We start from the raw sequence: 111,348 nt of genomic DNA on the forward strand, positions 1-111,348 counted from the left end.
CGGCCATCGCTGCCCTCCCTGGGGCAGAGGGGCAACTCCAAACCCCGCTGCCTGCCGCCGCCAAAAGTCGGTGGGAATGCCCGGCGAGGCGACCTCAAGGCTCCGAAACAACAGCTTCTCCCAGGCTCCAGCACCCTTCCTTATCTCTCACTGGCCACTTTGCAGGAGTATTAGGAAAAAAAAAAAAAAAAATGCAAAGTGGGGAATAAAAAGAATGACCTACTTTGCAACTAGGGAAAAAAAAAAAAAGCGCTCTCTGTCAAGGTTTTGCTCTAATTGCCGGTGCGGCGTTGCATAACCAAACCGGGAGCTCCTGTCCGTGCCCGGGGAGGCCGGGAACCTGCCCCGGGGCAGCGCGGTACCGTGCCCCGCTCCGGCTCAGCTCCCGCGGCCCCCCCCCCCCGCCACCGCCGCCGGCGAGCCGGGGCACGGGCAGGGGGCAGGGTCCCCCCGGGCCGGGGGCCGAGCGGAGCCGGGGCGCCCCGGGAGCCGGCGGCCGGTGTCCCGGGGGCAGCCCTGCCCGGCGGGGGCGCCGGGGTCAGGCTGACGGGGCGGCCGCCGGTGCAGCGCGGGGATGTCGCTGCAGACATATGTAAAGACGGGCACGCTGGGGTTTGCTCGAGGCGTCGTGAAACCATCCTTGATGCGGGGCTGGCTTTTTGGTTGAGGGTTTTATTTTTTTTTTTCCCTGCTTCCCCTTTCGTTCTCTTTCCAGCTTCTCCTTTTCTTGGATCCTCGCCTGTCTCCTCCCACAGAACGAGAGAGAGAGAGAGAGAGAGAAAAAAAAAGGTCACGTATGTTTGGAAAAATATGTAGGTCAGTGGAACATTCCCTGCACTTGTGCACAGGGAGCCGGGGCGGGAGAGCTCCTCCGCAGCCCTCTCGCTACCCACCGGCCCAGCCCGGCCCTCCCGGAGCCCACCGCGGGGAGGGGGGAGGCGAGCGCCGGGTTCCCTTTCCCCCTCCCTGACCCATTTTGCGCACCGGCCTCGGGTTTGGGCTCCCCCTCCTTCCCCCCCCCCCCCCCCCCCCCCCGCCTCCGGCCCCCCCCTCCCCGCTCCCTGCCGGGGAAGGCGAGCGAGCGGCGGAGGAAGCCGGAGCGGGAGATCCGCCAGCAGCCGCCGGGGCCGCGGCTGCCCACGGGCGCGGGGCGTGGGGCGCGCCCCCCTCCCAGCGCCGGCGGCTGAGGGCGCGGGGCGGCGGCCCGGCGGAGGGGGCAGGCGAGGGGCGGCGGGCGATGAAGGGCCGGCGGAGAGGAGGATGCCCCCGCCTCGCCCGCCGGGCTCCAACTTCGCGGAGAACTCTCGGCCCCGCAGCCCCCGCGCCCGCCCTGCCCCTCCTGGCCGCGCGTCCAACTTAATGCCCCAGCGGGAGCCCCAGCCAGCAGCCCCCCCGGCCCCCGGCCTCCTCCCCCCCCCCCCCCCCGCAGCAGCCCGGGCTCCCGGCGGCCTCCCGCTGCCGGCGGAGCCCCTGGCCCCGGCGCGCCTGGGTCCCGCGGCGCCCGGGGCGGCGGCAGCGCGGCATGCGGCGGCCCCGCGCACCATGAGACACGGCACCGGCACCGGCACCGGCACCGGCGGCAGGCAGGAGGCGGGCAGCGTCCCCGGCTCCTCGTCGGCGAGGAAGAGTTTGCCGGCTCCCGAGGCCGGCCTCCTGCGCGGCTGGAGCAGCGGCGGCCGCTGCCGCAGCGGCACCGGCAGGCACCGGAAAAGCGGCGGCATCCAGCCCGGCGGCACAGGCACCGGCGGCACAGGCACCGGCACCGGCGGCACAGGCACCGGCGGCGGCGGCGGCTCCCGCGCCCAGGTGGCCACCGCGGACAGCAGCAGCGGCGGCGGCTGGGGCTTCCCCGCCGCGCTCCCGCAGCACCGGCACCCCAGGTAACGCGCGGCCCTGCGGCCCCGGCCCTCCCTCCTGCCCGCGGGGCGCCCACCCGTGACACCCGAGCGGGGGGGGGGGGGCAGACACGCGGGATGCCCGCCCACGCGTGACACACACACACACACACACACACGCACGCACACCCCCCCGCGGCGGCGGTCGGGGTCGCTCCCCTCCGTCCCGCACACCGCGGGGCGGCGGACGTGCCCGGCGGTGCAGGGCGGCATCGCCTCTGCCGCGGGAAAGTTTCCGTGGGGAGCGGCGTGTCTGTCCCGGCCGGGCTGGCATCTCTCTTCGGAAAAATAAGTTGCCCCCCAACCTTGTCCCCCTCCCCATCTCATTTTGCCGTGGTTGGCAGTTCCCTGGCCTTGGGGGCTCATTTAGGCTGGGCTGGACCAGGGTCTGCGACGTGACCGGGCAGCGTTTGGTCAAGGAAAACTTCCCGTGAGCCCAGTGGGATTTCTGCATGGGGCGAGGGCTCCTGGTGGGAGCAGAGGTTGCATCGTGTGCTGGGAGAGCCCCGCTGCTGCTGCAGCCCTGCGCCGGGCTCCCGCCTCTTTCCCTTTGGAAAGATGTTTCGCACGACGAGGGAAACATTAAATCCAGGGCTGAGCGGCAGCACAGGACTTCATTCACGAGGAGTTGTGCAGTGGTGTTTTCCTCTATGGTCACTAGCCTGATTTGTCAATTAACAAGCACGCTCATCCAGAAACTTTCCTCCCTACTCCTTAACTATCTGCAGGATGGCAGTTTACTTTCACTCAGGTGACTCAGAAATAATTAGCGGTTATAAGCATTACAGCCAGCAGAGGAACTTGAATCTTTTCACAGTGCGAAATCTCCAGAAGGGTCGGGTTCCCTCGGACGGGCACAACTAACCTGAGCATTCAGCTCAACAAGTGGCCGCCTCTTGAAGTGGAAAATTATCTCTCCTTACCCTGGTGTGAAATGTTAATTTGTGTCCCACCGTGGGTTTAGTTTGTTTGGCGATACTAAGTAATTAGTGTTCGCAGTTTCTAGTCCTAGCCAGCTCATCTGCTGATCTGTGTCTGATTCCGAGAGCCGTCTGTTGGTGGAGGGCCCGATCCTGCATACATTTCTGTAGATAAATATGGACACGGAGCTGCTCTGCAGGGACGGCCTGGAAACAGGAGTATTTGGAGAATGTAACTGCCAAGCTGTGCACTGTCTCACTGAACGTGTGAAAACGAAGGCTGTCCAGAACCAGGTATTCCACACCAGGTATCCAGAACCGGGTATCCGACACCCCAGGCTAGCAGCACTTCTGTGCCCTGCTCCCAAGGCTGGAGACAGTAGGCTTGCCTAAAAGTGCTTTCGCTCCCAAATAAAAGTGCTGCCCTGCATGTGCGCAGAATTAAACCCACAGACTATGCTTTGCAGAGTTATGATTATTGCCCCATTTTCTAGCATAGAGCATGCGAGAGCAATTGAAGGAGTTGTTATTTTATCATAGGCAGCAATGTTGTCTGCAGTTAAAATTATCTAGTGTTTTCCAGTACAATGCTCTGCTTTCAGGTGCTTATGTATTTGCTAAGCTTAAACCTAGGCTGACATTTTCCAGGTTGAGTGTTTACTGAAGACAGACTCTCTTTGGGAAATTTCAGATGAAATGGTTCAGCTATTTCTGCGAACATGGTTAGAGGGAAATGTATTCGTTGGCCCCGAATCTGATGAAGATGGTTTAGGTATACATCATCCTGCATTAGGAGACCTTCATCTTTCTTTTTCTGTGAATCTGCATTCTTTGGCTATGGTGAGAAACACTTTCATTCAGACTGTTGAATTCTTGTGGCTTTGTGTTTTGGAGCAGGAAAAAGATACTTGGCTTGGGATCAGACTTTTGATGGGGGTGTGCCTTATGTTAAGCCTATGAAAAGCTTCCAGAATTTGTCTCAGTTATCATTTTGTCACAACGCTCAGGTTGCGCGCTCTTGCTGGAGGGATGTTGAGGGCTTGACCGTTGCACTCACTCACTGAAGATGCCCTCAGCGTGGAGCACGCTGAACACCCCAGTGTTGTTAGGAGCTGAGCAACTGCTCATCTTCCTGGGAAGAATGAGAGCACTCCAGTTGGTGGCTCAAGGGCTAAGTGGACTTCCCTCACAGTTATTCTTCCCAGATGTTACTGCTACAGTGAGCACCATAAGGAGGGAACATTGAAGACTGTGTCTTCAGTGACAGGGTGTGCCTGCTCATGCGGAGGCAGGGTGGAGGAGGAGGAACCTGCTTAATTCACAGGCACAGTGACAAGAAATGGTGGGACTAGAATGGAGGAGAAGTATTGGTGACGGAGGCGTGGGGAAAGTGAAGAGCAAGAACCTCAAATTAAGTCAAAGGACTTAATGGGGTCATAGTTGACAAAGATTGGGAACAAGGTACAGGGAAATGTAGATAGAGGTGGAAAACCCAAGAGAAGGAATGGTGGGCAGAAAAAGGTGATGAGAGGCTTGTGGTGGACAGGGACAGGAGACCTGAGCCTGCAAAAGCAGTGATTTCCAGTCTTTCAGTGATTGGGTCATGGTACTATTGCTTTTTCATCCTTCTCATCTTTCTCCTCACACTGCCTAGTGTGTTCTTCAGACCCTGCCTCCACTTTATCCCTCCTCTGGTCCCATCACAGAAATTGTTGCTATCTTCTTGCCATGAGGAGCAACTGTTTTTGCTGAACTCATGGACCTTGGACCTGGAGAGGAGCTATCTCCATTGTGGAGCCCAGGCTCTGGAATTGCGCTGAGCCCATGGTTTGTTCTCCTCCTTATCTTGTACCCTACCATCAGGCAGCACCCCAAGGAGCAGGACATGGCACCAGGACCAGTCTCGGGCCTCCACTGCAGTGTCTGCCCACCTTCTTCTAGCACTAGGTTTGCCATGGACAGGATAGTAACTTTGTATGCCCCGGTTAAGTCTCACACCAGATTTTTAAGCTGTGGACCTAAAAGACTCAACCCAGTCGGTGACTGCTGCGGAAGGCTAGGGTGGGTTTTCCACTTTTTAAACTGAAGGAACAATTTTTAGCTCAGTATATTAACAATACATCAAAATAGTGAAGTCCCATGGAAAAAAATAGTATGTAATCATGTAACTGATGTTGTATAGTAATACATTTGTTTAAGGTAAGAATATTAAGATCTGGCATACTTTAAGGATAGGATGTTTTGCACAGCAAACATAATGGTTTAAATAATCATTGCCTGTGTTCAAATGTAAGTTTTGAGCAATCACATTACTTGCATCACTATACAACTGATGATTGGCAAATATACCATTGAATATGACAGTCAAATATGTATTTATTTAGTTGCTTTTCTTTCTTTCTAAGCTGAATTGAGTAACTCCCATTTGTGTTTATAGTTCTGCTTTCAGGCTCTTCGGGCAGATGCACTTGAGTTGCAGATTTTGTAGAGGGTTCATTATCTGTATAAAAAAAGTCATTTTCCTAGATTTGACTTAGATTTCTGTTGATCCTTGATCTTATTAAAACTTGTTCTTGAAAAACTAGGCTGAGGCCATGCAAATATTTGTATTTTAGCTAATTTAATTCAGTCAGAAATCAGCATCAGCTGATAGACTGACTTTTTCTTTATGAGACTGATTACTGAACTTGAAAAGGAAACACCATGTAATAGTATTTAAGCAGAATGCATAGGTGGTGGTGGATTTGTTTATGTAGTGGTGCTTTTGGTATTTCAGTTTTTGGGAGAGACTAAAGCCATTACTCTTTGTTGTGACCTGCTACAGGCTCCACAGGATATATATACCAGTATATCGCCAGCTGAATTCAAAGATACAGGAGTTGCAGAGCAGGAGAGGCAGGGGGATGAGAAGGGATGTGGTTGTGTAGTTCATGCTCTGAGTAAGCAGCTGAGAAACTGCAGATGTGGTTCACTCTCTGCTCCTTGCATTTATCTGGCAGTGGCTCAGGAATGTCAACAGATTAGACTGAGGGATTTGGGGGCACAGCTTTCTTGGCCTCGTACTCATAAATTAGATGTACATTTTGGGGATAGAGGGGTAAGTACTGGTTTTGATGCATCTCTTCCTGTGTCTCTTCCCCTTGAAGGCAAACCATGAAGCACAACTCAATCCAGCCAGAACGTTGTATTTAATTACACTTTGGTAAACACATCTCTGTTCCTTTATCCAAGGACCATGGCAGAGATCAGTGTTTCTTGCATGCTACCTGCCACGTTTGAGAGGAATAGTCTTATGCACCACCAACACTAGTTTTAATCCTGCTTCAATCTGCAGATTCACCTGTGGCTTCAGAAAAATAAAACTCTCACAAAAGTTAGGTCACTGGTGAGCTTGGACCTTTGTCACTAGGAAATAGTATTGCCACACACTTTGCCTGGTACTTTGTCAGTACCTGCCTGCTGTTCCTTGTCCTCTCCTTTGTCTGCAAACTCTCTGAGGCAACACCATCTCTTTGTCCTGTGCCTGTGCAGCGGGTAGCATCCCCAGAGCTCCAAGATACTCCAGAAATGACCATGTAAATGGTGGGAACAGGGAGGTTATGATCTTACCTTTTCCTGCTTGGGCGCAAGTCTGTGTAAAAGCTGGTCTTTGCTGGCCTGATGATGACAGAAGGTGTTTTCAGCTGTTTTACCACAGTTTTTAGGGATCTGTGCATAAAGTAGAAGATTTCTAGCCAAGTGAAATGATGCTATGGGAAAAAAATCTAAAGGATGTGTATGTGTGTTTGAAATCAGAATGGAAGTTTGGAAGTTCAGCTATGAAACCCCTTCATCATCTCAAAACATACAAGAAGTGCTAGCATGACAGAGCATCATCTACTGGGACATTTCAGTCACCCTTTCGCTTTGCATATTTTCATGTCAGATGAATGTAATGTGCATGTCAGGTTGAAACTTAATAGAAGAAAGTGTATGTATAATCAGAGAAATTCATTGCTACAGGTCACTGAAGATGCAGAAGCCTAGATAAAATCTTCCATGGATAACTCAGAAAAAAAATAAATTCAATGCTCAGATGTGAGGTGTTTTTTTTTTAAAAAAAAGCAAATAGAACATTAGGGATCATTTTAAAAAGGGTGGAAAATAACAAAAAAGAATCCTGTTATTTCACTGTATAAGCTATGGTTTGCCCACATCTTCAGTATCGTGTGTTGTTGATCCCCCCACCTCAAAGGTGTGTAATGTGAGGGAGGAGATTCAGAGGGAGTCAGCAAAAGTGATCAGAGGAAGAGAGCGGCTCCTGCCTGAGGAGTGACAATGCCGATAAAGCGACGCAACAGAAATCTGTAAAATTAAGCAAAGCATGGAGAAGGCATACTGGGAATGACTGTTCACAGCAACAGCAGCGGAGGGCATCAGGTGAAGCAGGCAGTTGTGGGGATGGAAACAAAAGGAGGTGGCTCTTCACGTGGTGTGGTCAGGCTGCCGAGCTCTTCACCACAGGATGTGGATGCTGAGAGGTTACATCAGCTAATGAGGTGACTGGATGAGTTCATGGAAGAGAAATCCATCAAGGGCTATTAAATACAAAACCACTGCCTCTGGCTTAGGAAGTTTTGAGCTGCAAATTCTTGGAAGCTTGGTGAGTATCCTGAGGAAATATCACTGTTGGTTTGCCTTGTTCTTGAACTCGCCCCTCAGCACCCATGTCTGGCCACAGCTGGGAGGGAGTACCGAGCCAGGTGGTCCCCCAGTGTCTGCTCTGCAAAATGAAGTGGACCGGTGTCTGGCCCCCCTAGGCTCCCAAGGTCAAGGGGCTCCTGGTGGCTTGCACCTTCACTGCTTAGGGCTGGCCCTGTTATAACACATCTGCCATGGAAAGAGCTGGTTGGAAGAAGCTAGTTGAAGTGGTCCAAAGCAGAGCCAGGACGTGAGCTAGAACTTCAGCAGTGCTGCGGAAGGCAAGGTACAGCACTCAAGCTTGCTCCCTGGTGTCCTATTATTGAGCTGTGCAGACATGGCAAGGATAGACAGCCTTATCTTCTTGGGTTCAAGTAGGTTCACAAAGCAATTATATTCATGGAAGAAATCCCACCAAGAGACATTGAATACCCAGATACAATGCCTGGCTGAAGAAGCCTCCGCTGGGAGACTGTAATATTGCTACATGCATGCCCCGCTCACGCAGGCTTCCCAAGCCTTTGCTGCTGCCCGGTGTCAGGGAGAAGATTTGGGGCAAGGTGGTCATCTTCCCTGACCTGCTGTTGCTGTAGTTACAGTTTTATCTGACTATATGAGACCAGGCTTTCAAATTCTGAACTGGGAATGTGAGGTTGTGTTGGAAATCAATTTTCTTCAGCTCTCCACTGCACTTAAGCACTGGTTAAAACAATAATGTTGTGTTGACTGCTGTTTACTAAACCAGACAATTTGCTTAATCATCTGAAAGGCAGATTTTAAAGCTCTGGATTGCACTTACTGCAGCTGTGCTAAACCAAAGACTGTGTATTGCTGTTCACTTAAGCAACGGTCAAAGCACAATGCATTCAAGTGCAGCTCATGCTGATGGTATTTGCTAGCTTTTAGATGAGATCTATTGCTATTAAAACAACAGCAACAATCCCAAACTCAGCAACATCTAAGTCCTTCCGATCGTTTCTTAAAATTTCTAGATGCTAACTGATACAGAAACTCCAATGCAGCACTTAATGGAGCTCACAACTGCCTAGCTGTATATTTTCGGGCTACCTTATGTAATAAAATGGCAGGCCCTTAACACTGCCTGCGCAAGAGAGGTTGCATAAGCAGCCTGGGGAAACAACCAGAGCTCTAAGAGCCTTCCTGAATCCTGCACATCTTGTTTGATCTCATTTAACATTATTTAATAAGTGTTATTACCCGCCTCCCCCCCCCCCCCCCCCGAGTTATCTCGGAGCAGTGATACTGATTTAATTTCATGCACAGACCTCACTTTTTAGAGACGTCATCAAACTTTTCAGTCAATTGAGCAGTCTGATGTCAGGGTAGCCTTGAATTTTCTGTAACCAGGACTCAATTGAGTTAAAAATAAAAACACATTAAAACCAAAACCTTGAACAGGAAAATACTTGTTTTTCATTCTTGGTTCTAATTTGGTAACCATTCTAAAAGTTCATCGCTATGGTTTGTTCTATCTTGGGATAAACAATTTATTATTCAAGCAGATTTATTCTTTTTTCCCTGTAAAAATAGACAATACTGTTCAATCATTGGGAAGAAAACCATCATGAGAAAATCATAATCAACTTTAACAGGCTTACAGATGGCAATGATTTTTTTTAAGCATAATTTTATCCCTGCAAACAATAATAATTGAGTTTGAATCTTTATTACCATTTTGTCATTGATGAGTAGATCAGATTCTTTTTCTCTCAATTCTCTCGGTTAGGTGTGTCAAATTTTTAAACTGGAGAGCAATTTTAATAAGGCAGCTCCCACCTGTAATCTCTAAATCAACAAGTGGATGTAACTGCAAAACCTGAGAGTTACTGGTTATCTGATTGAGTCAGTGACTGAATGAATCCAACTTTGAGCATGTCCTAGGCTTATTGGTTTGGGTAGGACACCTCTCATTAATAGATCATAGAGAATTGAAATTATATTTCCCATACTATGGACAAGAATGTATGCTTGCAAAATCTTGTCATTAATAAATATTATCACTGCATGCAACATGATCAGCTGGAGATGCGATATTTTTCTGCTATTCCTAGTTCTCATATGAAATATCTGCCTTGGTGTTTTTGTTGGTAATTTGACGGATTTTTCTGGGTTTGACATCTAAAACAGTAAAAGGTTTTAAATTGGAGGCTTTGCATTAGACATACCCGCATTCCAGTTACACTTTCAATGAGAGTTCCTTTAATTTATGATTTATAAAGGGGAAAACAGCTATATGAGTTCTGCATGGACCATTAAGGCCACTACTTAGGCAGAATCTTCATCCTGTTCATCAGATGAGCACTGCGTTTTTTTAATTTGCTTTATTTTTAGTTACCAAGCTGAGAAGAATATTTTATTCTCCAATCTACTTGTCTTATGCTTCCTTTTCAATGTATTAATAAGTATTTGGAAAAGATACTTTCACACAAACAGCCTAATCAAACAATAGTTTTGTGAATCAGATGGGTGCATTTCCAACAATTTCAGCAAAAGCAATACTGATAAAAAATAAATAGGTCACTTATAATCACTCTTGTATTTATATTTTTTTTATAAGAAGGACTGAAGAATCTTGCTTGTTTTCTGGGCTGTCATTGAAGTCAATGAAAACTTTGCTGGAATAATTCTGGACCTTTAATTTGATTGTTTGCAAGGTGGCACGTGTCAGTTTTTTCATCTTTTTTTCTTTCTTTCCAGCACAAAGACCTTATTGTCAGCTGATGCACACTGATATAACTCAGCTGGTTGTAGCAATTAAATTTATACTGCCTGGCCCCTAATATCCATATTTCTTCAAAATTGCCTCGTCTTTTTCAACAACAGAATATCTTGCTATATCTTGCTGTTAGTCAAGTATAAGAAATAAAGCTGCATTTGGTGCCTACCCTGCTGTCCTCATTAAGGCAAAACTCCCACTGAAATCAAGGAGAGTTTGGCTGACAAAGAATTACTGACTTGAGCTTCTGAAAGGGCTAAACTTTCTCTATCACTTTTTGGTTTTGAGGGTTTTTGTTGTTTTTTTTTTTTAATTTTATTTTATTTTTTTATCTCACCATCTATTTTAACTGTTCCCTCTCCTTCTTTTATATTTGTATTTTTGAATCTTTAGCTTCCTTCACTAGGAACTTTTTTATTTTTACTTCAGTCAGGCCTTAGGACCTTCTACTTCCCACCTTGTCCTCTCCTCCTTTCTTCTCTCCTCTTACTGTCTTGCTCTCTCTTTCAGTTATCCTTCTGTTATCCTCACCTTTACTGACTACAGCACTGTCAAAAGTTGATATACATCATGCATGTTTCCAGGAATTTCATTTAGCTTGTTTAGACCCCTTCTATGTACAGGTGCCTATATTCAGGTACTTGCCTTAGGGCAAAGCAGCAGTTTGTAAGATTGGTGATATAGACAGAGATTTATTTGCACAATATTCATCTCTGTAATCTTTCCTCCTCTGCTGGATAGGATCTTAGAAGTTCCTCTGAAGTATTCATGAAGGGTTTCAGCAGTAAATTGTGTTTTGGACTGATAAAATAAATATTTGGCATAGTATTGCTGTCAGAAAAAAAATACTTAAGGCTTTTGAAGTCTGTGTAAAAGGGGTTTTGTTGAGGGTGACAAAACTGGAAATCTCCAAAGAAACAGGTTTTATTCATAATTCTTCTACTGTGCAATGTTACGAGCTTAGACCACATATATAATGCTTTTTGTGCATTGCTTCTCTTATCCATAAACTAGGGCAGCTTTACAGAGCCTTGTAGGCTATGATCAATTCTGGGTGCCATTCATAGCCAGGTATCTGAGGGGTGCACGAAGCAGGGGGTTCTGGGGTGCTAAATAAACCATTGACAGACAGAGGAGCCACAGGGAAGTCTTTTTTGGGCGTTGATCCATCTCGGTGGTTAGGAGACATTAGACAGTACCTTGTCACCACAGGCACTTTGCTTCCAGCTGTGCAACACCTGATGGCGTTGGAGTGTTCCCTGGGTGTCCTGGCTCCGTTGGTGATCTGCACAATGCCTGGGTTCCCCCCTGCTACCTCTTAATTATTTGCAGTTTGCAGATGGAAAGCATTTTGAAAGTGCCAAGTATGGTTATTTTCTTGCAAGTTTGACTGAAATTTGAGTTCTTTTCCAGAAGACCTAATTCGTGCTTGTGAAATAAATAGTAGGTGTATGGCTTCTTAATGTATAGCATAGCATTTCAAACTAATGTCATCAGCTTACTGTTTCTTAGCATCTGGATCCCTGCAGACATACTTTTCTTAAAGTAAAAGGCATAACGCTAAACTTGCTTATTCTCCCTTAAATAATCAAACACATTTTCTCTTACTGTAATTGTTACAAATACTTTCTCATGGTGTCCAATTGCCTGTTATATTGGCAAACCTAAAATATATAAAAAACTACAGGCTATCTATAGAGAGCAATTCCAGATAAAAAGGCATTTCTTCTTCTTTAATGCAATTTGTATTTGATTTTCTCAAAACCCTCATCTCCCAAAGAACAATTTAAACCACATATGAACAATAGTTTTATTGTTGATTGAATGAGAAATTTGATAAAGGTAGCTTTTCTATTTCCATTAAAAATAGATTATTTTTCAGAGGACTGAAGGATATAAGTTCAATTTTTAACTTTGAATTTCACATTTCATTTGCCCAGTCTACAATAGATATATTTTCAAGATCCTAATTGGCATTAGACTTGGCATATTTCTCTGCATATTTTTTCTCAGCGTGAAACTATTAGAGGGTCATTGCGCTGGTTAATGAAAGAGGGCTGACATTCTTTGTAAATCGTGAGTATTTAAATATTCTTCTATGCAAATTTTGCCTTTTCATGAAAAAAAAGTTTAACGAGACATCTTAAAAAAAATTCCTTAGAAGTGTTGAAAAATGCAGGTTACATTCATTCAAAATCTAGATATCCAGTGGTGGGAGGTGATGACACATTTCAAATTTGCTACTGTATAATTAAAAGGGGATTCCATGTAGGAGATGTAAGCATAAAAATTGGGTATGGCTTTTCACAATGCTGCTAGTTTTGCAGCTGAACTCCTCAGTACTTTTCTTAGAGTGTATAATCAGTTACGCTTGTGCTGATTTAATCAATTATTCTTGTGCACAAACAAACAAACACAAACAAAAACCGGCTAATTTCAGACTGTCTTTGAAACATCAGAACTAGAGACTTCACTTACAATGAAAGAAATATTATTTTCAAGCCTCTAGAATGATTTTAAAAATGGCAAAGTTATATTTGGGAACTATCATACTTTTGGGTACCGGCAGCTGTGTATCCTTATGCAAAAGTGGATTTGGCTGAAAGACCAATTCATAAATATTGTATCTGAAGATTGCAGCAAGCTTTCGTATTTGCAAGAGATAATGTAAAATGTGCAACATTTTTTTCATCACTCTAAGAAGTTTCAGCTTAAACAACTCGATCTCTCAAATCTAATGAATAATGGCCAACGAACAAAAGTATCCATGGCTTCTTGAATTGTGGGGGCTGGAGACCATTCTGCCTGTGGAGGAGGAAAGGTCAGCCTGCTGTGGTCAGTCTGAAAACCCTCCTGCGCACTGCCAAACTGTGAAGCAGCTCGGAGGCGGGAGATGTCAATAAATAACTTGACTCCTGCACTCCGTGACTTCCCATCTTGCGGTCTAGGAGCTTCCAAGCAAGCAACAGACTGCTCCTAGCTGCGTTGCTTGGAGAAACCAAGTGGGAGATGGGGGAACCTCTCATTTCTCTGTTAGAAAAAGATGCCTTTTTTTTTTTCCTTTTTTCTAGACCTCCTCCGCCTTGATCTGCTGTTTGGGGAAGTGAGGGGTGTAGTGGGGGAGGTAAGACTTATCTTTGATCTGATGGCTCCTTTCGTTCTGGGCTGCTCTCCAGGAAAAACTTTTCCCCCTTGGGGACGCAGCATTTTTCATGGCAGAGGCTCTGAGAGCAAGAGTGCTGTGGAAGATCCTGAGCTTGCCTGACATGCGCTTGACATTTTAGCACAGATTCAGCAAAGCAGCTTTATTCAGGTAAACACTTTGGCACATGCTTTTCGTTACACATTTGCTCAGAATTTCATCTGAGTTTGTTTCCTGAATATGGAAAGACTTAAGCACATATTTAAGGGCTGAGTAGGTCCCCGGTCTGACTCACATATAGCGCAGTGAGGATGGGTTGGATGGAAAGGGAGCAGTCATCACAGTAGCGCGGCAGCTGAGAAGTGGGACGTACCGTCTGAAAATCAGCGCGCTACAAAGGGACCTTGTTCTTCTGGGAGGCAGCTTCTTATCTGTATATGGCCCCAAGAAGAGGAGTGGGCCTAGACTTTTTACTTTCATCTGCTCATTCGTTCTCCTGTTTCTCTTAATTTTGAATTACTCTGCGTAGGTCTTGGATGATCTGAAGTAGGTTTATAATTAAAATTAATTTCGTTGTTCTGCAACCTCATGTTTGGCAGTTTTAAGATTTACCCATCTGGCACCCCAAAAAGAAGATGGCGTTCTTTTGCAGAATACTTTGAGTGATCTGTATGTAATGGTGGTGCTGTATGTGAAGTCTTCTGAGGATTACTGAGACAGCATCAGCCATGGAAGGTTTCTGAAAATTATTAAGTATTTGTCAGCAGTGAACACATACCCAAACCTTTTGGCTCTTCCTAGCTACTTTATTCATGAAAAATGTTGGTTCACAGTTTTGCCTGCAAAATTTAAATTGATTCAGGCACTGATGTAACCTTTTTTGCTTCTTTTGAGGATCTGAATTATGAATCTAAATTAATGTTTTGCAATACAGAAGAGGAAAGAGAAAGGCACTGCAGAGCGAGCTCAGAAATGCTTCTGCAGGAAGGTCATTTTGGCAAGCCAGGTCTTGTCTGCTGTTAAAGGTCTTTGCTGACAATGACACATGTAAGGGCACAGTGGTAACTTTCTCTAGCAGATACCTATTGTATGCAGTTACTTTACTGGCAAAAGTAAACTGTTTCCTTGAACAGAATGAGCTATCCCTGCAGAAGTGGGGTAGTACAGAAGAGTCGTCACAAACATGTTTCCAACATAGGGTTCATTGAAAGTTTTTCCACATTCGTCACTGACAATGCCACCCAAAATTTGAAATACAGACCTCATGTAAATAGAATATGGGTAATGGGTTCCAAAATCGCGTCTGATTAATAGCCTTAATTGTTGCATTTCTTCTTGCACTTTAACCAGGAGCGTGGCTATGGTGGAGGTCACATGTTTTTCAGGGATTATAAGGTAGGAAGTGGCTCAGTTCAGGCCAGCTTTTTTTTGTGCATTTTAATCTGGAGTTAATAACGTTTTGCATGTTTCTCCCTAGTCTTGTTTCCTACCTAGTCTACAGGTTTCTTTTGGAGAAGTTTGTTTGAGGTGAAACTCTTCTCACTGTGCTAGAGTGACACCTCTCACAAAACAATTGTCTTAAAGAACAAGTCAATAACTGGGGATTAGTGAGACATTTCTGGCATGAACTCAGGCAGCACTGCCTCCATAGCCTATTCTTCCATTTAAGACTGATTTTCCATTGCTCTATCACATCTTACCCATTTTTGCTAAAGCCGTAGTTGCAAGACTGCTTTAATCCATATAAGTCTTTGCTGCTACTGCAAACAATGAACCTGCCTTACTCCCAATTCTGGGCACTCATTGTCCTGGACCAGTGGGCCAGAGCAGGAAGCTGATCTTGCTGAAATTTAACCTTTTCTCTGTGTGGATGGGTTAATTTTCAGCTGTTGTGTTTTCCTAAAGTAGTTCCCTGTGCAGCCACACAAATGGTGCTGGGGAGGCTCAAAGGAGGAAAGCAGGATTTCCTTTGGAGCCAGTGTGGGTTTAAGCCACTTTGCAGTGTCTGCTGAACATTTTCCAGGACATGTGAGTGTCCTGGAGGAGAAAAGAAGTGGGGCTGAGATTTGTCCTGAGCGGACCTGGCAAATGAAGAAATGGAGGCAAGGCTGAGACTGACTGCAGGAAGTTATACCAGTCGGGCAAGGAGATAGTGAGCTGGGGAGAAAAATGGACCAGCAGGAGAGGGAACATGGAGAGTGGATGGAGTAGAAAATGATGACCAGCAAGAGAAGGAACATGGACAGTGGATGAGGGGCAAGGGAGACAAGGAAATTTGAGCTGCAGTCCATGGCAGCGGAGAGAAAGAAGAGAGAAGGGATGGAGAAAGAGCCACTAGTACAAGCTTGGGTAAGGAGGGGGTGCTGTAGACAACGGGAAAAAGAGAGTGTCAGGAAGGGAATGAGCATGGAGCTGAGCCTGGAAGTGGGAGATCAGGGTCGCAACATGGGTGCAGTGCAGTAGGGAGAAAGAGGTTGAAGGAGAAGTCAAGGAGGTCTTTGGGCTGAGCAAAGTCTAAAAGTGGGGTTGGAAAGCAAGGGGTGATGGTCAGAGTTGCTTGGGAAGTACCTGGGACTTGAAAAGCCAGAAATAAAGGTGTGTGGGGCTGGAGGAGTCTGAGGTACGGAAGGATCCTTCAGGCTGGAGGTTGGGAGGACAGGCAGGGACTGCTTGCTCATGTGGGCACCTGAGAGGGGTGCTGGCAAACTCAGTGCTCCTCTGCTGCCTCAAAGCTCAGGGGGAGAGCATCTCATCTCTGCCTCTCACTGCTCCCCCTTGTCCCTACCTACAGAGGGACCCTATGACCACTCCAGCTGCCACAGCTTGTTAACTGAAGTGACTGGAAGGCTGCTCATATTTTGGAAATGCCACAACAATGCCAAGTAATGAGATTTTCCACTTACCAAAGTCACACACTCACAGAAACTGCATTAAGTGCTAACCGCTATGGATGCAAAGTCGAGCACTCAAAAATTAGGAAGTAGTGTAATTAAGTCTGCCTGTGTAATTTTAATTTATTCACTTCCTGCATATTCATTATGATTCAGTACTTAATGATTTAATGATCACACTATGATCAAATAATATTTTTGTTTTGTTGTTGCCGGCCATTTTAAGTCAGGTTAATTCACTGGCAGTTCCCAGTCAGTTCACTGAGTCACTGCAGAAGTACTAGCCTGAGCTGGGGGGGCAGGGGAAGGATGTGACTGCTTTTGTGGCAGCAATGCTATCTTAGCCTGGCCCAAAACAATTCTGAAATTGCAACATTAATCTCCATGTAGTATGATAATGACTTCAGTTTTATTAAATGTTGGCAAACCCAGGCAGATTTTTAAATGGAGGTACCCTTGTTGTGAAGAGCCCACACACCTGAAAAGCAAGGATTAACTTTTCTCAAGAACATATCACCTCTACTTAACTCTTTTGGCTGAAATCAGGAATAATTATAATTCCAAGGCAGACACCAGACTGCAAACGTCCAGCCCAAGTGGTCTGATGATGGAAATGATCTGTGTAACCAGGAAAGGTTCTTACAGCTGGAAGAACCAGGCAAGACTTCCTGGCAGGTGCTGTCCCTGGACCGCTCCCTAGAAAAGGCAAGAACTGAGGGACGTCCAGTGAGGCCCTGAATAAAATTGATATTTTCTGTAGCCAAATACATGAGTCTTAATAAAACCCTGAAGACTTCAGACTTTCTCCTTGATCATTCTGCAAAGCTGTAGGTGCATTTACTGAGCAAAGCTTTTCGTAGAGGAGCTCCTCCATTTTCTCTTAAAATTATTGTTTCTTTAACTTTGGGTCAGAGGAAAAATAGAAAAATGAAGCTCATTTGTAGGTCTACTGGCTGCAAGTGGTCATGTACAGAAACAGAGCTAAGAAGTGGCATTTTATGCACAACACACCTGAATTGTGAAGGACAGTGCCAGAGTACCTACTGCAGGTAGGGAGTGGGCATGATCAATAGCTGCCACTGCTAACGGCACTGCCTAGTTCAATTATTTTAGCTGTTAACAGTCCCCAAAGATAATTTGGAAGAACAGGATGAGCATAACACAAAGATGCAAATGCACATAGCCTGGGGAATAAACAAGAGGAGTTAGAGATGTGTGCACACCTGCAGGGCTACCATCTTACTGGCGTCACAGAGATGTGGTGGGATGGGTCCTGTGACTGGAGTGTTGGCATGGAAGGATACAGGGTCTTTAGGAAGGACAGGCAGGGGAGATGAGGAGGGGGTGTCACCATCTATGTCAGTGACCAGCTGGAGTGCCTGGAGCTCTGCCTGGGAATGGATGAGGAGCCAGCTGTGAGCTTATGGGTCGGGATTAAAGGGAGGGCAGCAACAGGTGACATTATAGTGGGAATCTGCTACAGGCCACCCGACCAGGAAGACCAAGTGGATGAGGCCCTCTATAGACAGATAGGAGCAGCCTCACGTTCACAAGCCCTGGTCCTCATGGGGGACTTCAGCCACCCCAATATCTGCTGAAGGGACAACACAGCATGGCATAAGCAATCCAGGAGGTTCCTGGAACACGTTGATGGTAACTTCCTTCTTCAAGTGATAGAGGAGCCAACAAGGAGAGGTGCTATGCTGGACCCTGTTCTCACCAACAAGGAGGGGCTGGTGGGGAGTGTGAAGCTCAAGGGCAGCCTTGGCTGCAGTGACCATGAAATGGTGGAGTTCAAGATCCTTAGGGCAGCGAGGAGGGCACACAGCAAGCTCATGACCCTGCACTTCAGGAGAGCAGACTTTGGCCTCTTCAGGGATCTGCTTGGCAGAGTAGCATGGGATAAATCCCTGGAGGGAAGAGGGGCCCAGGAAAGTTGGTTACTATTCAAGGATCACCTCCTCCAGGCTCACGAGTGATGCATCCCAACAAAGAGGAAGTCAAGTAAGAACACTAGGAGACCTGTATGGATGAACAAGGAGCTCCTGGACAAGCTCAAACATGAAAAGGAAGCCTCCAGAGGGTGGAAGCAAGGACTGGTAGCCTGGGAGGAATACAGAGAAACTATCTGAGCAGTCATGGATCAGGTTAGAAAAGTCAAAGCCCTGATAGAATTAAATCTGGCCAGGGATGTCAAAGGCAACAAGAAAAGCTTCTATAGGTATGTCGGTGTTAAAAGGAAGACTAGGGAAAATGTGGGCCCTCTTCATAAGGAAACAGGAGACCTGGTTACCCAGGATATGGAGAAGGCTGAGGTACTCAACAATTTTTTTGCCTCAGTCTTCACCGACAAGTGCTCCAGCCACACCACCCAAGATGCAGAAAGCAAAGGCAGGGACTGGGAGAAGGAAGAACTGCCTGCTGTAGAAGATCAGGTTCGAGACCATCTAAGGAATCTGAAGGTGCATAATTCCATAGAATCTGATGAGATGCATCTGCAGGTCCTGAGGGAACTGGTGGATGAAGTGTCTAAGTCATCCATCCTATTTGAGAAGTTGTGGCAGTCTGGTGAAGTTCCCACTGACTGGAAAAAACCCATTTTTAAAAGTGGAAAAAAGAAAGACCAAGGGAACTACAGGCTGGTCTGTCTCACCTCTGTGCCTGGCAAGGTCGTGGAGTGGATCCTACTGGAAACTATGCTAGGGCACATGGAAAATAAGGAGGTGATTGGTGACAGCCAACATGGCTTCACTAAGGGCAAATCGTGCCTGACAAATTTGGTGGCCTTCTACGATGGGGTTACAGCATTGGCGAATAAGGGTAGAGCAACTGACATCATCTACCTGGACTTGTGCAAAGCATTTGACACTGTCCTGCACGGTATCCTTGTCTTTAAATTGAAGAGACATGGATTTGATGGATGGACCACTGGGTGCATAAGGGAGTTGCTGGATGGTCGTACTCAGAGAGTTACAGTCAACGGCTCGATGTGCAAGTGGAAAGCAGTGACGAGTGACATTCCTCAGGGGTCAGTATCGGGACCGGTGCTATTTGACATCTTTGTTGGCGACCTGGACAGTGGGATTGAGTGCACCCGCAGCAAGTTCAGCAACGACATCAAGCTGTGTGGTGCAGTCGACACATTGGAGAGAAGCGGTGCCATCCAGAGGGACCTTGACAGGCTTGAGAGATGAGCCTGTGCAAACCTCATGAATTTCAACAAGGCCAAGTGCAAGATCCTGCACACAGGTCAAGGCAATCCCATGCACAAATACAGACTGGGCAATAAGTGGATTGAGAGCAGCCCTGCAGAGAAGGACTTGGGAGTAGTAATGGATGGAAAACTGACTACGAGCTAGCAATGTACACTCCCAGCCCAGGAAGCCAACTGTATCCAGGGCTACATCAAAAGAAGCATGACCAGCAGGTCAAGGGAGGTGATTCTCCCCCTCTACTCTGCTCTTGTGAGACCCCATCTGGAAAACTGCGTCCAGCTCTTGGGACCCCAATATAGACCTGCTCAAGTGGGTCCAGAGGACGCCATGAAGATGATCAGAAGGCTGGAACACCTCCCCTATGAGGACAGGCTGAGAGAGTTGGTGTTGTTCAGCCTGGAGAAGAGAAAGCTCTGGGGAGACCTTATAGCAGCCTTCCAGTACTTAAAGGGAGCCTACAGGAAACATGGGGAGGGACTCATCAGGAAGCATAGGGATAGGAAAGGGGTAATGGTTTTAAACTGAAAGAGGTTAGATTTAGATTAGATATTAGGAAGGAATTCTTTGTTGTGAGGGTGGCGAGACACTGGAAGAGGTTGCCCAGAGAAGCTGTGGCTGCCCCCTCCCTGGAAGTGTTCAAGGCCAGGTTGGACGGGGCTTTGAGCAACCTGGTCTAGTGGAAGGTGTCCCTGCCCATGGCAGGGGGGTTGGAACTAGATGATCTTTAAGGTCCCTTCCAACCCAAACTGTTCTATGATTCTGTGATACGATTCTGTGATATTGCTGAGTCATGGACAGTTCCCTTGTATCCCCTGTGCCTCAGCAGGCAGGAGAGACGGCGCATGATGGCTGGCTGAGCTTTCCCAGCCAGGGCATTTCCAATGACTAGCTAGGGTTCACATCTACTTTGCACCCAGCAAGCAGTGACAGGCACATTTAGGATGAGATTCTGACTCCTTTGAACTTCAGTGTGACCAAAGTTTTGCCTTTGTGACACAGAGGTTTGGGGCTGCGCTGAGGCCATTAGATGCTGTTTCCTGATGCGCCCTGTTCTGTTCACCACTTTCTACTACTTTGACTCAACATGCATTATTTTTTGGTCCCCTTCATCCGTTTTAAAACAGGGGGCTTTGTGGTTCAGTAAGCTTGAGGTAGGTCAAAGGGGGGAAAAAGCACTTTTTGTTTAATTGCAAAGTATTTCCCTGGAAACTTTGTTTCTACTAAGTTATACAGCTAAAAAGCTAGTTTAAAGGATTAAATTTAACACAGAATTGGTAATTGTATTTTGAAATGTACATAATTGAGAAATAATAAATATTGAGCCCGCAATGCTATTTTCTTGTTTGTTTTCAGGTGTTTCTGCTGCTATGATATCTGTTTTGGTATGGTTAAATTAGCCTTTCGAGTTTTTAAATTAAAAATTCTAACTGGTTTAAGTAGACTAATAAAGATATTTTCTTACTAATAGCTAAAGTAATTTTTATGACTACCTTAGTGATATAATTTTCACTCATTTTAAAGAACTATGCACTATTTTTATATCTTAGAAAATATCGGTTGTTCGTGTTCAGAACTATATAAAGCTTCAACAGTTCTTCTTTTTGATATGAATTATTTCAAGATTGTCAGTATGTAACCAAACTCTTGAGATCAAACAGACTTTCTAATTAGTTTTCTGATCTTCTAATTACATCTTTTAGAAGCAGATTGACAGGCACTAATGAAACTTTTTATGTATATTTATAATTTACTCTCTACAAAACCTTGTACAAAAGGAATTTTATTGTCTATTCATATCCTTCTTAAGCTAAGGAAATACAGACTTTAAGAATCCTGCTATATCGACATTGCTTCTTGCTTGCTGAGCTGGAGTTGAATGTGCTGCTTTGTATTATATCTGTAATGCAACAAGGTATTAAAACTTGTGCTTAAGTTTGAAGTTACTTTTTTGTTGAAGTGACTTGATTACTCTCATGCATCAATGTCTTCAGGAGAGTAATAGGTCTTGTTTCTATCATATATTTTTACACTCCAAGCCTATATATATGCAAAATATCATCCTTTAGTTGTGAGCCGTTTAAGAGCAAAGCTTTACACATTTCTCTTCTGCTGTGCAAGGCTGGAAAGATCTGAAAAGTATAATAATGTAAACAGTAAGAATAAAAACCTTAGTGGTATCCATACGTCACATCCTGTCAGATTGATGCATTAACTTGCTGGATTATGGGCTTCAGTCAGCAAAAATCAAAGCAAGCTGTAAATAAAAGTTTGACCTGGTTTTCCATATAATTAAAATAGTCAGTAGATTTAAAACTGATAGAAGGCAGTGGACTCTGCTAAAAGACCAGGCAGAAATTGAAAGCAAATATAAGTTGCCTGTTAGATAGCTCTTCAGGAGAGACAGTCATTCTTTCATTTATCCTGGTATATGGAGACCAAAAGCTCCCCCATGGACTTTCAAGGGATACAGTTAACATCTGAAGTCCATCTATTATAGCTACAGTAAATATGTTGTTGTCATGGTAATGCAGTGATCAAAGTCTGAGGGAAAAACTCCGGCATTTCTATGGTTCATAGTGTGAGATGAAAGGAAGGCTTGACAAGAAATAAAATAGAATTGATAAGCATTTAGTTTAACCTTCCAGAAAGATGTTATGAATTTTAATTGAAAATGAAACTATTTCAATTTAATTATGTGATTTTGTATAGTTATTTTGATATTGTTAGTAGTCAGAATAATGCTGTCATTGTTGCCTTGGAAAGGTGGTTTTCTTCCCCAGATCAATTTCTAATTTTTTGGGGAAAGATTGACCCAAATTGACCCCATTCGGCCCCTTGTAAGGCTGTTCAGGAAGGTCGCTGTGAGCAACTGGGAGGATTCACAAGCAGATCTACTGAGGGATTAAAGGTGAGGTTTCACAACAGACTACAGCTTATTGAAGTCCACTCTACCACCACGTGCATTTAAATGGTAGAGGGCCCGTCCCATTGGCACCCCTAGTCTGGCAAACGCCAGCTTGCCAGCCCCTGTCCCCACTCCCAGCTCTGCACTTCTGCCAGTTGCTTTCTGCTATGCAACCCTAGGGAGGCTTCTGCAGAAGTCACTTCAGCTCTCTACATCAGAAAATAAAAGAAAAAAAAGCAAATATGGCTATTTTTTTGTCAAATTACAGAATTTAACCAGCTCACAGAAGGAGCAGGGACCAGCAGTAAGGATGAGCAGGATGGGAAAAGCAGGAGGGGAGAAAGACCTCCTCTGGTGGCTGTGAACCATTTGGCTGGCCCACGGTTTGTGGCCTTGAGCATTCAAGATGCAGAGCCTGAACTGTTTGCTCACCAAGCAGGTGAAATGCATGTCCCCAAGGAACAGTGTGGAAGGGTGGCTTGAGACCCTACCTTCCTCTGCTACTTCAGAGCCTTACTAAGGGCTGTGCTTAGGGCCATCTGTAAGATAGGAATACAGAGCCCCAGTCCCTTCTGCATTTAGACAACAAATCTTTCCCTCTGGGTTATGAACCCTACCCAAGGTGGCCAGCTTCCTCCCTTATATTGCATGGGATACCTGGTTCAGGCTTCTGATTTCCACTCCAGTAAAAGTTGCTTGAACATTAGGCCTGGCTGCACAGAATATTACCCAGCTCAGATCCCTTTCCAGAGGAATCTTCTTCTTTGCCAGCATGCTCACAATGTGTTTCTAGCCCCAGTCTAATATTATGTGCTCATAGTGAATATCTCATTATTCCAAAGCTGTGTCCTTCACTTCAGTGGTGTAGCTTAATCGGGTATATGCATGCATGCCCATAAATCTTGATGGATCAAACTGTGCAAGCTTTAGTCCCAGTGAAAGGGGATGACTCACCTGATGAAGTGCTCACTAGTCAAAGCAAAAGCTGCACAAAGGAAATCTTAAGTGCTAAAATAATCTTTTGTCAACAGGGACAGATTCTGACCTCCTTAATCACAGTGACTGCATCTTACAAGTGGTCCCAATGAATGAACTGAAACTACTTGCAGAGTAATAAAGTAGCTCTTGTGGGAGAAAGGGTACTGAATTCCAGCTATAGGTCATCAACCTTGTGTTAAAGTCTCAATCCATTTAGTTGATGTCTCATGGTTAATGTTCCATGACAGCCCTTTAATTTACAAGAAAACAGCTTAATCTGAGAGAGCTCTCCTGGCATGTTATAAATTTCATCAGTATTGGCAGGACCATTGAAATTACAATTAAAGAAAAGATGTGAAATGTCACATGACATGGTGATGATCAAATGCTGAACACTCTCCTAACTTATTTCCTGGACACTGGAGTAGGCCCATAGCCCATTGCCCAACAGCCTGAGATAAAGGTATAAATATGGAGGAAAAGGCAAACACAAGAGAAAATTGAAAGGGAAAAATGCACAACCAAAAAGTAAAGTAATAAAGGAGAATTTCACTTCCAAAGTGCTTGATTGTCTGAACAGAATTCATGAGAGTGTGGAAACCACAAGGGTGGTCTCCAGGCAGGATTAAGACTGCTTTCACTGTATTTTTTAAACGTAAGCAGTACAAAAATTGAGTGCATGTGAGCCATCATGCATAAGACTTGTATAAACACCGTCACTGCTAATCTGGAGCCCTCCCTGGATCTTTAAGAAAATCCTTGCCAGAAAAGGACTGGTGACCTTAATATTATTTTATTCAATAGTTACTCTGTCAAAAAACAATTTAGCTTTGCAGACCTAAATGATGAGAAAGTACTTGTTTTGAGGATATTACTGCCTCATGCAGTTTTCAACCTAAAGAAAGTAAATAGAAAAGTAGTTTTGTCTGAGTAAGGACTTTATGATATGCCCCAGAGGAATCAAAACTCCAAGAAAGGAAATGGAAACATCTAGAAAATGAAGAAAAACAATGACTACAATTTAATAGCATGTTTAAAGCATATACTTATTTTAGCACATGTGCTCAGCACAGGTTTTTAGGATGTACAAGTAAGTACCAGATGATATATATTACTAAATCACGATGCAAAGGTCGATAAATGTATCCGCAAAACTTGCATTTTTCCTGGACTGCAGCCTGGATTTGCAAAAAAAATAATTAAAACAGAACAAGGAAATGAAAGTATTAAATGCACTTTTTTACCTCCGAATAGACTGTAAATCAAACATACATAAGTTTTCATCAGTCTTAAGGCAGCACTTAGCTGTATAGAATATCAAACATCCAAAGGAAAGACCATCACTTCTGAGATGCACTCACTGTTCTCATTTGTAATTTATCCTGTAAAAATAAGCAGCAGAATGTTAATGATCTTTGGTTAGATTTTTAAAACTTGAGAAATACTGAAGTCAAAGGGGCATGCTCAGTCTGACAGTCTGATAATTTTTTAAGAATGAACTTGAAATGGTTTTAGAGGCTCCTCTTACTCCTCAATCCCCATCTTGTGCTTTTGCAATTCTGCTCCTGAGCATTTAATACATTATTTCTCCCTCTCTATCTGACAGGGCCATCCAAGCAGAGGGCAAGCTAAATGCCAGTCTACATGTCTGAAGGAATAATAAAATAAAGGGTCATCATATAAACAAAGTTTTTTTAAAAATACACGTATTTCTTTCTTTTCCTTCAGATGATTGTCCTTGTACATTTTTGGAGGGGAAGAGAAGACTTGCTAGCCTAGGTGAAGAGACTGAGGCCTGAAAGAGGGAAGAAAAAGAGTTTGGTTTGTTTAGAAAGGTGTGGAAGGGTGCATGTGAAAAGGCAGTAATGGATCTTCCTGAAATCCTGGGGAACTAGAGAGAGGGAGAAGGGGGTTAGCATGAGCCTGCTCCTTTACTATCAGCTGGCGTGTCTCAAGCAAGAAGTATTTGACTAGCTTTGATAACTTTCTTAAAACTGGGTTACTTGTGACCTAAGACTTCCTGTTTCTCTCCATTGACTACAAAGGCAGTTTTGCCAGTTACCACTGCTGCCAGCATCTGTACTGTAAAGACCTGAAATTAGGTGAGATGAATCACAGACCAGATGTTTAAAAGTTAGACTTTGTTACCTCTAACTTACTGGTGTGTTAATCCTTATGGGATCCAGTCCTTGCAACCTGCCTGGTTTGGGTATTGAGTTAACAATTGTTTTCTTGGGGAAATAAGAATCATTTGGTCATGTTGTGTGTGTGTGGTTGTGTGCGTACCTATCTGTCTATCTTTTGAACCTGCTGGCCAATTTTTTAAGTTTGAGAGAAAGGTAAACATCTCAAAACTACCGAATTTCTTCAACTTTTGTGACAATAGATACCTGTCCTTGCAGACACTAGAGAACCTACACAACAGCTTTCTGACAGAAACCAGTAGGACATCAGCTGGTATTAGTTTCACTGCTCACAAAACTTCATTTATTATCTGCAGATGCTTCTTTTTGGATCTGGATTCGGTGGAGGATTAAGCAGCTCACATCTGCAGTGAGTTGTTCCACACCTGTAGTATTGCTCTTAGCGCAAGATTTAGGAGTAAGATGACGTGAAGCTGATTGCTGCTAGTGCTTGCTTACAGCCAGCCACTGCCTATAGACATCCTTGACCTGGGTCCTCTCATGCCTAGGAACACCATGGTTTTGTGCATTTGGTTTTAAAAGATAAACATTTTAAAAAGAAAAAGTCAGCAACCAGGAAAGAAAAGAAGTAAGAACCATTCGGAAATTAGGAAAGGCTTAGGGCCAGGTTCTTGAATTCATGGTGGTAGCAGTTTTGGCAGATGAAGTATTATAGTAAAGGTTGCTCTGGAGAGGTTTTTGTGCAGTGACAGCACACTTTGTCTCCTCTGGCCACAAAAAAGGAATCACAAGTGGAAGGGATTACTAATGGGAAATGCTGTATTATTTTCATAGGCCTAATAGACGATGTGAAAAAATGAATACTCAGGGAAAGCCAAAATCGCTCTGAACACTGCAGCATTTAGACCTGCTCTTGGCTAATTGCTGTTCTAGAGACGTAAAAAAAAAAAAAAAAAAAAAGCTAGAAACGTGGTGCTGTTGATTACATCAGTAGGATCCACTGATGTGGGGACTCACACACAGCCAGCTGGCTTCTCTTTGAACATTCTGAGGCCAGTCTTGTCAGTGGCACGTGAGCTGGGTGGAACAGGAGAGAAAGGTAATCACTGTGGAAAGTGAGGAGATAAAGAAACTGCCCGCTGAGCGCCTAGCTTGCTGCTCACAGAGCTGCCAGTAAATATCATGGGTTTTATCTGGAAGGTCCGAGGTCTTCTCCGTCACAGATTTGTAATTTTTCTCCTCCTCCCCTGCTTAACATTTCAGTTCCCCTCAGAGCAAGCGGGAGCTGGCTACTCCGCTTGGCCTAGATGAGTCACTCCTCCAGATAAGCCTGACTGACTTCAAAACTCAAGTTACTCCGCATCGAGTGTAAAACGTTGAGACAGAAAAAAGCAGACTGCAAATGAGGAAACGCTTCTGCCAAATTCCAGTCCCCATCACATAAAGCCATGCTATTTCATGTGTGAGGTGACGTGCTGTTTTGAACTGACTTCAGCTGATCGTAAAACAAAAATGATGTTGTAATTGCCACATAAAGGCTCCTGACATAGCAGGGGAGAAGACTTCAATCTGTCGCAACCTGTTCTCTTTGAGGAAGAAAAGGTGACTGAGAAAGTGTTATTTGGCACAGAACAGCGAATCAGAAGCAGAAATACAGTCCTCTTTCATTTTTTGGAAGCATTTACACTTGCTAATATGCCACTCAGTGCTTTTAAAAACTCAACTCTTCGTTCCTACCTGGCAGCAAACTGAGAATCTACTTTCCTAGTAACGTGCCAGTAAAATACAGCTTCTTCAGAACCAAAAGTTTCAGTCAAATGTGCAACAGAGCAGTTAAAACAGCCAGTGTTTCACTGACCCACACGCAGGCTGCTCTCTGTGTGGGACGTCCTGGCTGGGGAATTCCTGCACAGCCCAGAAGCAGAAAGATTGCTTTTGTGTTTTCCCATCTCTACACTTTTAAAAGTACCCAGCCCACTGCCAGGGAGGTAGTTAATGTGGCAGACAGGGCTCAAGCAAGATACAAATGTGGCTATTCAGGCCCCCGGACTTTGGTTATAACACCTACTTTATCTTTAGGGAGGCTGGGGAGGAGCAGGGAATGTCAGTGTAGGACTGACAGTGAACCTCCATTGGAGCCTTCTGAAGCAGAGCAGTACTGCTTTATAGCACCAGGCAGCCACCTCGCCATGAAGGGTATGAACTGGGGCTTTTTCAAAGGAATTCTCCAATGAGTCAAAGACTGAGTGACTTTTGTTTGATATTTTTGTAGAGAAGGAACAGAAAGGGGCTGTATAAAAAAGTTGAAAATCTCTTCTATATTCTAAGCATAGCCATAACCAGGCAACAGTATATCATCCTGGATGAGAATAGCTCGCAGGACTTTAGCTCTTCAGTCTCTGCTCTTCCTAATCCTGACCACAGGCCTACCCATAGCTATATAGCCCCCACCCAGCTGAGACTGTAATACCCTCACCATGCACATCTTACAGCACCTGTCAGTGAACATAACCCTCTGGACACAAATGCTAATGGTAAGATGAGACCAAGTCAATAAGGCATGCCATGCTCAAAGCTACTTTCAGTCCTTTACTCCTCATAGACCAACTTCTGCTGCTTGGCCTTGGGGTAGAGAAAATTAAAACTAGGATTAACATTCAGGTTATTGCTAGCAATCACAGGGGCAGGAGAATTCAGTTTATTGCTACAAGAGATCACTGGGATATACTTTAATACTAGATGATGAGAGGAAAACTTTGGTTTATTGCCAGCTGAAGCCCAGCTCTTGGAGCTGTGGGTGCAGAGGCTGACAGCCAGCTGTGGGGGAAAGGAGATACTGGGCAACTTTTACACAGTGTTTGAGATAAGAGATACAGTTAAATTTTAGATGTGGAAATACTGAACAAGGAGAAATATTCCTGGATTGCACAAGGCTGGTATGAAGCGAGAGTTGACAAGACCAAATGCTCTAAGCTGCATTTTGGCCCCAGGAGGGTTGCTGCAGGACAGGTAAGGAAGTCTGGGGATACAGGTGAAGTGGGGCTGAGTGGTAAGAACTACAGGGATGGGCAGTTCGGTTTGCTGCTGGATCATACAATATCTGTAGGGGAAGAGGCAGATGAGGCAAGAGTCAAAGAGTTTACATTTGCTTTTTTAACTGTTAGGATTCTTCAGGTGATAATTAAATATAAGGTTAGGCTTAGGATGGTGGTTGTGGTTAAAAACAGGCAGGACTGAGGTGCTCAGTCTGCTGGTACAGCCAGCAGGCCCTGTTGGGCTGCAGTGAATACTAGAGGACATTGCTGAGAGGTAGTTGTTTTGCTGAGTTTTACTGGCTTCGTTTTGGTTGGGGTTAGGGGAAAGAGGATCTGAAGAGTTTAATTAATTTTTGGTTTGTGTAAGGATGTAAGGATGATAGCAGGTTCCCCCAAGGCACTTAGAGAAGATTAGTTTTCATTTGGGTTTAGGGGGCACTGCAGAAACTGAAGCACCCCAGATTTACAGCCACAATTAATCCTCAGTCATTGGCTCATTTTTCCCCAGACCTTGCCCCAGCCCTACTGATCCAGTCAGATATGAGATTCCTAACTCAGTCGTATTTATAAACCTAACTTGCACGTCAAAAGAAGTTCACATGCCCTTCCTCATGGTACAAATAACTACCCGCTCTTCAGCCCCAATACCAACTGCCGTCATCCAGCCCTGCTGAACTTGTAGGGTCTACCAGTTAACGCTCCTGAAGCCACTGCTGCCCACTACTCCATCCTTTAACCCTACCTCTAATGCTAACACTAATCCTTGCTATACTCTAGCAGCCCGTACCTAATCCAGGTTTATTCACAAGCCATTTGTTCTGCTGGCATTTGTGCCCAGTCCAGTTCAGTGGGCCTACAAGGCTTTCTAGCATTGCTCATTGTCACTCCCACCGCAACATGGACACTTGTGCAGGACCCAGGACAAGAAAGGGTTTGTCCCAGCACCTGTGATGTTCCAGCCAGAGCTGTTGTTTTGTGGGATTGAGACAATGGCAGAAGACAGGAAAGAATCCTAAAAGTCTTTGCTAATGAGCATGTGTCACATGCAAATATAACAAAACAGAAAGCTGTAAGCTGCTTGACTCCTCACATCAGTGACTGATGCTCCCTCTTACTCATTCACTCAAAGGGAACAAGTCACTGACCAGACACTGTTCTCTTCAACAGCAGAGACACAGTCTCAAGAAATGGTTCCTCTTTCTTAATGTGGGCTTACTGTCTTTAATATTTTATATTTTTATATTTATATTTTATTGTTCCTAAGCTATCTGCATGCAAAACCTCGTTAGTTCTATATGCACACAGCCAATGCATGATAGGCCCTGACAGAATGTGTATATTTGGCACGACTGTGAAGCTGTACGTGTTTTCAGGTCACTTTGTCCTGGTTTTGTATCAAAGCTTTTCATATCAACAGCAGTTTCATTTCAGTAAGCTAATAATAGCCCTTGAAAAATCCTATGTATCAGCAAAAAGACTCCCCACAGCTGAAAATCGAATTTAGGAGTTTATGCTGCACTAGGGTGAATGATGAGGAAGCCTACATGTTGGCCCAGGCAAAGGCACAGCCCTACAGTTTGTATAGGGAGGCCTGCAGCAAGATTTTGCCATTGTCTGTAACTGGAATATTGGTTAAATCCTGTGCAATCCAGTAATTAACTTGGCTCTTTGGGTCCAAATTCTAGTTCTGCCCCAAGCCACTAAACCCCAGACTAACATAATTTAAAGCACAATAGTCCCATCCAGCCCTACAGCTGGTCATGCTTTACTGAACTTACACTCTTTATAAGCTTTGTTATTCTCAGCAGTAACACTTGCTTTTCATCCCCATCAGTCCTCAGCCCCAACCTCAGCTCCAGACGTACTATTAGCAGACTTGAGAAACTCAAGTCTCTAGAATTAATAAGTATCAGCCTAGACCAAATCACAGCCCTGCAGTCTGGAGGACCCAGCCAGAACTACTCAGTTCTAGCTTTTCTGAAGCCAAACACCAGCCAATGCCACTCCTAAACTTGTATTAGTGGCCATGCTAGACAGCCTCTGCTGTCTTTGAGCTATGAACTTCTAACACGGAACAGTGCTCTGGGAAGCAGCTCAGCAGCAGACATGAGCTTTGTTTATGTTATCAGGTTTGTCCTTTGAAAATGCCGGTAGAGAATGGTTAAGGTGCATTTTAGTTTGCCTTTTAACTATAGCCCAAGAACAGGCCCTGAACATTGTCTGTGTTATTTTCTGGTTTTATTTATGGAGAAGTACAGTGGTAACTGCACATATAACCCAAGAAATGTTTGTGGATAAAGATTGTTTTTATCAATGCCTCATTGTAAAATGGACACCTCAGAAAACAGACATATACGTCATGCTGTTGTTGGTATCTTGGCACTGCTTTTGAAAAAGCAGGTGCAGTTAGTTTAGTCAAGGTCATTAGAACAGTCCATTTAGATGGTGCACATTTTCCTGGCCAAATAATTGTAGCACTATTTATCTCCAAGTTATGTTTTCACAATAGAGCTGAATCAATGTATGTGATTACAGTTCACATACATTCATTTTACTTACCAGTGGAAGCTGATATTACCAGGTTTTGATAAGCATTTAAATTAATTCTTTCCAGACATTTCATTTAATGCCTTTCAGCCTGATGGAGTTAAATTAGAAGGACTAACTACTTAAGAGTACAAAAAAACAAAGTAAAACTTTTTTAGGATTAGATATTTGAGACAGGTTTACACATTAGCATATTAAATCCATACAATACCAGTGTTAAAAAGGCTTCAGTTACTCCCTAATTAGAAGCAAACCTTCGATAAGAGCAGACTGTGGGTATCTCAAGACACGTGCTCCCCTGTGGATGGGACAATCACGTCGCTATGCAGTTGCACCCTGCGCTGCCACTATGTATTTTAAATAGCACCGTGATATCACTTTTTTTTAGAGAAAGATATGCACTCTCAATGTAAGTGGAAATGTAAAGATACTGTTTTCCTCAATTTGCTTAAGAGCAGTATTCAGAGCTGCCTTGCTGCTCTCACTTGGCAGGAGCATTTCCCTGCTTGAAGCCTGGGATCGGGCACCCACAGACATGGTACTAGCAGGTCTCCAGTCAAGCCAGGGAGGTCAGGTGTGAAGCAGCACCACTATATGGCTTTACCATGGTTCTCTTACTGGAAAATATGGGTCAAGTTGGCACCTTGGCATCTTCTACCACTTTGGGGAAGAAGGTCCACCAAAGCTTTCTGATTGAAAGGCATGAGCCACCTCTTAGAGGACCACCATCCCTTGCTGGTCTCCCAGAACTGGAAACCTGCTGTGGAAGTTCACGTCATGCCCACATCACCTCCTGGATGAGAGTGTCAAGTGACAATTACCCATTGTAGGGGAAGAAGCGACAAGTTGTTTAGAAGTTTTTGTTCTGGGAAACACCTACACCGGTGGACACTCCCTGCAAGTAGCTTATGAGTTATATGCAAATGAGACACTTCTAATACGAAATTCTGGAATATTTATGTATCTTCCCAGTAATTACTTTTTACTGAAAAAGTCAGAAAATCTGAATTATTCCAGTAAAGAGAAATGTATTCCAGTTTTCCATAAAAACAGCGTCCCAAAGATCTCTTTGAAAGATACACAAAGTGCCTCTGGTGTTAGGTCTCTTTAACCAAAATATACCATTTTTCAGGTAGAAAATGCTATCACCTGTTTGGCAGTCCTCTCCTTAATTCATATTTCATAAATAACATTTCACACTGGATCACAGGATCTGGAAAAAGGTACTGAAACCTTCAATAAAAAAAATTATCTCTACTCTCCATTCCCTCCTCCTCTTTTTTTTTTTTTAGTGCAAAGTAGGAAGTACAAGATCAGAAAACTTGGGAAAAGCTTGAATTGCATGCATTTGACAAATACCTTTTGTCAGAATAAGCAGAAAAATGTGCAATGTTTAAAATAAATGCTGAAACTTCACCCTTCAAAATATTTTCCATACAATAAATTATTTCCAGTTAGGTTACTATGAAGTCACTATGCTGTGTTAGCTGTATCATGCATATGGATGTTTATTTCCAAACATTTCTTCTAGTAATATGTGTTTGTGCTGTATGGCTTTGTGCATTATAGCCCTAAGTCTGCTTACATCATATCTCTGAATCTTATGGAACCCTCTTGTTAATGAATCAGTAATGGTGGTACTCTCGATTTACATCTTTCTAGTTATTTACTTAGCTATTTCACTGCTTGAGAGGTATGTCAACTAGCAGGGAATGTCAAGAAGTACTTTGTGTGCATTACCGATCTGTCTTTAATATCAGGCATTTTTTATGGTATTGAAAAGCCAGGAATTTTTCCTTTTTCTCAGAGATATGTCTGGCAGAATGCATATGCACTAACAAAATTAGGCATGGTAAAGTTCTTATTCATAAAGAAGTAAATAAAAATTAGTTCTAATGTGAAAGCTGCAGATATTTCAGTTTTCCCCTAAAGGGAAAAAAAGGGAAAATCTGTTACATTTTATACGTTCAGACATTTCCAGAAACTGTAAATCTCTGGTTATGCTACACTTTTTAAAAAGAAGTCAGATAGTGAAATAATCTTGACTCAGGACCACAGGTGTAAAGTAAGTGTGGAATTAGGGAGGAAAGTTTGTGAATGTAGTGTTGCTTCTGTCTTTCATTTGTTCACTCTTCCTTGTGCCAAGCACCAGAAAAATGAGGGTAAGGAAGGTCAGAGGGAGGAAACAGAGAAAGCTAGTCTCAGGGTTTCTTTAGTTTTTTCTGCTGTATCTCTGCTATCCTACAGAAACAGAATGTATGTATTTGAGCTCTATGTCATGTTCCCTCTTTTCTGACTTGTCTGTTGAGAGTCGTTCTCCCTAATCCTCTAAAGTGTGATGAATGCAGGTCAGCATTGCATTGCAGGCTAAAGGAAATTTAGGGGTAAAGGGAAAAGAATTGCTTCTGTGGCACCTTTGTTCTGCAGGAACCCTAAATTAAAAAAAAAGTGTAAAACTCCTGGGGAACTGAGCTTTTTGCACTTCTGCTCTTTCTGTTAAGGAACAAGTCATCTCAGATTTGTTTCTTTCCGAGAAGAGTCACATCTTGTTTGTAGCTAAGGAGCATACAGCTACCTCCTTAGCCAGAGGATTTTAGAGTAATTCTGATGTTGATTGGTCTCTAGTGCATAGGACAGCTATTTCAAACAGGCTTTGATTTACACCCAGAAGGAGCCCAGGCCATGCTGCCCTCGGTGGCTGGCACAAGAGCTGCAGACTGCTTGAAATCCAAGGAGAAATCCAAGTCTTGTGCTGGGAGGTAGGTTCAACACTTCCATAAGGTCCCCATCCCTGAAACATAAGACTCAGAAAGCAGGACAGGCAAAGGGGACTCACTGTCTCCCTGCGCTATCTTACTGTTTTCTTTAAAACTTTGCATTCCTCCAAAATGGGACAAAATGCCTCATAATTTGCCAGCTCCCCTGAGGTTGTATGTTCCAGTGCTGGTGTTTGCCACTCACCTGACAGGAGAGAAGATATGGGCAAGGGAAGCAGTGTTTGGATTAGCTATTGCAGCGACCAAGGTGCTAAAGTTGCTTGTGCATGCTTAAGTAATGACAATGCTGAGGATAGTGGAGAAGAGTCCCCCAGGAACAGAACATGAACATTAATTATAGGGGGGAAAATATATTATTAACATCAGACCGCACACTACAGGAGATCCCAGTGTGACTATTAAAGGAAATTAATTACCACCTCTCTTTACCTTTCAGATCAACTCTTCTTTATAATGAGAATAATTCCTTCATTGTTACTACTAGTATTATCATCTGTAAGAGAATAATTTTTCCTGGTATTCCATTCACTGCTATTGTGCATCTGTATGTTTTGAAAATAAATATGTCCAATGGATGCATTGCATCCCCTTCAAGGGGAAGTCTCACAGACTAGGCTCAGGCTTTGTAAAACAGAGCGATATGCTAAAATACCTGTTCCTCTGCACTGATAAGTATGAAATAGCATCAAAGCCATTCAGTGTGGCAAAATCAGGACCAGACTTTAGGAGGTAGCCAGTCAGCACAGTGCAGGAGACCTCTCTTTCCCATAACTGCTCCTCTTGTTACATCAGCCACACATAGCCATCATATCAGGTTTGTAAATCCTGGGATTGAGAATCTCTAGAAATAACTAACCTTTCAGAAATAGTTAGACATTGATCCCTTTGAGGCCAAGTAAAAAAAAAAAATTTAAAGATTCTCAGTCTAAATTATTTTCCAGGTACCCCACTCTCCTAAATAAAGCAGTTAAAAGCAAGGAGATACTCTTACTTTTTTAGACTACTTCTGCTTCACAAGTCCTGTTTCCAGATCCCAGTGTATTTTCCAAATACATCTTACGTAAACTCACATGAGAAATTTTTGCTGGTAAAGTCAGAATTGAGGTCAAAACTGGACTAAAAGAAAGCTCATTACAACTTTAACATCCATAATCCACCCTGAGGAGAGAGATGAATGCAGTGAGCAGGCTATGGATGCATTGTTTCCATTGTACTCTTGATTAACTTATAATTCACAAGTGAGGGAGTGTGAAGGAAACTACTGACTGATGGAAGGTCACCAATTCCAAGAGGAAATAAATGATATATAGGCATTTTTGCAGAGACAAGGCTGGAAAGCTTGTGTAATCTTAGTAACAAAAGAACCGTATATAAAATCCACATCATCCCAGGGCAGCCAGTGACTTTTTCCTTGAAGAGGGTGCTAATTCCCCAAATTCTTCATGATTGTCCTTGGGTAGAGGCCAGTAATTATCATGATTCTTTCAACCCCACATGAAGATCTGCCATCACCCTATTATTTCTAGTATAATGACAATCCTAAGCTTTGCTGTAAGGTTCACCTTTGCATTACAAGCAGCGTCCACTTCTCGGAAAAACCTGATTGTAGCCATGGCTCTAATTAATATCAGGTTCCCAAATTCTGGTATCAAGAAATATACAAATGTGTGCATGTTCCCCTTTCCTCCATCCACCCTCATTTTTTACAGGAATAAATTTATTAATGAACAAAACTATACAGCAAAGATACTGCATCAATTGCTTCCTTCCTTTGTAGAAAAGCAGATGCCCCTCAAATATGAATCAAGCTCCTGGACCAGCATCTCACTTTATCACACTGAAATGGAAGCAGTGTAACAGTAGCTAGACTAAGCCTGGAAGAAGTAGCAAGAAATCAACATATTCTACTTGTAAAGACTGACTGAAATAAGAAAACCGGAAAGCGGTCACTAATATAGCCATCACGGCCAGACAGAGAAAAGCCCTGTGCATACATCCCTATATTTACTTCTCCTGTTAAGCAATAGGGTGACCAGACATGAATGAAATGGCCTCACACTTTATTTTCTTCTACAGTTTATTGCAGAAATAATAAACACTGTGCTGCACAGAGTCAAACTGATGCATGTGATCTTCTGCATTTTTGGTGGCTAATGTGATTGCTTTGGAGCAGGTCAGTGCACATTCTCACTTTCAGTTGCTTGGGACAAATGCAAACTAAGTGTACCATGAAAAATTTCATCACATAACATGGCGTCCAAAAGATGATGTATGTCTCTGCTGTGAGATTTTTATTATGCCTCAGAGAAAACCCATTTTAATGCACAGCTGCAAAAAGAACCACAGGTCTTAGAGCAAAAAAGACACACAGTAACCAGTGTGGACTAGCATTTTCTGTCATGTAAACTGGCAGAACTGCAAAAATGCATGAGCCACACCTTTCTCAGTGTATTTTTTTTTTTGCAGTGGTAAATTTGAATTGAATTAAGTCCTAATGCTGGATTTTGTAATGATGTATGTTTGGAAGGACTGAATTGCTAGATAAAGAAACAAGGAAAAGCTATGACATGACTACAGAATCTTGAGATGTAGAGGAATCAAGACAATATTAAAATAAATTCTTAAACTCTGCAGATAATTTCTTTGTTCAGCCTACTATGCAACAAATATGACATACAGTATGACAAAAAAAATTATTCAGCCAAATTCCAACTCTGTCACACCTACAGCATGCAGCGTGGCTCCTCATACGAACCGTGATGCCACATTAGCAGGAAACCTTTTTATAAAAGGGAAGCAGCTGCTGCACTTGGTCCTTCTAGTTCCACTTTAGAGGTTCAGTGTACAGTGCTAGTTTGCAATTCCAGGTCAGTTTTATAGAGCTTTAGCTCCACTGATTTTGAAGGACTTACTGTCATTCCTCACTGATGTGACTGAGAACAGAGACTGGCCTCATTTCTCCATCCCAGCTGAAGTGCTGGAGGGTGCCGGTTGACGAATGGTATTTCCCTGGTACCACACCTGGATGGGGCAATGCTGCGGGAGGAGGAGGTTCTCACCAGGGACGCAAGCGGTCAGGAGGGCAGGCTTCACGCACTCCAGAGAGGGACAAAATCCAGACTGAGCCCAGGATAATTGGTTTGATAGTTTAAGAATAAGGAAACAGCAGATGGCTTTGAATGCACGATAAGAGCAACAGGTCAGAGACTTGGCTTGCGGTGATTAGATTTTGAGAGAGAAGGAGAAGAAGCTTGTCTTCTGAAACTTGGCACAAAGCTTCAGTCTTTTTTTGAACATCTCTTTGGGATGACAACCTATGATCTTTCTTTCTTTTTTTCTTTTTTCTTTTTTTTTCTCTTCCTATGGTTTCCACATGAGAGTGACTGCTTCGGTCTGCAGTTTAGTTCCTCAGGAGTAGACTAGAGAAGGAAAAGTGCCTGCATCTGTGAAAAGGATAATGCAGGGGAAAGGGTCAGAGAGCCTCTGTTTCCCAGGGAGCCTTCTTAATGTACCTCACCATTGACTCAAAGACAGATTGCAATCCATGGCATAATCAGTGTAATTTCTAGCAGCACCTGGATTTTCTTTCAAGGTTTCTCATCCAAGCTTTGCCCAGTCTGTTATTGCTTATCTGTACGATTGAAAATCATCCTAGCAGCCAGGGAATTGGAATGCAACACAAAATAGCTGAAAGCTAGCTATGAATTCAGGAGCTGTGCTAGCTGTTTGGAGATTTATTATCTTTTTTTTTTTTTTTTTTTCTGGGTAATGGGCAAGTTAGAACCTTTCGATATTTCAAAAAGAGAGCAGCAGAAAATATCCCTGAGGACAGGCTGCCTAAGCTCTGATCCTGTATCTGAAGTCCAGTACCAATGTTTTTTCTCATGAAAAAAGTAATTCATTCAGCTAAAAGAGAGTGAGGTTGACTTTGAAAATTAAAATCAATGCTTTAATTCAATACACATACAATTACCAGCTGTTGAATGGCATGTAATGCACTTTTACTGAAAAAGACAACAGCACAAAAGACCAGAAAGGAGGCTTTGACAAATGTTAGGATTCTCATAATGATTTTTTTTGGTGTTTTTGAAAGCAAGACTGCAAAGTTAAGCACTGCAGATGATAGGGCATTATGCAGAGGGCGTAAAAGGACCGATGGTGTTTTTCAGAACACATATCACTGCTCTCTGTTGTCACAAATATATGGTGATTAGCTATTTATCAGTGTGAAAGCACATCATAAAACATTCCCCATATCATTGAGTTTCTAATAATCTGTGTCACTGTGAAGATTAATACATTAAGTCAGTCCACATAACTTCATGAAATACCTTCCTTTGCCAAGATGTGTGTTGAGTTTGGCAAACAGAGAATGAAACACTGATGAAATGGGAACATCTACTTTTGTTGACTGGTCTGTGAAATAACACACTTGTTTTTTCACTCTGGGATAACACTGTTTTGAGGTCATAATAAGAATGCCCCTGGTAGCGTTGTCAGCATCTGAAATATCTCTCCTGCCTGCTCTGCAACTACAGTCCTCCTTAGACTGTGTTTTGGGACATGATTTACCCATATTGGACCCCTGCAGATCTTTTTTGCCATGTGAAGGCACACTAAAGACCAATAATGCATATCAAGGTCAATATTTTCAATTTTGGATGTCAAGAGGTCAGCAGTTAAATCCATATTTACCCATCTGACTAACTACCCTTCCAAGCATCCACGTCCTTCAATTCCAGTGATTTATAGCTACCTGTGTTTCCACTGCTACTTCCCCAGAGCTCCACTGTGTCTCAGGATACACTGAAAATTATATTTTATCTAAAAGATAACCAGTGCAATTGCTGGTTCTGAAAAAGAACCAAACAACCCCAAACCAACCTTAACATTGCAAAAGGGGATTTCTTTCAAATCATGGAAGACCTCTGAAAAATTTATCCACATAGTAGGCAGCTAAATGTACTGCCATCACTAACTTAAAAACCCCATGTTTGAAAATGTTGCCCTCACAGAAATACACTCAGAAATACACGATTTGGGATGAGATTAATGATGAATCCAAGGGAAATATAATCTTCTCAGGTTAGAGTGTGACTGATGACAACCATCCCCAGTTCAGGGGGGGAAGGTGGGAGTTCATTTAGATTGATTTATTAATGTTTTTCCCAGAGTCAGTAAAATACTTGATAATTAATGGCACAGAAATATGAGTTCAGCTGAAATCCTCCATAAATTAAAAGTATTTAATTTAATAGTAATTTAGAGGATTTTGCAAAGTGCCAGAACAAGATAACTGCATTTGCAGAGGAAGCAAGATTGAGAGAACCGTCTCCTGGACTGATGCAAGTAATGTATCTTTATAGACACGCGGGTCAGAATTCAGTAGCAGTATTACTATCCTTCACATCAATATTTCCGTGAAGAGAGAGAGAGGGAGAAAATACATCAGGAAAAACATTCTCTTGCATTTCACTCCTCGCTCGTTAGCCGACTAAAAATTTACTGCGTGCTTCATAGTATAGTTTAAGACTCCTCGTTATTTCTCAGGATAATGTCAGGTTTAAAATAGCCTACAACTAGACAGTGGACCAACTGAAGCACAGCTGCAACTGCGCTGCAGTTCATTCCAGTGAAATATTTTAGAGTGATAAAGAGATAAGTGCAAATCTAAAGAATGCCAGTTAATGGCTTTCTGTTCCAGCTTCCCTTGACCAACATCAACTTAAACCATTCTGGCCACCCAAGCAGTGGCAGCCAAATGCCAGTTCCTCAGGGCCAACGCATACATCAGGCTTTGGCTGGTATAGCAGCACTCACATGGTCCCAGATATCCAGCTCCAACACACAAGACATTATTTAAGGCAATCCAGAGCCTCTGACCCAGGCACTGGATCCAGTTCAACAAAGGGGAGTGGGGATGATGTGTGCTTGTGCAGGAGGAAGGCAGTGGGGTGCCATGGCTACCGAGGGTGGTTTCTTTCGAGAGGAGAGGGTGCCATGGGTGGCGGGGGAAGCAGGGCAGGGAGAGGCTGTTGCGGCCTGATGGACAGAAAACCCATAACTGGGTTCCCAAAAGTCACATCTTAGGCCTTTCAGCTTCCAGGGGTTGGACCAAGGTACCTGTTTTTCTAGAAAACAGGTCAGTTATTAGACATTAATGGAGCAACATTGAAAAGGGTGGGTGACATACAGACCCCAGTGTGCACTGCAAAAGTGCTTATTAAAATTTCTGTGCCATTTTCCCAGGAATTTAGGGAATATGGATCATTTTGCTTAGCAAAGTCAGGTTTTATTTTTTCCTGCCCGGTGTCCTTGAGAGTGAGGTGGTTAGAAACAGCAAGGTGAGAATTTTCAAAGGAAAGTGCTAAAGGGCCGGGACTGAGATTTGCATGAGGATCTCCCTCTTTTTCTCATGCCCATTTGAAAAAGCCCTGCTCTGCTTTGGGGGATTTGTGAGACTCCCTGCCGCAGATTTTAGGAGGACTGGAACGTGTTCAATCATGGTCAGAGAGGATAAAGTGTACTTAATTCTCTGCACTTTAGGTGGTTTACATTGGCACAGGCTGAAAGGTTTAGAGTTCTGAAGTTTACACATTCACAAAGTCTTGGTGTTCAGATTTAACATCATGTACTTTTTTCACTTGAAGTAGGAAACAATAGGAACCAGCAGAAAAGTTTTCTCAGGAGCTTGCCTTTGGAAGTATCTAAAGGAAGGAGGATGAGGGGAGAAAAAATACCCACAGGGAACCAAATATTTTTCTGGTTAAAAGCAAAAATCCCCAGACCCAAATACCCCCAAAATAGTGTGGCAGTAGGATGAAGTAGGAGTCGTTTAAAGTGAATGCTGTCATATCAAATTTTATGCTACCTTTGGCACAGTTTCTATAAATTAATGTAATTTCTGCAGACACTAAAGTTGCTACAGTTTCTATAGCCACCCTTGAGACTGTTTTAAACCCACCGGCCAAGGAGCATCAATAGCACCTCTGTGACAAACATCCCAATCCATCCTGTGACAACAGCTTTTTTCCTGGGGTCCCCAAAACTGCCTTCAGGATCCCTCTTCTTGTGTGGATTTTAGAAACAGGACATGGGACTTTCCATTTTCTCCCCATCTCCACCTATAGCCCTGCAATTTACCTCTTCCCAGCTATTTAAACACAAGCCTATGAGCCAGTGGATCTGGTCTGACCCCAACCTCAGCTCCCTGCCAACTGCTTCTCTTTTTTTCCTCCTCTTTCTCTTTTCCCTTTTTTTCCTCCCCTAAATCAAGCTGCCCTAAACAACCATTTTTTGGTGACATTGGGTAAATATGTAAACTAGCAGACCTACAATGAGCTGCGTTGATGCTTCACTACTTGTTTAAAGCCAGATCAGATGTGCCTACAAGAGCTGCAGTCACAGTACTGGCTACAGAATAGATGGGATGTAAAGTACCTTACTTTCTGCAGGATAGTTAATCCTGAGTTTTTTTGGATTGCCTGCAAAATTCATAGTGCATTGAGGGTTCAAGTCCTATTTTTCCATATGTGGTGCTCCAGTAATGGCCATGGCACTCTGAAATAAAATGTGATTCAGCAGGAGTAGAGATCTAAAATTATGTCAGGTTTTTTTCCCCTCCTAGTTTTCACCCTGGTAATTATGAAAGACAGGTAACAGTGTGCAACAGCTCAGGCCTTTTGGGACATAGACACATAGTTGGTGTGTCTCTGAATATTTGACACCAATGGCAAATAAAATAGCAAGTCAGCTTGACATTCATTCTGACAGCGAATTTTCTTGCAAGTGGAAAGCAGCATGGAAAGCATCAGAATGGAAAGCAGCACCCATCATAGCCAAAAGATGCTTTCTTACCAATATCATTTGACACAGAAGAGATATATTATTTCGCAGTTCTAACTCACGCAGTACATAAGCGCGAGGTGAATCAGCACATCAGTGTTTCACTGTGGTTTTCAGAGTGTCTCTATTCTTTCTTTTCAAAGTTAATATCTGGCAGAGGCATAATTTGATATTTCGCTATGGGGCTTTTAATGACTTCTCTGTTTCTGAAACGCTGCAGTTGAGTGAATACGCTACATTTAAGTGCACTTTACACTCTGTGGACTATATTCTGCATTTAGCCCATGTTCAAGAGGACATTAGCCTGAGACTTTTTGAAATCTCTGTTTCATTTTGGTCAATAGGGAGAGTTTAATGTACAATATGAAGTAGGAAGATGCTGGGGTGTGAATAAAAAATATAAACAAAAGCAGTTATAGTTCTCACTCATTCCCCCATTTCTTCAGTTTAAAGCTGTTTTTATGCCAATCAGACCCAGGTCACTGGAATGCACTACGAATAAGATAAATTGAATTTTTCAAGTTATTTCCTTGTGTAGGATCCCTAGGAGGATATCTGAATTCTGGAGACAGATCGGTTTTAATTGATCCTAAATAATCAGATTCAGGACCAGCTATATATTGAAATTATTTCAGGCTCTGCATTTCTATTGAACACACAGCTTAAGCTGTAAAATTTGTGATTTTAAGTGTTCTTCAGGATCCCCCTTTTCAAGTCACACTCATCTAGAGGGATGCCTGGGACAGGGGCTATTCCCGGAGCACCAAAAGAGAGCAAAGCTGGCTGCTTTCCTTGCAAGCTCCTCATGCAGCACTGCCACACCACGTCACGCAAGACAGCAGTGTTGCACCACAAAAATAGAACATCTATCAATTACGGTTGAGGAGGCAAAAACCTCCCTATAAAATTCAGACCAAATCTCTTGTGAATGTTGAAGCCAATAGCAGAAAAAGAGACACAAGGTGCAGTAAGAACTGATGAATTAGAGAATTTCCCATGCAGGAAGGCAATATCACCTGTTAAAGCTGGACTTCCATTGGAGAATGATTATGCAGAGATTTTTCCTGTTTCTGTACAGGCTTTGGGTTTGTTTTCTCTTCTTCATGTCTTTTTTTTTTTTTTTTTTTTTGTCATGCTGACCCGTAAGAGTTATTATTACCTGAAATAAATAAAAAAAGAACAGGAAATGAGGTATGCTCAGTACAGTAAAGCTTTGAATTTTTCATCTCTTAACATTTTGTTTTTCAAATCACTGTATTCCCAGTAGCACAGCAAAAATCATTTGCGTTAATGCAATTGCTAATAACGATGATATCAACACAAACCTCTGTTTGTTCATATGTTGAGCTCATTGAATAAAGAAGCTTATCATTTATCTGTGTAGAAGCTTTTAATTAGTTTTCTGAATTTACTCCAGAGATTAATGGGCAGATAATATTCAATATATGCTTTATTGTTTTAATTTCTTTATTGAGACATCTGAATCTGTATGCTCTTCCCTCCTTGATCTCTTACTCTCTCTCCATGTTAGTAACTGTAAAATATTTGGCTGCAAACAGACTCATAAAAAAATTCCACTAGTCCATTGCATCTGGGTGGTGGTGGGTGGTTTATAATGTAGGACACAGCAGCAAATTCTACTGTTAGGCATTATAAACTGTACTCAGAAAAGACTGTTTATACTGGTGTCTCTTGCTGGCACTTTTCAAGATTTCCAGTAGCTGGTTGGGGAGGTGCTTTTTCCTGCTCACACACTGGATTAATAGTTTGTGAACTTAGGCGTTTCTTTTTTATTGAGATTTCTTTTGACCTTTTCCCACAGCTGCCACCTTTTTCCCTGGCCCTGAACATCAATTATTGTTGGCCACCATGGTATGGCTCCTGCAACCCCTCGGTCTGCCACTCACCCATGGGACCACTCTGATATGTCAGAGCCATCCGGTGCAATTACCTGATCTCCTCCGCCTGGCAAGTCTCTGTTTCATGCAGTGGGTCACATCCTCTGCCTATTCACATGGTGCGCACGATCTTATTGAAGTCCACGTGGAGACCCGGAGCGGGTGAATCTCAGCACTTGGGCTGTTCAGGAAAAGGGATTTAAATCTGTGCTTCCAAGGTGGTGTCACAGGCTTCCCTGATGGCAGCTAATAACCACAGGCAGCTGCCATCCTGGTGCAGGGACTGTGCCCTCTTGTTGCCAGGAAGGGAAATCAAGCCCGAGCTACTGAATTCATCTTTGCTCTTCTTCATTTCTTGCGTTTTGGGAGAAGGTGCACCTTCAAAGTACAGGTAAAAGGGAATGGAAATCCTAAGTAAACAGTGCATCATTTTTATTAAAAATAGTGCCCTGTGTAAATATAAAGTTCAACATTATGGTTTTGTTGGCCCAGTAGGAGAAGGATTAAAAATGCTCATTAATGGGATTTAAAAGCAGGAGTTCAGTTATATTAGCTACAAAAATATAATTATCATAATTAAGATTGCAAAGCACTAATGAAGCTCTTTAATAATTATCCTTTTTCCTTGGAGATTCATTTTGTAAAACCTGATTTGAATTTTACATCACACTGGAGAAACTTGATCCTTGTAAAAATGGGAACCACTGGTAACATGAAGAGGCTGAGAACAGTGGCACTTCGCACATTGGTGGGGACGTGCTGGCACCACAGCTGGAGCATGGCTCAGAATGAGATAGGAGGGACTCAAGGGCACAGACGTTTGAGATGGTGCAAAATACAGGTGCAACCTTGGTCGCATGCTGTGTCTGAATTCTCGGCAAGTTTGTGGACTCAGACACAAAATTGGGGGACTGCAGCTGGAGAGCATTCATTTACAAGGTGCCATGCAACCAGTCAGGCTGTGTGTCTCTGGCCTTCTTATGTCTCTAGGTTTAGTGGTGCCCAGCCAAATCCTGAGCTGACTGCACCCTCCTGCCTTGATCTTGTCAGAAATGACCCTAAAACCCTGTCGGTTACATGGTTCACCTGCAAAAGGAGACAGCAAGCTGTACAAAGCAATAGTCTGTTTGGTCACAGGCTTGCAGGGTCCCTCCTGAAAAGAGAAAGACAGCAAGTTCTCAAAATTAAATGACAACAAATTGTCCATTTAAAAATATCTCCCCAAAACAGCTTTTCATGATTTCATCTCCCCAGATGATTAAATATTTAGTTCTGCTGACAGGGATATGATAGTTACTATAGAGCAGAAAATTTAGTGCAGTGTGTGAGTTATAAGCAGATATGTTATCAAGCTGTTAACACAAAAGTGATGGGATTATTGGTGTTGATATCTGTATTTATTTCTTTATATTGTATAGGGATTTTTTTCTGCCTGTACAGCAGCAGATTTAGGCCACAGCTTTGCCTCTTGCACAGGGCAGGGAAGTTGTTGCTTCTTGCAAGCTCTCTGCAGGGTCAGTTGTGTTTCCCCCACACCTCCCACCTCCAGCCCCTATCAATGGCAGAGCAGCTGAGTCCCCATGTCTCCATGCTGGGATGCCTATGAGGATGGGGAAAGCCAAGGAGAGCACTCACTGCCTGGCTCAAGTCCCAGTCCACTCCTTGTAGCTGGGCCAACCAGTTCTTGCTGCTTGAATAAGGAAGCAAGGTGCCACTGGGGTGGGGAGAAGGCAAGGACACTGAGAGAGGACATCCTTCACCCCAGGTCCTGCTCAGTGGAGAGGGAGCTGCCACATAGGGTTAGATGCCTAAAACTAAAAGGAAATTGGGCTTCATTTTAATTTCTGCTTTCTTGCTGAAATCTCCACAGAAATGTGTGGCCTCTTATTTCAACATCTGATGTATGGAGGGGACACCATCGCAGCTGGTGTAAATCGTGAAATTAATTTGACAGCACTGTCAAAAATGCAGAATTCCTTTCTGGAGCAAATTTTTCTGCTGTTAGCAAAATTACTCCCATGCCCAGCCAGAGCTTTTAAAAGGAGAGTAATTTGGTTCTTTGAGAGCCATCCATAAATCATTAACAAACAAACAAACAAAAAACTGGGGGGAATGAGACTAACCTATGTCAGCTCCCAGACATCTTGATTTATACTCCAGTGCCACTGTGGCCTGTTTAATTAGATGGAAAGGTTTAAAAGGATCCTGTCAAGATTATTGCTGCCAGAAAAAAAGACTGACTTTGACAATGGTCCCATCGAAAAAGGCGGATTTTCTGCTTGTGTTGGTGTTTCCCAGGTAGTTCATGCCAAACAAAACAACAATCCTTGAGTTTTTGACAGATAAATCTTTCTAGTGTTTTGCTTGCATATTCTGCCAGTTTGTCTGTACTGGCTGAGCATTTGACCATCAGAAGATCATAGGTCAGATGTTCTATTATTCTACTTATTTAAATATTTGCAGAAGCAAATAAACTAACAGATTCTTGCAACTGAGAATACCTTATAACTGAGACCATTTTCAAGGAAAGATTTCAGAGCTAATAATTACAAAATAATCTGTGTTCCTCTACCCCACATTTAGGCCTGGATTTTGCAACAATAAACATACATGAGGGATGACTTATAGCAGTATAGAGTTAAGCACATGTTAAAGTCTTTATACATTTGGGACTTCTGATACTATGAGGATTAAAGTTTTATAAGTACCTAAAACAGATTAAGAACATGAGAAGTAGAGAGGAAAAATAACAGGTTTTGCAGTCAAGGGACATTCTCATGAGAGGCATTTTTCTTCTTTTTTTTTTTGCTAATTCTATCATAAAGTGAATATTTTTTTAAATTAACTTCTAAAAGTGACATGACAGACACCTGACATACAGACATACAATGTTAAGATGTGTATCTCACACTCTTCTCCTAGATGGCAGGTTTATAAAGCAGGAGGGATGTCAGTGTAGGGGAGACAGTGCACAAGCTATTTGTAGCACAGAAGAGCATAATAAAATAGATTTCAGGAACATATATAATATAGAAACTAATTCAGGGGGGCTGATATGCTTAGGATGTTCCCATTGCTAGCCAGCTCAGTAGATCCAGAATCACAGGACAATTCAGGTTGGAAGGGACCTCAGGAGATTTCCAGTCCAACCTCCTGCTCAAAGCAGGGCCAGCTCTGAGGTCAGACCAGGCTGCTCAGGGCTTTGCCCAGTCAGGTCTTGAAAGCCTTCAAGGATGGGGATGGCACAGCCTCTCCAGGCAGCCTGCTCCACTGCGTGGTTGTACTCATGGAGAAAAGTTTCTCCTCTCTTCTTTCAACTTATGCCCATTATTTCTCACTCTCCCATCCTGCATCACCATGATGATCTCTGGCTCCTCATTGACCCCTTGTAGGCAATGGAGGGACTGTTAGGAGTCTGCAAAGCCATCTGTTGTCCAGACCAACCAGTCCAACTACCCCAGCCCCTCCTCACAAGGCAAGTGCTCCAGCCCCCACCACACTCTCTGCTGAGCTCCCTCCAGTTAATCTATATCTTTTCTGTGCTGGCGGGCCCAAAAACCAGACACAGTACCCTAGATGTGGTCTAACAAGTGCTGAGTCAAGGGGCATAATCCCTTCCCTTGATCAGGCTGAGCTCCTGTCCATGCAGCCCAGGGTGCTGTTGGCTGTCCTCATCACCAGGGCACACCACTGGCTCACATGCAGCGTGCTGCCTGCTGCCTGCCAGGACTCCCAGGGCCTTTCCTGCAGAGCTGCTCCCTGGTCAGTCCATCCCCAGCCTATATCAGAGCCCAAGGCTCTTCATTCCCAGGTGCAGGACTTGGCAGTTGTTCCCATTGACTTTCATGAGGTTTCAGTCAGCCCTTTTCTCCAGCCTCACTGTGTCTCCCCCATGATGACAGCCCTGCCTTTGAGCATGAATCCAACATGAATGACATCCACTCCTCTCTCCCCATCCACAGATCCTGTCATTTCATCATAGCAGACAGTCAGGTTACTCTTGGCAAATACATGCTGTTTCTGATCACCTTCTCTTTCATGTGCCCAGAGATGTGGTCCAAGAGAATTTGCTCCATGATTTCCCAGGGACTAAAATGAGGCTGACTGGCCTGTTGCTCCCTGGATCACCCTTTTGGCCTTTTTTTGAAGGCCAAAATTTACCTTTCTCCAGCCAATAGGGACCCACCCCATCTCCATGACCTCTCAAAGATGAGAGAGATCAGCCTAGCAAGGATATTGCCAACTCTCCCAGCACCCATGGAGGGAGGTGGTCAGGCCCCATCGACTTGTACAGGTCAACTTCCCTCAAGCTCCCTCAAGTTTCTTGAGTTGACCCTCACTGGTTGCTGGTCCTTCTGCTCCTCCCTGACCCTGCCTCCAACACAGAGGCCTGGGAGACCTTGCTGGTGAAGACTGCAGTAAAGAAGGCATCAGTACCTCAGCCTCACCTGTGTTTGTTGTCACTAATTCACCTCCCCACCCATTCCCAATACTGCAGGAGTCCCACACTTTCCTTGTTCAACCTTTTACTACTGATGTAGCAGCAGAAGTTCTTGTTGTCCTTGATGTGCCCTGCAAGTGTCAACTTTAAGTGAGCTTTGGCTTTCCTGCCACCATCCCTACACACCCAATAAAGTCAATACAGAAAGACAATACCTCCATCACATGATTTACCATCCCTTGCCACTTTGTTCATGCATAAGGTTTGACAAATGCTTGGCTGTGTGCAAACTAATAATAACTAAGCCTTTAGCTGCCCCTTGCCTCAGTTTCCTTGTTGAAATGCATCCGTTAACTCCAATGCACCATCCAGGCTTTGCAAAACCGCCGTTTCTACAAATGGCAGGTGTCGTCGTGCAGGAACGCAGGGATCTGAGCCACCTCGTGTGCCTCATGACAAGTCCAGGCGCTTCATCTCCATGGCTCATACAGAAGGTGAGAGGGCTGCCAGCAGACCACTGCAGTCACATCCTCCGTTCCTCACACACAGCGATGTTACCAAACTGACCTACTTTCCCCGCCCGCCCACAGAAGGCTAATCCTGTTTAGCATTGCTGGAAGGGTACGGGCATGCAGAGAAGTGCTCCGAGTTATACAGATGGCAGTCTTTGCTGATTAATGTTAGTTTAATTTGTTTGCCTTTCTGTTTCCAGCCGTGCGAGGGGGGAGCCGAGCAGCGGTTGAACCCGGGGATTCACTTAGCCTGTTCACTGAAGTCTGAATGGCTCTAGTCATTCAGTAATAATAATAAGGGAGATAACGAGCATGTATGTACTGATCTTCATCAGAGATGCCAAACGCCACACAAACTTTCCGCGTTGCTCACAAGCTAGAGATAAAGGACGCCTCTCACTTACCCTGGCGACACTCCAGCACGGCGCTGCTAACGTCAGCTGTCTCACTCCTGACTTAAACTGATGAGAATTATATCATATCCATAGAGGGTTTGCAGGCGACTCATCCCAAAATTCAACCAGCACCAGGGTAGAGGGGGGAAGCTGTCAAACAACACACAGCAATAGCAGCAATGTTTCTGACCTACAGAAAAGAATACCTCTTCCCACTAAATGGGAATAGTGTAAAGAATAAACTCAGAATATGTTCTGAGCCTTTACTTCTCTTCATCATAATCTTATAATACTCAGCTGTATTACCTGTCAGCATCTCCCTGCCATCCGCAGTTCAGAAGAGTGGAGCATTAATTTATGTTAAATTCCATCATTTTCATTGTCCACATTGGAATTTTTTTTTAATGTCTGTTTTGCTTTAAGCCTGTTACCATGTAAATATTCATTGTACACATATATATGAAACATGGAGAAGCCCATGAGGTTCATGAAGTGCATGATTTTCTCAAAAGAGTTTTCTTCTTCCTTTCTTTTTTGGAAACATCTAAACAGCCTCTTCTCTAGCGTGAACAATATGTAGTAATCTACTGAATGCAGGAAGACTAAGCTGCACACTGTCAGGCAAAAATAGTCGTAACTCTAAAGCTGGACACTTACTATGCTACTGGATTTTTCCTTTACTGTTAAAAACAGTAATTCCCATAACAATCATGGCATTACATGGCCCGTGGTAACTGCAGACTGCCATTCTCCCGCTGAAAAGTCACAGTTCCATCTCAAATAACAATGTATATCAACAGGAAAGTGATTTTTTACTATCTTTTCTTAAGGTTTCTTAAGGCCACTCTGTTTACGTTTTGATAAATCAATTTTGATTCCTACAGATGGAATTGTGCTGTATTTAGTTATGGACTCCAGCATGTTTTTGTAACAGTTCATAGGTTTACATCTGAAAATGAGGATGGAGGAACCTAGTTCAGTTTGTTATGTCTATGAATCTGTTGATTTATTCTAATTTGTGTTTATACAAATCCTTCCTCTGTGTGTTTGTGCCATACCCCTCATGGTGGGATATCCGAGTGCTTCATCCATGTCAGAGAAACATGGAACAATGCATCTAAAATGGTCAGATGGTCACTTCTTGCCTGTCAGCCTGTGACCTTTCCTGCCACTTCCCATTTGCTATCTTTCTCTTTTCCCCCAGCAAGGCTTGGAAGGGAAATACTTTTCTTGTTAGTGCGGTTTACTTCATTTCAGAGCTCTGCCTTAGCTGAGAAGAATGGGGTACAGCTGCTAGCACCAAGCCACAGCAGTGCTCCCCAGTGTGGGCAAGTACTCACCTAACCCATGCTGTGGAGCATCCATGGGACAATGCCATTATCAAACCACAGTGTCCATCAGACCTTGTCCATCATCCCCAGGCAGGGGATCTGGCAGCAGTGCCAGTGCAGAGACCCAGTCACACTATCTCCTATGCTAGTGGGTGGCCAGAAACTGTCCCCCCTGGCTCATGCCCAGAGCCTGTACACCCCTTCGATGATGCCTTCTTCCTGTGTATTGGATCCTGCTCACTATGCATTGGATGCTGTGCATGGGTGGATCTGGCTTTTAAATCCTGAACCACCGAACATACCTATGCACCTCTTTTATAACACTGAGCTCTTTGCTAACAGCCTCTTTCCTCCCGTTCAAAGAGGGAGCCAGAGAGTAGCTCTCTGTTGAGGCAGCACTCAGTATCTTGCAGAAGTAATGCTCAGCAGAGATGGGCACTGGAGGCTGAGTGAAGTGTCTGGAAGGCATGGGAGCAGCTCTACCCTGTTGTTCTTCTTTCCTGTTCACAAAGATAACAGTTGTTGGGGAGGATCTCCCCAGAAGTCAGAAGGTTGTTCAAGATGTTTCTTCCCAGTGTCCCAATTTTCCATACAACCCCTGCCCATCCCCTGTCTGCGAGAGGATTGTTCTCCAAGTGCAATATCATCTTCTTTACTTAGGATAGTGGTATTGTACCAGCATCCTACGTGGTCTGAGGGTGAGATCCAAGGGAGGCCTCAGGTATACTTATAGCAGGTGGGAAGCAACACTGGGATATGGTGGGCAGCACTCCTGTCCCCAGGGTTGAGCATGCCCTACACAGGACAAGTGGCTGAATACCCCACACAGGCCTGTGGGGTGGTGGAGACAGACACCCAACCATGCCGGAGAGGGAAGGGGAGGAAAAGCCCTGTCTTTCCCTCCAGCTGCCCAACATAGGGCCAGAAGAGCACAAGCACTGTGATTTCTCACCAGACTCCCCCAGGCACATCCCAGGACCTCTAAAAGACATTTATGTCGCTGATTTAATTCAGCTGAGTTAAACAAATATGATTAAAAATTCTTGTTAAATGTCAAGCTGATTTGTAGGAACTGAGATTAGCTGGCCACGTGGCAATTTAGTGGGAAATCAACAGCTGATTACTTACATTTGAGTGTCAGTCATTTTGCAGCATATCCTTATGAGCAGTAGGGCAGGAAGGAGAGAAACCAAACTCACCCACACAGAAGAGTAGTAGTTTAACTTGCTAAAAAACATGTTTCTAGTGCAGGATAAGGTGATCAGTGCCAGATGAATTTTACAGTGCAAGCTCTGTGTCCACTGGGAATAGAATGTATCAAAATAAACATGTGCAACCTTTCTTCTGCAGAGTCCCTGGAGCGAGCTGGCACTCTGCCTGAATTATTTCTTTCCTGCGCAACTATCCATTGTATGAATGAATGTGGGGGGGATGTTTGTGCTGTAATTCTCCATCTGATAACTAAGCCAGGGGTACACAGTTAACAGTTTTAACCAGTCTTTTGTTTCCAAAATGCCACTCTTCCCCACTTGTGGGTATGCGTCTTTCTGTGTATCTGTCTGAGTACCACCCTGATGGGAGTACATGAGCTTTTTCCTCCTTATTCCAGGTGGTTCCCATCTTTTTGAGTGATAGCATCTTCGCTCCTTGTTGATAATGATGATATTAATGAAGCTCCAAATGTAACTGTCACTGTTAAATACTCTATCAGCAGGAGTTACATCATGTGGTGTTGTTACCCATAGGTTTCCAAATTCTCTTTGTTAGCATGAAAGGATTATTCAAATGTTGAGAAATCCTTGTGCCACTTGTTTTTTTTATGTCGCCTCTTTGCAGGGGAACCGTGGCACAGAGCCATGGCATTTACTGCCTGCCTCTGTCACTGCAACAAGCCAGAATTGCCTCCTAAACCAGGCACTGATGGGGATGAGAGAGTAGGTTTCCAGTTTGCTATTTGGGACCCTCCCAGCTGAGGGGCTGGGAGGAAAACGTAAAGCAAGCAGGTTGCACTAAGCATATACCTAAGCTCTATGCCATGGGTTTCTGCTCCAGATGTAAGTCAGCATCTGGTGTGGCTCAGGAGAGGGATGGCAGTAGTGTTCACAGTAGTTGTATACTCTGCCATATCTATTTTATTGAGAACAATTTTAATTTCATATGGTACAAATGTACTGGCAAACACTGTTAGCAATGCTTACTATGCTCTGGAGACTTTGCTGTGTGAGCAAACAGAAGCAAAATGACAATTAGATATTGTCTAACATTAGCAACAGCACAGCAGGTCCAGAATTTCATGTCAGTCAGTGAGAAACCTTGTTTACTGGAAGCTGGCCATGAATTGCTTTACAGATCTAGCCAAATCCTTGGCAGAACAGACCAGTTAGACCTGTTGCTCTCTCATAAGGGTAGAGGCTTCCCTTGACAGTTTTGTAATTCCTTGACAGTTTATAGGGTACAGCTGTAGGAAGTCCCTTTCCATTAGGTACATTGTGCCTCTTCAAAACAGCTGGGGCTGAGCAGCACTGATACTGACTGCCCCGTCCACCCCCATCCTTCCTCAGAGGCACACAGAGTTTTCATCCCCATATTTCTGCTTTCTACTGGGAATCTGTTACAACCAGAGGAGGCCTTGGTGCAGCAGAGGAAGACCTACAGGGATTCAGAGAAAATTACTTCTTCTGCTGGTACTGCCCCATTTTGTTTGTCATACCCTAGATTCAACAAGGGTGCATGCAACAGAGCATTTTGAGCAAAGGTCTAGCAAAGAAAGACAGCAAAATCCTAAATGCTAACCCTTGCCATATTACTGATGCCTTCATTATTCTTGAATAACATAGGTGACCGTTTTGGTTGCAATATGTGAGCAAATAACAACAAACCCCCCTGAAATTTGTCACTATAATTTAGCCTGAATTATGTGAAAACACATTTGTTGGGCTAGGACTCTGATTCTGGGACTGGGCAAATAGCCACCTAAAGTATTTGTAAAACACTGGTAAATAAAATTTAACTTCTTTCTTGTCTAAAATATGGATTGTGACATGGCTGACTTGGCTGCTTTGCAAGGCCAAATAAATATCTGAAAAAACATCTAAAAACTATATGGTATTATTTGTTATTTTGTTCAGTATAATAGAATTCAGCAACTTAAATTTGCCAGTTATTACTAAAAAAGCCACTCCCTCGGCCTTCGTATTTCCTATTTATGCTCCTCCATCAACAAGCTGAATGCCATGAAGTAGTACCTTTACCCTCCAATCAGTGACCTGTGGCTTTAATTCCTCAATACTCTTATATTTGATAAAAAATTACGGGGTAGTTTCATGTCCTTAGGTAACTGTTGAGTAATGAGACAGTGGAAAATTGCTGTAAGAGAACTAGCAACAGAAGGAGGGAATTTATCCACTGTTCTTACTATCAGTAAGTTTTCACTCCTGTTTTTTCATAAAATGTTCTTTAAACAAGCAAATTTATGTGTGACTCATATGTGGAAAATACCATGGGCTTAAATAATGCCTAGCAATTAACTTCCCTCCTCCACCCCTCCAATTTTATTCATGTCTTACATGTTGAGAACTCATTAAATTAGAAACATTGATTTTTGAAAGCGAATGTTATCATTGCCTGTCATTACACTGCTGCTTTGAAAATGATGCTTTGAAAATATCCAGGGTTTGTAGCGGCATTGTGCTGCTGTTTCGGAAAATATTTGTGTGGGATGCAGCAGCACGCGCCTTGTGTGCCTGACATGGGCACAAGGTGCCATGAGAGGCTGCAGCAGCACAGGGCTTCTTCCTCAGGCTGAAGCGGTTACGTCTCAAACATCGCTTTCTCATAAGGCCGCAGAGCAAAGGAGGGTGGGCAGTGAGCTGGCGACAAGTGTTTCTGAGGATCTCAGCCTTCAGCTGGGCTGCTCTCGTATTGTTCGCTTCACCTTCCCTACACAAATTTAATTAATTTACCCAGTTTACTCCCTTTTACTCTGTGGCTTTATGAACACATCTTGGGCTCAGAGTACTTTCTCCTTATAGCTCAAACTGCTGGAGCAATTGGACTATAAACCTGATGGCAGGTCACAATATTTTGGTGAAGATTAGCAAAAAGAGTGATGGGGATGGTGCAGTCCCCACACTCGGTGCCGGCACTGCCAGGCAGGCTGTCTGTCTACGCTACAGGAGGGTTTTTTCACAGTGCGGCTTAGGTAGTGGGATTTATGAGGACACTTTGAATTTGGGGTTTAATTCAGTAAAGGTATTACTGTCTCTTTTGGCTTCAGGTCAGGGCCCACAGAGGAGGACAAAGAGCCCCCCCAGTAGGAAGCTCCACCTGAGAAGTCAGAGGCATTGGTGATGCTGGCTCTTGCACTGGGGATGTTTTTTGGGGGAATGTGGGGGTGCTGAAAATGCCTTTTCAACTCGGGTAGACCCCAGGGTTCATCCAGCCCGCAAGTTTGCAGAGAGTAACCTCCACATGAAAACAATCCCCCAAGAAGTGGCTGTTTTTATACTATGCTGATGCACCATGTTGTGCCTGGGAGCCTTGATCCCTGGCTGGAACCCTTAAGGCTAGCATGACTCTCAGGAATAACATTATCCACAATGGATGTTTCCTAAAATCAAGGACTGTGGCATAAAGCACTGCTGACACATTTACCTGACCTGGATATCATCACTCTGTTCTTAAAATGAAATAGAGTGACTCTCAGATTAACCTGCAAGTAGAGCTAACAAAATGACAGTTCATAATGATTCTTGTATTCTTTCAACAGAAAAAACTGCTTAGACAATCTAATGGATGAAGATGAGAAAGACAGGGCAAAGAGGTGAGAGCTTTTTCTTTTATAACTTTCTGTTTAACTTGTGATGAGCTTGATACTGTTTGTTGCTGCAGAAGCTGTTTTATCTATAATCAATTAATCAGAGAGAGCAAGAGTAAAATACAGCCAAGCACAACCTGAAAAACTGACATCTCACAGATTCCTATTATTTGCTATTCTGTAAGAAGAAAATAACACAGCAATGTTTCCTGTGGAAAATGTCAGAAAAGCTAAGGCATTGATTATTTTCTTCACATTACTGCAGAACACGAGAACTGAAGAACCAACAACCTACTCCTTCCACTATAACACATCATCTGAGCTTCCCCAGTGTATAAAAATGGGGGCTTTTTACAAAAAAACATTTTGCAAAAGAAAGATAACTTTAAAAGTGGGGTTTTTCCCTATTATTATGGTCATTTATCCAGAAATGCCTGTCTCACAGTAATGAAAACACCCAATAGTTGCTGTCAGAGCAGAGAAAGACCACAAAAAGTGCTGTGTCAGTCCTAAACTGGCACAAACCTTTATTTACATACATTCTGCACTCCACCATCAGGCCCCAGTTGGCGGGAAATTGTTGTGAACACTTTGTGGGGAGGGAAAGGGTGTGTTTCAAGGCAGAAGACCCGTGGCAATAAAACTCTTAATAACTGTCAGATCTGACTGGCATCTGCAGAAAAGCTGTTTGGAAGCATTTGAGGGTGGTTTTTTTGGATGTATTATCCATACCGCAGCCCACAGTTTAATTGCTTTAGAGGGAGCCATGGGTTGCCCACATTTTTCCCCTTGGTTCCCTCTAATGAGAGTATTTCCAGTCCAGGCACAACTAGTTGATCCAGTTTCATCTCTTTTGATTCCTTCTCTGCTTCTTTCCTCCCCGCAGCTTTTTCTCACCAATATAGGTCAGCACAGGCTGCAGCCGAGCTCCACTGTTCCCCTTTGCTCCCTGCTCGGAAGGTGTGCATGCTCAGGCTGCAGAAGGCTCAGCCATCGCCACCGGGAGCAAAGCGCTGACCTAACTGCCTCCCCTCAGGCCTGTGAGGGGTGGCCCACCAAGGCCTGGTGCCCGCCAGCCCCTGGAGCCGCCCTGCTGCCGCTCCTCACGTGCCCCGGAGAGGACCGACACGGGGTATGGCTCTGTGGGCAGCTCTGCCCAGCCATCTGTCAAGCAGGCAGGCACCTGGGGCCAGGAGAGGAGGTGGATTCAGGGAAGGGATGCCTCCCACCACCACACCACACAGCAAAGAGGTGGCTCTTCGGAGAGGGTGTAGCACAGCGGGAGGGGTAGCTCACACTTCCCCAGAGCCCCGGGAGCAGGGAAGGGGGGAACAGGGGAAGCGAGCCCACTGTGCATCGCCTTACAGCCTGATTATCTTCAAGATATTTGTGTGCTAATTGTTTAAAAAAAACCCAAATGCATTAAATGAATGCATATAGGACAAAAATAGGGTAACACGTATCCTCGCTATCAAGCGATTGCAATCACCATCTGGTATGGTTTTCATGCCGTTTGTTCCTGGAGGGAATTTTTGTCATACCCTGGGGCAGGCCTCTATCAAGGTGGATAAAAAAAATAACTCTGAAAATGAAAAAAGGAAATTGCTTTTTAGAAATAAATCTAAATTTGAAATTAAGTTTGAAATCATGAGAGGCTTCATGGAAGTCTGAAGTTACTACAGTATACTAAAGCCATCCAGATTCATTTAAAAGCTACAGATTTTCTTCCAAAGCTTTAAAGAGAGTCAGACTTGGGAGAAGCCATTGGCTGAACATTGAGCTGTTGTGTCTTGAAAACTGAGGACTTTCATCTGTCCTGTGCTGCAGAGGAAACACTTTCTTTGTTTTTTTCTATTTAGTGTAAGGACCGGGTCCCTCAGTGCTGAGAAATGCGAGAGGGGATAAAAAAAACCCAGAAAATTGTTCTCTTTTCATTTGCTGTGTTAAAAGTAGGTGAGACTGGAAATTTCTGGATCTAACTCTTTGGGGATGGACCCAAGCTAGGAGCTAGGTTTCTCAGGTTAGAAGCACACACACACCCCCCATTTACTATTTGCTGCAATTTATTAGTCACATACAAGTTGTATTATACAGACATGAGAACGGGATCCATCCTCTCCTAAGGAGAGGCACCTGCACTCCCAGCTCTGTGTCAAGTGTTTAGTGTTTGGCCAAGATGTATAGCTCTTCCTTCAGGACACTGGTTATTCTGAGCCCCATTCTGCATCCTCTGACTGCCTAAGGCACTACTTCACTCCAAAGACCTGAGGACTAAAATATGGATATGATGGCACCACACTTGGGAGCATCGAAGACCTTTTTGAGGTCTTCTGATCTTCTGGAGATCAAAAACCACCATTTCATTTTCAGTTCTTTGATGATAGACGAGACTTACTTTGTCTTATAGATTTATTAATTTTAAACAAAAAGCATGCTTTGTGCACTTTTTTCTTTGCTTTTCTTTTAGCTTGCTTTAATAGTAAATTATTATAAAATAATTTTTTTGCAATTCAATTGAATTCCAAATTGCAGACAAAACCAGCTTGAAGTGAACCAGAAATAAGTGCTTAATAAATAAGGACTATCACCTGCCATTTTCCACTCCAGTAAAAAGTAAATTTAAGAATCTGAATGAAGGTATGCAGTACAGTTACTTGCTTTGATGCATATATAGTGTATTCCACTGGACAGCAAAAAGAAATATGAAATTTAGTGTAAAGCCACATTTCATTATAATTCAGCAAGATGTAATGGCTGCTAGTCAGCAAATATCAGTCTTTCTTTAAGACAATAAGCATCAAATATGTAAGAGAATGAAAATGGCTCTTTAGAACACATTTTAAATGGGTGATTTTGATTATTCTGAATTCAAGCTGTCCTGCATTGCCTTTAGCTGTATTCACTAAAAATCCAGATTTTATTCATACTGTGTCTCCTTCTTCCCTGTGGATATGCTGTAATTTTTTGGAGTAGCAAGGAGGGAGGAGAACTGGGATGAATAATTTGGAATTAAGACAGAGACTGTTTTGGCTTACTGTAAATGATATGCCCTAGCAGTGAAGTAAGCAAGGGTAGGGAATAATCTTCCAAAGGAAGTGATGAAAACTGCATTATTTAAAACATTTACAACTGGACTGAACAAAGCATTTACAACTGTGCAGGGATAGTTTAGACGACCTAATTGTGGGGTTTTTCTCATTTTTTTCCTTTTTAAGATTTTACTGTGATCATCGATCCAGATCTTGGTAGAGTTATTTCCACTAGAGGAGTTTTTATATTTCCTTTGTGAATAAAATGTCAAGTGTTCAAAATAGATTCTTTATATTTCTATCAAGGCATCTTTAATTTTTTTGGAAAAAGCAACACTTTCCCTATAGACAGTTGGTGTTTTATTTTAATTTCAGGGCGATCAAGACCCTTTGAGCTTAAAATGAACCAAGGATTGAATTATGAGGAAGTAAAATGTTGATGTTCTTAATGTCCCCTTGAATTGTACAGAAATAGGATAAGGCTGGAGCTTTTCACATCTTGTTCTGACAGCCTTTTGCACTGTAATAAGAACAGGCTGAAATCAGTCAGGCAGTATCCACCCAATCTCTTGTGTTCAAAGCTGTAAAAGAATCAAGTGTTGGCTTCTATCCAGTGTATCTCCAAGTGTGTTCAGGGTTGAGAGCAAGACAAACAAAAATTACCCCTCTGTCAGTAGTAACATCCAGAAGCCTCTGCAGTGATTTCTCTGCTGAAAATGTTTATTGCCATCCTGGTCCTTGGAGGGGGGGATGTAGATGCTGGGCTAAATTTTGCTTTGATTTTCAGCAGTGTGCATCCAGAGCTGCTTATGAGGTACAACAGAGTTAGCTGGGACTGAGAAACTCCAAGTGAGAACCGGCCTCTTGGCTTTTCTTTCCTGTCTACATGTAACCAGATTTTTAGATCTTTACGTAATTAACAAGGCAAATCTTGTCTGCTTGAGGACCTTTCAGAAGAATAAACAAACCTTCCGGGTTATATTTATTTCTATTTTCACATGGCTACAGAAGTCTAGGTGATACCCTCCAAGTAGAATGATTATCATATTTGTGAGAACAATTTGGAAAACACTTGCTTGTGTATAGGTTGACATATAATTTTTTTAAAAATGAAGTGCACGTGCTGAAAAGATTATCAACAGCCTTAATGACAGTATTATGATAGTGCCAAAATACCCCAAATAAAATCAGGTCCTTTCTTCCTATGAGCTCTTCAAACACAGCGGCAGAAACAGTCTCTTACTGAGGGGTCTGCAAGCTAAACAGACAAGACTGGCAAAGAAAACTGCAGAGTCCCTGTTTTACACCTAAAGAGTTGGGGCACTGTGACCTTAAATGATTTGCCCAGTGGCACACAGAGATTAGGGGCAAGCAGCGGACCCCTGATAGCACTTCTGCGCCCCCAGGCCCAGGAACACATCCCAGTCTAAGACCTGGTCCATGCTGGGATGAGACGTGCTGTTGTCCTCCCTTCTTTTTGCCCTTGTCACCTTGGAAAGGAGACTGAATTAGGTGGCATATGAACTAGATGGGAGCTGCAGCAACCTCTACTCAGGTCCCTGATCTTAATGGCTGGAAGTCAGATTCCTCTCTGTAAGCGAGCTTGGAGGTGGCCAGAGGACCCATGACCAAAGCAGGCAGGTCCCTCTAGGTGGACCCAGCTCTGGTCCAGTGGCTGAGCTGCAGGACTGGGGTCCCTCTCTCCTGTTAAGACTGCACAGATGGGTATGACCCATAGTTTTACCAGTCCCCACTCTTCTCCTTTATGAACGATTTTACTGTTGTCACAGTATTCCTATTTCTTCTTGCACTGAGTGCCTTCTCAGAGGCTGCATGAACTTTCAGGATCCTGTACATGCCTAGGAGATGGACAGAGCTCCTTAACCTACAGGCTTAATGCTGACCTGATAGACTTGACTGGAATGCGTAGAGGCATCACAGATGGGCATGGAGAGCCTCCATCTCCCCACTGGACTCTAAAGGGGGCCCAAAGACAAGAGCAGGCGATAGGAACGGTCGCCTCCTACTTGTCTCTGCAGCTTTGCTGGAGGCCAGTGTCAATTTTCACATACTGAAGCACACGGCCATCTAATTTCCATGTGTATTCACTGCAAAGAGGAGGTACATGATGATTTTTCCTCTTGGTCTGCTGATGCTTTTTTTTCCCCTGTCTACAGGGCTTCGCGTAACAAGTCTGAGAAGAAGAGGCGCGATCAGTTCAATGTTCTCATCAAAGAGCTCAGCTCCATGCTTCCAGGCAACACCCGCAAAATGGACAAAACTACTGTGCTGGAAAAAGTCATTGGCTTTCTGCAGAAACACAATGGTAAGATTTATTGCAGCTCTTCATGCATATTGCCAGATGGTTACTACAATATCCTGTTTCCTTCAGTGGTTATCAGAATGGCTCAAGGGGTCTAAAATAAAGGTGGGTTTTTTCCTATCTCATCAAAAAAGATCATTTCCAGGCACTGTGCTGCCCAAATCCATCTCCTTGGCTACTCTTTAGTTGAGGATGACTCTCAACCTGCTAGACAAGGGGGCAAATGTCAGGAACTGAGGGAAGGCAGACAGCAGTGCCCTGCAGCACCTGTGAAGAAGAGGGATGCTTTGAACAAGAGAGATTTGGGCCAGAGGGAAGATTCCCTTCCTTGAAATCTGCAATATTCTGAGCAGAAGAACAAAGCATTTGCCCCAGCTTCTCTGCAGAAAAATGAAGGGAAGCAATCTGTTCAGTCCCCTGCTCCTCCGTGGACTGTGTAGGGCTCCATTTTTCACAGTGAGCAGAAAACTCAGACCAGAAAAAGCCCCAATTTTTTAAGTCAGTTTCAGCAAATTGCATCCACAGATAGCTGTCATGCTTCACCCAGTTTGCACAAGCAGAAGCTACGTCACATTTGAACAACATGCAATTGCAATAGTAAAGTTCAGCCTCGGAAAGCCAGGAGTTTATTTTTTTTAAATGCACACAGTAGTGACAGTTAAGTCCCTTAGACATGTGCCCTCACAGAGGGCAGAGGAGATTCCTGACCCTGCTGATCTATTCTGGTTGGTCTAGTTTCCAGTCGATGAGAGGGGCGTGCACTGCAGGCTCCGTGATGCATGGACATCCACCAGCAGTGGACAGCTGAAACCCTTCTCCCTTATAAATCAGGGCACTGGTTTAAAATGGGGCTCTCTTGCTCTGCCTCTGTGAGGAAGAGGCTTCAGTGGGTCACCGTGGGGGACTGTCCCTGGTCCCACAAAGCAGAAAGGGCTCTCGTGAGCTGATGCACCGCCTCACCTGGGTTGCCTGTGCTCATCCAGCACCTCCCACCCATGCTCCCTGGAGAGCTCTGGGTGAAATGGAAAAGATCATAAAAACTCTTATATCATGACTCCCAACATAACAGAGTCACAAATGTCAAATTTATTGAGGAAATAATTATAGTGGTTCTGTTGTTAGAGCACAGTTTCTCCTTAGATGAATTTTTGCCACAGACAAGATGATTTCATACAGGAGGGCATGACTAGGACATCTCAAAGTTTAATAATTGTATATACCTATTAAAAAACGACAGTAATAACATTTTTTTTTTAGCTGCCCAAGGCAGAGTAAAGGAGGATGTGAATATGCTCAATTATAAAGCCAAGCAAAGAACAATCACATGAGATTTGAATAAGTGTAGATAAGTGTAGCTGATAGCCCAAATTTGCTCCAAAAGGCACTTCATTTCTGGAAGAACAACTAGGTAAAAGAAAGCTAACAGTCACAAATCCTTCCACAGCAATTGGGTCAAACTGTGACTGGTTTTTGTGCACTTGCTAAAAAAAAGCGAATGTTATCTATTTTTAAACTAGATTAGTAGTCACACAATATAATACAAAGCATCAGCGTTTAAAAATGTTTATTATCAGCAGCATACTTTGCTGGATCTGGTTTATTCAATCGTATTCATTTAGTAGGCTAAACAAAGATTTAATTATAATGGAGGAGGAGGTCAATTTTCAGATTTTTATCTTCATAAACAGCATCCTCCTTTATAATCCACAAAATCTCCCAAATCTCAAGTAATTCCTCTAACAGTCACTGTTTTGTGTATATCAGCTTTTCCAAGCTATGGATCTGCTGAAAGTTTCCTATATTCTGAAACTATATAATAAAAATCAGACTGATCTTTTTCCTTAGTCTGGTTTTTAAACCTCCGTGTAAGACCATGGGGGCTGTGGAGAGCCGCCATGCTATCAGTCACAGCCCCCAGCAGTGCAGAAAGCGAGTCGAATGAGCTGGTAGAAGCAGACAGCTGCATCTCCACTAATAAAGCCTGAACGGAGGCTTTGATTTCTTTCTAGACAACGATAAGCACAGGCACTGGTATAAATTTACTGTCTTTAATATCATTTAGCCATTTGCATTTCTCTGGCCAGTTTGCCTATGTGCTCCAAATAAGGGGTGTTGGGTATTACATGCTCTGGAAGTGTTAATCAGTAGGATTAATTAGGAGGCAGCACTGAAAGGAGAAGACAGGCTGCGTTCAGCATCCCCTCACTACTAGAACTGAATGAGGGAGCACTCAGACAAGCGGAGCGAGCAGTGAACAAAACCAGCTCAAGTCTCTCTAAATTATAAGATCTGTCCCCCATAACCCTGTCTGACTCAGGTAGAGCTAACGTGAGTGGCTGTTTTTGGCAGGAAATGACCCACCACGGTACACCCAGCTACCCCCAGTATGGTCGCCAGTTTCAGTGCGAAGATGTGACTTGTTACCCCGGTGTCCCTGCACCCGTCCATGGAAAGCCCTTGGGGAGTGAGCATCCTCAGGCTGCTGCAGGGCCAGGCTTGGCCAACAGTGGTGCAAAAACCCCCTGGTGTCTCACACAGCAGGGTGGTCCTCACAGGCTGACAGTGCAGAAGACCCTCCACTCTGAGCAGGATTTGGGACGAGATGCCAGTACTCCGGTGTGAGGCTGGAGCAAGTGCTCATGTTTCATTCGCAGTTTGGAGAACGGAGCAATAACTCTGATGTGTGGGGTCACAGCCCTTTGGAGCTCCTCTGAAGGAGTTTTTTTGCTGCTCTGAATTTGGCATACAAGCTGTAGGCTGAACCCTAGCTCTCTGGCATTCCAATTTTGAAGCTGTAAATTGTAAATATCAATTTGACACATGCTAATCCTTGCCTTGATTTTAATTTCATGCAAAGTGGTTTTATCTTTTGATCAATACCTGAGTAATTCTGATTGAGGCCAATGGCTATGTGAATACAGGCTCCCACTAAAGTCAGTTCAAGTTGAGCTGAGTTAAAAATGAGGAAAACATTTCAGGATCAGGCCCAGTTTAGATAGTTGTTACTGTCTCTGTATGCAAAACCCATGCTTGAAAACTGCATTCTTTGAATATAAAGATGATTTCTATCTTTTAATAGCAACTCATATATAGTCTTGCAAGATACAAATTTCTTTGAATTTAAAACATTGAAATGTTTTATTTGTCTAGAAGTCTCAGCACAGACGGAGATTTCTGAAATTCAGCAGGACTGGAAGCCTTCATTTCTCAGCAACGAAGAATTCACCCAGCTGATGTTAGAGGTGAACATGCATATATACCTTTCCTAATTTTGTCTAGCAGTCATGGAAATGCCCATGCATCTAGAATAAAATGTCATCTGCAGTTCCAAAAGAGGAGGTTTCAGGTACTGCTGTCTTTGACCATCAAACAGAGCTGTCACTGGGGTGAGGGATTAGAGTCCCCATATGTGTTGCTTTTCACTCTCGATGGTGCCATTGCACCATGCTGCCGCAGCCTGCAAAGCTGCACAGGGACTCTTAAGAAATGCAATCCAGGGGAGAGATTCAAATCACAGATTACATTTTATTTTTACAAACAGAGGTGAGGAAAAGGACACGCAGCAGTTTTTCTCCAGTTCTTGGAAGGCATTATTATTACCTAATATTTATGCAAGACTGGCACCTAAAAAGCAAGTGTCACGTCCCTCTAGTGCTAGGTGCTGTACAAGCAGATAAAACCTGACAGCTTCTCTTGGTTTGATACAGTTAATACTTCCACTCTAATGATTTTCAAGGCCCTTATCAAACACTTTTTATTCTAACAGGGAGCAGGGTTATTTTGCAATGATAGTTTTTAAATTACCTTTAAATTATACCATAGGTGCTTTTAACGCTAGCTGGGATTTGAAGGGAGGTGACTCAATGGCATTTATGTACGTTCGAGATGAAATGCAAATGAGCTGCTAAAATGTATTTTCCTCTCTCAGTAACAGCTAGAACCTTCTTTATTAAGGATCTTCTCCCATACTAAGCATGTGGAAGTTGCATGGCCATGCAGTGTCCTTTGAAAACAAGCTTCTCCTCCTCCCACAAATGATGTGAATGTGGGGTGCGATCCAGGCTCTGGCAGAGGGCAGGGAGGGATGCTGGGGAGCAGCTTGACCCAGCAAGGGGTGGCACGAAGCCAGGGCAAGTTGCTGGCCCCCAGGGTCTGGCAGTCCCTCGACCATTGCAGTTTGTTGTGAAGAGACTCCCCTGGTCCAGTGTTATGAGATGCTTTGCTCCCATTGCGCTGACAACCACCCATTCCCATCTCAGTGCACAGGAACATAACGTACATAACTCCAGTCTGCACTGAAATATTTCCCTCAGATAGCAATAAATTGGCAGTTGTCTTGACTGACTGAGCCTTTGTTGATTCTACTTGTATGCCACACAATTTTAGATTAAAACAATTGCTTTTAGTTTCCCAGCTTATAAATCACCTTCTTGCTACTGTGATTTTCCACGCCCTTCAAGATAACACTGAGATTTGGGATGTCCTGTTGAGCCAGCTGTTCATCATTCTCTGCTTTTTTGCCTTTCTACTAATCTTATTTTATTAACATTTGGACAAGACTGCTTGAAGTTTTTCCTGTCCTGTTGTTAAAAGATGGGGAGTGTTTTTTCAAGCCCTGATTTAAAAGAATCAGAACATAATTGACTGTGGTAATACATCAGCTTTCCTGAAAATGGCCTTTTCTTACCCCATTGAAAAGGCTGTCATCAAATTACATAAGAGTAGGCATTAGGCTCTGTTCATCTAGGACTGTTGCAGTAGTGAAATCTTTGAAGAGGGCTATGCCCTCTTAATGTTGGAAGGACCAGTTGCAAGTAAATAAAAATCGAATTATGTATGCATACATTAACTTGATTTTACCACAGAATTCTGATGTGAGTCACTTTGTATAATTTGCATTGGATATGAAATAAAGACTTGATTTAAAAAAAACCCAACAACCTTCACCATAGTAACATGCACAATCCAGCTGTCTTTTAAAACCACTGCTCTCTTCTATGGGTTAACAGCTATCATGCTTTTTTAGAAAACAGCTTGAATGTACTACACTAAAGAAAAACATATTCTCTGCACTTAGATTAACAAAATCAAACTAACTACAGCAGCTGGAGGGTTTTCAGAGATGCTAAATGCACGCTTTTCTACTGGGGTATAAGTTATTGACCTGCTTTTCAAAGGATTGTAGCACCAGCAGATTCCCATTGACTTAAATAGTTGTGGGTGCTCTGCATTCTCTGGAAAAAGGAACATATGTTTGTGTCTTTATTCAAGGCTTTGTGTTTTCCTCTTTTTTTGAAAAACAATTAGCATTTTCCAGTGCTCTCAGAATTCTTTCCCGTATTTAAGTCAGCGGGGGTGGGGGGAAAGGATGCACTGCGACTCACAGGACCAACCGCTAGTCTGGCTTGGAGGCATGCCTGGGTTTGCAGTAAAGTTTTGCAATGCCGTGGCACCCTGATCAGGCTGTTTGCAGTACACCTGTCTCCGGAACAGGTGTTGCTTCTGGAGTACAGTTGAACTCTGCTCTGATTCAGTCGTGCTTGCAGTGCCCATACTGCGCAAATACTGCAGGCAACACTGACTCCAGATCACCAGTGAACTGACAGAAGGGACCCAGACCTGCTCCACTTGAAGGCATTGGGAGCTTCACCAGTGACTCCTTAATTACAATAGGAGGGTTATAATATAGTCTCTGAACACTTACTTTTGAGTCTTAATTTTGGGAGGGGTTCTACTCACAGTAGGTTGCTTTAGATCTAGAAATCTACTTAGATTTAAATTTGAACAACATTTAGCTCAAAACTTTGCATCTTAGACTAAAGAAGAAACTGATTTTGAAGGTGAAATCGCTCCTGTTCAGAGGATGGGAATAAGGTTGACATTCCCCTTCAGTCCTAGGAGTGAAGGAATTTACCGCAAGGTGGGACCGAAGGAAGAAATTGCAGAAGGGTGAATTTCTCTTGGAATGAGTAATCTAATATCATGACCTTTAAAATAAATCACTCAATTAAAACTCAGGCTAAGGATTATTTGATCATTTGCATTGCTTTTACTTACATGAAAGCCCAGTAATATACAACGTTACATTAATACAAACTGAGATTTATGGGGTTTGCAGAGAAGTACCATTTTGAGATAGGACCGCATCCTTTCATCGTCCTTTGATATTTACACAGAGCTCAAATGTTCATTTTAATAACTTCCAAGGGATCCAGTCTTAGTCATTTTGCATTATTAAAATGTGTGATTAATTTAAAAACTGAGACATGAAATGTTCCTGTGAGCCCTTTGTTGCTTCAATAGTAGGTTTTACTAGACTACAAAGAGTGTTGTAAAAGTTAAATCAGACTGTAAAATCAGAGAATTACTGTTCTGCAACTTGAGATAACGTTCCTACAACTCAATAACAATATGGTGCTGAAGTCAAACTGTTTTGATCAACAGACGATGAGACGTCCTGTTTACACCACTTGTTCCTATTAAAGCGCTCTCCACTTGTCTGTTTTCCTTAGGCATTAGATGGATTCATTATAGCAGTAACCACAGGTGGAAGCATCATTTATGTGTCTGACAGCATCACACCTCTTCTAGGGCATTTACCGGTGAGTAATTCTGTCATTGGCTTTTCTACTACACATTGCAGGATCAGGCCCTGCATTTTTAGAAACAGGTGTAAAAAGCAGGGGCAGGGAGGGAAGGGTGTGTGTGTTCTCCTGAAAATGCAGTGAGGGGTTTTGTCCCTGCGTTATGCTGGCAGCTGCTGTTGATCAGCTCTGTTCTCTCTCCACCTGATTCATACCCTTCAGGTTTTTGTTGCTATGAGGCACTTCAGCTTGAATGGAAAAAGCTCTGCGGGAATACTCTGGCCAGAGGAGGGACAGGGTGACCTGGCTGATCTTTTCCATCTCTGATTTCTAAGCTAGCAGAGAATAGCACCAGTGCCACTGGCAGCCCATCGAGGAACTTGTTAAGGGCCTTATTCTGCTCCCAGGGAGGTAAAGGACAAAAACCCCATTGAATTCAGAATTAGCCGGGGGCTGCTGCCGAGCTGTCCCTGCAGCTCAGCTGTGCTTTCCCAAGAGGAGCACACCCCACTCCTGGGAAGTGCTGGTGGACCCGATGTTCGGTGCTCAGATTCAGCACATAGGGCCTGTTTTATCTCCGGGCTGCTGGGTCTTGCTGTGGGAGACACTCGTCTGTGTGCTCACTTGGGCTGGAGGAACAGGGGAGAGGGACCACTCTGAACCCTGCTCCTGTTGCTAAGGCTGCTCTAGGAGAAATGGCACAATAATTAAGGATTAATCGTCACACTCATTTTTAGTAGCTTGGTCTCGAATAAATATATGCCCAGGAGAAAAAAATAGCTGCCAGATCATTATTGTACCACACCCCCTGCCATGTTCTTAGGAAAATTACAATTCTTTTTCTCTCATTTACTTTTTCACCAAATACATGTTCTATTTTCCACCCAGACAGATGTATTTCACACACACTACCTTGCTGTAATATGAACAAAAATTATTTCCTTCTGAGAGAAGAGGAACCTGATGAAAGGCTCCTGGTAAATGCAGGAATATTGCTATGCAACAACAGATCGAGCTGAATCTACCTATTTGATTTTTCTTTAATCCTCAACAGTTGAGAAAACCAGTAGTTGACTATCTTCTGACATTTGCCTTCATTTCAGCGAGAGCCCTGTCCTGCATGCATCCTGTTGGGTCTTCATACACTTACTGATTTCAATGGAATTTCCTTGTCTTTCATGGTTTGGGGGTTTCTTTTCTATCCCTTCCAAATACTGATTCTTAGTGGAGACAGTAGATCTGCTGCAGGAAAGTATTGCTCTTCAAGAAGACACATTTCAGATCCTGTGAGATCTGAAATGTGCATCCCAGAGACTGCAGCTGAGCAAGCAATAAAGGCTTCTGCCTGCCTGAGGTCGGCAAATCGCTACAGCCGTGGGCAGGGGCCCAACTGAGAGTTGAGTTAGGTGCATATTGGGCATTTTAGTCCCATGCTGCCCTTTCCATACGTCTTTTTAAGTTTTAAAACTGATCAGAGTGCTATCTGGAAAATCTATGTGGCTTATTTTGCTTACCTTCAGGATCTATTTGTAAGCTAAAGTCAGTCACTGTTTGAGGGACAAAATACCAATTCTTTCTTCTCTGTGACTGCAGGGAAAAAAAATTCTCTGCAAATCTTCTGCTTTGAGCACTGAAAGGAAAGCAAAACTGGGCAGAATGCGGAGCAGGGCTCTCTGAGGGCCCCTATCAAGAAATCTGATGTATTTTCTTTCATTAAAATCATGGAAGACTCTGGTGCTGAGAGTAAATATATCCAATTCTCTTTAATACAGCTTCCCTAAGTTCTATGGAGCATTTTCAAACACAAACTTCCTCTGTTGTAATTCTAAATAGTTTGTCATTACAACATCTGGAGGCTACTCCTAGGGTTGATTGTTATAAAGAGGTTTAGCTCACATGGTAAGATTGACTATAGTTGAAGTGAAGTCCTGGAAATCTGGTCACAACTCATACCATTTGCCAGTCAGATGGTACACTATGACCCCAAGACTATGCAGTCTCTGGAGGAGGGTCCTCCCTGCCCCTTCTTGGCTCCTTTGTTGAGTGAAACAGTTAAACACAGGCAGCAGAGTGACTATTTCCAACCGACAGGAGGAGATGCAGCTTTCTCATGGACATTGCCTGTCCACGGACTTGGGCAGAAGGTGCTGTACCTGGTCACGGACTGGGAGAGTGGTGTCCATCTCACCCAGATTTAGTCCCGTAGCTGAGGGGTCCACACTTGGTGCCTGCCCACGCGCGGCTCCTCGAGGGTTGGAGAGGAGGTGGCTGTGCAAAGGCAGGAGGTCCCTGGCAGGGATGAGCTTCTCCTGTGGGGCCTCTTTCGCCCCAGGGGCTACCCAGTTCTGAAGATCAGGCAGCTGCTCTGGTGTGTTGGGCATTTAAGTTGATGGGAAAGATGCCTGTCTTGTTTGCAGCCTTTCACCTACCTTCCCATTCCTGTAGTGACCAGGTTACTCGGTTCCCCTGCTTTTTTTCCCTGCAGCAGGAATAATTCATCATATTTCCTCCTTGCCTCTCCAAAAAGCAATGAAAAGGTGAAGGAGCTCCATTTTGGAGTACAGGTGTTTTGTTGAAACTGCACAGATATTTAAGCTATATATCAAATGATTGCAGAACTTAGGGTAAATTTAGTGTGTATTGTTTTTAGAATGGACTAGCATCCATGTATGCAAAACTGTTGTTTCTTTGCCTGCCATAGCTATCAGGGGTAAATATTCAGATGTTTCTGTTAGTAGGATCCACAGATTCCAAGGTGCAGAGTAGATTCCAAGCTTAGCAGCATAAATATGCATTAACATAGTTCATCTAACCACTTTACTCACAGTCACTGTAATTTATCTTTTATCTACTTTGCCTGCCTCATTCAGCAATGTTTTGTAGCTGTGTCTGCCAGCAGGGCAGAACTGCCCGCTGCAGAATAATTAGAATAATTAGACAAAGCTGCAAACCATTCGCCTCCAACTGATACATTTTTGTCTGTGGTGATCAAATTTTGTCCATCTCTGGTCACCTTTAGGCCATGGCACCAGATTCCTGCTCTTTGGGTCTGGTGCAGAATTAGCTCTGAATAGCCTGCCTGGCATTTCCTCCAGCTCCAGCGAGACCATGTAATATTTGCTTCCTTCTCTCTATTTGACCTGTCAATATATTCTTGATTGACATATTGATTCAAGAACATTGTTGGAGTCTTGATACATACAAGATCCAGAAATTCTGTTCCGTGCACTGCTTTACAGGTGTGCCTATGCTCTGCAGGAGGCAAGAGTTGTGAAACACAGTAAGAAGTAGATACCTTATTATTTTTTTCAAACTCATTTAAAAGTTGATATTTCCTAACAGTAAAGATGCAAACCAAACATTAAATTCTGGATGTGGTACATGATGGCGGCAAAAATATAAATGCCAGGACTTACAAATCAATGAATAGCTGGTGCTCAGGGCAGGAGGTTGCTTTGAGGGGCGTGCGGAACAAAAGGCTCTTGCAACTCCAACTGTAGGTGTAGTCGCAGGCCTCTGCAGCTATCACCTTAAACAGAAATGACACTGTAGAACTGATAATAGGTTTTGAATCAGAGCTTGGTCACAGTATGGAGACAAAAGGGGGTACATCCTCAGGTCACTGAAGAAGCAATTGTAAGTTTAAGGAGCAGTAACAGCTCACATCTAGTCCTTCTACAGTTACTGCTGAGTGCATGGGAGATTAATTAACCTCCATGAGACTTATGTGAAACTGGTGGATAAGTATCATTATCTACCATTTACAGGTAGAAAGGGAATGAGAAGGAAAAATTACTTTTCTGAGATTTTATCATAAGCCTTGAACAGGACTCACCACTGCGGTTTCCCGTCAGGTACTCTTTCTTCATATGCCCAAAATTACATGAACAATGTAGTATATTTTGTGTAAATATAAATATAATGTGTGTGTATATAGAAAATAAATATATATACATGATATAAATATAGTGTATGTATATATGTACTTATACATATATATAAACTTAATCACATACTGTATCAGTAGGATGCATATTAATAAGGTATACACTGAAGTCACAAAACCAGTTTTCAAGTAGTCTTCACAAAAGGAATATTCAAGTAACGAGCACATGTAATAAATACTTATAACTGAATAATCTAAAGTGATATATTATTGCATCAAGATAAGTATACAAAGCATAGCACTCTGATTTTCAAAGTATACTCAATGCATTTCACTATTCTAAACAGGAATTCCACACAGAACAGCAGGCATGGGTAGGAAGCAGAGGGAAACCAAAGTGCAATCTTACGTAAACACATAAATAAATGATGATGATTAATAACTTGGCAGTCTCATACAGGGCAAACATATTTTCAACACGACTATACAGTCTCATAGCAGCTGCTCTGACGACACACAAAGCTGTGTCAGTGTGCCAGCTCAGCCCGAGGTAGTCTCAAGTGAGATAGATGTAAGTCAGTGCCATTAGAAGGTCACTTATCTCAGGACTTCCTTTCAGATACAGTCTTCTAGTGTTAGGTTAGCCACCATGCTGAAACAGTGAGACCTTCCTGTTGGCAACCCTGTGACAGACTTTGTCTTCTCCAGACTGGGGCAGTCATGGCCTTTTGCCCAAATCTATCTCCTCTTTCCATTCTCAAATCTCAGTACCTAGATTTTGGATGAATTTCAGGTTTGTGCCAGCTGACCATGGGGCTGGAGACACCTGGACATTCAGCCCATGTCTGGCTAAAGGGCTTGTGCTGTGAAGACCCCCTTCCTGAGGACTGCTGCAAAGTGATGTCCAGACTGGGGAGTCCCCTTCTCCCTGATCCCACCAGCCAGGATGCAAGAAGGGGGAAGAAACGGCTGCTGCCCCAAGGGCACTTCCCAGGAGCTGAGGGGACCCCCCCAGGGAGGGGCTGGATCTGGGACTGACCCAAGCTCTTGGGGCTGGTGGCCCAGGGTGACTCCCAGCCCCACTGCTCCCACTAATCAGGGTTTGCCAGAGAGAGAGCAAGCTCCAATGGTCCACAACAGGCCTGTGCATGGAGCTGGTCAGCAGTATGGGGAGCCAGGCACCCATTTTTCAGCTGACTCCCAGGTCTTTTCATTTAATTGTATGGACAGACCAGATGCATTTGGTGGTCTCTGAGAAACATTAGAGAAGCATCGCTGAGTGCTGAGAATTAAGCTGAGAACCAGCCCACAGTGAAGCCCAGCAGTTTCGTCTCTGTTTTAGGCTTTGTCAGGAGTCCCTGGAAATGAGTGGGAAAACTCCTGTCAGCTTCCACAGGCTTTGCATCCACATTGCTGTGCATCTTTGCAAGTGTTGCTTGTCGTGATATTTCTATTTTTCTCAAAGGTTCTTTTTATTTACAGTGTGATGTCTTGGATCAGAATTTGTTAAATTTCCTCCCAGAACAAGAACATTCAGAAATTTATAAGATGTTATCTTCTTGTATGCTTATGACGGATTCTGCCTCATCGGACTACCTAAAAAGTAAGTTTTATTTATCTTCCCCAGTAAATGAAAAAGCATGGGCAGGATAAAAATTGTCTCTCAGGAAGATTTTTTAATGGGATGTGCAATATAAAACTTAGGTTCATAGCCTTTTAAAAAGATCTTGCCACCTGGAATGGCCCTTTGGTTCTATTTTTAAATGAAACTCATTGCCTTTATTTTACTAGGCTAAGACTACTTGCAGTTATGTTAATTATTAAATATCGTATCTTTTGAGACAGCTAAGGAAAATAGGTTAGCTGATGGAAACTGAGAGTTCACCTGAGACAAATCACATCTTAATTGATATTTCAGCCTGTTCAAGTAAGATGCTGTTCAGAGATATGCTAATGTTGCATACCTTTGGTTTGCATTATAGTGGAAAAGTATCTGTAAAATCATTGTCATTCTTTTTCAGATTGAATGTTGTTTTACTTAAAAACACTTTTACTCACCTCACCCTTATTGACTCTAGGAGGTAAGACATAGGAAACCAGAAAACACACGATAATGTAAGACATACAGCTGCTTAATCTACTGTATATACAAAACTTGCAGCTGATAGCTAGTATGCCAAAGTTAATTTAATAGATATTTTGAGGTAATTAGGCATAGTTTTCCAACATAAGATGTAGGACAGCTGTGAGTTGTGAAAAGCCTAGATAGAAAAAACCTATAAATGAAGGATCCAATTCTCTCCTTCGCTACGCTGATGCTATGGCAGTGTAACTCCTATGATGAAGGTGGTGTAAGAGAAGGGTAAGTTAGTCTCGAAGGCTGTCCCTGAGCTGCAGGCAGACCTGTGCACAGCCCTGAACAACCTGCATCCCTGCAAGGCCATGCCTTGCAGAGGCTCTGATCCTGCAAGGTATAGCACATCGGTGTATAGGACTCTGAGTGGTAACAAGCTGCTCTTGTGCTGCCAGTTGCAAGATTGGGGTTGGAAGACACCGTTGGTTGTGTTTAGCTTAAATAGTATATTTATTTCTTCTTCTTCTTCTTTTAACAATCCAGCTGACAATGAATTAGAGTTTTATTGTCATCTTCTGAGAGGAAGTTTGAACCCAAAGGAATTTCCAACATATGAATACATAAAATTTGTAGGAAATTTTCGGTCTTACAGCAATGGTAAGCTTTAATTGTTGTATAAATGTTACTTTAGCTGTGTAAAATAAAATCTAAGTATTGCTCCATTGAACAAGACAGGCTTTCAACTGAAAGGACTATTTTTAACATTATGGGGTAAATTTTGCTTCACATGGATCTCACTGCTGATCTGCAATAGCTGGATGAATACCTATGAAGAGTAAAAGTGTGTTAGTTGCTTTTGTTACTGCCCTTCACTTGTTAGCAGTGATCCTGGACTCTGGGTAAGTTTACAAATAATGACAGGTTCAGAGGAGGGTTTGTTTGAGCTTACTAATACTGTGTGCTAAGACTCTACCTATTAGCTAAATAATAAGCTTGCTACTTTATCTGCTGGCTTACACTAAACACAAATTCTGTGCCTGAACTGATAATCTGCCAAATCTGCCCTCTCACTCTTCTCTGCAATATTTTGGGGAAAGGCAGCAGCATCACGTAATTGAGTGCCTGCACCCCCTGCCCCTCACTGCAGTGAGGGGTCCCCTGCCACTGCCATCAGAGTAGCTTCCCTCTCCAGCTGCCATTTTATATTCCTCTCCAGCACTGCAGAACCCAGTAATCCCCCCCCAAAAAAGGAAAGAAATACAGTCGGCATAGTCACTAATGCACCACAGTCAGTCTAGGGAAACCATCTTTCAAGGGATGAAGAGCAGATTTCCACCTCACCCGTTCCCCACGGGCACAGCCATTAGTGTCAGAAATGAAATACTCTTTTATTACTTTCCCTTCTCCTGCCTGCCCAAGTTTGCTTTAGTTACTTGCCTGATTGAACTCCAGAGTGGCATTTCCAAAGTTGCTGGTATTGTTCCAAATAGGTCATCCTCAGCAAAAAAATTCCCCACCGTGCTTTCCAAAAACCGCACGCCACACTGCAAAAAAAATTGTCCCTGTCCCCGTTTAACTTTCTGCTCTTGCTCCACATGACTAGAATAGAAACCTACGTGCAGGATGGAGATATGTATTTCTTGTTTGGTGCCATCTGATTTGAGGCTTTATTTGTATAAAAAATGTAACTGCCTGTATGCTTTCTAGTTTGAATGAAGTGAAATGCGGCTGCCTGACAGACGCACACACCAAGCTGTTCTGTTTTCTAGAGCAGAAACCGGATTTCAGGTGCTGACTCATACAGATACATTTCTACCAGGGGAATTTCTGATCCATTTTCTTCAAGGATTTTCAGCCTTTTATTTTGGCATGACCTTAATATTGCCCTCTTACCCGTTAGGATTTCATATTCCAGCATTTGTATCAGTGGCTATTTCTCAGAAGAAAGATAAAACTTGAATTACAGATATCTTCCCTAGCTTAATGCATATAAACTAAATGGGAACATATTGATTTCAGAAGACAGCAAATCATTTTCCAAAGACCCCAGCTTACAGCTTTCAAGTAGGACATGCTTTCTGCTTCAATATTTTTATTTTGTTTTAATTTGTGCCACCTTTTTCTAAGTCTTCCACTTTATTTTGTCTCTTCCGCTTTCTTCCTGTCTCTGCTGCAGTCTGACCCTCCAGTTAATAGAGAGGGGATGGCCCTTGCCCCCACTCTGTGAGATGGTGCCTCCTGGCCCCCTTCCCCTCTCCCCATCGCAGAATGGCAGCTTGCCCATCCTGACTTTACTTTTCCCAGTTCAGTGCAGACCCTGGTAGAAATATTTGCTTCAACAGTGCATCCCCAGCACTGCTCCCCCTTGGCTGGGGGTCTCCCCATGGTCCTCTCTGCCCCCCGCCCCCGGCTCCTAATCCAGCCACAAAACCACCTCTCGGCAAAGGTGGAAGCAAGTGCACTGGACTTGCGATGTAGCAGCAGCAAACTCTGCTTGGGAGCTGATAACCTTGGGCCAAGGACAGGGTGAGCACCTGGAGGAGGGTGCAAACCTCCAAAGTGGCTGTCGTTACCTCCACTGGGCTTCTTACGTCAGCCAGCTGCACCCTGAGCAAGGCATGGGGGACATCAGCTCAAGCAAGCACTGTATGAATGCAGCTGCCCTTTGGGCAGCTTTCCAGCCCCAGAGCTGGGGGCAAGCAGCTGTGCTTTGGCATGGGGACTTGCAGCACGGACACCTTTGAGCATCTGATGGGCGCAGCGGTGGGCTGTGTTCCCACCTCTGCTTGGCCCTCCACACCCCAGGGTGCCCCATTATTGGGCACCGTCCCCCCAGCCCACACACCCCAGGGTTGCTACCTGCCAGACCTGCCAGTAATTGCTCCCTTCTTCCTTCCATAAAATAAATACTCGTTCGCCAGCCAACTCCCTTCCAGGTGTGAGGCCAAGCAGGCAAGAAAGACAGTGGTGGGAAGGGTGGTGGGGGAGAGACGTATCACTCACAGGGCAGCTCTCATCCTACATGTGTAGGAACAGCTGGCCCCAAATCCTGCTTTTTGGAGGTGTTTGTGGAGGAAGGAGGCTGAGTTAAAGATAAGAAAAGAGTTATCTAGGGGAGAAAGATAGAAATTGTAAATTAAGATTAATTAGCAGGAGACGTTCCTTATGAATGTATTCAAGAATGCTTTTCCCTGTAGCTTTTCACAGCAGTGGAAGTGTGAGCATGTTTTTACACATGGGAGACTGATACATACAGAATGTTCTTCTCTAAATACAAAACTCTGCCATTCCTTTTTAGCCACCTGATGCCAAATCCTACCTTTGTTTCCAATGGTTTGCTGAGCGTACTCTGAGTTCGCTCTGCCTGCTCATTCCTGCCACAGGGACACCAGAGCCTCTGGGGCCGAGGATGCTCTTTTATCCCTGAGCAGGCTGTATCCCATTAGGATACTTAATTATTCCATTCTTATTAATGTAGGGTCGTGGCAGTGACAATACTAATGAATCTTTCACCTTTCCTTCTCACTTAACCTTCACTAATGTTTTGAAGAACTGGTAGGTCCTTTTTTGCCCTCTTTAACAGAAATGTCACTAGTTTTATTCTACTTCCACATAACCTTTTATGTAACCTCCCTTGGATTATCATCTTCTTAGGCTCATTTTATTATTGTTCATTGCTCATATAATGGTGGTTCTTGGGGGAAGGGGGTCATGTGTGCTGGGGTCCCAGTCACCTTGCCCCCCTCCCTCCTCCCTTGTACCTTCTCTGTTAATCGCATTGTGACTTATGGCTAAGAACATCATATAGGAATGGGTTTGAATGGATTAAATTGAAGGACTGAGGCTTAGAAAGCCAGTTAGGGGCTTAGCTGCTCTTCCTAACTTTATAGGGAACTCTGGGGCTTTGAAGTCCATTGTACTGAGATGCCAAAGAGAATTTTTTTTTTTCTGCTCAAGTAGAACAAATACCTGATATCTACCAAGGTGACTTGTCACCGGGATTGCTGTCAGGGAACTAGATCACTCACAACCTTCATCAAACCCATGCTACTCCCCCAGAGGAGCCATCACTGGTGTCTTCCACCATCCCAGAATGGGCAGGGAGATGCATGTGCAGACCACAGAAATTGCCCGGGAAAGTTCACATAGCTCACGGCATGTGTTCAGTCTTTCAGAAGATTACTGTCCCTAGAGCTCCTGGGCTCAGCCATAGCTGGAGGCTAAAGGAGCTGCACAGCCCAGTGCCAGGGTTAGCAGGAGGCTCCACACTTGGACTGGTCCCAGTGATGGTGTGTGGGACGCTGTACTCTGTAACCCCTGCTTCAAGGACATTTCTGCAGCCGTATCTACACCAGGGACATGACACGAGCCGCCTGCACATGAGCGAACCCTCCTCGAATTAGCTGTGCACAAGTGAGAGCGGCTGACCAGCGAAACAGCAATGTGAGCTCTGCAGAGTGACTGCATGAGTCACTGGCTGTGCTAAATCAAATACAAGAGATTTGATTTTCCATTTGGGAGGATTATATAATCATCATTAATTAAGCTTCAATGAGAAAAGCAGGACTGTAACCTGACGTGAAGACTCAGTAGTCCCTTGAGAGGAGGGGAGGTGGCCCATGGGCCACTCAGAAGAGGAAGGTGGAGTTCCCTTTTTGCTTCTGTGAGAAATGCCTACTTGCTCTCAGAGCATAAGGGGTTTTTTTAATTTGCAAATAGGAACTCTTTCCAATATTTTTATATATCTCAGGTTCTGGTCCTGTAGTCCATATTTTAACAAGAGAGATGAATATATGCAAACATCTGAGGGAGCCGAGTGCCATCACTGTACCTGTTGACCAGTAGTACCTGATAAGGGGCAGAGTCATGTCAACATCACCAATGAATAATGCAGTGGATCCCATCCAGTTTCGCCTGAATGCTGAGGGGGAAGGCAAGTAATAAAGATAACCCTCCAAAAAATCCAAGGAAATGCTTAGCTCCCAATATAAAATGTCAAATTAAGTGAGAATAAATTATTTTACAAAGCCGCTTAATAGCTCACTCTGATAAGAAAAGATAAGGCAGGCTGGATTTATCCCTCCTGTGAAAATTGTTTGTACATTTGTAAACAGAAAAAGATCTCTCATAATTATATAACCAAATATTGGCTTTGGTATCCTACTTCTGAGGTGACAAACTTCCTTAAAACCTCCTGAAAGGACAAAGCCAGATCCTGCCTTTCAAAGTGTTCACCAGTATAAAAAAGGACCACCAGCATATTTAAAGTGGCAGATCTGTCCTTTCATTCAAAATGCCTGAAGTTTTCCTCTTGAAGGAGGAGATAACCATTATGTGAAAAGATTTCCTGATCAAGTAATATAATTAAATATTATAGTGGAATTTAAAATTGTGCGGTTTTGTTCCCAATTACATGGAAACTCAGGAAGTATCTGGTTACCGGATGCTAATAATAGCAGATACTCTACTGTTAGCTCTGAGATAAGAATAACCATCAAGAAAATTATTATGCTGAGGAGAAAAAAAAATCTTTTCACTCCCAGAACAATTATTCAATCTGAATTCCTTTTTAAAAGAAATAAACAGATTTATACAGAAGATACATGGATCTTGAGCCTCCATAAGCATATGCAGAAACATCTGATAACAAGAATAACTCAAAATTTAATTAATGTTTTGATCAGAACTAACAGCCGCATATTGTTATTTGCTATTAACAATATTGCACAAGCTGCAGCTAGCAATGTGCAGTGCTTACACTGGACTCTCTATGGGCACTTAAGAAAAAAGGCACTATTCCTGCCCTAAAGAATTTACTTGGGGTTCATATCAACACAGGATGGCAAGGAGCGAAACAGGAGGAGGAAAGAGGAGAGAGTAGATCAACGTAGACAAGTGATATATGGACACTGTCACTGTTACCCATCCAGAGCTACTGAGTGCATCTGGCTTGCCACTAGCACTTTAGATTTCTTCATTATATCTATATTAATTGCTGAATATTCTGTTTATCTGTAGTCTGAATTTATTTATATGAAACAAGCTTGATTTTATTCTGGTCTGTTTGGCTTGTATTTTTTGAAATCACCGTTCAGTTTGTTTGACAGTCACTGAGACTGGCTCTTTAAACATTAACATCTACTAACAAAACAGGAAGGAGGGATTTCTTCTTTCAAATGGCATAAATGAGAAATTTGCTATTATAGGAAAAATATGTTTTAAACATCCTAAGTTAAAATAAGATGACTGAGCAACTGACTGCTGTACTATTATTCACTGAATGTGGCATCTGGGGTTTTTTAAACAAGTTTTCATTCATTTCATGTGTCATGATTTGTATCCCTAAGGATAGAAATCTTGTTGTCTATGGTAGTTAAGGGCTTGGTTCCTTATATATATTACTTAGTTTTTAGTATCTTGTCCCTAATGTCCTGGTCTTTTTTTAAAAAAAACAAACCCAAACAACAACAGCAACAAAAAAACCCCTGTATATAGGCACATCAGTTTCTTTCTATCTTCTTATATGATATTTGCAGGTAATTTAATACTTCTACAAAATAGTTTTGTGGTAGCTCTGGGAGAAGCAGGTCTGATAGATAATCGCAAAAACTATTAAAATTCATGCTAAGGAGCATCAGCTAACTGATATGTACGAGACAATTGTTTCACCTTTCTGATTATGTATCTAGCTTAGTCACATGACCTTCTAATTCCCTACTCAAGATATTTGGTCTAGATCATTTAATTGTAAAACACATATGCCCTCATTTACACGAGCCCCCCTGTTTATAGACAGCTTAACATTTTCATCAGGTGCCTTCTGACAAAAGCACTCCAAGACCTGTATTTGACTTATAAATGCTAATATCATAGCCTCAGACTTCATCCTGTATTTTTCATTCCACTGCTTTTCTGTGGTGCTCTCAGAAAGTTCGCTACTGAACTTTGCTACTGCAAGATGCTGTGTATTTCTTTTAAAGAGACTTGAAGAATTATAAAGGATGATTTTTCAGAAGGCATGCTTAAAAGATTATAACAGGATTTTTTTTTAATTCATGTGATAATGATCTCTTTTTTTTAACTACACTAAAATTTATCAACAAAAAAAGATGAAATCTGCTGACCAGCTGCAAGAGCAGAGCAAAACAGGATGTGCAGATAGAGCTGTGGAAAGAACAGATACCAACAAAATAAGTCAGGCAGCAAATTAATTCAGAAACAAACATGGGATTTTTGTTCCTTTCAGTTATTGTAGTTGCTATTTTCAGATGGAAATGTACATTGCAAGGTGCTGGCTACCTGCCTGCATCATTGAGGCTTTTAATGCTCTGGACTTTGTCAAAGGCAGTTGAGTATGGAGATAGCACAGTAGCTGCTTGAAGGTAGGATGACTTTCCGCCAGGCCAGCTCTGTCTCATCTCCTTGAGCTTATTCATTCACTGCCACTTAAGTTCAACATTCCCAAATGTTGTGATGAAATCCCAAATTTACTACATAGCTATCCTATACAATAATTATTGCCCTTTTAGTATTGCATTTAGCTCTTGTAAATATAATCCTATTTTGTAAATGCCACATTCAGGGACGCATTCTGCTCTCTTCTGGGGAATACATCTCAGGCTCATGGCTGTTTACATCAAACAGCTGACATAAAAAAGCCATCCATTCTCTTTGGTGCTACTCAGTCTCCACTTTCTTCTGCAACTGGTGTCATTTGCAAGCTCATGGGTTCACTAACTAGGTTAACTTATCATACCTGTACTTCAGAGGCTGGATGTGTTTATCATATTTTCATATCTTAGAGCCCAGCCTGCAAACATTTGCTACTGAACTAGGCTGTTACAGAGAGAAACAGCCCCATTGACTTCAAATGTGACACCATATTATGTAGTAAGCTTGGAAGTAACTTTTTACAATGCCCTTAATGTGAGTTTATAGCAATCCCATTCATTTTTACACAGGACTGACTACAGAAATCGACAGACTTACACAAAATAATCATATCAGAGATGAATCAATAACTCTTTACTCAGGCTTCTCTTATTTCCTGTAGCTCCTAACTCTTTTTTCTTTTTTTCCACCTCTTGTATTACTACTCCCATAGAAGACCTCGTATATGCACATAACCCCAGGAGCAGAATGGGAATACATATTCCTAGGAAGTCCCCAGAGCAAGTGTGCTTTGCTGGTGAAAGGAGGAGAATTTTGCCCATATTTTTTATCTCAATATCCAGTCAGCCATGCCCTCCAGACTCAACTGCAAGAGAGGGCTGTAATCTCTGTGGATGTTCACATCTGTGCTGCCTTCTCACATGAAGAATCTTTCTTCCCCTTTTTGGCACAATATATATTGTGCACACAGTGGCCTAAACCAGTTAATCACAGGTGTGAATTCTCGTCAACGTAGTTATTCTTCTGTCTCATGCACTGTCATCCCTGTTATCAGCTATGTATCATTATTCTAAGGCTTTTAATAGGTTGAAATGGGTTGCAAAAGCACGTGATAAGTTGAGACTTCTTCCATCTCTACAATTTACGCTGGTGAACTAAAGCCCAGTGCAGAAGCACCCCAGAATAAAAATTGCTAGTTATCTCCTCCCCAGATAGATACAAAACTCTTAATTTTCACAGGAATGGACATGCTTATCCTTGCTTTGTCCTGTGCTGAAAACACAAACTGTAGAAAACTTCATAAAATTGGATATAGGGGCCTAATAGTATGGAGAGATAGTTTCATATTAGCATTAATCCCTATTAGAGTTAGATTAACTCATAATTGGTGAGCTCTGGCTGCTTAATGGGAGATAGTTGTCTGGGCAGGGCAAGAGCCCAAGGGGCCAGCTCAGTTCCCACTGGAGCTTAGCCCACAGTTTTCTTTCACTGCTGTGGGAGCGGGATCACCATCTCTAAACAGCTCGAATCTGGATGCGATGTGGGCTTAGTTTAAGGCAACACATTCTTTTGGCAATGTATCTCTGTGGCAGGAGGTGTTAGTGGGCTCTCAAAGCAACACAAGAGCCATGCAATCATGAAAGACAGATAAAAAACCATACACAAAATCTGTAGCCACATCGCTTCCGGTTTTTCCTCTGCCCAATGTTTCAGGAGACAGCACTCCATCTCCAGACTCACTAGAAATGCCCAGCTCTGGAAGCCAGTGCCGTACACAGGGTCCTCTCTGCTCTTCTGTAAAACAAGGAGAACTTGAACACGCTGGGGACGGTTCTCCTTAGATGCAGAAGGGGAAGGTGCACTTCAGCAGCCAAGAATCACAAGCAGCCTCTTGCTAGCTCAATGAAACCTCACTGGCTGTGGGCCCCAGTGTTTTGCCACTGATGACTTAATGAACTCTCTTCATCTATCTTCCTTGCCAACGCTTTTTTTCACTGCCTCATGGAAGTTAGGGCGCTAGGCATGCTCAGTGAGTGGTGAAAAAGAGCAATTGGATGTGGGGGTTTCTTTCCAGAAAGCTGATTTATGCTCTGTAATAAGGTTTGGCCTTATTTTTACCAGGATTAACCTATAAGATTCATACTTGAAGTTAAGCTCTGATGTCTTTCTGCCTAACATGACTGACTTGGATTTAAATATATGCATATCAGCTTTAAAAGCTTTTAGAGCACTTCTCTGAATAAAATTAGTATTAGTATGCTTCAAGTGTGTAAAAATATTCAGGAAGAGCAAATCTCATATGAGGCATGACTCCGGGTCCCATATTTTTCCCTACCTAGTGCCTAACTCCACTTGCAATGGCTTTGATGAGGCTGTCCCAAGGGCTTACAGAACATCCCCGGGAAAGCAGATCTGCTTCGTTGCGACTGTTCGTTTGGCAACACCTCAGTTTTTAAAGGTAAGTGCATACCCTGGGTCATTCATTTCAGAACTTCTCAAAACACTTTCAGATGGGGTGACATGCATAGTTCTTAGTTTTGCTAATTGAATGGATTACAGATATCACATTTCATGCATAAAAATCCAGTGAAGAGGATTATCAGTGTGAGCCAGGATCTGCGGAAGTGGTGTCACTTCTGCCCCCTTGTACGGGAAATGGAAACCCTCCTTGCATTAGGAATTGCAAAGTCTCTTTGAAATTGGGTTCTTTGTTGCTGCTTTCTGTTCCTGCAATGGGACAGCCTACAGATGGCCACCAGTGCTTTCATTTGTGCCCCTCAGTGGTTTTGGGTTACTGCTGCTAGTTTCCCTCCTCCAAATCCTGGTAGTAAGATAGCTGCTTGTGAAAATAAGGATAGACCACCCAACCTTGTGCCTGGCACTGTGTTTCCCTAATTAACAAATGTGAGCTACTGCATCAGGTGCCCCATCCTCAGAGTTTAAGAGATTTTTAATCTAATCAAGACCTAGCTGGTATGAAATCACTACTCCCTTGGCGTGGCTCCATTACTGCTCTGGAACTTACAGGGCATTCTTGACTGATTCATGGCCCTGGCAGGCAAAGTAGAGTCCCTTCTGGGTAAGGGAGGACACTTCCCATAAATCTTAACCACAGTAATCATATTAGCAGTAGGGATTGGAGTTAAGGTTCTCCGGGAACACTGAAAGCAAATTCCCTTGTCTTTGGGTAGCTAACAACTCAAAATAAACAGGGAAACGAAATGGGCTGCATGTGGCAATGAGCTGCCCAGTGCTAGGGAGGAAGCAGATGCTGAACAACCCCAAGAAGGTGTTAGCTGCCACAAAATCCTGGACACTGATCTCTTCAGTTCACCTGGGTGACTCACGTAACTTTCTCCTCTCAAATGAAGGCAAAAGTATTTATCTGACTGGCTAAGGAAGGCAGAATCGGCATTTTGGTTGCACACAGCAATGTTTGCATGTTGCACCTTAAATTTTAAGGTATGTTCTTGGGATCAGCATGGATTTTGTCATAAACTGGAGAGGGGAGGAGAGGAGGGGAGAGGAGAGGAGAGGAGAGGAGAGGAGAGAGGAGAGGAGAGGAGAGGAGAGGAGAGGAGAGGAGAGGAGAGGAGAGGAGAGGAGAGGAGAGGAGAGGAGAGGAGAGGAGAGGAGAGGAGAGGAGAGGAGAGGAGAGGAGAGGAGAGGAGAGGAGAGGAGAGGAGAGGAGAGGAGAGGAGAGGAGAGGAGAGGAGAGGAGAGGAGAGGAGAGGAGAGGAGAGGAGAGGAGAGGAGAGGAGAGGAGAGGAGAGGAGAGGAGAGGAGAGGAGAGGAGAGGAGAGGAGAGGAGAGAGGAATTTAAGTTATGCATGAAGCCTTTTGCCTCTGTACAGTCGAGAACTTTAATCAACTTTGTGAGCACCAAAGAAATACTTGATGGCAGAACGCCTCAGCTTGTCCTCTGGTCCCAAGAGGGTTCAAAACATTGATGGTCTGAAAGACTTCTCTCCCCAAGAGGAACAGCAGAGAGAGAAGTGGCAGTGGAGATGATGGGAGGGTGTCGCTGAGCCTGTGGCACCAGGGAGCAGGCAGACAACAGCACCGGGGCCAGTGGGCAGGCTGTCCTTATCAGTGATCATGTTGATCCTCCTGCAGGAGAGACATGGGCCACACGGTAACCCTGGATGTCACCAAATGCTGAGCGCTGATGCTGGCAAGTTCCAGGTCAGGGGTCTCCAGGCTGACTCTAGGCAGCTCATGGAGCTGGAGTTGCCCCTGGAAACCACCAGTGGGAGAGGAGAGGTTGGCAGAGGGGAGCTGTGAGTGGGCTGGGAGCCAGCCGTGGGGCACGCAGCCAGCCCCAGCCCATGCACAGGCATGCACCATGGTGCCATCCTTCCTCCCCTTCCCACCTCCACCCAACAACTAATCACCACCGACTGCCTCTTGGACCTCATCCCTCTGGGGCAAGGATTTCCTGCCTCACAGACAGCCCTGTGCCCTGCCTCCTGTAATTCACTTATTAATTATCATTCTCACGAGCGCCAAAGGCTGCTGTTAGTCTTAAGGGCCAGCTTCTTCACTGCGGGAGTGAAGCGCAAGGCAAAACTCATGCCTTTCACCCACCTGTCAGGCCCCATGAAGGCTGCCTGCCTCAAAAGGCATTTACTCCTCCACAGCTATTGAGTGGGAAGAAGAGTGTCCCCCTTTTTCAAAGAGGGCTCGGAGGGCAGACATCCAAAAGGGCCAGGCAAGAGCGGATAATATCTTTAGTAACACAAAGAGAGTGAGGAAGAACATGGCAAACCCAGGTGGGACTAAGTACAGGCTGGATGCTGGGAAGGGTCATTGCTCCTTGGGGCCATGGGCAGCACAGATCACACCCCAGGCACTGCTTCAAAGCCATAAAAACTTTGACACCCCGAGGAACAGTCTCAGCTCTTAAGTCTGTGTGCATCACAAGTTCTTCTCCCCAATTCCTGCAAAAATATTGGCATTGATAAATACAAAATATCACTCCCTGGAATTGCCAGAAAACATGTGAATCCTCTGTTTTCTCCTCTTATGCACTGTGTATTTATAGCTAACAAAAGCTAGATGAAGCAGAGGGGTGAAGCTGCAACTCTCAGTAAGTCAGTTTTCTTCACCATACAGGAGATGTGCATCGTGGAAGAACCTCTAGAGGAATTCACATCAAGACACAGTCTGGAGTGGAAATTTTTATTCCTGGATCACAGGTTGGTGACAAGAAAAGCACTCCTGCTTGTGTTCAGTGCTTGTCTACTGCTATTTTTATAAGTGCAATTCTCCCAGATAGTGTTACGTTTCACATCTACACCGCATGAACAAGAGGGCAACCACTGAAATTCTTACAAAAGATGATATTTACTATTTTACGCTGCATTTATTTTTATCAGTCTTTTAAAACAAAACTACTCTGTTTCTCAGGCTGAATTTGTAGTTAGCTTGTTCTTGTTTCCCTTAACAATATCAATGGACTGAAGCCTGTCGCACAGAAAAATCATCTAATTATTATACAGCTGCAGAAATCATTCTTTCCAAATACAGCCATTGATTGTGTGTGTGCAATTCCCACCAAGTTATGGAGGGAAAGTCTATGCTGGCCTGAGGCAACTGTGCTGGCAAAGGTACAAAGCAACTGCCTCAGCATGCCACAGCCGAACTCTGCAGGCACCCAGAGGGAAGTGGCACAGATGATCTCTCCTCCTACCCCCCTGCTCCCAGCAGACAATGGCTTCCTATCACCTCGCCACACATCTTCCCCTGTGCAGGGACTGTGGGACCCGCAGCAGAGCCACTGACCAAGGAACAGCCAGGGAATGGCTCCCTCACAGGAGGTTCTTGTGTGAACAGCCCTGAGAAGCCGAGTTGCTTTCCACAACCACATTTTCCCTGGAAAGATGGGGTTGTCATGGCCTTGTCCTGGGAGGACGGTGCCCTCCAGCACTGCCATGCCCAGTTGGGCATCCCCAGCACAAGGCGGGGGAAAGTCATGATCTGGTCTCCTGGGGGGATGAACTGTACACCAGTGAGCTAGAGCAGATCTGGGCTTTTTATATATCCATGTCAACATGCAGAACTGCTGTTTCTTTTGTGGTTTATGAATTCACTCATATTGTGCCTAACCACAGAGCACCGCCGATTATAGGATACTTGCCTTTTGAAGTGCTGGGTACTTCTGGCTACGACTATTACCATATAGATGACCTCGAGCTGCTAGCAAGGTGCCATGAACACTGTAAGTATCGCATAGCCCAGGTTCCTCTGGAGTCACTGGGACACCTCTTTTCAATGAAATATAGTTTCAGTTAAAATTTGTTTAAACTTGGAAGGGGAGGTTTGACCCTTGCCTCACACATGTATGTCTTAGTAGAGCTGTAGCAGACTGGGGGAACCGCAGCTGGTTGGCATCTGGGCCAGACTTACCAAGCTCTGAAAAATACAGTTTTACTTTCCATATCCCCAAAAGTAGTCAACAAGACTCAATGAATGGATAAAATACCCCATACTACACCTCCGCTCTGTTAGTAAAGAATATGCAGGAATAGTTCAAGAAATCTCAGAGGAGATCCTATTTTGTAAAATTCTTGTGGATTATTTACCATAATGTTGTTCACTGTGTATTTGGTATTACCTGTGATTATTTAAATATAGCCTATTAAGATTTAATTGGAAAACTCTTTCACTAAATAAAGAAAATGAGGCAATGCTTTTGAAATATTTGCTTACAGAACTGGCTGGAACATCTCAGCTTACTACCTCTGGGTGGCCCGAAAATATCCTGTCAACATTAGTTTTTATACGTTGACATTAAAATATAGAAAGGCTAAATATGTGCATGTTTTGGAACCCCTTGAAATCACTGGGAAGAAAAGCAGAGATTAATTTTGCCAGTGAATCTTTAAAACCTTTAATGCACCCCAGTTTACTGCACTTTGAATTCTTGTCAGCCTGGGAATTTTCTTTCAGTTGCAAATTATTTTTGTCTTTGCACAATGTTATCTCCTATACTCACTTCATTCTGAATCCATCTGCACACAATGCTCATCTTTTCAAGCATTTTTATCCTGTACTTTTCTGCTATAGAATTTAAGCTGATCACTCTTAGAAATTAATCCCAGGTGCCTAATTAAGCAGTATGTGATCAGCACATAAACCAGGGTAAGATCTATGTTTAAGTTGTAACAGACGTTAATGTATTAGTGTCCAAAGTTAAGGTTAATTGTACTATGTAGGAATGTACCATTAGAAGTGTCAGAAAAAGATACCTACTGATCTTTATGATATCTGCTCTATCATAAGACTGACAGCACCACTCACTCAAAAGGTGCTTAGACTCCTCTCTCCCTTGGGAATCAATAGGGCCATAGATATTTTGTCACACTTTTCACATTTCATGTCATTTTCACATCATAAATTGTGCTATAAGCTGTGTGTATTTTCCGCTGACAGTGATGCAGTTTGGCAAGGGGAAGTCGTGCTGCTATCGGTTTCTGACCAAAGGACAGCAATGGATCTGGCTCCAAACCCATTACTACATCACCTACCACCAGTGGAACTCCAAGCCAGAGTTCATTGTGTGCACACACATGGTGGTAAGGTATGGAAAACCTTATCAGCTGACGGGGACATAAAGGACAGCAAGATCAGGGCATCCTCACGACTGTCAAAATTTTCTCTTAGAAAAATTATGTCTTTTGTGTAACTAAAAAGAAGACTGACCTCTCTGAAGGATATATGTTCACTGTAGAAAAATGATCAGACTAAACCTTACTTTATCCTAAGCTTGATTTGTCAATCAGGAGTACAGGGGCAAATTAACTGTTGCATTTTTCCATTTTGTGCAAAAACAGGAAATAGGCAGATCCCTTAACTATTCTAATAGTCAGCTAAACTCTAATCCTCACATTGTTTTTTTAAAAGATGTGTGGAAGTTTTCCAGTGAAGTTATAAAGTGGTTGTAGGCTGTGAACTTGTCCTTTATCTATACTTCTATAATATACCTCTTGACTTCAAGAAGACAAGAACAGAGCAAAACCTGAAAATTTAAAGTCTCTCAAATGTTCAGTAGCATTTGACTTAAGTGATTTTTCAGCCATTCGTTTAGCCTGTAAAATGTTACAATAATTTTTTCCTCTATTTGCTTAAAGCACGTTTTATGAAATATAACAACCCCGTGTTGATATATCCAATTATATTTTACATTCAGTTATGCAGATGTTCGGGTGGAGAGGAGACAGGAGATGGGCTTGGTAGAAGTGTCCTCAGAGGTTGTGTCCTCGGCACTAAAGGTACAGAGAGTAGAGTTTTTTTCATTAATATATGTAGTAATCACAACTTGTTCCTATGTTAACATCACTGAAGACTCCAGCATTGTCTTTCTGGGTGGATTCCCTCAACTTCAGAATTCATTGCTCACTTGAATAATTTTAAAGTAAATTGGTTAAGCTAATGAAAGGATACACCTGGAGATCAGTAACAGCCACAAATTGAGTGGAAAATGGGCAGGAGCAATGTGAGATATCTCCACCTTTCCTTGACAAGGTATTACAGTTTAAAGATTCATTTGGACATGTTCTGGCAATCAGCCTTCTTGGCTACATCTCAGTGATCTGCTGAGGGAAGAAAGAAAAGCTCCTCCTCGGTGCATGGCTGAGTGTCTCACAGAGGTTGCAGTTGCTGTCACATCCAACTGAACGCAAAAGAAAGATTCAGAAAAACATGTGAAGGCACAAAATGACTATGGCAGTAGCTTGCTATTTATTTCCAACTCGGTGATAGCTCGTTGTAAAATGCTTTAATTAAATGCTATTTGGAAGACATAGACAACTGTGCCCAGGTCTGCTGCTGACCTACCTGGGATTAGTTCTGCTCAAGTCATTTTAGGCCAGCCAAAGAACTGGGTGTGCAACCATTACTAGATGCATTTCAAAATGTTTTTACCTTGATTGATGCAATAGCTATAATAGCTATTCCCCCCTTTTTTTTTCTTGGTTTGTTTTAGGACAGTGGCACCAGCTTGGATCCTGAACAGCACTTTAATGCACTTGATATTGGTGCCTCAATCCTCAGTGCTAGTCGGACACCCTCAGTATCATCCAGGAGCTCACCAAAATCTTCTCACACACCCAAGTCGGACCCAGCATGTGAGTGGCATTCCTGGGTTACTGCACTGTTTTTAATTTAGCCAATTTACAGCTGCTAATTTAACAGCTATTTATGAGGTATCGATGATATGCATTTGTCACTGACAATGGATCTGAAATGGTAACTTGCAAGAGGGAAGTTCTAGTGCAGCCACCTATACACTGGAAAATGGGTAGCAGGACTAGCCGTGAGACCTGCTGTTTCAATCTGTTATAAAAATGAAAACTTCTGTATTAGATTTGAGGGCATCAGTATGAGCAATATGACTAGACTTACATGATTCTCTTCTGGCCAAGATTCAGGATGCTCCAGCCTTGATTTGGGTACACCTCATACACTCTTTCTGCTCCCTTGTCTGGAAGCAAATCTGATGAACTAACCTAAATTTACAGTTCTAGCTGTTTTAGAATGGATCTTGGGTCCTTCTGCTGTGTTCATTGGAGCACAGAATCATAATCTGTCTCATTTACTTTTATCTTTGCCCAGACCCTCCTTATCAGTTTAATTTTACTGCCATTGAAGTCAACAAGAACAGCCTTGACTCCTGCTGGAGTTCAGCCAGGCCGTTAATAATTTCTAGCCAGGTCTTGCTTTAATACCCACTTCAAATGGGCCTGATTTCCAGTGCGTGAGAACTCACCGGTACTTTTCTTGCAGCTACACCAACAAAGCTGCTTGCAGAGTCTAATACTCCCTTGCCAAGAACACCGAGCGCGCAGCAAGATTTATCCGTGCATAGACTCAGTCAACCTACTGCTCTTCAGGTAACTTCACAAAGAGTCATCAAAATAGGCAGACAGTATAAAGCATGTGCCACATACACAGCTTCGCAATTACAAATGACTTACACAAAAGCTGTGGCATTAGAAGAAATCTAAAATTTAAAGGAGCCAAACTTATAAATAAAGTTTTGTTTTGTTTTGTTTTTAACCTAGGTTTCTTTGCCTTCTCAGCCTCCATGTGAGCTTCTCCCACAGCAGTTGCTGCCTCAAGCAACTCTGCAAAATCAGCCTGCACCTCTGGCACAGGTTAGTTGGGTATTTGGAAGTGTAATAGGTCACTCACTTATCTCCTGATATTTTCTCCTTTTGGGGCTTTTAGGTTACCTCTTTAGTAGCAAAAATCCCCAAATCCGCCAGCTCTCAAATGCTTAAAATATTACAGAATCACAGAATCATCTAGGTTGGAAAAGACCTTGAAGATCATCCAGTCAAACCATTAACCTAGCACTGACTGTTCCCAGCTACACCATATCCCTCAGCGCTATGTCAACCCAACTCTTAAACACCTCCAGGGATGGGGACTCAACCACCTCCCTGGGCAGCCCATTCCAACACCTAACAACCCGTTCTGTAAAGAAATGCTTCCTAATATCCAGTCTAAACCTTCCCTGGCACAACTTGAGGCCATTACCTTTTGTTCTATCGCTTATTACTTGGTTAAAGAGACTCATCCCCAGCTCTCTGCAACCTCCTTTCAGGTAGTTGTAGAGGGCGATGAGGTCTCCCCTCAGCCTCCTCTTCTCCAGACTAAACACCCCCAGTTCCCTCAGCCACTCCTCGTACGACATGTGCTCCAGACCCTTCACCAGCTTCGTTGCCCTTCTCTGGACACGCTTGAGTAATTCAATGTCCTTTTTGTAGTGAGGGGCCCAAAACTGAACACAGTAATCGAAGTGCGGCCTCACCAGTGCCAAGTACTGTAATAATTTTATTGTGGGAAAGTAATCTGAATCGTACACTTGTGTGTTTAAACATGTATCTGCATACAGGCATTCAGAGCAGAAGTCCACATGCATGTATGTTCAGGTGCACACACACATCTATTTCACAGAAGGACAAAAAATAGATGGAAAAAGAGTTTTTAACTTTGCTTCTACAGATTCAGGTCCTATCAAAATCAAAGTCACAATGAGAATTAGAACCAAAAACTAACAAAGACACCCAGTCCTCCTAAGAACACCTGTTTGGCTGTGCTGATGCAGAACTAACCAGCAAGTTCAACAAAACCCATATTGTGAGCATTCCAGTAATAGTGAGGATGCCACCAGAGGCAAATTCCTCCAGTGAAATCTATTAACCCATATCTCAAAAGCAGGTGATGGCCCAAAAAGCCACCTCAGTGTTTCATTTGCAGTGGATTTTGAAGGAGCAAATTTGAGTACCGTGTTCCCATCATATTGTTTCTCCACTGTGGTCATGCTGTGGTGATACACACCATCATCCTCTGATTTTAGAAACGACAGAGTATTTCTGGACCTAGGCTGCTTCTAACATTGGTACCCTGTATTCCCTCACAAGATCCCAGAGCTTCTTCCTGTAGCATATAAAACATAAAGTCCTGAGGATCCCTGCTTTAAAATAACAAATTCTCATTTATCTTCTATGTTTAATATTCTTTTCACGACTCCACACCAGCATGTAGTGAAGAAACAGCATATCAATTATCTGCTCTGAGCATTCATTTTCTTTTACAGATATTTCTCTCCGTTATTCATTAATGCACTTCCAAACATCAATTAGTTTATTTATTATAAACCCGTGCATGTTTTGTTTTGACTTTTTTCTACCTCCCTTTCTTCTCCATCAAATCTCTTGTGAAGAGATGCTTTCCAGTCGTTTACCAAGAGCCTCGCTGCCTTGCCCCTTCCCAGTAAAACGCTCTTAGTGGCATGCCAGCTTAATTTCTTTTCCACCAAATCAGAGTGCTGTCCAGTCGCATGGCTACTGTGTAAGTCTCTTTGAGTCGGCTTAATCTCAGTGAAAGGAAGAGGGCTGACTCAAGTCTGTCTACACAGGCAGACCTCTTCTCAACTGGCAGCAGTCACAGCAATGCTCCTGGTGGAGCTCAAGATGGAGCTTCCCTTGATGTGGAGCAGGGAAATAGCACCAGGACACTGCAGCTCAGGTTGCTGAGGCTCACACCCTATAGTGATACTGCTGGGAAAGGTAGCAATTCTCCACATGCATGGGTGATTTTCATAAACTATTAATTGCTTTCTTCAATTGCTCACCTCCCACCTTAAAATAATAAACATGTCAGCCTACAGCAAGATAATCCATTATTTAAAAGACAAGGTGCCTGCAGCGCTAAGTGAGTGAGTGACAAAACCCAGGTATGCGTACTTCCCACCACAAACATTTCCTTGGTTTCCTAGTTGACCGTTTTGCAGCCGTTTAGTGGCAGAACACAACCTCATTGCTTTTAGAAATAGCATGGCTGGGCGCCCTGCTGCCAGTCCACGAGGAGGAGCTGTGCCAGTTGCTCCCCGCTGCCTTTCTGCCGCTCGCCCTCAGCTGAAGGTGACCGATGGCAGGAGCTGAAGGGCAGTGTGCCGAGCCTAGCTACGCAGGGCCCTGGCACTCTGACGGGCATCCTTGCGCCTAACATTCAGCTAGGGGGTGGCAGTGGGGGGAAGGACATTTTAAGCAGCCACAATCACATCTGCAGCGAGCAGCTAGCTCCTGCCTCAGGCGCCATCTGCTTGAACTTTGATTAGTTTTATTTTGAGCAAAGGCTGCGATGGTTTCGTCTCTGCTGAAATGCAGTTTGAGCTTCTGCCTTGCTTGTCTGAATGAACAGACTTGATGTTGCCTGAATGTAAATGGTTTACTTTAATCCAAGTGCTCCCTATTAGAATATTTGTTTGTTTGCCTTCCTTATTGTAATAAATTAAAATCCCCTACAACACAGCGGATGTTGATGACTGAATAATAATTAGCACTAATAATCCGTTTGGGATTGCGCAGGTGTTATTCAGAAGACAGAAAGAACGAACAAGTTGTTCGGTGAGCTGCAAAACTAATGAAACCCAGTTTCCCAGGGGCTGCACCTTGCAAGGCTGGTGCACAGATCCAGCCTTTCCCGCGGGAGGAAGGGACGAGTGGATCCCTCTCTCCTTTGCTCAGCTAAAGCTTTCCTGAAATTACAGCAACCTGGTATTTCTGAGACTCTCACAGCTCTGTTGCGTGTCTCTAGCGTTGGCCAGAAGGATGGGAAGTTGGAAGGTAGGCAGAAATGAAAGGTTCAAAGGAAACCAAGCTAAAAAATAAATAGGGTCTTTTTTTTACCCAGCTACCTATTGACATGAAACTTGTAGGAAGAGAATGTCTTTGAGGTGTCCATCTTTTTGTTCGTGACATTTGAAATGGGGGACCATCCTGACAGACACCAGGGCCAGAGGTCCCCTGGCTGCAGCCCCCCAGCACCTAGAGAGAGGGAGTAGCCCTAGCACCTGGGGGTGGCACCTGGTGGAGAGAAACGTGTAGTCCAGCTGGCCTCTTTCAGATGTCCATGCTGGTGGAGAGGGGTCACAGCCCAGAAGTGCTGGTCCCTCTCCCTGGGCTGTACAGCCTGTCTGGATCATCAGCGCTAGTGCATCGAGCCCGTCCCTACCAGAACATCTGCTGACATGATCCCAAAAGCATCACTTTATTATTCTTTTTAAGAAACCAGACTAAAATTACTGCAGTGGGGTTTTTTTTGTCTGCATTAACAAACCTTGATTAAACTGGTGCAATTACAGGTATCTCACGGTTTATCTTCCATGTTTGATCATACCTGGAAACTGGCACTTTTTTGTGTATAACATGCACTTTTCTGAGGATCCTACAGATGTTTGTAAATACATGAGACAAAGAGCAACTTCATCTGATGCAAATGGCAGAGTTAAAGCTGTACAGTGTTTTCTGTGAAACATTTTGAGTTAAGCTCTTTTAATTTATTATACAATTACAGATTTCTCCCCTAATTAGTAGAGCAGTTAATGATCTTGAGATAAATACTCTCTTGTGCAGGTCAATTGCTGTTAGTGTCTCACTGTACAAAAACAATAGAAGCTCTGTGATCACAGGGGCTGTGGCTAGAGTTATCAACAAATTTGGGGGTTAGAGTGGGAAAGGGAAAAAAGCAAAAGAGAAAGTTCCTTGTCTTCTTTTGTAATGTCTTTCACCCTAGGATACCAGCTAAATGTTGTTGTTAAGTATACTAATAGAAAAAGCACATGAAAAAGAGAACAGAAAAACAATACTAGATGAATATGCTAAATATAAGAAGGTGCTGAAAAACAATTAAGGAGTAATAATTTAAAATCTACAGCAATATATTTTTGCATGCAACTTTACAAAGCAAATTCAAATTCAAAACTAAGGCCTGGAAATGGATTTTGTTTCTTATTGCAGTATAAAATGATTATAAAACTTTCTGTTACAAAATTCCTTACATTTATTAATTGAAGAAAATCGGGTTCCTTTCCCTCACTGTCTTCAAGGAGTTCACACATTAATGAAAAGTCTCCCATCAGCAAGCCAGGCAGTTAAAATGAAGCTTTTGGCTAAAATTGCTTTTAATTCCTTTCTGATAAGGACCCTTTTAAAGCCTTAAGAGTAGTTCTCACTAACAGAGCTCATACAGACAGAATTAGGTTGCAAGACTTGTCTTTTTAAAAATCCCTTCTGTACAGACCCAGGTTAAAGCAGGAATTAGCGGCATCTCATCTAAGCAAGCCATTGTTACATGGCATCATTCCACTCCTAAAACCAGGGTACCTGGGACTCTTCAGAAACATGGAGTCAGGCTACCACAAGCAGCACCAAATGCCCCTTTGAGGCACTTGTCCTTGTTCCCAAACATCAGAAGTTTGCACTCGTCCATTCCTTGCGTTAATAATTTATACGTGGACTAGAAAAAGAGAGAGACCCCACCCAATTAGGAGTAACACAAACTTCCCTTTCGGAGCTTTGACAGCATTTTTCTGCTCTGGGGGAGGACCAGGTCACAGATGACACTGCTGCTGTTTGAAGGCAAAAGCACATGGATCACAGCACCGGAGGCCAAGTGCTCACATTATCTCCTTGGGCAGACGCTGCAAGCTGCGAGCACTCACACATGCCCTCGCCATCAAAGTGGAATGTGGGGGCCTCTGCCAGCAGTAACCACATGGGCCACCTTAGCAACCCTCCTTCCCCCTAAGCAGGGCTGGCCACGAAACTCCGCTCCACCTTGCCACACGAGCAAACACTATGAGCGGTGACCTCCTGGATTGTGCGGGAAAGCTGCCCTCCGCCTGGTAAATAGAAATAAATCCTCTGAAGTTCTTGTCCTTTCTCACCTAAAGGCCATTTACATGGAGATTTCAGATTTGCTGAAGGGAATGTGGAGGTATTTCACATACTTAACTTGTTTAAGGCTCTCCTTAATTCCTTTTTTGTTACCATTTTTGTTTTCCTACTAAAAAGCCAGAAACGGTATAAGCAAGTGCACCTCCAGAGAGCAGGAAGGCTCCAGCAGTGTGCAAGAGTTCACCCACTAGCACAGAGCCACTGCAACAACCACAGGAACAGGGCACTGTTTTCAAGTCACAGCAGAATTAATATTTTTCTTTTGCCTGGACACTCACAGCACCACATATTTTCAGAGAGGTCTTGGATGCCTTGATTGCAGAAAAGCTTACAGATTTCTTTTAAGTGTTTTTTTTCCAAAGACTGTTTTTTACTTTTGGAATATGAGCTCATGCAAAGCAACTATTTCAAAGCCTATTAAAGGAATGCTTAACTTTGGTGGACTTTGATTCATACCCGAAAACACCAAATAAAACTAGGAATTTATTGTCGTGTTAGTCCCCTCCATGCTTATTGAATGATTCCACTTTGTGACAAGTATTGCTGCTACTGGAGGTTGCACTTTCTTCTTGACCCTGAGTAGTGATCTCCATTTCATATTACTATTTAGAACAACCTTTCTCCCACTGAGCTGAGCTATTCATTCTATGTCATGTATAAAAATAATGAGTATTTCTTGTAGCTTGACTACTACTCAGCTGCAGAAATCTAGAAAATGTTTGTCGTGGTCAGCTGTTGCATGACGCTATAGTAAGTTGTCAGCATAAAAAGCCATTGCAGCACTGCTGTTTCTGTGTGGAAAAAGGAAAGCATTAGTAAAACACATCCAGAATATACAGTTATGCCATGCTAGGGGCTCCAAACTACAGGCTAATAAACATAATGCACTCATTTGCCATCCAATTAAGATGCTCTTGATATTTTAAAGTGGCATACTCTCAAAAACAGCCCTTCTGATAATCCCTAACAGAACAGGGTCAGTTGTAAGCAGATCACTCTAACTGAGGCAATTTAATATATGTGCGTAAAATTGAAAATAGAAAAGATTTATCTCTGTCTAGATGTTAGTATATTACAAACACATCTTTTATTCCTTTGGCTGCTCTTTACAATCAAGAAACCAATAACTTCTTACAGAACAATGTTCTATTGAGGCCTGTTTGCATTTGCATTATAATGACTGATTTTCCCCCATTGTTTTTTCAGTTTTCAGCACAGTTCAGCATGTTCCAGACCATCAAGGACCAGCTAGAGCAGCGGACCCGGATCCTGCAGGCCAACATCCGGTGGCAGCAGGAGGAGCTCCAGAAGATACAGGAGCAGCTCTGCCTGGTCCAGGACTCCAGCGTACAGGTGCGTTACTGCTGAGAGAGGCAGAGTGAAGCACCCTCTCTTGAGTGACTGTTGATAGGATTCGCAACTTAAAATTAGCTCCAGGGTCCAGGAAATCCGGACGTGTAGAAACCGGCTCATCTGAATGACGATGTTGCCCTCTGAAAGCCTCTTGAGTAGCCTATGTCAAAAAAGATTTAAGAGCTCTCTGGAAGAAGAGAAGGAAGAAATATCTCAACCTTAGGAGGAGGAGAAGAATTTGGGTCATTTACAGTAGCATTTTAATACTTTATCTAACAAGTCTTCAGACTGAGCAGCTGTAGTAGAAAAATGTTCAAGTTCAGACTTGCCAATGATTATGTCTCTCCAGTTCATTAGCTTCCATCCAGTCACTGCTTGCTTCATGTTGGCATCACCTGTGCTCAGTATCTTGTCTGTCCAGCTCTTCCTTAGCCAACAGCCCTTCTTCAGGCAGTCCTCATCTCTTTCATTCACTCCCTGTTTTCCTGACCCTACCCCAGCCCGGATACAGAGCAAAAGAGATTAATTTTCTTGTCACGTTAAAACCCCCCAAACCTCTGCTGATGTTCATTTGTTCACACCTGGGGGGTGTCTGAATTTGTTCTTCACTGGACCAGCTTAAGCCTTTAGGGTGAAGCTGACTGAGCCTGCTCTTCTTCTGCCTTTGATATGTCCTACACAGAGCTAGAATTCACTAAGTACAGTATCTGCTTTTAATTCACCAAGTACAGTATCTGCTTTGTACTACCCCTTATGTCTACCAAAGCTCAGAAATAATAGCAAGTGCAGTTCAGTAGTTCGCAGGTTTCACTTAACGTCAAATGGACAAATCATCCAGTTTTACGGAAGTTTCTAAATGCGGGGTGATTACTGCTATGTTCCTCATAATTTAACTATAAATGCCAGGTTAAATGACCCTTGCTAGAAATGTTGCATTGGGGACCCACTGTGATTATTGCACTGACAAGATTTTTTTAGAAGACAAGCTGTGTCACAGAAACAAATGTCTCAAAGAACATTTTAAGTACAGGATGAAAACCTGGAACCTGCTGAAGTCAGCAGGAATTTTGCTCCCAACTACCACAGAAATAGACTCACCCATTATCAGCATCTGTGAAATACCGTTTCATGTATTAAAACAAATTGGGATTGTATGTTTAGGCAATTAAGGGATCAGTGAAGCCAAATTAGAAACTTTGCCACCTAAGTTGCTGCATGTGCACTGCTGTAAGACAGCACAGCAATGGTGGGTCCCCAAACCAGGACTCTCTGTTCCTGGTGCCACATAGGTAGACCAGGATTAACTTCAGTGCATTTCTTCTATTGGTTCTGCGCTGTCTTAGATTAATGGGAAGGAAAAGTCTCTCTGCAATTAACAAGCCTTCAGTTCAGAATCGTGTCATATGGCTGAAAGCTATTATTGTTATTATGAATATCAGGAGACGTGATATTCTCACTTCCTCTTTTTAATTGGGTGAAAACCATTACTCTCTCCTGGTGAAGTCTTCAGTAGTCACATACACTCATCGATTTTTTGGCGGGGGGGCATAACTCAGGCAAAAATAGAAGATCAGAGCACATTCTTATGTGCAGGAAACTGATTTTATTTTTACATAGCTGTCTCCCCTATGCGCTAGGGCACATTTAATAACCCAAAGACTGTGGGACAGGTTCTCAGATATGCTCACAGGGAGCTCAAGCAGAGAGAAGAGGAGGCCCAGTGTGTAGTTCTGTACTGCCTACCCCATACTAATTTGTAGCTTTGAGTTATACCATTTGGGTGACCCTCTCTCCCCCATGAAGACTGTACCAGGTTGGACCAAGTATTTTCAGACCAGTACAAGTTTTCTGTGTCAGTACTGACCATTTTCCAGCTTACTGCAGATGCCGAACTGAGAGGCAGTGGGACGGGCGGGCCGCTTGGAAATGCAGGGGCTGCATATCTGCCTGAGGGGGCAATGCTGGACAGGGAGGATCATCCTCTGTAGTTCGAGTGCCTTTCAGTCTCCTCAGAGCAATCAAACAAGTTGATGAGATGTGAGCGGTCACACTGACTCATGGCCAGGGCTTTTTCCTTCTCCCACTTTCTCTAGGTCAAAAAACAAAAAAAAAAATACAAAGAAATTATTACTGTGCTGTTGCAGGGATAGAGTGAGACCAGGAATTAGTTTTGTCTTATTTGTCTAGGGGCAACTTAAAAGAAAGCCTCACACTTTTGCATGCAGCATTTTTGTGACTCACAAGCAGTGAGGAGTAAACTGTTAAATCAGAAATCCAACCATGTGCTTTGCCACACAGATTTCATCATGCAGGGAGCTGGATGTCTGCAGACACTGATCTATGTCTATTATCAGAGCTGCAAAGCATAGTAGCAAACAGGCAAGCGTTGCTATCATCAAGCACATTTCTGGTCTCTTTAATATTCTGCATAGAAAGCAATAAGCATGGGGGAGTGCCGTAGGCTGCCTGAAAAGGGGGAAATGTTCTCCGGTTTTCCCTCATTAGCTGATTTATTAGCATATCTTCCCCACTGGTTCACTCCCTTCCACACAGAAGTGTACAGGTAGCTCTGTGGAGAATTAAGCCCGATTTCCATTTCCTTCAGAGATCTTCAAAACTGCAGTACGGCAGTCCACCAAGAAACGCTTTCCCAACCGGACAGATGTTGAGCACGGTAGTCTGCGTTAGAAACTAATTCCAAGAGCCTTGTGCGATGAAAGATGAAACTAGCAGGGTTGTAGGCCCTGAACAAAAGTGTTCAAAACCCCATTAAATCCCTGTTACTGCTTTTCCCGACAAACGAAAGTATGAAGGACAAGAGCAGCAAGAGTAACCTCAGAAGTCTGAAGGATGCTGTGTCTGCTCCAGATTTGAACAGTCTAGCTAATGAATTGCAGACGGGGAGGAAGGCAGAAGGGCTGAGCCTGACCAGCCTGCAAGAACTACAAACGAGCCCATCCACAGCCACCCATCATTTGGAAACCAGGTTCCCTTCGAAGTCAGTGAATCTCAGCTTCCCAGTGCTGCGCTTCTCATCTTTACGTATTTTACATAAAGAAAGAGTCTTGATGTCTGTAACGATGAGCCCGAAGGCTATAATCCCCTGATTATCCAAAGGACAGGTGGAGTCAAAGAGCCATTTTCCTCATGATGTCTTGCCAACGTGATTCATCCATTAGCTGTAGGGACCATCTATCTCGGAATGAGGGGGCAGCAGTGTCAGAGGGTCCCTCCTCTCCCTCGCTGCTTTGCTGCGTATGTTAACAAGCTGGCCAATTAAAAAATATTTGTAAGCTGCTTCACTGACCTTGCAGTCTGCAAAATCAGCCACGAGATATGTCATTAGCAGCGATGCGGTTAGGGGGCTGCTAATTTATCTGCTTGGATTTGCTCAGTCTGGGAAAGATTTCATTCTTTATTAGGGGATTTCTGTTGTTATTTAAAGCTGCTGTATTTCAGTGTTTCAGGGGAATTCAGACAGGACTATCACAAAAGAGGCACATTATGGAAAAAGACCATTAAGTTTTGTATAAATGAAGCGTGTTCTTGCTTTTAGGCTTAACTAGCAGGTAGAAATTCCACGTTTCGATCATCTCTCAGGTTAACTCTTGTTTTGATGAGGCATCTTGAGTCTTTCAGTTCTGCAGAGACACGGGTTAAATGGCACCATCGCTTCCTGCCCTGAGCTTGTTTTTTTCAGGACATTTATTTTCAGACAGTAATAATGCTGCTTTGGCCATTATAATGCAAGAGAGGGTCCCTAGGTATGAAACACTCAGAGCCCTCTCAGGGTACGAACCCACGAACAAACAAAATTGGTTTACTGGTATAAACTTGGTTGTAAATTTACAGTGTGTTAGCTGCCAACCATTAACCATGTACGTTCGTACCCAGTGGCACACTCTAGTAATTGCAAAGTAGGTTACTCTGCTTTCGTTGAAGGATAAGCTCCTTGGCTTTCATCTGGAAGCGAGGCATGCACACAGGCAGGTCCCTGCAAAGTAAGTCGTTCGCTGCAAGTTCACCCCCTGCCTGACATTTGCATCGATACATGCTGACTTTGCATTGGATGAACTCTGTTTCTCCAGTGCTGTGCGCCACATACAGGGAAGACACTTAAGATAATCCTCCTAAAGGTCTTAATTTGCAGTGATCTGGCCAGTATCAGGGGGCTTACACTCCCCATCACATTTTTGAAACACACTACTTGCTTTACCTGTTCTGAATTTTGTATCAAATGTTTTATATCAAATCTTATATTAGTGGTGACCAGTTTCATTGCTAGAGTTAATCAAGTGAGTTCATTTGCTAAACGTGTCCAAAGCTTAGCTTCTGTATACAGAAAAAAACCATGAAAATGAATTTTCATCATTTCTGTCTTTGATTTATTCATAATAAGACCTATTTACTTGGCAGAAGTTGCAAGACCATCTGTCTTTCTGATATGTAATGGCTCCAAACTCAGTGAGCAGTGTTTTTAAAAGAAAACACTCGGAGCTAGTTTCAGACCTGCTGCGAGCAGCCCCAACTCTGTTACTTGACCCATTTATTTCTATCACACAACTTTGAGATGTGGTTAGCCTACAGCACCTGAAACAAGCCGTTGCTTTAGGTCCATTAACATTTTCTTTAATTGCCCCCCTCTCCCAGCTGATTAATATAAGCTTTGTCTGTACCTTTCTTTTTGAGTAAAATCTTGGCACACAGAAATTAATTAAAAATTCATCGTATTTAAATAAAAACTGTGTTTTAAAAGCTACATAAATAAGTACAAACATGATGGCTCAACCCATACTTATGCAAAGAAAAGCAACGCATTGTGTCCGTCCTTTGGAGAAAGGTATGGGGTTTTTCCAAGAAAAATTAGAGGGGACATGATAGTTTAGGGAATTGTTAATACAGCAATAAGCTGCAGGAAAGTGTACTAATTACTGGGCGTACCTCAGACGTATTGCTAGGCATGAGACTGATGGATGAATAATGAAGACAATAATTGTGATTCTGATTTCATTTAAACCCTAAGTAGCTGCACTTAAATTAATGGAGTTCCACATGTGTAGCAGTGGTGTGGAATCAGAATCAGATCCAAAAATGCCTTCAACTACGTGGGATGTGTACCTCCATACAGTCCTTGGTGGCAAGAGCCTAGGTTCGAAATATTGCAAAGATAGCTTGTAGCATTAATAATTCATAGTTTTAAAAGATGTCTTTTTCCTCTGTACAGCTGTAATAAAAGAAATAGCCCCTAGGAAAGCAAAAATTCTGAAGCCCTACACATTTAAAGAAGAAAGCTTCATCTTGCAATGCAAGAATAGAGAGTATATAATTTACAGAAACACTAACAGAGGAGCTGCTAGCTCTTTTACACAAGTCAAATGCATGGCACAGTTAGGAGGAACACCGGGTGACAGTTACCTGATGGGAAATCAGATAAATGACAGTGACTGTCTGTTTACACATCTTCTCAATGATAAGGACACAGCCATTCAACACGGAGAGCTCTGGCCTGGCTGTGGCCTCATTAAAAACATTTGACAACCCAACTGTATGTAAGGTGTTGAATTTCCAGAGAGAAATTCAAAAGCAGCCCTGTCTGAAAGGCAGGCTGATTTTGTTGAAAGGAGAAATAAAAGGACTGAAAAGACATGGAGTTACTCTCTTCTCTCTGGTCAGGATGCCCCAGAACACAGTGAATGTACAGGGAACTGCTCTTATGAGGGCTGTGCCTGCCTCACAGAGAGAGGACTTGTACCTTCAGGACACATTTTGCAAGTAATGAGTGCACTTGCAGAACATTAAATCAAGAAACTAGAGAGAGCAGAACTCTTAATGTAGGAAAGATAGGTTATTTCCAACTAACAGCAAATGCATAGTGAATCTAGAAATGTGGTAACTTTATTTTAGAATATATCTTTGGATTTAATTCTGTCACCTTCATTACCCAAGACAGCTGGGCTATGTAAATAAACCCTCCCCCCCTTCTTTTCCAGATGTTCCTACAGCAGCCGACGGTGTCCCTGAGCTTTAGCAATACTCAGCAGCCAGAGCCACAACAGCTACAGCAGAGATCAGGGGCCATTTCTCAGCAGCAGCTTGTCCCCAGTCCGCAACTTCAAGGGCAAATTGTGTCTTCGCAAACAGCAAACCAGCAAGCACTGAGAGAAGCAAGCGTGGTATCGAGCCAGGTAATCATTTCTTTGAGTAGAGAAGCATTTATATGGAAAGGAGACACTGAGCTGTTATTAAGCAAGCAAGTAAAATGATGTCAGTCCTGTGAGCGTGCCTGTGCCTTTCCTTCCCTATTCTCCTATATAAAGGCAGCCTATATAAGGGGTCTCCCTACAGCATTTACTTTACCTTAAATCCCCGTTTAAGACCTCAGCCAGGAGGGTTACTTAAGCAGCTGTTTCAGCTTGAAAGCTGAGCAGGGGGGTGTGCAAAAGGTGTGGATCTTTGGTTGATCCTTAAAGAAACCTGACTGACCACACTGGAAACCAGCAATAGTGGTGTTGGCAGCGCAGCCTCTCAAAATAAGCTTTACCCCTGCTCGCTCCCTGAATCCAGTCGGATGCCACCAACACAATGAAACCTGTCTGCTGTGGTGGCACACAGCTGGAAACGTCGGGATTTGTGCGAGACCCCCAGGTTGTGAGCGTAACGGATGCCTGCAGGGGGAAATAAAGTTCAGCCTCAGTTAGTAGTAGCTGAGATCGGTGAAAGCTAGTAGGTTTAGCATGGGATTTTTTTTTCTTATTGCTGGCTTCTCGGCATTTCCAGTGTTCGCTGTTCCACCCACCTGTTGCACCTCCCTTCAGACGAAACTGCTCCTATTTCTGCTGCCTGAGTGCACGGCAAACATAGCTGCGTCGTTATCTTCAGACCCCTCAGCTGTAGCTTTTAACCTCCTACATACCTGTATTCTAATGACTCTATTAAAATAAAAAGTGCATCCGTATTACAAATGGAAAAACCCCACCATTTTTTTTCCTTAAGAAGGTTTATTCCCACCCTGGGGCTCTTGCGGCAGCGCACATCACACCTCCCTTTGCTCGCGGCTTCACGGGGTCTCCGTTGGTCTCCTCAGCTGCTTGGCGGCACGCCGGGGGCCTTCCCAGCGCCCCGGTGCCCGCGGCCGCGCAGGCCGGAGCGCGGGGCAGCCGCGGGTGCGAAGGCCGCGGCCGGCGGGGGGGACGTTCTAGATCAGCCGGCGGACGCGTGGCCCGGGATTACCGGCGGTGTGCCCCCCCGCCCCGGCCGCATGCCGCCGGCCGTGTCTTTGGGCTTTTGTCCACGCAGCGGTCGCGGCCGCGCTCGAGTTTCGCTCTCTCCCCGCTCTCTTGCAGGGCCCGAAGGCGGCGCGGAGCGCGGAGCTGGCGCCGGGCGGCGGCCGCCCCCCCCGCGGCGCGCCCCCCCCGTTCGCCGCAGCCCCCGCCGGCGGCGGCACCGCGGCGCCCCCTGCCGGCCCGCCCGCCGCCGGCTGCAGCCACGACCAGCAGCTCAGGTACGGCCCGAGCCCGCCCGCCCGCCCGGCGGCCCCGTCCAGAGCCTGGACCGCTCGCCCGCCCGGGCCAGGCTTCAGCCCCAGCTGCACTTGGTTTGGAGTCGGCGTGCGCGGTCGCGGCTGCCGCGCCTCCTCCGGCCTCCCAGCCCCGGGGCGGGGGGATGGCTCCGCTTTTCCTTCACTGCCTCAGGCTCCCCCTGGGTGGGGGGTGGAGAATCCACCCGGGCATCCAACTAGACCAAAACGATTTACGGTCTGATACTCAGAAAGCTCAAATACGAGCCATTCCCACCAGCGGGAGCAAAAGACATGTCACAGCCCTGAACTCCCAGCGCCCAGCCTCTGAGCCAGGCACCCACCTTATCAGAGAGGCCATGCGCGGCGCCAGGCCCCACCTAGCAGCGCCCAGGATGCGCCTGCCACGGCCAGGAGCTGGGCTTAGGTCTCCTAACACCCAGCCTTGTGCCGTGCCTGCAAAAGCGTCCTGTTTCTGTTTCCAAAATGTGGGATTTGCGTGGTCCTTGTGTTACAGCAATGTCACTTTGTCTTTTTTCCGTGCGCCAGACTGTTGCTCAGCCAGCCTATTCAGCCCATGATGCCTGGGTCCTGCAATGCACGACACCCTTCAGACCTCAGCATGGCGGGATCCCAGCCTAAGTAAGTGACTTGTCCACGATAAAACAACAAAGTTCGTTTTGAGGGGAAATAGCCTTCTTTCGTAAGATGGCAAAGTAGTTAGTTATAGCATCAGGACTGTGATACTGTGCTGAGCCCACCTTCCAGTGTCAGGGTCAGCCTTACCCTGCCCAGCCACATCAGGAAGGATGACAGAGAAACACAACGTGCCAGTGGTGTTTTAACAAGCCAAGGCTGGGGGAATTTTTCTCCCTCACTTGATGCTTGCTTCAGCACTGGAACTTCTGACCCACCAAGGTAAATGTGAGAAAGTCAGCACTGGCCCGGTTGAAATGAGCAGCGCCAAGAAAGGCCCTGCTCTGCAGGCAGCGAGACACTGGTGTAACGCCAGTGGAGCTATGCCTGATCTGCACAAGCAGCACTGAAAGGACCAACAGGCCCCTGCACCTCAGTGCTCTCAGGAACGCTGCTGAACAAACCACCTCGGTTGTTTGTTTCCTCAGAACTTGGATGAAGGAAGCAGAAAACATCAGTCAGAATATGCCTGGGGTTTTTTTCTTAACTGTTTTTTGTGACTGTACTTACTTGTGAACTGCTAAAATAATAGGCAACTGTTTGCACATCAGTACTTTAAAAGTAATTCTGTCTGTTACCTCAGGAATGTAGGTATTCAGTACTTTTTTTAAACATCACTATTGCTGTTTAAAATTATCTTCAGTTAAATTTGTCACTTTTAAATGTACAACATTTTAGATCTGCTTTTAAGCATCTAAATAAAAGAGGCCTGATTTGCAAAGATACATCTCCCAGTTCATGTAGACTTCCTGACTCATGGGACCCTTTTTTAGGAGCTCACGTCCTAGTACGAGTACCCAAACTGTAGCATTTCTGACTAACCCCTAATGTTGAACAGCTGTTGAGCGAACACACGCCACACTATGATCTCATCACCCATTACAGAATAAACAGAATTAGGCTGGGTTGGCAATAGCTCTGTTGTGGTTTTGCCCACAGCCTTCCACAAAACAACACATATTTAAGTTTTGCTATGCAAAAGCAGACTGGCAAGAGGAGCTGAGTATTTTGTTTCTGTCTTGCATCCCTCACTCCAGAGGACTTCTAGAGGCTTCTTCTGTTCCTACAGCGTGGCTCACAGCGATGGGAATTGCTGTCCATACTTGGCGATGTGTATATGAGCAGCTTAAGAAGTAACCAACCCTTAGCCACCTTTCTGCAAGAGATTACCACCCCACAGGCACGCAGGGGAGCACAGGCAGCAGAATGGGAGGTGTATTTACTTCTCTCTCGCTGCAGTTCAGAGCTCAGCATATTAATACTGAATCAAAGGCCATTTGATTTAATGAGCCTGGGATGTGAATGCTGTGGCTGAAGAGAAAGATATGCATAAAACAGAATCTTTAATGAATCTAAAACGTGGTCTGGATTCTGAGGTGAGATCTATTCTGCCCTCCAAGTCCAGCTCATCACAGAGTAAGGGAAAACAGTGCTGCCAACGGTGCCATCATTCATATTGGCAGGTCCTGTGCACTGGAATCCTTTACTAGAAATTATATATGAAGACTAGGGACTTCCTATCCAAAGAGAAGACCATTGCCTCCAACAGTTTGTTCTTGATTGTTTTGCTTCTTTCTTCCACAGGTATTCTCAAACCCAACAAATGTTTCAAAGTTTGGAAGTGCAGACTTCCAGCAGCAGCTCTCCAATCGTACTGATGGGACAAGCAGTGTTAAACCAAGGGTTCACCAGTACACCTCCTTCCCAGCCATCCTCTCTGCCACCTATGCAACTCCAGCACCAACAGCATCAGCAACAACGCTACCTGCAGGTAGGGTAGGACAAAGAGGACAATGTATAAAATGTACATGCAGAGTAATAAGGCGAACGGGCTGTGCAAACGGGGCCCCAGGTTTCAGTGGGAGCCTGATCATGGCAGAAATGGCCATTTTAGAGATACTGAAGTGCGCGAGACACTGATACAGTGCCGTATAGCAGGGGAGCTGTGAGAACAGTCAGAATATTTAAAAGGAAATTACTAATTCTGTACATTGGAAACATAATCAGATTATCCTGGATATATTTAAAGTGTATTTCTAGACGGATAAAATTACTGCCTTAGGATTTATTCTGTTCTCTTTATTCAGTATAAAATTTGCTTAGTTTACAAGTCAAAAGATGATTTTTAATTACCAGCATCGACATAAAGTGAGATCTGGATCAGATATCTGGATCCCTTCAGTAAACTAACATATTTTCTCAACTCCACAAGGCAAAGAAGATAAACTGGAGCACATTGCCTGGAAAAACCAGGTGATTTGAAGATATAAAAATACTTATTTTTTGACCTAATTCAACACATACTAAAGTAAACGGGAAGGGGGGGAAATGAGGTTTCTCTGTATTAACTCAAAAGGAGCTGAACTGAGTTTATAAAACCTGATCACATACCCAGTGGCATCACTGAAAGAGTATCATCATCCTCAAATGATTAAACTCTTGTTACTGAAATGAAATGCTTATCATAGCTGAGAATTAATGAAAAAACTATCGCAAATACTGTTCCCAATAAAAGCATCTGCAAAATTCACATCGACTTCACCACTGCAAGGTCACACCCTACTGTAAACTCGCTAGAAGGGACCGCATGAGGTGCACTAGGATCCCCTGTTTCATTTCTGTTTCATTTCTGTCACACATCTGTGTCATTTCTGACACGTTCGCCCACCCTGTTCCTAAACAGGCTTTTCAGGATAACCCGCAAACCCTAGGCAGTGTATTCCTACTAGAAAACCATTCTCAGTGCCTAACTGTAATGTTCTTTGCTGCAATTTATGTTTATTCCTTTTAGCATTAGGTAAGCTAACCCCATGCCAAACAGCCCCAGAAATAAAAGCCAGCAAACTAGTAGTATTTTTAAGCACCCTGTACATTGAGGACGAAGAGCTTTAACGTGTGAAAGAACCGAACACCGCGATGAATTTTATTTTATCTGTAGGTGCAAACACCAAGTTCTTTGCACAATGAGCAACCCGATTCTTTGCTCCTGCCATCTTACTCGCCACAGCAAGGAAATATGGGGTATCATCAGACACAGCAGCAGCAGCAGCAGCAGCAACTAACATCAAGAAGAAGCAATAGCTTATCAGAATCATCAAATTTACCACAGCCACTGCGATAGAGTCCCACCAGCACAATCAATGCACGATTAGCTTTAACCAATGGGCACATGGGGCAGAAGAGAATGACTTTGTACTTACTGTTCTGGCTTTTGCACAAGCGTTTCGTTCAAAGCTCTATGACAGAAGTACGCCACAGAGTGCAGACTGCCACAGACAGGGCATTTATGGCATGCTGGATTCAGTTTGCGCTGTCTGGTGAGCACAGTATGTACTGACAGAGCAAAATAAAAAGGAACACTATCCTGCGCAGCCTCCATCATCCACGGGTGCACGGGAGGAAGCGTTCAATCTTGGTGTGTCACTCTGAAAGCTATCTGGCAATTCCAAAAGACTGTCGACAGATTCATGAGGTACTTGGCCTTCACTGTTTTAGTTCTTCTTTTGTGTATGAAAAGCACTGCGTCAAAGGTCTATTGAGGAGAGAACAAGAGATTATTTTTATTATGATTATTGTTATTATTTTGCACAACTGCACAGAGGACAAAACCTAGGCACTTTCTGTAAAGAGAAGTTTGTTTCCTTATTCTTGTGGCCAAATTAGCACATCCAATGGAAGAGAAACCCCAGTCATTGGTGAAGATGGTCTATAGCTCATAACCCTTGATTTAGAATCTGAAAAGTATTATGCAGCTTACCCTAACTGTTCTTTATTACTAAAAATCAAACAAAACAAAAACAAAAACACAACCCACACTGGACTGTTTTCTATGTGAATTGTGATTGCAAAGGAGAACTCAGATTCTAAGCACAATTGTGCAACTCTCCAATAGTACAACATGAATCCTTCTTCAACCTACACTCAGCCACCGCAAGTCTCCGAGAAATATGCACTGTGTTTTGGCCCACTGACTTGGGATGCTGCAGACTATTACATATCTCTTTCATTATAACATTTAGGATTGAATTTTCCTTTGGGGGGGAAAAAAAAAAGAAATGCACTTTTCGCTTTTTTTGTATGTTTTCTGTTGATATGTTTCTAAGAAAGATTTTATGTAATTATTAAATAAAAAGTAGTGTATTGTACAGCTGTTGTAATAATGACCTATTTCTATATAAAATAAAATTATATGGAATTATGTGGAAATTATTTTGTATATGAAATATCAACTCATTTCACAAGTATAAAGATTGTGCTTGTGCTTTTTTGTGAGTGGGTATTTTGTAATAAACTAATGAATTAGAAATGTTTTTGTGAAGGGAACTACTGTTTCATGCTATATACAACTCAAACTATTATTTTTTTCCATTTAATGATGGACAGTTGTCTTGATTTGTAGAATAAAATAAAATAGCCAAAAGGCTTTATTGCAGGACTTGCACACATTTTCCTGTGGCTGTTCAACTATGTGATTCACTTCAGATTTTTTGCACCATGTTTGGCACCCAGTTAGCAAAACCAAGTATTATCCTATGGGATCTTTGTCATGGCATAGACAAAAAGAATGATAGCTCAGGAATTATGCTAGCCAAGCCAGCTCTTTTTAAGGTCCTTTAAAACTTTGAAGACCTCAGACAGCTCTGTACTTCTAACCAAACAGTTTTAGAATAGGACAAAAAAGATGTTTTGAAGAATGGTTTGACCTGGCACATACCAGGGCTTTGATCCACGTCCAGCTTCAGTGTTTAAGACATCACGGTCCTGAGTTTTGTGATACATCATCTCTGCTGGAAGTGCTACCATGCCCACACTGCAGGCAGGCTAGTTTCCACGTTGGCATCCTTGTGCAGACTCTTTTCCATGTTAAATTCAAATTGACTTTGGGATAGAGCAGCCAAGGTACAGGCCTGCTTTCCCTCTGCTGACTCTGCTGCAGGAGCAGCAACCTCCAACACAGAACGAGGTGGATAACTGAGCATAGCAATGGTTTCATTCACCACAGCAAGATAGAGAGGGGATGGTCCTCAGGGCAGCTTACAGCCACCCAAGCCAGCATAGCTTCAAGAGAGCGCAGACCATGCTGCCCTTCCCGCCTTTCAGTACCGAGGATCACATCACCAGGGCCCATGTGTTCAGCTCTGGCTTCTATGCCATAGAGGAACAATGGAGATAATTGGGCTGGGAGTTGGAAATGGTAAACTTTCCAAGAAATGAAAAAGGTTCACTTGCCCCAAGTTCTTAAAAAGCTAAAAAATCTCCTGAAGAAAACCCACTGGCCAAATAACCCTGCTGCTTCCACAGAAAACTGGCTGGTAGCACTGATCGGTGCATGTGTACTTCAGTCCATACAACCATTTTGTTTTACTTCACTGAAGGAAGACAAGGGAATCAAGTATCTGGTTTCTAAAAAGCATTTAGAGACCACATCTGGTCTCTAAGTGCTTTTACTGCTAACCCTAGGTACCAGTCTGAGTTTGCCTGCTCATCTCTTTGAATTCTTGCATTCAGTGAAGCAAGAGTGACCCCACCAGATGAAGATTAAAAAGCTAAACCCTAAGGTGCTTTCACTTAATGTCTGAAGGAACCTCTCTCTTTCCATTAACTAGATAAACCTCAGCGAAGGCCAGTTGGCTCAATGAGGCTAACTTCATCAATTCCACCTGTTCCTGTAAGGGCTTATTCTGGGAAAGGGGAGGAGAAATCTGTAGGCCAAAAAAGTTCATGCAGGGAAGAGGCAATGAAGGAACACGACCACCTCAGAGGAAATACCTGTGGAAGGGGCACTTGAGAGGTCTCAGCTACTATGATGGAAGTCACAGGAAGAGAAAATTCCTTTAAGAGTTTGTTTTACTCTCAGAGATAGTTATAATACACCCACATCTCTCCTGATTGTTAGTGGGACAAACCAAGCTCAGCCCTGGAGCAAACACTTCATTTTTCTAAAACCAGCAGTACTGCAAGTTGTGCAAAGGGAGAAGCTGTAAATTGGGTGGGGTTGCCTTCTAATAACCTCATTTATTATATTATTTGGAAGGATACAAAGCACTTACAAGAACAGATTTACATCAACACCTAGTTTTTAATGCTCTGTCGCATTCCTTCCCTGCACACACATTCTGGTTTTGGATTACTGCATTTGTTCC

At 43.5% G+C, this 111,348-nt stretch overlaps 1 protein-coding gene and 1 long non-coding RNA gene across 6 annotated transcripts; one reads left to right on the forward strand and one right to left on the reverse strand.

Annotated features, from left to right (window-relative positions):
• The first annotated feature begins 1,519 nt into the window (after positions 1 to 1,519).
• NPAS2 (neuronal PAS domain protein 2) lies at positions 1,520 to 109,650 on the forward strand. Of its 5 annotated transcripts, none has more exons than XM_074859062.1 (22): positions 1,520 to 1,880; positions 55,057 to 55,110; positions 60,311 to 60,459; positions 63,607 to 63,698; positions 66,969 to 67,058; positions 72,409 to 72,529; positions 73,544 to 73,657; positions 82,732 to 82,850; positions 85,508 to 85,590; positions 86,506 to 86,612; positions 87,827 to 87,974; positions 88,584 to 88,665; positions 89,379 to 89,520; positions 90,179 to 90,285; positions 90,457 to 90,549; positions 96,847 to 96,993; positions 102,984 to 103,178; positions 104,337 to 104,494; positions 105,059 to 105,151; positions 106,790 to 106,976; positions 107,418 to 107,458; positions 108,144 to 109,650. In XM_074859062.1, exons 1-22 carry the CDS (start codon positions 1,543 to 1,545, stop codon positions 108,265 to 108,267), a joined length of 2,784 nt encoding a protein of 927 aa, XP_074715163.1. In that variant the 5' UTR covers positions 1,520 to 1,542; the 3' UTR covers positions 108,268 to 109,650. The 5 variants fall into 5 exon arrangements, with proteins under 5 accessions (XP_074715163.1, XP_074715162.1, XP_074715165.1 ...); XM_074859063.1 differs by lacking the exons at positions 1,520 to 1,880; positions 107,418 to 107,458 and adding exons at positions 2,634 to 3,109; positions 3,507 to 3,655; XM_074859061.1 differs by lacking the exon at positions 107,418 to 107,458.
• On the reverse strand, positions 96,705 to 103,928 carry LOC141939402 (uncharacterized). Its single transcript, XR_012627573.1, has 3 exons — positions 103,790 to 103,928; positions 98,858 to 99,082; positions 96,705 to 97,484 (listed from the first exon to the last, which is right to left on the reverse strand). It is a non-coding gene; the product is annotated as an uncharacterized LOC141939402 (long non-coding RNA).
• Positions 109,651 to 111,348: the final 1,698 nt, after the last annotated feature.

The sequence above is a fragment of the Strix uralensis genome, chromosome 2 (assembly GCF_047716275.1).
Source record: "Strix uralensis isolate ZFMK-TIS-50842 chromosome 2, bStrUra1, whole genome shotgun sequence".
NCBI classification, from domain to species: domain Eukaryota; kingdom Metazoa; phylum Chordata; class Aves; order Strigiformes; family Strigidae; genus Strix; species Strix uralensis.

Coding starts and splice junctions, on each gene's coding strand:
- NPAS2 (XM_074859061.1), top strand. CDS start 1,543: ATGAGACACGGCACCGGCACCGGCACCGGCACCGGCGGCAGGCAGGAG. Junction 1,881..55,056: donor CCGCAGCACCGGCACCCCAG/GTAACGCGCGGC, acceptor TTCTTTCAACAG/AAAAAACTGCTTAGACAATC. Junction 90,550..96,846: donor AGCCTGCACCTCTGGCACAG/GTTAGTTGGGTA, acceptor TTGTTTTTTCAG/TTTTCAGCACAGTTCAGCAT.